The 144,179-nt window shown below is 38.8% G+C and overlaps 7 protein-coding genes, 1 non-coding gene and 2 pseudogenes across 8 annotated transcripts; 5 read left to right on the top strand and 5 right to left on the bottom strand.

Moving 5' to 3' along the window:
* Positions 1-16,986: 16,986 nt before the first annotated feature.
* LOC116887625 (olfactory receptor 12D2-like) lies at positions 16,987-19,341 on the bottom strand. Its single transcript, XM_032889227.1, has 3 exons — positions 19,308-19,341; positions 17,333-17,915; positions 16,987-17,221 (listed from the first exon to the last, which is right to left on the bottom strand). Exons 1-3 carry the CDS (start codon positions 19,339-19,341, stop codon positions 16,987-16,989), a joined length of 852 nt encoding a protein of 283 aa, XP_032745118.1.
* Positions 19,342-34,560: 15,219 nt separating this feature from the next.
* LOC116887689 (olfactory receptor 5V1-like) lies at positions 34,561-35,514 on the top strand. Its single transcript, XM_032889283.1, has one exon. The coding sequence runs from the start codon at positions 34,561-34,563 to the stop codon at positions 35,512-35,514; it is 954 nt and encodes a 317-aa protein (XP_032745174.1).
* A 13,157-nt stretch (positions 35,515-48,671) lies between these two features.
* On the bottom strand, positions 48,672-51,059 carry LOC116887624 (olfactory receptor 12D2-like). Its single transcript, XM_032889226.1, has 3 exons — positions 51,020-51,059; positions 49,018-49,600; positions 48,672-48,906 (listed from the first exon to the last, which is right to left on the bottom strand). Exons 1-3 carry the CDS (start codon positions 51,057-51,059, stop codon positions 48,672-48,674), a joined length of 858 nt encoding a protein of 285 aa, XP_032745117.1.
* Positions 51,060-55,451: 4,392 nt separating this feature from the next.
* LOC116887622 lies at positions 55,452-57,135 on the bottom strand (annotated as a pseudogene).
* Positions 57,136-68,377: 11,242 nt separating this feature from the next.
* LOC116887621 lies at positions 68,378-69,875 on the top strand (annotated as a pseudogene).
* Positions 69,876-71,287: 1,412 nt separating this feature from the next.
* LOC116887365 (olfactory receptor 1G1-like) lies at positions 71,288-72,217 on the bottom strand. Its single transcript, XM_032888961.1, has one exon. The coding sequence runs from the start codon at positions 72,215-72,217 to the stop codon at positions 71,288-71,290; it is 930 nt and encodes a 309-aa protein (XP_032744852.1).
* Positions 72,218-91,303: 19,086 nt separating this feature from the next.
* LOC116887758 lies at positions 91,304-91,409 on the bottom strand. The gene has a single exon (XR_004386258.1). It is a non-coding gene; the product is annotated as a U6 spliceosomal RNA (small nuclear RNA).
* Positions 91,410-101,247: 9,838 nt separating this feature from the next.
* LOC116887512 (olfactory receptor 12D2-like) lies at positions 101,248-102,189 on the top strand. The gene has a single exon (XM_032889136.1). The coding sequence runs from the start codon at positions 101,248-101,250 to the stop codon at positions 102,187-102,189; it is 942 nt and encodes a 313-aa protein (XP_032745027.1).
* A 12,270-nt stretch (positions 102,190-114,459) lies between these two features.
* On the top strand, positions 114,460-115,386 carry LOC116887509 (olfactory receptor 12D2-like). The gene has a single exon (XM_032889135.1). The coding sequence runs from the start codon at positions 114,460-114,462 to the stop codon at positions 115,384-115,386; it is 927 nt and encodes a 308-aa protein (XP_032745026.1).
* Positions 115,387-129,040: 13,654 nt separating this feature from the next.
* LOC116887508 (olfactory receptor 12D2-like) lies at positions 129,041-129,967 on the top strand. Its single transcript, XM_032889134.1, has one exon. It carries the CDS (start codon positions 129,041-129,043, stop codon positions 129,965-129,967), a length of 927 nt encoding a protein of 308 aa, XP_032745025.1.
* Positions 129,968-144,179: the final 14,212 nt, after the last annotated feature.

Below are 144,179 nucleotides of genomic sequence, written 5' to 3'. Positions count from 1 at the left end.
GTCACAATACTTAGGTGTGATGCTGGTTTTCCAGAAGACCTGAATTTGGCTCCCCACATCCATGTCAAGTGACACACAAGCATCTGTAATTCTAGTTCCAAGCTCTCCAATCTCCTTTCATTCTCTGTGAGCACTGAGACACATGTGTGTATACAAATACAGACATACATATATTACAATAAAATATCATTTTAGAAGGTGACATAAAGCAGGTCTCACTAGATACAAGAAAATTGAAATAACTCACTGCATCTGATCAACTCAATAAGGATTGAAGCTGGCTATCAACAATAACAAAAATAAAATGGAGCCTACAAGCTCATGGAAACTGAATTCTGCTAAATGAAAAACGGGTCAACACAGAAGGAAAGGAAGGAAGGAAGGAAGGAAGGAAGGAAGGAAGGAAGGAAGGAAGGAAGGAAGGAAGAAAAGGCTTTCTATAATTCAATGAAAATGAATACACAGCACATCCAAACTTACGGGACACAATGAAAGTGTTACCAAGAGGAAAGTTGACTTCATTAAGTGCCTACATAAAATAATTAGAGTGATCTCATACTAGAAACATGACAGCCCACCCAAAAGTGATAGCACAAGAAAGCTCTATCATAACAAAGAGAAGTAAACAGTTGAAAGAGAAGAGAGGAAAGATTTTAGGAGTGAGAGGTCATGTAGGACACCAGGAGATAATGGCCCACTGAATCAATTAAGTGTTCATATAGGCTCACAGAGAATTAAACAGCAAGCACAGGACTTGCATTGTTCTCCACCAAGTCCTTCATGCCTCTGTTATGGCTCTTAGCTTGGTGGTTTTGTGGGATTCCTAACAATGGGAGCATGTGTGTCTCTGATGCTTTTCTCCTGCTCTTGGAACACTATTCACCTAATGGATTGCCTTATCCAACTTTGATATGAGGGGTTTTGCCTTCTCTTTTTGTATCTTGTTTTGTTGTGTGTGGTTGCTTTTTTATCTTGGAGATCTACTCCTTTCTGAAGGGAAACAGAGAAAGAATGGAACTGGTGGGAAATGGGTGTAGTGGGGGGACATGGGAAAGGAAGCTATAAGGAAGAAAAAGTGAAGTCAGGATGTATCATATGAGAGAAGGATATGTTTTCAGTAAAAACAAATATGGTACATGTACATAATAAGATTTTAATCACTGGTAAAGAATAATGAGATAAAATTTTCAAGAAACTGAATGATCTTGAAAATAATTATATTAAATGAAGTAATACAAACTCCGAAAAGGAAAAAATCTCATATTTTCTCTCAAATTATAATGTACATATGTGTGTTTGAATTGGTGTGAATGTATATAAAGTCTTAAGAAGTATAAAGCAATGGGGGAGGATGGGGAGGGAACACCCATAAAGAAGGGGAGGGGAGGGTTAGGGGATGTTGGCCTGAAACCAGGAAAGGGAATAACACTTGAAATGTAAATAAGAAATACTCAAGTTAATAAAAAAAAAAAAAAAAGCACCAACAAGAAGTACAAAGGAGGAAGAAGAGAAGGATGGAGGATGGAGAGAGGAGAGAGAGGAGAGAGAGAGACAGAGAGACAGAGAGAGAGAGAGAGAGAGAGAGAGAGACAGAGAGAGAGAGAGAGACAGAGAGAGAGACAGAGATGTGGGGAGTTAAATCCCCACATGTGGTGACATTTTATAATTTTAGTTGTTTCTAGTTGTCTTTTCATGCTGTAAAGAACAAATAAGAAGCTCACAAGTAAACTTCAAACCAGCTAGGTCATGTTGCACTAACTGTAAATGATGAGTTGTATATGAATGATAGAAGATCCACGTAGGTATGGCACAATATCCTTTTTTCTTTTATTTCTATTTACATGTTCATTAACATCTGGATACTCACATATGCAGTTGTGCTAGTGTATAATTGGTTTAGAATGAGGAGACATGAGTTTCTAGGAATATGTTTTTAATTGAGAATGAGAACTTCAAAGTTTCACAAAGCTGACACTCACCTGGAGATGCTGTTAAGTCACAAGTGTCACACTCCACTGCAGAGGTTCTTACTTAAGAGAGTGGGGTGACACACGAGAATCTGTGTTTCCAACAACCGTTGCTGCAATTAGCAGTACCCAAATTAAAAAATATGCAGTGTTCTGTCAATCATACCTGCAATATTACTTTTCCGTCTTTGTACTGAGAACTGGAAGGCTGCTTTCATACAAGGTTACATATACTCCCACACTCTTTCTTAGAAACAATCCTTCCCATCATGAGCCAATGATATGCCTCTCACACTATCAATCCCCATGTTACATACTCTCACTGCTATTGTATTCATATCAAACATATTTATTTATAAAATACATACATCCCACTGGATTTCAGAGCAACCTCAGCACTGAGGTTATCTGACAACTACTTCCGCATCTGTGGTTGTCTCTAAAGACTTAGTTTCAGATGGGCTACATAGTAATATGTGATGATCCCTTGGTTTCTAGAGTTATTGTCTCATTTTTCTATTTCTTATGATGTATTTATCCAAAAGCTCCCGTCTCAATTCTTACTTACTTGATAATCCAAAAGTTTTAATTCTATGCTTTCTTGAATTCTCTTAAAGTAAGCATTTATGCTTTAATTGTCAAAACCCACATCAATGTCAGGTTTATATTTCAGTCCTTAAGTTATTATTTGACTTTCAAAAAAAAGCTCAATTCAAAATCCTTAGTTTTTACTTCAAACCCTTTATCTGTCTAACCTTCAACATAACTAAATACTCTCCTGATTTCTAGTGATCTCTCATGTTTTCTTTTAGGTGGAGTTATTTACATGCAGCTTTGGAAACTAATATACAAGTGGAACAATGTCCTATAATACATCTCATATACCCTAGTTTGAAATATGAGCTCATACTCCATAAAATGCCACATTTCACACTTACCTTCTGACCTCTTTATGTCCACTAATGAGTGAAGAACTTAGAAACATCCACTTTGCCCAATGGTCTTAGACCTACAAGTATCCTGCCCTTTGCACTCATTGCTGAGACTGTATATGAGAGTGGAGAAGATGGAATCTGGAAGTCTATCTAGTCTGTATTACCTCTCTTGGGATGAGAAAAGGTTTGCCTACAGAAAAAAATTATCTCTTGACCTTGGAGATTCAGTTCCCAAAGCTACTCATTAGTGACAGATCTGTAATAAATTTCCATTGAGAATTTGCCCGTAGATATATTTGAAAAATAAATTCACCAATCGGCTTTAAAATATTAACCATAATTCAGATATGAAAACAGAAAGATATTTAAAACTCATGGTTTATTTCTAGTCATTGATCTACCTTAACTAAAGAAAACTTGAATAGTTTACATGGATCCATAATATTCCTTGGCCTCTAAAAAAATAACCACTCTAACTGATGTAAGAGTTTTAGATTGTACTATTAAAAATAAATATAGATTCAAAGGTGTGTCATACTCATTAATCATCTACCCTTAGATTCTGATAGCACTTGAAAGCAATTCTATCTAAATGAGAGTACATTCTCCTAATTATTTCTCATTTAATTTTTAACATATTTGCTGAACAATGTCACAATTCATGAATTCTACAGGGTAACATTCATTGAAGTCAGTTTGGAATCATATTTAACTATTTGGGACCACCAAGACAATGTGTGAAATTATTAAAAATCTATTTTTCTCTCTAATAAAGATGTCCAGAGGTTGGTAATATAGCAAAGATCCTGTGCACTCCCAAGATCATAAGAGAATAAAGTTTGTTTGTCTTCTGGGTACATACAGGTACCTGCTAGAACTGTAAAGTTCCAGTAATTATCTATTTCTTCTGTCCTTTTAGGAAAATGAGCAAGTTTAAGAACCAAAATTGATCAGATTAACAGAAAGAAAATGTGTCTAATGGAATGGCATAAGAGCCATCCTAGGTAAACAATGATCCACGGGATCTCTGTGAGTCAGAGACTTAGATATTAGCTTTAGGGAAGGAAGGGAAATGAGCTGTGCATACTCTACTGAATTATGTAGAGTTTGAAACATTGGAAGTCAAAGCATTCCAAGGTTTTCTCAGAGACTCTGATGGACAAGGGAACACTGATTACTGCCCAAGCACAGATTTGGCAAGGTACAGTCTGGAGTTAAGGTCATGAGCTTGAAGGGTCAAAGTTTAAGTTCCTGGAAATCTGATATTTTCTCTCTTGAAGAGCTGTGGTTATCAATCCCAAGGCTGCTATGTGCTTCTTTGTGGTGTCCTTGAGACATCCTGGGTTTTCCTTGAGCAACAATGCTTGATTAACTTCTGACTGATTTTGTTCCATTCTGTAATAGCTTTCTACTGACTCCATCCCACTTTTTGCCTTGTCTGATGTATACAAAATGCTACCATTCCTAATAAACTTATCTTGAGCCATCAGCTCATGAAAAATATCTCCATCTCAACTTATTTTCTTCTATATTTTTTTTCATCCCTAGTCCTCCCCTTTAGGAAACTATCACTGAAGAATGGCCTACTTGTCCAAGTCGTATAAGGCAAGAGTAATTTTAACACAATCTGTGAAGGACTCTTTTCTTCAAGGACAAGATATGTCCATGACAGAAAAGCTTTTATATCCCTAATAAATCAATCTAAATAATATTTATTATAACACATTGTAGTTCTTTATTCTGTATGTATAGATAAGATGGGGAGTGAATCATTGTGAAGGGAATGAAATTTTCATGGTATGCCCCTAGCTGCAAGCAACATAATTAGCATTAGAGAGTGTAGAATAATTAAAATTGGTGTAGCTTTGGTTGTCCTAGTACTAGCTCTGTAGACCAGGCTGGCCTTGTACTCACAGGGATCTGCCTGACTCTGCCTCCCAAGTGTTGGGATGAAAGGCATGTGCCACCATCACCTGTGAAAAATTAACGTTTAAATAACATTTCTTGGTATTATGACAGCAAGCTGTCAAGTCCAAATATATTTGAATGAACTACCTCCCGTAAGTTGAGAGAGAGAGAGATGTCTTTTTGGCTTTGTATATTACATTAAAAAATAAAAGCTGGAAACCTTAAAAATTATTTACTTATATCTGTCAGCTCTTTGAATAGTCTGAAATTTAAAAAAAATCCATTGTCTAGTTCTTCCTTCTCCACTGTCATTTGGATTCAGGATTCTTCCTCTCATGCACCCAGACAGATATGTTAAGATGATGCTGAACAGGTCTGTGGTGATGTAGGGGAATGATTGAGCCTGGAGAAAATGAAAGTAAGTTAGTATCCTATGCAGGTTAAGAAAATCAGGAGAAAGAAGAAGAGAAGGAGGAGGAAATGGAGGAAGAAGAGAACAAGAAGATGTTCACATTTTTTGAGGGCTCAGGACATTGTTTCTCGGTCCTGTTGTTACAGGCAATATCATAACAGGAGGAGAGTGACAGTAGAGCTTCTCACCTTATGGTCCACAAAGAGCATAAGGAAGTGAAAAGGGAACTCAAGTGACTACCAAAGGCACATATCTAAAAGCAAACTTCTGTAAGCCATATACCTCCCTGAGTTTCCACAGCCTCCACGGTGCATTATTGAAAATCATGTATCCATGTCAGTGTAGACTGCTTTAGACTTGAACTGGGATTCCCTCAAAGGCACCAAAGTGCTGCCTTTGCATTATTACATGGATCTGACATTTCAGGGGCGATGGTGGGATGCTATGGTTTAAAATGCTGTGTGTTGTGTCACGTTGACAAGGGATGGACTTGTGATGGTTCATCTTGACAAATCTTACAAGCACCACCATGGAATGTGGAGTAACTCAGTGCCTGTCTCTGTCTTCACCCTTCACAACCCACTAACAGTAGCACACAGCTTTTCTTTCTCTCCTCCCAGTATTTGATCTGCTGTTGCCAGTCTACCTTCAATGTCCATCAGCAGCATACTCTGCATTGCCAGCCATGAATAGCTTTATCCCTGAGTCTAAAACACATCATAGTTTCCTTGGCTCACTCTAATTTTCACAGCAATCATTTACTGAATCTATCATCTAAAGACATCCAAAGGGAAATTCTTGCACTTTAAATAGGTAAAATGAAGGCTTTTTTGCCTATCTATCCAATTGGGTCTATCAATTTCCAAGAGTTATAAGTTCCTTAACCACAGATGGGTCCAATGACAAGGGCTGTGTCTCCAGTCCCATGAGATGTTGAGCTGGAATCCAGCACAGTAAAAGTCTTCCTGAGCAATACGTAGTGCTAGATCAGCCTGAAATTTTTTGAAAAACTCTATCTTGAAAAAAATGAGGCCTAAAGCATAAGCATCAAATGTGTCAGATATTGTGTTCAATTCCCACTACTGCCTCTTAAAGTGAATTTATTAATATCCATCTATTCAAAATATGGACAATTCATGGGTATATTTTGCTACACTTCATCCATTGTGCACTATGAGGAACAGGAGGGAATACACAAGGGAGCTCATGAATCTTTCATGGTTCACAACACATTGTTCCTGATCAATCTGTGCCACCAGACAAAGACTCTAGAGCCTTTTTTCTTCTGGCAGTCCCAAGTAGGGCTGAAGCAGAATACAAGCATAAAACCTGAAAGCATCTGGGCCACAGAGAGAGAGAGAGAGAGAGAGAGAGAGAGAGAGAGAGAGAGAGAGAGAGAGAGAGATTCAGAACTCATGGATTAGATACTTTGCCAAGGGTTCCATCATTTTCAGATGATATTGAATGTAAATGAGTTTGCCCAGACTATCAAATTCACTTGTTCTTTCTCTTGTTAGGGACATTTTATTTGGGATAATTATTGTTGCTTAGATAGGGACTTGGTAACAGGTATGTTTGAAGAACTATTGTTGCTTAGTAAGGCAGTTGGTAAGCTTAGATAAAATGGAGTCTGAAGTCCAAATGACATTACTTAATATAAGTTCTTTTATCTGCTCCTAGCAATTTCCATTCTTAATTTTACATGCAAATATATATGAAAGGATGCCAAGTTAGATTCATCAATGGTCATCTGCCAAACAAATTCAGAGTTGACATTTTATAGGGTATACCTGGTTTGTTCCAATTTCTATATTATATAGAGCTTACAAATTTAAATGAAATTGAGCCACATTTTCTCATATATTTATTCTCTTATTTGGTCATGTTTGTTATAAGACACAATTGAAGAATCAACAAACTTCACACAACAGTATTCACATTAATTACTTGTGTTTTAATATTCAAGGATAAGTTACTAGATTGCTTTGAGTCAAAGCTGTATTCTGATTTTCCTATTCAGAGCACCCCTCACCTTCCTTGTTCCTCAGAGTGTAGATAACTGGAGAGTGCAGGAGTGACCACAGTGTACATGACAGCAATGAGCCTGTCCTTTTCCAGGGAGCTCCCTGAATCAGGATTGATATAAATGAAAAGAACAGGAGCATAGAAAATAATGACAACCATGAAGTGAGAGGCACAAGTGTCAATGCTTTGTGCAACATGCTACAAGAACGGGTTTTGAGAAAGAGATAGGTGATGATGTAGAAATGGGAGAGAAATGTCAGAAAGAAGAAGGCAATGGCAACGGTCCCTGTGAATGTATTGAGCAGCCACCTGTTGAGTTCAGTGTTTCCACAGGGCAGTTCCAATAATGGCTTAACATCACAGAAGAAATGATGGATATGGTTGGAACCACAGAAATTCAATTGAGACGTCAATATGGAGTGAACTAGAGCATGAAGAAAAGGAATGGCCCAGATGAAGACAGCCATCTGGATACACACCTGATGATTCATGATGGAAGGGTAGTGGAGTGGTCTGCAGATAGCCACGAAGTGGTCAAACGCCATGATTGTCAGCAGTAAGGCCTCTGTGCTACCCAGGAAGTGGAAGAAATAAAGCTGAGTTATGCATCCCAAGAAGGAAATTGCTTTGCTTGTGGAGAAGAAGTTCTCAAGCATCTTTGGCACTGTTACAGTGGAGAAGCAGATATCCAGACATGCTAGGTTTCCCAAGAAGAAGTACATAGGTGAGTGGAGTCTTGGATCTAAGATGACAATCATCATGATGGCTCCATTCCCAAACACATTGACAAAGTACATGGCAAGGACCGTGACAAAGAGAATAGGGTTCAGTTCTTGTATGTCTGTCACCCCCGAGAGGAGAAATTCTGTGACTAATGTTTGATTCAATAATACTTAAAAAGAAAAGATATGATAGTTTTTGGAATACCAACCTTCTTTAAAGACATCATTTTTAAAGACAATAATCTTCTTGACAAGATACTGTTTGTGAGAAGTTTCCTATAATCCTGAAAAGTTCTGTATAAGATCTTATATATGTACCTATCAGACTATTAAATATTAAGTCTAAATTTGTGTTGTGAATTCCTATTCAAACATTTTTTTAATTTATTATCATTTTCTGTTTTATTTATTTAATTTTATGTGCTTTGGTGTGAGGATGCCTGGTCCCCTGGAATTGGAGTTACATAATTGTGAGCTGTCATGTGGGTACTGGGAATTGAACCTGGATCCTCTGAAAGAGCAACCAGTGCTTTGAACCACTGAGCCATCTCTCCAGCTCCCTATAGTTTTCATTAATTTTGTATTTTTAATGGAGATACAGAACAGGTACCATTCTACCATATTTCTAGCTATATTTAAATTTTGATTCAACTGTCTTTTCACCTTCTTAATTGTCTCTAACAAGAAATAACTTGTAAAATATCCCATTAGGCAAACAGCCTCTGAAAAGTGGAAACACTCATGAAATGATTTAACTTGAAAGAATTAGGCAAAAATAAATTTCTTTCAATCACAGAGTTAATGGAAAGTATAGACAGATTTATCATAGCATAGAAACTCCACCTCATCTTAAGAATGTACAATGTATAGAAACATCTTTTCACTGATTTGCTTCTTATTCGTGATTGAGCCAGATGTGGTAAGAACCATAACCATACTAATCATGAGAGTCTGAACAGATGTGTGCACACATTTTTTCAGAGTTGTAGCAAATAATGGGTTTAGTGTCTTCCAATAATGTGAACATTGATAACATTAGAAATAGATCTCTAAGATGTTCTTTGACAGTCACTAAATGGACCCATCTCTCTCTTGGGTTCAGGAGTGTTGTGTTGACAGTCATACTGTGTCCTAACCCAAAACACTTTTTGCAATATAAATTATACTTTATGAAATTTCTACCCCCTGGATATTCTTAGACCAAAGAAAGGCTTTTCTAAGTCCTAGTTCCAAGAGTATTTGTATAAGAAAATCTATTCTACATGAACCCAACATTCTCTTCCCTCATTTCATCAAGAGGAACTACAAGTACCTGTGACTTAAGTCTCTTTGAAAAATCTTGACTTCTCTGTTACCTATTTAAGCTCATTCTTCAAATATTGATATTTATTTGTCTCTCTTCTAGCACTATGAATAAGATTTTGGTAAGAAACTCTCTTGTTTTGTATCTTCCCAAAATCAGGCTGCCTTAAATCATCCTACTCTAAAGTTACAGGATGGTTCAGCTCTCCCCACCTTAAGACTCTTTTCTATAAAACTAATTCCTGACAATCATGCCTATTAAATGAAGTCTTATTTTCTTTTAAAAAATGAGTAATTTACATTTTACTTGTATAATCAAAATTGAATTGTTTTTAATGAACGTTAAAACTTTAGAGAAATACGTTGACCGAAAAAAGTCCTTCTATTTGATTGTTCACTCAGAACTTAATAAAAGAAAGGCAAATTTAAAATCGCTTTTATCACCAGTATTAGGAAAGTACCTGAATTGCCTGTCTGAAATACACTGGTAGGAACAGACATAGCTGTGAGAAGTAGTTCTTCTGCTTCCTTTCATTTAAAGATGTGCTGGATTCACTCTGTGTGTATAAAAGAAGAATGAGAATCAGTGTGTGGAGAGCCCGTGTTGTTGGGAGGCACAGAGAGAGTAGAGAAACCACAGTGGAGTTAGACAAAAGCACATACCAGGGAAATTACTACAAAAGATGAACCACTCAAGGTGTGAGATGTTGCTGGGTTAAATAAACCATTTGTTCATTTTAAAAAACAGGATTAATGAACTGGGGGGGGTCCATGTAAGTGTCCAGAAGGATTCTAAGTTTTATGGCTGAGAAATAATGTAATCTTTAGGGTCTTTCTGTAAAGGGTTGCCTTCAAAGAACTCAGGGCAGTTTCTTTAATAATTATGAAATGTTTATCTGCTCATAAACACACCAGACATTCTTGAGAAAAATTCAACTCCTCTGGGCCAGGTTATCTATGAGTCTTTGGACCAGAAAGCAAAGAAATTCTAAAATATATATATATATCAAAAAGCACATTTACCTAATTTTTAAAGAAATTGAGTTATTAGACATATGAATGCTACTGATTCTGTTCATCACTTTCAATATTTGAGAGTTTCAGGTTGCCGCTGGAGGGTGTTTCATTAAACATGGTCATGAATTGAGATGAAATGTGGTAATTCAACACAGAAACCAAACATCCTTCACGTTTTTCACACACTGTAAAGCGTCCATATCAAGACATGAAACCAACTCTAAACACGGAGTATTGTGCTTAATGTTGAAAAATGACAGACAAACCGCAAATGAACAGAAAAAACACAAAATTTCCAAGTTTAGTCCTAATGAATATTCTTACCTGGCTGATTATTCACATTACAAGTGACAAAGATTCTGAGGTTTAACTACATAAATTACACAGGTTATAAAATATTGGAAGTGACAGTTTGTGCTGTGACTGTGGCCTACATTTCATTTCTAGAAACACTTTGACAGCAAGAATTCTCCTGATGTTTTAATGAGTCAGATCTGTAGACATACGTATAAACCCCAAGGGGGCTCATCCCCTGGTACTGAGTTGAACTGGTATGAAAATAAACAAGGTACTTCCCCCCCCTTGCAAAGGGAGGGTATAGTTTTGGGTAATTCCTCTGTGGTTCTTCATTTTTCAAAAGCTACATGGGTGGGCACCTGCCCTATGAGATTCATAAGCTAAGCCCCTAGCTTGCCTTTTGCTTTGTGGACACCATCTTGTAGTTTTTAGTAGTACATTTAGCATAAGATCATTCACATTTATTTTCACTTAGTCATCAAAATGTTGCAACTTTTATATTTCTTACATGAACAATCTTTCATTTGCTATGTTACAGTCAAAGTTGTTACAAATTATCTGTGTATTCAAGTTACCTTTGTATTCAATGACTCAAGCAGACACAACGGGCTCTAATTTAGAGTTCTTTTTAACCCATGGATATTTTCTATACATTCTTTGTTAATGGCATTTATTCACTGAACATGGTATTAGGATATACAAAGACCTTTTCAGTTAAGTAGATGATATCCCTTTGACTTCCTTACCCTATGTGTTCCAGTGGTTCTACCTTTCTTCCCTGTGCCTTCATCCATTATTCTCCCTGATGTCTATAGACTGTAGAGTCTAGCTAGTTTTGCTTCTATTTCGTGTCATATATACATAATGATTTTCTGCATTTTTATAAAAATGTAGATACAATCTAGGAAACACAATTACCACTGCCTTAATTGATTTAATATGTTTATTGCTGAGTGTTAGGTTTTCATGCCAAGAACATGACTTTGTTTTTCCTAGAACTGAAAATGTATGAGTGAGAGAGAAAGAGGATAGAAAGGCAGACACACATGGAGAGAGAGAGAGAGAGAGAGAGAGAGAGAGAGAGAGAGAGAGAGATGTTCTTCATCCATTCCTCTGTAGAGAGACACCTAGGTTTGTTCCACAACTTACCCATTGTGACTACTGTTTTTAAATTGATGTGCAGGTATATACATGATATGTTGACTTGGGATTCTTTCAGTCATATCCAGGAATAGAATTGCTGGAGTAACAACATAAAAATATTTGCAGTTTACTCAGTGATGAGTGTTGGAGATGAGAAGGTAGGAACCCATATTCATAGTTGGCTCTGGCCTTAATAACAGCCTCAGGTGGTAGGTCCCATTGCCTCTCAATTATGCTTTAGCCTAGATGTTCCATCCTTAAGGATGTGTGAGGTCTCTTTGTCCACCTGACTCAGGAAAAAGTGATGAAGTAATTTCAAATTGACTAATTTTCATGCCTCTGCTTTTAAAAAAGGATCCAAGAAGGAAAACGAAGTTGGGTTCTTTAAATTTGGAGAAAATTGCTTCCCCACCACCACATCTAGCTTATAAGACTGGAAACTACTCTCTGTAGAAGAGTATACAGATATAACTCTAGTCACCTTCTTTTCTTCATTTAAAGAGACTACTCACAAAACAATGGTTGTGTTTGTTTATATTTCATTAAATTTATTTTGCATGTGTGTGTGTGTGTGTGTGTGTGTATTTGGGTGTACATGAGCTACGACATGTGTAGGATAGGGGACAAGTTTCAAATGTTGTTTCTCTTCACCTACCATGTGGGTATCAAGGATTTAACTCAACTTTTCAGGCTTGATTTCATGTTTCTTTACCCACTGAGCTATCTGACTAGCCCTGTTCTAACTTTTAGTGATTCATTGACTCTGTTCTTTTCCCCAATACCTATTGATGTGGCTCCCAAAGAGAAAATAATGGATATGAAAAAGAGATGAGATTTTCTTTGAAAAATCTTCTTTGAAACTGTGACTATGTCCTCATTTTTCAGGCTGTTTATTTCTGGATTGAGTGTTGAGGGAAAACAAACTAAGAATAAAGTCTAATGAAGTTGGAGATTCTGAATATGGGTTTAGAAACTCAAATACACTAGGAGGAATAAACAAAATGCCTACAGATCAGACATAGACAAGTCTGGCCCTCATTATGCCATCATTAGCACAGTGGAGAATACACGCTCATAAACAAAAAAAAATAGAGATGAAGCAGAGTAGGGCCAGAGAGAGAAGGAAGCCAGTGATCCAAGCTCACTGGCATAATCATTGGAACAAGTGAGTTTCACGAGCTAGAGGAAATCACAGAATTGGTGTATGACACTGGGCCCACAGAACAGATGAACAGTCACATCTGTGTGCATAACTCCAAAGATGATTCCACATAACACTGCCCAGGACAGCTAACTCCCCATGCATATATATGTTGACACGTACGATGTGTTTGTAACTAACAATCACAAAACAGTCTTAGGACATGAGTGTGATCATGGTCATGGCAGTTTAACTACAGATTGTGAACGCAAAACCCTGCAGTGTGCACTCTATAGGGATATGTAGGCACTGTGCACGAAAGAGCTGCTGATAGACTTTGGCACTATCAGAGAAATGTAGGAGAGATCCAAGAAAAACAGATGTGTCAAGAGGAAATGCCTAAGTGAACAGAGACAGAGAAGTAACAGCAATAATGGAGATATTATTCCATTATTGATTATTGTAGATTGATATCACCAAGTCTACAGCTGACAAAATTATTTCTACCTCAGGCTTTCTGGAAAATCCCATGAGAAAATTTTCAGTCATTGCAGTAAAGTTAGCCACATATCTTCTTGATCTTTTACAGTAGGATAAACCATAAAGACAGTCATTCCTAAAATTATAATTGGTATCATTTACAAACCTAATGGATGTAGTGAGGTCAATTCATAAGTCAGGATCAATAATGTGTTACCATGAGGTATGAATTTCCTTTCTATGCTAAAAACCAATTCAGTACTTATTTTTATATTGTATATTTTATTATCACCTATTCCAATAAAGGAAAAGAAAATTAAAACTGAATTAAAGCAATGCACAAAAGCTAATTTTTATATGCAGCAAAAGTCCATTCAGTAGACATGTGCCAGGGTCCAGCCTCGACACGGGATCGGAGTTCTCAACTGGAAGCAGGGATATTTGGAAGGCACATAATAAATATACACAGACTACTCTTTGGGTACAAACTGACAGGCAATTTGCTGTAAGTCTTAGTAAGTTTACTTTTCATGAGCCATTAGCTCATGGAAAACCTCTCAACCAAAATATTCTTGTCTTTTTTATTATTTTCATCCCTGGTCCTCCCCTTAAGAAATCATCAAGAAGTGGCTACTGGTCCAGATCATAAAAGGTAAGAGTTATTTTAACAGAAACTGTGAAGGATTATTTTCTTCAAGGACAAGGTGTGACTAGAACAGAGAAGCTTGCACAAGTGTACTAAATCAATCTAAATGAGATATGCTATAACTTACTGAAGGTGCATATTTTCTGTGTTTAGATCAGATGAGGAATGAATCATTGTTAAGAAGCATAGATTTTCATGGTATGTCCCTAGCTACCAGCAACATAATTTACTTTAGATAATGTAGGCCAATTAATATTTATTTACTTCTATCAGCTCACTGAATATTCTAAAATATTTAAACAACTCTTTTCCTAACTCTTTCCTCTTTACTGGCATGTGGATTTAGGATTCCTTATTTCAAGCCCCAGGCACATAGGTTTGTATGATGTTGACAAGGGTCTGTGATGATCTAGGGGATTTTCAGTGTGGAGATACTGGAAGGTAGATAGTATCCTAGGCAGAAGAAAGAGGAGGAGGTGAAGGATGATGAAGAGGACAAGAAGGAGAAGGAGAAGGAGGAGAAGAAAAGGAGAGGAGGAGGAGGAAGAAAAGGAAGAGAAACAGAAAGGAAGAGGAGGGAAAAGGAGGCAGAGAAAAAGGAGGAGGAGAAATGAAGAAGATGAGGGTTCAGGACACTTACTTAGTCCTGTTATTTCAGACAAATATCATAACAGGAGGAGAGTGATGGAAGAGGTTCTTACTTCATGGCCCACAAGAGCAGAAGAGGGTGAGAAAGGCAGTTCAAGTGATTATCAAAGACACATCTCAAGAAACAAACTTCTTCGAGAAAAGGTCTACTGCTAAAAGTTCCCGCAGCCTCCACAAACAATGCCATTCCTTGAAAATCATGTATCCATGCCAGTGCAGACTGCTTCAACCTGAACTCTGATTCCCTCAAAGGCACCGAAGTGGTAGTTTTGCATTATTACATGAGTGTGAGATTTCAGGGGCTGTGGTAGAATAGTATGGCTTAATTGCTGTGTTTTGTGCCAAGTTGACAAGGGATGGACTTGTGATTGTTCATCTTGAGAAGTCTTACAAGCATCACTAGAGAATTCAAAGTCACTCAGTACCTGTGTCTATTATCACCCTACACAACGCACTAACAGTACCACACAGGGTCTCTTTCTCCTCCTCCCAGAGTTTGATCTGATGTTGCCAATCTAACTTCAGCTTCCCTCTGCAGCATAGTCTGCACTTCCAACCACATATAACTTTATTTGTGACTCTAAGCCACATTAGAGTAATCTTGAACCACCCTGACTTTCAGGGGTATCATTTAGTGAGTGGAGACTCCCAAGACCTCCAAAGAGAAAACCTTGAAGCTGGGAGAGGTAAAAATTTAAGGGCTTTGCCTATTTATCCATTTGGATCTATCAATCATGAGAATTCTAATTTTCTTGGTCATAGATAGGTCCAATGACAAGGACTGTATCTCCAGCCATTTGAGAGGTTGACCAGGAAACCAGCACATTAAAGGCCTTCTTAAGCAACATTCAGTTTCAGGCCAGCCTGGAAATTTTCAATAAACTCTGTCTAAAGAAAGGAAAAAACAAACAAACAACAGAAAAAGGCTAGGGAAATAATTCAGTAGTAAAGTTCAGGCACAGTTTGGATGAGATAATATTGGGTTCATTACCAGTCTGCCTCACAAAGTGATTTTATTGATCATATTATGGAATTTGAAACGAAGTTGCCTTATACCTATTGTCTTAGTCAGGGTTTCTAATCTGGCACAAAACATCCTGACCAAGAAAGAAGTTGTGGAGAAAGGGTTTATTCAGCTTACACTTCCAAATTGCTGTTCATCATCAGAGGGAGTCAGGACAGGAACTCTCACAGGGTAGCAACTTGGAGGAAGGAGTGGATACAGAAGTCATGGATGAATGCTGCTTACTGGCTTGCTTCCCCTGAATTGCTCAGCTTGCTTTCTTATAAAACCCAGGACTACCAGGCCAGGCACAGCACCACCCACAATGGGCTAGGGCCTATCCACTTGATCACTAGTTGAGAAAATGCCTTACAGCTGGATCTCATGAGGCATTTTCTCAAGGGAGGCTTCTTTCTCTGTGATAACTCCAACTTGTGTCAAGTTGACACAAAACCAGCTGGTATACATATTAATATCCATCTAATCAAAACATGATAAATACAGGCATATTTTGTTACACATCATTTGTTGTGTGCCAAGAGAAAGGGGAGACAATACAACAATGGGCTTACAAAACTCTAAAATCTCTTATTATTCCCACCACATAAGCAGAGTCACTGATCAATCAGGGTCACCCGTCAAGGACTCAGGGTCTTTGTGTCTTCTGGAAGCCCCAAATACAGGATGAAGCTAAATTTATAATCATGAGACCTGCAAGCAGATGAGCCATGTTTATTACAGTTATAATTTGTACAAATCAGAACTCGGGATTAGGGACTATGTGAAGTGTTGCATCATTGTCAGCTGACATTGAAGATAAATGGGTTTTCCTCCCCCACCAAAAAACATCAAATTCATTTCATCAAATATTTTTAGGGGCATTATTTTGAACAATCATTGTTGCTTATAGGAGTATTGGTAACAGGTATGTTTTTGGGATCAATTGTTTCTTAAATAGAGAATTGGTCAAGTTAAGTAAAATAAAATCTGAAGTCAAAATGGCAGTATGGAAGACAAGCTCCTTTTATCTGCTCTCAGCAACTTGAATACTTGATTTTACATACAAACATATATAAAAGAAAACCATGTTAGTTTCATCAATGCTAATCTACCAAACAAATTCAAAGTTGGCATTTTGTAGTGAGTACCTGGTTTGTTCCAATTTCCATCTTATGTATATACTGAAATACAATTAAGCTATTATATATTTATTCTCTTACCTGGTCATCTTCCTTATACATACCATAAATAAATTCAAAAGGAACTGATTTCAAACTTCAGTTTTCACATTAATTGCTTATGTTTTAATATTCCAGAATAACTTACTAGATTTCTTCAAGTCAAAGCTGTATTCTGATTTTCCTATTCAGAGCACCTCTCACTTCCTTGTTCCTCAGAGTGTAGATAACTGGATTGAGTGCAGGAGTGACCACAGTGTACATGACAGCAATGATCCTGTCCTTTTCCAGGGAGCTCCCTGAATCAGGATTGATATAGATGAAGAGAACAGGAGCATAGAAAATAATGACAACCATGAAGTGAGAGGCACAAGTGGACAGTGCTTTTTGGAGCATGCTGCAAGAACGGGTCTTTAGAAAGAGATAGGTGACGATGTAGAAATAGGAGAGAAAAGTCAGAAAGAAGAGGCCAATGCCAATGGTTCCTGCAAGAATATTGAGCAGCCACCTGTTGAGTTCAGTGTTTCCACAGGCCAACTCTAATAATGGCTTAACATCACAGAAGAAATGATGGATATGGTTCGAACCACAAAAGTTCAATCGAGATGTCAATATGGAGTGAACCAGAGCATGAAGGAAAGGAATGGCCCAGATGGAGACAGCCACCTGGATACACACCTGACGATTCATGATGGAAGGGTAGTGGAGTGGTCTGCAGATAGCCACAAAGCGGTCAAATGCCATGACTGTTAGCAGCAAGGCCTCTGTGCATCCCAGGAAGTGAAAGAAATGAAGCTGAGTTATGCATCCCAAGAAGGAAATTGCTTTGCTTGTGGAGAAGAAGTTCTCAAGCATCTTTGGCACTGTTACAGTGGAGAAGCAGATATCTAGACATGCTAGGTTTCCCAGGAAGAAGTACATAGGTGAGTGGAGTCTTGGATCTAAGATGACGATCATCATGATGGCTCCATTCCCAAACACATTGACAAAGTACATGGCAAGGACCATGACAAAGAGAATAGGGTTCAGTTCTTGAATGTCTGTCACCCCCAAGAGGAGAAATTCAGTGGCTAATGTTTGATTCAATGACACTTAAAAAGAAAAGATAGGATAGTTTTTGGGACACTAACCTTCCTGTCCATCAGTCTTTCTAGTCAATAATATTTTTGCCAACACTACCACAGTTTGTGAGTGTTTTCTATAACTCTGCAAAGTTCTGTTGAAGATGTTTTGTATTTATCAATTAAATATTAACTCTAAATGTCTGTTCTGGATTCCTATTCAAACACCTTCATTTATTACATTTTTTAGTATTAATGTCTTTTATTGGCGATGAACAACAACTATAATCCATTTTATCTAACCATATTTATTTTTTGATCCAATTGTCTTTTCATCTCTTTAGTTGTCTCTAACATGGAGCAGCTTTTAAATTGTCCCACGAGACAGAGAGTCTCTGAGAAATAGGAATACTCTTGAAGAGTTTTAATGTGGAAAAATAGACAGGGATGAATTTCTTTCAATCACAGGGTTAATAGAAAGTATATACAGCTTTATCATAACATAGCAACTCTATTCATCTTAATAATGGATAGAGTGTAGAAGCACATTTGAGTTGATTGGTTCATATTCATGATTAAGCCAGATAAGAAACATGACCACATTAATCTCAATAGTCTGACCAGATGTGTGCACATTTTACAGTGTGATACCAAATAATAGGCTTACTGTCTTCCATTAATGTGAACGATTGAGAACTTTAAAAGTAGATCCCTACGATGTTCTTTAACAGTCTCCAAGCATACCTGCCATGACTCAAACATCTCTCCTTAGAGTGCCTACATAATAGTCATACAGCCACGCTCACCCAGGATACTTTTTGCATTATAAACTATATTTTATATCATTTTTATTCTCCTGGGTGAGAATAAAGAAAGCCTTTTTGCAATTCCCAGTGCATTTCCATAAGAAATTCTTTGCCCTGTGGACCCAATAGTTTCCTCCTTCATTTCATTATAAGGAACTACATATGCCTATGGCTTTAGTCTCTTTAAAATCTTGGTTTCTCTGTTACCTATTTATACTTGTTCTTCAAATATTGAGGTTTACTTGCCTCTCTTCTAGCACCACTAATGGAACCATAGTAAATAATTCTCTTGTGTTTTTATCTTCCCCTAAGTCAGGTTCCCTTAAATTATCCTACTCTAATGTTTGCAAGATAGTTCATCTCTCCCCCATTTTAGACACTTTTCTCTTTATGAAATTAATTCCTAGCATTTTTCTGTCAAATGAAATCTTGATTTCTCCTAAAAGAATGAGTAAGTTTCATTTTACTTGCATAATCAAAATAGAAATGTTTTTAATGAATGTTAAAGACTTTGAATAATATGTTGTTTGGAAAAGGTTTCCTATTTAATTATACACTCAAAACATACTAAAGGGAACTTTTAAAATAGCCTTTATCCTCAACATTAGGAAAATACCTGAGTCTCTTCCTACACGTGTAGGAGCAGACATAGCCGTGAGAAGTTGTTCTTCTGGTTTCTTTCATTTACAGATTCACTGGATTGGCTCTGTGTACATAAGAGAAGAATGAGAATCAGTGTGTGGAGAACCCAGGTTGCTGGAAGTCACTGAGAGAACACTCTGAACTGCTCTGGAGTTAAACAAAGACTGACACCAGGGAGAGTCCCACAAGAGAGAAACGACTCAAATGTGAGTTGTCACTGGTTTAAGAAGACAATTTATCCATCTTACAAAAACAAAATTGCTGTACTAGAAAAACCTGTAAGAGTTCTAAATGATTCTAAGCTTTATATCTGGAAGACAGTCTGAGAAATTATGTAATCACTAGGGTCCTTCGGTGAATGATTGCCTTCAAACAACTCAGGGAAGTCTCTTAAAGAATCATGCAGATCTTGTCTGTTTATAAACAAAACAGACTTTCTTGCTAAAAATTCTATACCTTGAGACAGTTAATTTATGAATCTTTGGACAAGAAAACAAAGCAGTTTTAAATAGATATATATCAAAAAATGCATTTACCAATTTTTAAAGCAAAATAGCAATTGGAAATATCAATGATACTAATTCTGCTCAGCACTTTAAATATTTGGTGATGTCAGAGAGTGTTTAAGTAACCATGAAAATGAATCGAGATGAGGCAATACAACTCAGAAGTCAAACAAAATTCACCATACTCACATAGAGTGAGGAGTCCATCTAAAGACAGGGAACCAACTATGAACACTCAGAATCGATGATGTTTAATGTTGCAAGCAAACAAACTACTCCCTAAAGAACAGAGAGTATATGACATTTCTAAGATTAAGCTGAATGCATTCTCTTACCTGGCTGATTTTTCAGAACACAAGTGACAAAGATTCTAAGGTTTGCGTTCAAAAATTGCATAAGTTGTAAAATATTGGAAGTGACAGTTTATGTTATTGTTCTGCCCTACTTTGTATTTCCAGAATCCCCTTTGCCACCAACAATTCTCCTCATTTTTCTTAATGAGACAGATTTGAAGACATAAAAACCCCAAGGGGGCACATCCCCTGGTACTGAGTTGAATGGATATGAAAATAAACAAGACTCCCCCCGCCCTTGCAAAAGGAGCTCCGGGCTTCGCTATTGCTTGGTGGACACCATCTTGAAGTTTTAGTACTTTTAGCATAGGGCCCTTCCATTTATTTTCACCCTAGTCAAAAAATTGCAACTTTTATATTTCTTTTTTTTTTTACATGAACAATCTTTTGTTTGCTATGTTACAGTCAAAGTTGTTACAGATTATCTGTGTATTCAATGACTCAAGCAGACACACTGGACTCTAATTTGGAGTTGTCTTTAACCCATGGATTATTTTCTATACATTCTTTGTCAATGGCATTTATTCACTGAACATGGTATTAGGATATACAAAGACCTTTTCAGTTAAGTAGGTGATATCCCTTTTACTCCCTTACCCTATATGTTCCAGTAGTTCTACCCTTTCTTCCCTATGTCTTCATCCATTATTCCCCTGATGTCTATAGATTCTAGAGTCTAGATGATTTTGCTTCTATTTCATGTCAGATATACATTATGATTTTCTGTGTTATTATAAAATTGCAGATACAATCTAGAAAACACAACTGCCACTGCCTTGATTTAATATGTTTATTGCTAATGGCTAGGGTTTCATTTTTTTTAAGTTTCTTTTCTTTATTGGATATTTTTATTTATTTACATATCGAATGTTACCCCCTTTCCCAGTTTCCCTTCTATTAACCTCCTATCCCATCCCCCAACCCCCTTCTTCTATGAGGGTGTTCCCCTACCCATCCACCCTTTCCTTCCTGCCTCTCCATCCTGACATTCCCCTGCACTGGGTGGAAGGGGGGAGGTAAGCCTTGGCCAGACAAAAAGCTTCTCCTTCCATTGGTGCCCAAGAAAGCCATCATCTGCTATATACGCAGCTGGAGCCATGAGTCTATTCATCTGTACTCTTTGGATGGTGGTTTAGTCACTGGGAGCTCTGGTTGATTGCTATTGTTGTTCTTATGGGGTTGCAAAAGTCTTCAGCTCCCTCAATCCTTTCTCTAACTCCTCCAATGGGGACCCTGTTCTCAGTTCAATGGTTGACTGTGAGCATTTGCCTCTGTATTTTTCATGCACTGGCAGAGCCTCTCAGGAGACAGATATATCAGGCTCCTGTCAGCATGCACCTTTTGGCATCCCCAATGGTGACTGGGTTTGGTGGCTTTATGAATATAGGTTGTATCCCCAAGTAGGGCAGTCCATGAATGGCCGTTCCTTCAGGTCTCAACTCCAAACTTTGTCTCCATATCTCCTCCAATGAAAAATTTTGTTCCCTCTTCTAGGAAGGACTAAAGCAACTGCATTTTAATCTTTTTGAACTTCATGTGGTCTGTAGTTTGTATTGTGGGTAATCCGAGCTTTTGGTCTAATATCCACTTATCAGTGAGTGCACACCACTTGTGGTTTCTTGTTTGTTTTTGTTTTTTTGTTTCGTTTTGTTTTGTTTCTTTGTGATTTGGCTGCCTCATTCAGGATATTTACTTTTTTATTTTATTGGATATTTTTATTTACATTTCAAATGTTATTCTCTTCCCCAGTTTCCCATCCATAAGCCCCCTATCCCAGCCTCCTAACTCCTCTTCTATGAGGATGTTTCCCCTCCCCAACAACCCCCACTCCCCGCATCTCCACTCTAGGATTCCCCTACACTGGGGCATCCAACCTTGGCAGGACCAAGGACTTCTCCCATTGGCACCCAACAAGGCCATGCTCTGCTTCATATGCAGCTGGAGCAATGGGTCTGTCTGTGTGTACTCTTTAAGTAGGGGTTTTCTCCCTGGGAGCTCTAGTTAGTTGGTGTTGTTCTTCTGGTGTCGCAAGGCCCTTCAGCTCTTTCAATCCTTTCTGTAACTCCTCCAACAAGGACCCCTTCTCAGTTCAATGGTTTGCTCCTCAGCATTAGCCTCTGTATTTGTCATGTTCTGGCAGAGCCTCTCAGGAGACAGATATATCAGGCTCCTGTCAGCATGTAATTCTTGGCTTCAACAATGGTCCCAAATAATATAAAATACCTTGGTGTGACTCTAACCAAGCCAATGAAAGATCTGTATGACAAGAACTTCAAGTTTCTGAAGAAAGAAATAGAAGAAGACTTCAGAAGATGGAAAGACCTTCCATGCTCATGGATTGACAGGATTAATATAGTAAAAATGGCCATTTTGCCAAAAGCAATCTACAGATTCAATGCAATCCCCATAAAAATTCCAACCCAATTCTTCATAGAGATAAAAAGAGCAATTTGTGAATTCATTTGGAATAACAAAAACCAAGGATAGAAAAAATTATACTCAACAATAAAATAACTTCTGGGGGAATCACCATCCCTGACCTCAAGCAGTATTACAGTATAAATACCATAAAACTGTATGGTATTGTCACAGAGACAGGCAGGTAGATCAGTGGAATAGAATTGAAGACTCAGAAATGAATCTACAAACCTATGGTCACTTGATCTTTGACAAAGGAGCTAAAAGCATCCAGTGGAAAAAAGATAGCATTTTCAACAAATGGTGCTGGTTCAACTGCAGATCAGCATGTAGAAGAATGCAAATCGATCCATTCTTATCACCCTGTACAAAGCACAGGTCCAAGTGGATCAAGGATCTCCACATCAAACCAGATACACTCAAACTAATAGAAAGAAAAGTGGGGAAGAGTTTTGATCACATAGGCACTGGGAAAAATTCCTGAACAGAACACCAATGGCTTATGCTCTAAGATCAAGAATTAACAAATGAGATCTCATAAAACTGCAAAGCTTCTGTAAGGTAAAGGGCACTGTCATTAGGACAAAATGACAACCAACAGATTGAGAAAAGATCTTTACCAATCCTACATCTGATAGAGAGCTAATACCCAAAGTATACCAAGAATTCAAGAAGTTAGACTTCAGAGAGACAAATAACCCTATTAAAAAAACGGGGTGCAGAGTTAAACAAAGAGTTCTCAACTGAGGAATGTAGAATGACTGAGAAGTACGTAAAGAAATGTTCAACATCCTTAGTCATTAGGGAAATGCAAATAAAAACAAGCCTGAGATTCCACCTCACATCAGTCAGAATGGCCAAAATCAAAAACTCAGGTGACAACAGATGCTGGTGAAGATGTAGAGAAAGTGGAACACTCCTCCATTGTTGGTGGGATTGCAAACGGGTACAACCAGTCTGGAAATCAGTCTGGAGTTTCCTCAGAAAATTGGACATTGCACTACCTGAGGACTCAGCTATACTTCTCCTAGGCATATCTCCAAAAGATGCTCCAGCATACAACAAAGATTCATACTCCACTATGTTCATAGCAGCCTTATTTATAATAGCCAGAAGCTAGAAAGATCCCAGATGCCCTTCAACAGTGGAATGGATGCAGAAAATGTGGTACATCTACACAATGGAGAACTCAGCTATTCTTTGAACTTATAATGAGCTTATAGAATGGAACATTCCCTTAAGCTTACTGTGGACATTCTTCTGTAACTCCCTTTTGCATAATTTTATCTGTGAGGTAATTTTATAAAGAACTTTTTGTCTAAAAAGCTAAAAAAGTTTGTCTGTTGGGGCTCTGCTCCACCCACCAAATGTTCATTTTCATATGTGTTTGTTTATATGTATATATAGATATGATGATCGATGGTATAGATATAAACATACATATAGATATAGATATAGTATAGATATGTAGATATAGATAGATTAGATATAGATATGTGCACTTATAGATATAGATATAGATTAGATTAAACCAATAGTCAGGCCTGACTAGGTGTGTAATTATTAAAATTGATTAAACCAATGGTGTATGTAGTGGGGGATGTCGGAGGGGGTAGTTGCGTTACATGCATGGCTTTTCCCTTTATCCATTTTTTTCTCTCTGACTCAGGAAGAGTTAATGAGCTCCAAGCCTAAAGCCTTGTTATTACACAAAGAATGATATATAGCATATATAAGGAACTCCAATGTCAAACACTAACCTTCCATTTGTGCAATCAAGAATCAAGTTAGTGGGCCAAAGAGGAAGTTCTTAAAAGAAGACGTAAAATACTTACACCCAACCGTTGGCCTGACTTCAGAGACTGCTATGGTTGAAGAAACTGAAAGGGAGAGCAACCTCACAGGAAGACCAGCAGTCTCTACTAACCCAGATTCCAGGAAGCTCCCAGAGACTGAGCTCAGACAGCAAGTCAGAGGCCCCTGATATGTAGAAGAGGTCTGCCTGTTCTGGCCTCAGTGAGAGAAGACTTGAGGTCCCAGGGAAGAGGGAGGTCTGGTCAGGGGAGCACTCTCTCAGAGGCACGGGGGAGGAGGAACGGGATGAGAAAATGTTTGTGGGGCCGAAGACAGAAGAGGGGCAACAACTGGAATGTAATAAAATAAAATAACTTAAATTAAAATAAAATAAAGAGATGTGTACAGGGAGCCATGGGTAATCATCTTTGTCAAGTAAATACCCCCACATGACAAAAGAGTCTCTACTTGTCACCACACATTTTAAAAATACCCTCATTCTTACAGTTTTTTTAATCTTTGCTTATTTTTTTTTAATTTTTTTTAGTCTTTATTAACTTGAATATTTCTTATTTACATTTAGATTACATTATTCCCCCTTCGGTTTCTGGGCCAACATCCCCTAGCCCTCCTCCCTTCTTTTATGGGTGTTCCTCCCATCCTCCCCCATTACCTCCCTCCCCCCAACAATCACGTTCACCGGGGTTCAGTCTTAACAGGACCCAGGGCTTCCCCTTCCACTGGTGCTCTTACTAGGATATTCATTGCTACCTATGAGGTCAGAGTCCAGGGTCAGTCCATGTGTAGTCTTTGGGTAGTGGCTTAGTCCCTGGAAGCTCTGGTTGGTTGGCATTGTTGTTCATATGGGGTCTCCAGCCCCTTCAAGTTCTTCCAGTCCTTTCTCTGATTCCTTCAACGGGGGTCCTGTTCTCAGTTCAGTGGTTTGCTGCTGGCATTCGCCTATGTATTAAAGCTTTTTTCTCTAGTTAAAGAAAAAAAATTGGGCAATGATAGTCGAAAAGTGTTTCACATCTGAGTCCTGGGGAATGACCGGTTAGAAATTGTTTTGTGATTCCATTTTGCCCCAATCAGAATGGCTTTCATAAAACATGACCACCAATGCTGTGGTGCTATTGTAAACTAGCACAGACAGTACAGAAGTTGTTATGGAACACTCTCAAAAAGTGAAACTAGAACTGCTCCATGACCCAAGCATACATCTCTTAGGCATATGATAGAAGAATTTTAGGTATCATGCCGGATACTTAGACAATTTGTTAGTTTGTCTTTTGCTACACTTTTTAAAATGCTATGAAATAGAACCAGTTTAGATTCCACCAACAGATGAACAAGCAGTGTTAGTGTTGTACATACGCACAGGAGAATTTTTACTTGAAATACAATTTTATCAATGTAGAAATGGGGTTAGAACCAGGAATCATCATGCTAAGTGATATCAGACACAAGTTTTGTTTTGTCTCATATGCATAATTTTGCCTCTCTCTCACTGTCTCTTTCTGTCTCTGTCTCTGTCTCTCTGTCTTTCTGTCTCTGTCTCTGTTAGTCTCTCTCTCTCTCATACACACACACACACACACACACACACACACACACACACACACACACACACATATACTCTGCATAGACATGAAACTAGAAAGGAGACCATGAGAGAGAACATTTTCTTAGAGGATGGGGAAAGGAGGGAGAGTTGGTAACACGACCTGAGTATACAAGCTGGAGAGGAAGTTGGTCAGCAGCTCATGGCTTTGGGTATGAGGGATGGGAGTGTAGGAGGGATGATAAAGTAGAACAAATACGATACATAAGTCTCAAAATATAAGAATGAATAAATCATTCCCTTGCTATGCTAAAACATTAATAAAAAATGAACAAAACCTCGGCCCAATAGAGACACCAAAAGAAAATAAAATGTTAGTAAAGAAAAACTGAGAAAATAGACACATCTTTCCAGGTCTTTGACATTGGTATCTCCTCATGAGCTTAAATAGGAAAGGGTCACCTGTGGCCTCTACTGTGCTTCCTTCATTCTCACTGTATGGTGAATGCTGTTTGAGACCAGATGGTCATGAGCATGTTAGTGTCAGGGCTGCATTTTCTTTAGAAATTTCTCTGATTTTGCAGACTAGGAACTACTGCTTGGTATCACTGAGCTTTGCAGCTCATGGGCTAGATGAATTTTCACATGCTCCAGGGCCCCCCAATTTACATCCCCAGTGGGATCAAATGTCCAAAGCAAGGGTGGATAAAATAGGAGATACTTTATCTACCTATTTCAGGGGGATAAAATTGTAATACTGAGTTCATCACTAAAAGCCCTAGGCGCTATGTTAAACTTTTGTTTATTTTCTTCTTTGTAAATGAATATCCTAATCACAATTTAAATATAAACAAATCCACAGCTTTATTTTCAAGAAGGAATTTGCAGCTCAGAGAATGTTAAAGTTTCATCAGAATAGCAGCTGGGGAAGAAAAAAGGGGAAGTGTGGGGAGGTTGTTCAGCACTCAGTGCTGGCATGGTTTTCTCACTTTCTCACACTGTACTGAGAAGAGACAGACACTGGGGCACAGTCACAAAACCAGTTTCAGAAAGAAAAGTCAGGAGACCTTGAAGTCACCCTGGGGAAGATGGATTCTGGGCAGCTCAGTTCCGCATAAGGATGTGGTCTCATCTTGTGGATGAAATAGGAAAAACCAACCAAACTAAAATGTGGAACTTGTTATGTCTGGAGGGTATTGTCTCATGAACTTGCCAGCAGAGTCTGAGGTTGCTCTTGGCACTCTTAGACTCTCCAGGGATATTATCCCATACCTCTTAAAAGCAGCTCTTAGAGTCTGTATGGTGATCTCTCGAGTATTTTTGTTCACAGCTAAGTAAGTAGTGAATATTTGCACAGTTATAACTCCATTACTCTTAGAGATAGACTTTTCCATCTCCATCTTTTGGTGCTGGGAAAGGAAGGCATAAGGACCAGAGGGATGCCAAGGTGCAGAATTCAAACTTTCTGTCTAGGACATGAGGGGCAGGATTGGGGTGACTGTGCAAACTTGGGGGAGGGTCTTTAATTTTGGTTAATTTCTATGTAATGGGACTTTGTTAACCTGCTGGTTCCTTATTCAATAAAGGATCTACTGGCTGGATTGCAGAGAACAGTCAGGATGATACTTTGAGTTTCTCACAAGAATTGTCTGATATTGTTATATCTATCTCCTATATATTATTGGCTGTTGTGTGACAATTTTACAGATTTTTTTATGTGCTTTCAGTGGCAGGTAATGGCCAAAACATTTTTCCCCCAGTGTTCTGCAGAACATATAATTCAGATGATCTGGACTATATAAAAATTCTGCATTTCTAAGGCTATTCTCTTGAGTACATTCTTTAAAGAGAAACACTAGATTCCTTAGGCATGAAAGTCCCCAACAGAGAGGAATCTTTCCTCTTAAATGTTTTGAAAAACTTTCCCTGTAGGTGCTTAAAAAACATTCTTGAATTCTTACCATGCAAGATTCCTTAACAACAACAACAAAAAAAAGTCTGTTTTCTTTCTTGTGTTATATTGTCTAGTTTTGCAAGAGGAGATAAAAGGTCACTTTCCCTGTATCTCTGAGTGAGCATTTGTTTTTTATTGGTGATTTATTGTGCTCTGACTGTTTGGTGCTGAGTTAGCCTACTTAATTTAGGAAAAACAGAAATTTGTTCTAGATTTGGAAACGGAAATATTGTATTTCCGGTTTTAGTGTGGATTTGTTAACTGTGTGACCTTAGTGATTCATTATAACAGTAACTTTTTTAATCATTTGGTTTCTATGAGAATAGTGACATCCTTTTTAGGAACTTTCCCCAAGTTTTTTTAACATTCTGACTATATAAAAGAGAACTTTTCTTCTTTCTTTCTTTCTTTCTTTCTTTCGTTCTTTCTTTCTTTCTTTTCTTCTTTTACTAGTGTTCCAAAAGTTTTGGGTTATTGTTGAATGTTTTAACTATATTTCATTACTTTACTAAAAAGTACATAAGGCAGGGTATCTATTCTGAAAAGATTTATGACCAGAAGAGGTGATGAAAGTCAAAAAAACAGATTGTACTTAAGTTTCATAGCTAATATTGAAACAAAGGTTCCCAGAGTTTCCAGAAACATCTTTTTATAAGAAGCTAAAGGTAGCATTTAAATTGAGGTTTGAACAAATAAAAGATTGACAGACAGAAATAGGGTTAAGAAAATGCATACATGTTGTGTGTCTAGACTTATGGAGCCTGTCCTGGAAAAACTTTCAAGGCAAGTAACCCTAGTGGAGAAACACTCATGGTTTCAGTTAATCTATCTATCTGCTTTACCACGTAGCTGATGGACTATAACAAAGACAGAGAAAAGAGAAAATAACAGAGGTCAATGCTAGCAGCAAACAACCGAACTGAGAACAGGACCCTCTTGTGGGGAATTAGAGGAAGGATTGAAAGAGTGGAAGGAGCTTGCAACCCCATAAAAACAACAATGCCAACCAACCAGAGCTCCCAGGGACTAAACCACTACCCAAAGACTATACACAGACTGACCCAGGGCTCCAACTGCATATGTAGCAGGGAATAGCCTAGTAAGGCCACCAGTGGAAGGGGAAGCCCTTGGTCCTGCCAAGGTTGAACCCCTCAGTGCAGGGGAATATGGGGGGTAGTAAAGGGGATGTGTGGGGGTAATACCCATATGGGGGATGAGGAGGGGAGGGAATGGGGGCTTATGGACAGGAAACCGGGAAGGGGAATAGCATTTGAAATGTAACTAAAGAAATATATCTAATAATTTTAAAAAAGAGAGAGAGAGAAGATAAAGGGGCACAGGAGACTTGAGTGTGAGCTTAGGTGTCAAAACCTAGGTGCCTCAGGGCCTCAGTTTGCTCTCTGAGTGTGAAGCAGACACTGAAGAGGGAGGAGGAGCTGTGATTGCTGATTCCATAGGGCCTGTCCATGAAGGGACAGCAGGGAAAGCTCTCTATGAGAAGCATCTGAGTGGATAACTAGGGCTCTTCTTGTATTTACAAACAACTTCTTTATATCTGGCTTTATACTTCAACTCTTATTTAGAGCTTCCCTGGGTTTCTTTGTTTTGTTATTTTTTTCCCTGTCAGTCTTTCTGTTAAGTTAACCAGTGTGGCAAATTAATCGAGTCCTTAAAAATGTCCATCTCCATGTTCCTCCCTTTCTTTCTTCATCTGCTTCCATTCACGTGCGTGTTGATATATCACAATTTATCTCTCTAGTACAAACATTTCTTCTAACGTTCAAGTACTAATTCTCTTAATATTTACCTGGTTATCTCAAAGATGCCTCCAGTTGCACATGGCCACAACTGAACTATGATCCACCCTAGCTTGTAGACTGTTTCCTACTGTCCTTGTTTCAGTGAGAAACTCCACAGACCATTTGTTAAACTAGGAGCACAGGACACGCATGGTGGCTTCAAATGACCTGAAATGTGCCTCTCAATATTGCCATTTTTTAATCAGTATCATTTTAAGAAAATTATTTAACACTGAAACTTTTCTAACATGGCATATCTATTTTATATTTCTTCTTCTTTTTTTTTTTTTTTTGTATTGTGCATTTGCCAGAATGAGATGCCATGAGACTTATCCCATGGCTCATTTATTTAATTTATGTCAGTTATTATCCCTAAACTTTTATTCCTCGCTCATTTTGAATTTTAAAGAGTGCATTCCCTGATGTCACCCAGCTCCTCCATGTCTTTCCAACCCAGCTCTCTAGTGTGAAGTTCCAAGACCTTTCCTGGATGACCAAAGAGCAAATCCAAAGGGCTCATTTCATCTCCTTCTCTCCCATTGGTTCCACTGTCTGCATGCTTGTCTTATTTTGACAAATAGGCAATGCTTTTATTTTGGGAACACTTTTCTTTGTCAAACAGATATCTTATGTCCTTGAACCTTTTCCTATTGCTCTGATATTTTAATGATTCCATCTGTCCCAAAGAAGTCTCTTTCCCTTGCTCCCTAAAGTGCAACATCTTGTCTACATTAAGGTCTCAAGCTTCCCCAATACCCGGAGCCTTTCCATGTGCCCTTCTTTTTACATGAAGAGATTTTTATGTCTAGCTTGCCTGAACTACTCAATTCATTTCATTCACGAGGTGCTGCAGACCACCCAGGGGACCAAGGCTTGGATTTCAGGTAGAGAACGGATTTGGCGTGACAGACGGACACAACTCGAGGTGTGTGCTGCTGCAAAAAGCTTTACTTCTTGGCATAGATCTAAGCAGTTAGAACAGGTACATCATAATTGGCAGTCATCCAGCTCTTATTCATTACCCCACCAAATGTCCCTTGCAAGGAGGAAAGCTGAACATACAGTCTAGGAAACAGATCTCACCTGCAAACAATAGTTTAGAACACTGCAGTTATACTGCCAGACTTGTGGGCACCAGGTATACACTCATCATTTACCTTTGTCATAATAAGGTTTAAACTCTATATTTATGGCCCCTCAGAATAGTAAGGAAACTTTTGTAACCTTAGTTAACTCTTGATAAGTTTGTTCAACTTGTTGGAACTTGTCTATGATCTTTTTAAAAGAATCATTTCTGTTTTGAGTCATGTTAAACAAAACTTTTTAAAAAGGGGGGGAAAGGCTTTTCTGGAACAGTCATGTTGTTAGTAACTGCAATCAGTTTCTCTCCTATTTACTGGGAACTAATGGGTGCAGCAGTTGAATTCATCACAGTTGTTGAGTTCATCAGGATCATGATGGTGTGAAACGTTTTCTGTCTCTGAACTTTCAGTCCTGAGACATCTAAAGGTACACGACCGTCTTCCCACACTGCTATATTCTTAAAATCAGATATTGTCGACAGGCTTAAAGTTGCTAAGATCACCAAGGCTAAAACACAGAAGGCACCTCCACTGCAAGCATAGACCCCAGTCATCATCTTTTTGTAGGGATACGGCCAGGGACCTCCAGGAGGTCAAGCCATTCCAGGCACAGGCCTCTGTTCCGGATAGAAACGAAGCATAAGAGCTTCATGTCACACAGACTCCACTGGAGTGGGTGTGGCAATGAGGCTCAAATAAATTTACTTTTCTAGGAAGTTTTTGTTAACTAGTCTTCAAACCAGGCCATCTTCTTTACTGTTTTCATTTATGGCAATAATTATGATTAAGATATTATAAAACTATTTTATGCAAGATAAGCTTCAATGTATCATTCTGGAGCATGGTCAAATTCTGTGTTTTCATCTTTAGTAAACTACCCCATATGTGGGAGGCTGAGAGTTAGGAAAGTTTGCTTGCTAAATAAAATGAACAGAAAACATGAGCTTACAGAGTTGGCTTAATACTTCTACAGAAGTAAAATTTAAAAATAAAGTAATTTGGAAAGCAGAAGTGGAGATGAGAAGTTGGATAAGTTGTGGATCAGGGAATAGAGCTTGGAGATTCTTAGGTTGTGGAATGAATGCTGTACTACAGAATTCATTTATTCTGGTGGGAAAAAAAAACATTATATTGTGACAATGCAAATCTTTATCCAATTTGCTTTTCCCACCACTGAAAATTTTCACAGTAATTCACGACAAATGAAGGAAGCAATTAAAAATAAAGACAAATTGCTTTTCAAACTTGTGATTAAAATGTAGAAAACTGTATATGTCAGGGAAATCAATAAAACACATAGCTTGAGTAAATGTACAATATTTTCATTTAAATGACATTAAAAGGTAATCTATTTTATTTTTCTCAAATTTTTTAAAATTTGTGTAATAAATATCACACACACGGTGTAATTTATTAATTAAATTGCTATGTAATAATTCTTGTAATTAAAATATTTTAACTAATTGACTTAGCCCAGGCTCTGGAATAGAATCTTTTAGTAGCACAAACATAAAATTTTGAAATAATGTTCAGCTAGGTTAAGAAATGCAAAAACACACTAGCATTTAATTTTTTAAAAGTAAGTGTTCAAGTAGAAGATTAAATCTTTGGTAATGATTAGGTTTAATTATTGATTTTGTGAGGGTGGGCAGAGCACATTAATAGTTACAGGAACAAACTATAAACATTTGTGATGGTATGGATAAAGTATCCAATTGCATGCTCTTTAATTGCCTTAGAAACAAGAAAAATGTTTTTTAAACAGCATTCTGCTGTTACTAGGTAAAACAAATTACAACTTCAGCCACCAATGGTATGTACATTATCTTGGGAGAAGGAAGTTATCTTTTTGTCCTGTGTTAACTTCTGACAGATTGATCTTGCTGAGATTGTGACTCACTATAGAATAGGGAAAGATCATGCTGTGCATCCCACTGGATTTGTATAATGTGGAGCTGAAGCCAGGTGTGGTACATGCCTTTAATTCCAGAACTTGGGAGCCATAGGCAAGCAAATCTCTGTGAATGCAAAGTCAGCCTGGTCTCCAGAGCAAGTAGTGAGGCCAGACAGGGCTTCAGGGTAAGACCTTGTCTCAAAAGCAAAACAAAACAAACAAAACAAACAAATAAGAATAACTGAGATATTATGTAAAAATTCTTCAAAATGATCAGAAAAATCCCTATAGCACTTTTGATGGTTTATCAGAAAGGGAATCTTGAGTCAGCCAATGGCTCTTGAATGTCCCTGATTAGTATTGTCTTGCTTAAAAACTGGCCGAAACTACCAGCTTGACACAAGTTAGAATCATTTGGGAAAAGGTAAAGAGGAAACCTTAATTTGGAAAATATTCCCACCAGATTGTGGGAAAGTCCATAGAATATTTTGTTTGCTCACTGACTGTTGTGGTAAGGCCCAGCTCACTGTAGGTGGTGCCACCTCTGGGTAGGTTCTGTTGTAAAAGAAAGCAAGGTGAACAAATCCTGTGGAGGAAGCTAGTAAGAAACAATTCTTTGTGACTTCTACTTCATTTCCTATCTCCAGATTCATGCCTAGAGTTCTGGATTGCCCTCAGTGATGAACTATAAAATAAGCTAAAATAAGCTCTTTCCTCATTAAGTTGTTTTGTTATGGTGTTTATCACAGCAATAAAAACCTAACTAGAACAGGCTTCAATCCTTGAAAAATTTATAAAGGTACAAGTGACAAGATCCCAAACTCATGGAGTCTATAGCATGCTCACTACTGAAATATACTAGGCCCCAAGTAAACAAAACAATGCTATTCATTAATAAGAATGGGAAACAGGAAAAGTTTGCTAAATTTTTAAATAACTTCTAACAGCAAACAATGATGTTCAGTAGAATCAGAAATATGGATAACAATGGGATAAAAATAACCTATATGTTTTACTATTTATTCAATTATTTGTTTATTAACATGTATGCTTGTGGCATGCACATGTGGGAGTCAGAGGACAACTTGAAAGAGTTGACTCCAACCTAGAGGGCTCTGGGGACTGAACTCAAGTCATCAGCCTTTTCTGCAAGGTCCTATATTTGCTGAGCCATCTCTCCAGCCCCGTAATTACTTTATAAAACTTTTAATGACTGAAGCTATTTGTTCTATCTACTGTCAGACCAGCATTCTTGATTTATGTCTAAATCAGAGCTAATGCATTTACGTGGAATACCATTAACTAATTCATTGCAGATATGCACTACATTATTAAAAAAACTCCAGTCATCTATTGATAGATATCTAGGCTGGTTACATTTGTAGTTTTTGTAACAAATACAGAAGAAAAAGAAAGATGTGTATTAAATGTTTGTCTCCAATGATGGAGAAGAGGAACAGAGATGGCTGTACAGTAGGATCTGAAGTCCTGGCATTCTATCAGCCACAATCAACTATTCTGTCTACAGTGTAACATGTCTGCATGTCACCAAGAAAAGAGCTTGACCTAGCCATTATCAAAAGAGCAGCCTTAGAAGATAAGAGTCCTCATTTGATTTTTTTCGGTTCAACATGGTACTATTGTGTATTCCACAGGGACTTGATTCCTGGGAGAAACATTGGGAGCATGCACATATATCTTGAGTGGCACGTATGGGTTGTGTTTTCAAAGAAGTGCTTCTTTTGTGGTTTAGTAGCCAACGTAGTTGGTGGTGACATTATTGATACTAGCACTTGCTTTCTTGTTTTGCAGACTGTTATCAATGCACCTGTTTGTCAAATCCACAAAGAGAAACCAGATGACATCATGGAAGGAAAGAATCGAACAGCTCCATCTGAATTCATCATCTTGGGGTTCTCCCACCTGAATGAATTGCAGTTTTTACTTTTCACCATCTTCTTTCTGACCTACATATGTACTTTAGGAGGCAATGTTTTTATCATTGTGGTGACCATGGCTGATTCCCACCTACATACACCCATGTATTATTTTCTACGAAATCTCGCCTTTATTGACATCTGCTACACTACCACTAATGTCCCCCAGATGATGGTGCATCTTCTGTCAGAGAAGAAAACCATCTCCTATGGAGGTTGTGTGACCCAGCTCTTTGCTTTCATTTTCTTCGTTGGCTCAGAGTGTCTCCTCCTGGCAGCAATGGCATATGACAGGTACATTGCCATCTGCAAGCCCTTAAGGTACTCATTTATTATGAACAAGGCCCTGTGCAGCTGGTTAGCAGCCTCATGCTGGACAGGTGGGTTTCTCAACTCCGTGCTGCACACAGTTATGACCTTCCACCTGCCCTTCTGTGGTAACAATCAGATCAATTATTTCTTCTGTGACATACCTCCTTTGCTGATCTTGTCTTGTGGTGATACTGCCCTTAATGAACTGGCTTTGCTGTCCATTGGGATCCTCATAGGTTGGACTCCTTTCCTGTGCATCATCCTTTCCTACCTTTACATCATCTCCACCATCCTGAGGATCCGCTCCTCTCAGGGGAGGCACAAAGCCTTTTCCACCTGTGCCTCCCACCTGGTCATTGTTATTCTCTATTATGGCAGTGCCATCTTCACATATGTGAGGCCCATATCTTCTTACTCACTAGAGAAAGACAGATTGATCTCAGTGCTGTATAGTGTTGTCACACCCATGCTGAATCCTGTAATTTATACACTGAGGAATAAGGACATCAAAGAGGCTGTGAAGGCCATAGGGAGAAAGTGGCAGCCACCAGTTTTCTCCTCTGATACATAAGACTTGCTTACGTGTAATCAACAATCTTTTCACCACTGAGTTGTTGCTGACTTAAAATCTGCTTGCAATATTTGGAAATAGAATGAAGAGTTGGAATACTGAACCCTAGGGGTATATATATGAGCTTTCGTTAGTTGTCAGGAACCATAATGGGACAGGCTAATAACTAGCAGGTGATCATCCCGAGATGGCCTGCTTCAGATTATTATATAATCTGTGACAGTTTCGGCCTTATATGGCAAGGCCACAAGGGAATCAATTTTAGGAAAGATTTCTGCTCTTAATATGCTTTTCCTGTTATTATTAAACATATATAACAGTCACTAAGTAATAGCAAACCCCTTTGGAGCAAATCTCTGCAGATCCATGAAGATGCACTTCTTGTAGTGATGCTATATAGACAAATAGATGACTTCTTAAGTCTTAATGATAACCCCATAAGACTTTCTAAAATGATATCAATGGTTATTAAGGTCTTTTATAGTGGGACTGCTATTAGCTACTTTTTAGATACTTAAAACTGCAATGAGAACTCTACCAGTCTCCCAAGTGTCACCAGTCAGTTGTTCTTAGTAACAAGACTTTCTCCTACTCAGAGTACATCCTAAGTGGTTGTAAAACCAAAGGTCATAAAAAAGGAACTAATGAATTATTGTAAGTGTTATGACACAAGGTAAAATATTGACTGGATTTATCTATACAAAACTTCACTGATAACTTAGCTATGGTTTTAAACCTTCAGTGAACCTGTGAACCTGTAACAGGTGATGGATGTTTAGCCAGATAATTACTCCTGATGGATATGTGTGCAAACATTCTCTGTTGTAAACTTCTATTTCAATTTATGATTTGGTTTTTGTGTGATGAAACTTTGTAACGTGTGATAATGTATTCTGAAAGATGTATAAGTACTGAGGACAAAGAGATGAAAAAGAAGAGAATTTTTGCCTTCCCCCGTTTAGAGAGTAATATTTTTCCTTTTACCACTTAGAAGAAATTTCCCTTTCCCCACTTAGGATATTTCTGCTTTTCCCCTTAGATAGCTTTCATAGGAATCTTTTTATAACATAGTAATCAACGATGTAATAGCTTTTCTAAGTGTCCCTTTTTCTTCATGAGACTGCTGACTAAGCAGGCTGAAAGTTAGAGCTCAGCAGTTTCTGCTGAGATAGAACAAAGACCACATTACTTAATCTTCTGTCATTAGGCTACAGGTGTAAATCACCTAAGCCACCACAGCCTTTTACCCTCAAAAAGAGCAAGAAAATTTTAGGACGTTTTAGAAGTTTTCAGCATTTCAGTACAACTAGAGACCTAGAAAATCTTGAGACCCTGAGATTTTAAAGCCAGCCAGAGTCCTACTCTGTGCACCCTACCACTACCTTCTCCAGGCTGGAAGGGTCCCGGCAGTTAAGTCTCTAATGGAGTTACTTATTTTAGTTTCTGTCCTTTTTATTTGTCCTCTCCATTTTGGCTTCCTCATCTGAAATGGTTCATCTCTCATGCTGTATTTTCTTGAGAGACTTCATGACTTATTACTTGCCATGAAAGATTGCTCTCTGAGCCAAAGCAACTGCCATCTTGTGACATTCAGCTGCATCCTCTTGCAAAAGATCTCCCCATCTGGAATTGTTTACTATTTACACCTTCTCAAAGAGGAATGCAAAAGCCACAAGACTTTACCTGAGTACCCAGGTTCTCCCTGCCACATGGACTCAGGGAGGAGTTAGAGCATATAGGCTAGAAAAGACTAGGGAAAGGGTCTCTATCCATGAGGCTATGGATATATATTAGCATTCTCTATAATCACAGATCTTATGGATTATTATTAAGGGAATTTATTGTAATGACTTGTAGCCTGTAGTCAAACTAACCCAACAATGGACAGCTGTGAATGCTAAGTCCAATAACCTAGTTGTTGGGAGCAGCCTCAAGATGTTGGAAGCAGCCTTTATGTTAAAAAGCAATTGTATTTTAGCCTTATGTTAGGTCAAAAGCAATAGCTTTATGTTACATCAAAGCAGCCATACCTAAACCTGTACCTGCAGCTCTGCTAAAAACTCAATAGAATAAATCTGCTTGTCAGGTCACTTAGCACTGGTGGTCAGGTCACTAAGCAACCCACAGTACTGTTCCCCATCACTGGCCAATTTACACAGCCAACATTCTGGTCATCGAGCCAGGCCTATTCATTTGTGGTTACTTAACCCCTCCAGTATATCTTCTGCCTGAGAAAAGTTAAAAATTGTCAGCTTGAACAGAGCTCTTGACTTTCTATCCATTCTTTGTGTCCCTTGTTCCCCATTCTCTCCTAAGTAGACACCAGACCCTGGTCAACTGCCCTGCAGGACAGGGCACCTAGTAGTTGCTCAGTCCACAAGGCTAGCTGTTTCCCCTGGTATGCTGGATAAGCTGGAATCTAGAAGAGATAAGATCCAACAGATGTACTGGCAAGTAAGTGAAAGCAGCCAAGGAAGAGTGAATCTTCCCTTTTTCAAAGCCCTTATGTAGACCGCCAGAAGAAAGTGTAGCCTAGATTAAAGGTATGTACCACAACACCTGGATCTGGAACTTGCTTTGGCCCAAGCTGACATTGAACTCAGAGATCTGCTTGCCTCAATCTCCTGGACCTAAGCTTTTCATGTCCACTATTGCTTGGGGGCCAACCCCAGTGGGGTCTTTTTGAGGAAATGGAGGGGGAAGTGTGTGAGTGGAGGGTAAGACTTTGTCTTACAAGATATTTAGGGTCGCTCTATAATAACAAAATGTTTAATTATCTAAGTTACCTTGCTGCTGTAGCTGGTCTGCCTTTTGTGTTCCTCTGAGAACAGAAACTGCTATCTCTGGCACTTAGTACTTCATAGTAAAACGGCAGGAGATTAAGTAAAGGAGTAATTGCTAGAGCCTCTTCACTTTTGTCCAGATGCGTCTTGCTTTTCAGGCTGGGGGGAAGTTTGGAGCAATAAACGTCTATTGAACCAGGAGAAGAGAATAACACTTGCAGAATGAAAAACTTTACATAAGCAAATATGCATACACTTACATGAATTCATATACAAATCCATTCTTGCATATTTATACATTTATATTCAAACCAGTTGGGTCAATTTGCATACATTCTCACAATTACATACTTAAACACATACATTCATACTTACATAAACATTTGGAGCCAAAGACCAAGCACCAATGCAGAAAGAACTCACACATTCTGGATGAAAAATGAGCTCCAATCTTCATTGGATAGAGACAGAAAAAGCTTCTACCCTTTTAATGCTAAATGAATTAAACCGAAGTTTGTAGGAAGAAAGCTTTGTTCCTTTAATCAGACTAAGCCTTCCTTGTTATGAAGAAAAAACCTGTTCTGTCCCATGGTCCTTTTGCTCTCTGCAGCTTCTTCTTTTTCACTCTTTCCCTCTGCATACTGCAAATTGCCCTCTTAGGGTTTATTTTATGTTACCTATAGTTTCTAAATTGTTCACTATGCATTCTCCCATTCTCCTTCTAATCTAAAAAGTGTTCTGTCTAAAAACTTCTCCTCAGTTTTGTTCCAACACTTTCTCTTTGCCCTCAGCACTTACACATCTTTCAGAATACGTAATCACATGTTAAAAAGTTCATCACAAGTTCACACACGAAAATCAAATTGTAATCAATAGAAATAGAAGTGTACAACACTGCATGTTTACATGAATATCCATTAGGAGTCATTATCTAGCTAAACATTTATCAACAGGTTGATGGAGTTAAAAAACATAACTAAGTTATTAGTTTTCCTTTTAATTTTTTATTGGCTCTTTCTTTTTTTACATTTCAAATGTTATTCCCTTTCCCAGGTTCCTGTCCATAAGCCCCCTATCCTCTCACCCTCCCCTTCTTCTATAGCATGTTCCCCTCCACATCCACCCCCCGTTACACTCCCTCTGACAATCCCTTACACTGGGGATCCAACCTTGGCAGGACCAAGGGCTTCTCCTTCCACAGGTGCCCAGCAAGGCCATCCTGTGCTACATATGCAGTTGGAGCCATGGGTCAGTCCATGTATAGTCTTTGGGTGGTGGTATAGTCCCTGGAAGCTTTGGATGGTTGGCATTGTTGTTCTTATGGGGTTGCAAGCCCCTTCAGTTCTTTCAATCCTTTCTCTAATTCATCCAATGGGCATCCTGTTCTCAGTTCCGTGGTTTGCTGCTAGCATTTGCTCCTATATTTGACATGTTCTGGCTGTGTCTCTCAGGAGAGATCTATATCCAGTTCCTGTCAGAATGCACTTCTTAGCTTCATTAATCAGCTTTGGTGGCTGTATATATATGGGCCATGTAAGGGTAGGCACTGAATGGCCATTCCTTCAGACTCTGTTGTAAACCTTGCCACCATATCCCCTCCTATGGATATTTTTGTTCTCCCTTTTAACAGGGTGTGAAGCATCCACACTTTGGTCATCCTTCTTCTTGAGCTTCATGTTGTCCATGGATTGCACCTTGGGTAATTTGAGCTTTTGGGCTAATATCCACTTATGAGTAAGTGCATACCATGTGTGTTTTTCTCTGATTGGGTTACCTCACTCAGGATGATAGTTCTAGTTCCATACATTTGCCTATGAATCTCATGAAGGCATAGTTTTTGATAGCTGAGTAGTACTCCATTTTAGAGATATACCACATTTTCTGAATCCATTCCTCTGTTGAAGGGCATCTGGGTTATTTCCAGCTTTTGGCTATTATAAATAAGGTAGCTATGAACATAGTGGAGCAAATGTCTTTCTTGTATATTGGAACACCTTTTGGGTATATGCCCAGGAGAGGTATATCTGGGTCCTCAGGTAGTAGAATGTCCAAATTTCTGAGGAACCTCCAGACTATTTACCAACTGGTTGTACCACTTTGCAGTCCCACCAACAATGCAGGAGTCTTCCTCTTTCTGCACATCCTCACCAGCATCTGCTGTCACCTGAGGTTTTTACCTTAGCCATTCTGACTAGTGTGAGGTGGAATCTCAGGGTTGTTTTGATTTGCATTTCCCTGATGATTAGGCTGTTGAATATTTCTTTAGGAGCTTCTCAGTCCTGTGATATTCCTCAGCTAAGAATTCTTTGTTTAGTTCTGTACCCCATTTTTAATAGGATTATTTGTCTCTCTGAAGCTTAACTTCTTGAGTTCTTTGTATATTTTGGATATTAGCACTCTATCCCATGTAGGATTGGTAAAGACCTTTTCTGAATATGTTGATTGCTGTTTTGTCTTAATGAGAGTGTCCTTTGCCTTACATAAGCTTTGCAGTTTTATGAGGTCCCATTTGTCTATTCTTGATGTTAGAGCATAAGCTATTGGTGTTCTGTTCATGAAATTTTCCCCACTGCCAATGTGTTCGAGGCTCTTCCCCACTTTTTCTTCTATTAGTTTGAGTGTATCTGGTTTGATGTAGAGATCTGAGATCCACTTGCACTTAAGCTTTTTTCAGGGTGATAAGGATGGATCAATTTGCATTCTTCTACATGCTAACCTCCAGTTGAACCGACACCATTTTTTGAAAATGATATCTTTTTCCCATTGGATGATTTTAGCTCTTTTGTCAAAGATCAAGTGACCATAGGTGTGTAGGTTCATTTCTGGGTCTTCAATATTATTCCACTGATCTACCTGGCAGTCTTTGTACCAATACCATAAAGTTTTTATCACTATTGCTCTGTAATTCTGCTTGAGGTCATGGATGGTTATTCCCCCAGAAACTCTTTTATTGTTGAGTATAGTTTTCCATATCCCAGGTTTTTTGTTATTTCAAATAAATTTACAAATTGCTCATTCTATCTCGATGAACAATTGAGTTGGAATTTGTTTGGGATTGCATTGAATCTGCAGATTGATTTTGGCAAAATACCCATTTTTTTTCTATATTTATCCTACCAATCCATGAGCATGGGAAACCTTTTCGTCTTATGAATTTTCTTCAATTTCTTTCTTCAGAAACTTGAAATTCTTGTCATGCAGATCTTTGACTTGCTTGGTTAAAGTTGCACCAAGCTATTTTATATTAATTGGGACTATTGTGAATGGTGTCATTTCCCTCTTTATCCTTGAAGTAGAGGAAGGTTACTGATTTGTTTGAGTTAATTTTATTCCCAGCCACTTTGCTGAAGTTGTTTATCAGGTTTAGTAGTTCTCTGGTGGAACTTTTGGGGTCACTTAAGTATACTATCATATCATCTGCAAATAGTGATATGTTGGCTTCTTCCTTTCCAATTAGCAACCCTTTGACCTCCTTTCATTGTCTGATTGGTCTGGCTAGGACTTGGAGTACTATATTGAATAAGTACAGGGAGACTGGGCAGTCTCCTGTAGTCCCCGATTTCAGTGGGATTGCTTCAAGTTTCTGTACATTTAGTTTGATGTTTGCTACTGGTTTGCTGGATATTGCTTTTACTATGTTTAGGTAAGGGCATTGAATTCCTGATCTTTACAGGACTTTTATCATGAAGGCGCGTTGAATTTTGTCAAATGTTTTCTCAGCATCCAATGGAATGATCATGTGGTTTTTATCTTTGAGTTTGTCTATATAGGGGATCACGTTGATGGATTTTCATATATTGAACCATCCCTGCATCCCTGGGATGAAGCCTACTTGATCATAATGGATGATCATTCTGATGTGTTCTTGGATTCGGTTTGCAAGAATTTTTTGAGTATTTTTGCGTCAAAATTCATAAGGGAAATTAGTCTGAAGTTCTCTTTCTTTGTTGGGTCTTTGTGTGGTTTAGGTATAATTGTGGCTTCACAGAAGAATTTGGTAGTGCTCTGTCTGTTTCTGTTTTGTGGAATAGTTTGGACAGTATTGGTATGAGGTCTTCTATGAAGGTCTGATAGAATTCTGCACTAAACCCATCTGGACCTGGGCTCTTTTTGGTAGGGACACTTTTAATAACTGCTTCTGTTTCTTTAGCAGTTATGGGGTTGTTTAGATGTTTTATTTGTTACTGATTTAACTTTGGTACCTAGTATCTGTCTAGAAAATCTTCCATTGCCTCTAGAATTTCAAGTTTTATTGAATATAGACTTTGTAGTAGGATCTGATATTAACTTCTATGTATATGTGGGCTTTCTGTCATTATTGTTGTTATTGAAGACCAGCCTTAGGCCGTGGTGATTTGATAGGATGCATGGGATTATTTCTATCTTCCTATACCTGTTGAGGCCTGTTTTGTGACCAATTTTATGGTCAATTTTGGAGAAGGTACCATGAGATGCAGAGAAGAAGGTATATCCTTCTGTTTTAGGATGAAATGTTCTTGAAATATCTGTTAAATCCATTTGTTTCAGAACTTCTGTAAGTTTTACTATGTCTCTATTTAATTTCTGTTTCCATGATATGTCCATTGATGAGAGTGGAGTGTTGAAATCTCCTACTATTATTGTGTGAGGTGCAATGTGTGATTTGAGCTTTAGTAAGGTTTCTTTTAAGAATGTAGGTGCGCTTGCATTTGGAGCATATTTAGGATTGAGAGTTCATCTTGGTATATTTTTCCTTTGATGAATATGAAGTGTCCTTCCTTATGTTTTTTGACTTTTGGCTGAAAGTTGATTTTTTTTTATATTAGAATGGCAACTCCAGCTTGTTTCTTCAGGCAATTTGCTTGGAAAGTTGTTTTTCAGCCATTTACTCTGAGTTAGTGTCTGGGTTTGTTGCTAAGGTGTGTTTCCTGTATGCAGCAAAATGCTGGGTCCTTATTACATATCCCATCTGTTAGTCTATATCTTTTTATGGGGGAATTGAGTCCATTGGTGTTGAGAGATATTAAGGAATAGTGATTGTCGCTTCCTGTTATTTTCATTGTCAGAGGTGGAATTATGTTTGTGTCTCACTTTTGGTTTCACTGGAAGATTTTATTCTTGCTTTCTGTACAGTATAGTTTTTCTCCTTGTGTTGGAGTTTTCCATCTATTATCCGTTGTTGAGCTGGATTTGGAGAAAGATATTGTGTAAATTTGGTTTTGTCATGAAATATCTTGGATTCTCCATCTATATTAATTGAGATTTTTGCTGAATATAGTAGCCTGTGTTGGCATTTATGTTCTCTTAGGGTCTGTATGAGATCTGCCCAGGATCTTCTGACTTTCATAGTCTCTAGTGAGAAGTCTGGTGTAATTCTGATATGTCTGTCTTTATATGTCACTTGACCTTTTTCTCTTACTGCTTTTAATATTCTTTCTTTGTTTTGTGCATTTGGTGTTTTAACTATTATGTGATGGGAGGAATTTCTCTTCTGCTCCAATCTATTTTGGAGTTCTGTAGGCTTCTTGTATGCTTATGGGCATCTCTTTCTTTAGGTTAAGGAAGTTTTCTTCTATAATTTTCTTGAAGATATTTACTGGCCCTTTAAGTTGTGAGTCTTCACTCTCTTCTGTACCTATTATCCTTAGGTTTGATCTTCTCAATATGTCCTGGATATCCTGGATGTTTTGGGCTAAAAATTTTTGCACTTTACATCATCTTTGATGGTTGTTTTCTGTGATATCTTCTGCCCCTGAGAGTTTCTCTTCTATCTCTTGTATTCTGTTGGTGATGTTTGTATCTATGACTCCTGGTCTCTTCCTTAAGTTTTCTATCTCCAGGGTTGTCTCCCTTTGTGTTTTCTTTATTGTTTCTATTTCCATTTTTAAATTCTGGATGGTTTTGTTCAATTACTTTGCCTTTTTGGTGGTGTTTTCCTGTTAGTCTTTCAGGGATTTTTGTGTTTCCTCTTTAACGGTTTCTACTTGTTAACTTGTGCTGTCCTGCATTTCTTTAAGTAAGTTATTTATGTCCTTCTTAAAGTCCTCCATCGTTATCATAAAATATTATTTTAAATCTAAATCTTGCTTTTCTGGTGTGTTTGGATATCCAGTATTTTCTTTGGTGGGAGAACTGGGTTCTGATGATGCCAAGGAGTCTTGGATTTTGTTCCTTATATTCCTGTGCTTGCCTCTTGCCATTGGGTTGTCTCTTGTGTTAGCTTGTCTTGCTGTTTCTGAGAGTGGCTTGACCCTCCTGTAGGCCTCTGTATCAGCACTCCTGTAGAACTGTTATTCTGTTTTCTTTAAGCCTTTTCTGGTAACAGGTGCTCTGATCTCAGGTGTGTAGGTGCTCCTGGTGAATGTCTTTCAGCTCTAGGCAAGGGCAGGAATCAGAAGGGTCTTGCCCCTAATTGCTCCTAGGTCCTTGCACCCAGGGGGCACAGTTGGCACTAAACAATTCCCTCTTGGGTCAGGAATGTGGGCAGAGAGTAGTCTCCTCTGATTTCTTAGGAGTGTCTGCACTTCTGAGGGTCCAGCTCTCTCCCCCATGGGATTTGGGTGCAGGGAGCTGTTTAACCAGTTCAGTTCAGTCCTGGGCACAGACCAGAACCAAGTCCCTTCTATTCTGGACACTAAAGCCAGAGCCACATGACTGAAGCTGCTGTGTTCTGCCGAAACATGCCCCTTGCTCTATTACATTGTCACCAGCTTTCTGTTTTCCAACTAATTCACTGCCTAAGCTTGGTTTGTCATGGAATTTCCTCCATAGATTCACCTTCAACACAGAGATTTGCATTATTCTGTCTTCTGAGTTCTGGGATTAAAGGTGTGGTTGGTCTACGAAGCCTGTACCTATGCTTTTCATAGCCACTAATCCTCAGATCCACATCAGAAGCCAGTATCTTCCAGTCTTAATCTGGAACACAGTTGTGCTTCTCCATGTCAATCCAGATTAAAAGTTCAAATACAAACAATAAACAAGTCATTTGTTCAACTGCAAAAGCATAAAAAGTAAGTTTAGCTGGATATGATCTTGCCCTGAGGTCACCACTCCATTAACCTCCTTTACCTCCCTGCTTATCTACTTGTACATAGATGGGATTTAGCTAGATCCTTGTGCCCTTTTATCCTTTGAAACATACATTTTGTTCTTTTTTCTTACTAAGCTTGCTGTGCCTAGTCAAAACAATCTTGGCACTAAACCATGGCACAGAGTCTGAACTAGACTGTTTTCAGACTCCCTTTGTCAATGCAATTAACTAGACTGTCTTTACCTTAGCTTCAGGCAGTCTCTTTGGACAAGAGCAAAAAGCAGCCACATTCTTCACCGAAATATCACAAGAACAGTCTGTCAGCCACATATTGAAATTCTTCTCCTCTGAAACTTCTAGAGCCAGGATTCCACGGTTCGAATTAACTTCAGCAACAAAGTTTTCCATATTCAGTTAGGATAGCCCACTAAGCCCCACTTAAAGCATTCTGTTGTTTTTCAATTCCAAAGTCCGATAATCCACATTCTTCCCACAAAAAACGTGATTAGACCTATCACAGCAATAGCCCAGTTGCTGGTACCAAATTCTGTCTTAGGGTTTCCACTGCTGTGAACAGACACTATAACCAAGGCAATTCTTATAAAGGACAACATTTAATTGGGCCCAGTTTACAGGTTTGGAGATTTAGTCCATTATCATCAAGGAAGGAGCATGGCAGCACCCAGGCAGACATGGTGCAGGAGGAGCTGAGAGTTTTACATCTTTTTCTGAAGTCAAACAGAAGACTGGCTTTCAGGCAGTTAGGAGAAGAGTCGGTCCTCCTCCTAAGAAACCATTAAGAAGAAGAGGCTACTGGTCTGATAATAAAAGATAAGACTTATTTTAACAGAAATTGTGAAGGATTCTTTTCTTGAAGGACAAGGTGTGACCACAATAAAGAAGCTTGCACACATGTAATAAATCAATCCAAATTATATATGCTACAACTCACTGAAGATAAAATGGGGAATGAATCATTTTGAAGGAGAATAAATTTTCATGGTATGTCCCTAGGTACAAGCAACATAGTTTGCTTTATATAATGTAGGGTAGCTAATATTTATTTACTTCTGTCTATCAGCTCAGTATATATTCTGAACTACTAAAACAATTCCCTTTCTAGTTGTTTCCTCTGTACTGTCATGTGGATTCAGGATTCCTCCTCCATGCCCCAAAAACAAAAGTTTCTATGATGCAGAACAGGATCTGTGATGATCTAGGAGGGATTATTAAATCTGGAGACAGATTATTCAGTCCAAAAGTAGTATCCTAGGCAGGAGGAGGAGGAAAAAGAAGAAGGGGAGGAGAGAGGGGGAAGGGAAGGAGAAGAACAGGAAGAGAAACAGGAAAAGAAAGAAAAGGAGGAATAGGAACATGAATTCTATTTGGCTCGCAAGTTCTGAAGGTTTAGGACATTATTTCTTGGTTTTGCCATATAAGCCAAATATCATAACAGAAGAACAATGATGAAAGAGGTTCTTACTTCATAGTCTAACAAAAAACAGAAGAAGGTGAGAAACAGACACCAAGTCACTATAAAAGGCACTTCTCTAGAAACGAACTTCTTCAAGATATGTTCTACCTTGCAAAGTTTCCAAGGCTTCCAAAACAGTGTCATTCCTTGAAAATCATGTATTCATACCATTACAGATTGTGTCAACTTTAACTGTGATTAACTCAAAGGCCCCAAAGTGATATATTTACATTTCTATATGAATGTGAGATCTCAGAGGCTATGGTGGAATATTATGGCTTAAAATCCATTGTTTTCTGTCAAGTTCACAAGGGATAGACTTGTGCTAGGTCATCATGAGAACCCTTACAGGCATCACCAGGGAATTCAGAGTCACTCAGTGCCTTATTTATCATCACCATCACACCCCACTAACAACAGTACCACAGAGGGACTCTTTCCCCTCCTCTCAGAGGTTGATCTGCTGTTACCAGTCTACATTCAGCTTTTGTCTGTAGCATAGTCTGCTCTTCTGACCACATATAGCTTTATTTATACATATAAGCCACATCACAGTAAATCTAGCCCACCCTAATTTCCACAACTATCCAAAGACCTCCAAAGAAAACTCCTTGAAGCTTGGAGATATAAAAATAAGGGTTTTTTACTATCTATCCAACTGGATCTATCCAATCCCAAGATTCCTAATTTGTTTGCTCATAGATTGTGACAATGACAAGGGCTGTGTCCCCAGCCACTAGACAGGCTGACCATTAAACCAGCACATTCAAGCCTTCCTACACAACAATCAGTTCCAAGACACCCTGGAAATTTTCAATAAAATTGAACACCCTGGAAATTTTCTCAAAAACGAAAGACAACAAAAACTACAGAAAAAGACATAGGGAGAATCGTCAGTAGTAAAGTGTAAGCATAGCATGTGTCAGATACTGGATTGAATTCCCTGTTTGCCTCTTAAAGTGATTTTTATTGATCACATTATGAAATTTGAAACTAAGTAACCTCACAGAGAAGTATACCAATTAATATCCCTGTATTCAAAACATGGGCAATTCAGGCATACTTTATTACATTTAATCCATTCTGTGCTATGAGGAAGAAAATAAACCAGTGGGCTAGTGAGATGGCAAAATCTTTTATAAATCCCACCACAGAAGTAGAGTCACTGATAGATTATGGACACCAGAGAAGAACTCAGGAGCCTTGTTTCTTGTGGCAGCCCCAACTAGGTTATGAAGTAGGACTTATAAGCACAAAACATACAAGCAGATGAGCCGTGTTTATTACAGTTATAATTTAAACCAATCAGAACATGGGAATTAGGGACTACCCAAAGTGTTCCATCATTGTCAGCTGACATTGAATGTAAGTGGGATTTTTTCCAACCAATCAAATTTGTTTCTTCAAATAATGCGAGAGCCATTACATTTTTGGGTAATTACTGTTGCATAAAGGGGTGATGGTAACAAGTATGTTTTGGGGAACTATTGTTGCTTAGAGAGGAAATTGGTCAGGATAGGTAAAATAAAATCTGAAGTCACAATGGCAGTATGGAAGACAAGTTCCTTTTATCTGCACCCATAAATTTACATAATTGATTTTACATACAAACATATATGAAAGGACACCAAGTCAGTTTCATTGATGCTTATTTACCAAACAAATTCAGAGTTGGCATTTTATAGGGAGTACCTGGTTTGTTCCAATTTCCACCTTATAAATAGACTGAAATTTTAAGTACAATTGAGCCACATTTTCTCATATATTTATTTTCTTACCTGGCCATCTTTGTTATACATATCAGAAACAATTGCAGAATCTAAAAAACTCACACTTTGGAATTGATGGTGTTTTAATATTCCAGAATAATTTACTGGATTTCTTCAAATCAAAGCAGTATTCTGATTTTCCTGTTCAGAGCACCCCTCACTTCCTTGTTCCTCAGAGTATAGATAAGTGGATTGAGTGCAGGAGTGACCACAGTGTACATGACAGCAATGATCCTGTCCTTTTCCAGGGAGCTCCCTGAATCAGGATTGATATAGATAAAGAGAACAGGAGCATAGAAAATAACAACAACCATGAAGTGAGAGGCACAGGTGGACAGTGCTTTGTGGAGCATGCTGCAGGAATGGGTCTTGAGAAAGAGATAGGAGATGATGTAGAAATAGGAGAGAAATGTCAGAAAGAAGAGGCCAATGGCAACGGTCCCTGTGAGAGTATTGAGCAGCCACCTGTTGAGTTCAGTGTTTCCACAGGCCAGCTCCAATAATGGTTTAACATCACAAAAGAAATGATGGATATGGTTGGAACCACAAAAATTCAATCGAGATGTCAATATGGAGTGAACCAGAGCATGAAGAAAAGGAATGGCCCAGATGGAGACAGCCACCTGGATACACACCTGACGATTCATGATGGAAGGGTAGTGGAGTGGTCTGCAGATAGCCACGAAGCGGTCAAATGCCATGACTGTCAGCAGCAGGGCCTCTGTGCTACCCAAGAAGTGAAAGAAATGAAGCTGAGTTATGCATCCCAAGAAGGAAATTGCTTTGCTTGTGGAGAAGAAGTTCTCAAGCATCTTTGGCACTGTTACAGTGGAGAAGCAGATATCTAGACATGCTAGGTTTCCCAGGAAGAAGTACATAGGTGAGTGGAGTCTTGGATCTAAGATGACGATCATCATGATGGCTCCATTCCCAAACACATTGACAAAGTACATGGCAAGGACCGTGACAAAGAGAATAGGGTTTAATTCTTGAATGTCTGTCACCCCCAAGAGGAGAAATTCAGTGACTAATGTTTGATTCAATAACACTTGAAAAGAAGAGATAGGATAATTTGTGGACTACTAACACTCTTGTCTATCAGTCTTTCTAGGCAATAATTTCATGCCAACCAAAACAGTTTATGAGAGTAGTTTTCTAAAACCCTGCAAAGTTCTTGTGAATATGGCCTATCAGACCATTAAATGTTAAGTCGAAATTTCTGCTGTGTATACCTATTCAAACATCTTTTACTATATTATAGTTTTCATTATCAATGTCTTTTTATTGGAGATGCATAACAGGTACCATCCTACCATTTTCTGTAGCTGTGAGTATTTACATAATAATCCAACTTTCTTTTCATTACATTAGTTGTCTCTAACAGGGAACAGGTTTTAAATTATCCCACCAGGCAGACAGACTCTGAAGGGTAAGAACACTCTTGAAGGGATTTAACATGAAGAAAATAGGCAGGGATGAATTTGTTTCAGTCACAGAGTTAATAGAAAGAATAGACAACTTGTCATAACATAGCAACTCCACCTCAACTTAAAAAAGTATAAGGTATAGAAACAACTTTGCACTGATTTGTTTCTTATTTGTGGTTGAGCCAAATGAGGTAAGAAACATAACCATATTAATCTCAAGAGTCTGACCAGATATGTGTATAACATTTTCAGTGTTCTAGAAAATAATGGGCTTAATGTCTTCCAATAATCTGAACCATTAATAACTTTAGAAATAGATCCCTAAGATGTCCTTTGACAGTCTCAAATTGTACCCACCATTACTCAGTCTCCTCCCTCAGTTTCTTGAGTTATGGTGTTACAGGTATGCTACTATGCTGACTTAAGACACTTTTTATATTGTAAATTATACTTCATTACTTTTCTACCCTCCTGGCAATTCTTAAACTAAAGAAAGTCTTTTCCAGGGCCCAGATTATCTGAATATGTCTGCTCTGTGGGCCTATCAGTCTTTTCCCTCAGTTCATCAGAAGGAACTACAAAAACCTATGGCATTAGTGTCTTTGAAATCTTGACTTCTCTGTTACCTATTTAAACTCATTCTTCAAATATTGAAGAGGTTTAAGTGTCTCTCTTCTTGTACCACTCATAGGACCATGGGTAAGTAACTTTCTTGTGTTTTATCTTCTCAAAATCAGGTTACAGTAAATCATGCCACTCTAAAGTTTCCATGGTGGATCTGATCTCATTTTAACATTGCTTCCTCTCTAAGAAATTAATTCCTGTCATTCTTTCCTATTAAATGAAGGCTTGTTTTCACCTAAAGAAATGAATAATTTATTTTACTTGCATAATCAAAATTGAATTGTTTTTAATGAATGTTAAACCTTTTGCAGAATATATTGTTTGAAAAAGGTTTCCTATTTAATTGAACACACAGAACTTAACTGAAAGAAAGATAACTTTTTAAACTGCTTTTATCCTCAATATTAGAAAAGTACCTGATTTGCCTCCCTGAGATACACTGGTAGGAGCAGACATGGCTATAAGAAGTAGCTCTTCTGGTTTCTGTCATTTAAAGATGCACTGGATTCACTCTGTGTACAAAAAAGAATGAGAATCAATGTGTAGAGTGCCGTGTTGCTAGGATGCACAGAGAGAACTCCCCAAGCTGCACAGGAGTTAGACAAATGCAGACACCTACAAAGGAGGAACCACTTAAGGTGTGAGACATTGCCGAATGAACAAAACTATTTGTCCATTTAAAAAAGAACAGTTAATGAACTATATAAAACTTGTTATGTTTCCAAAATATTCTAAGCTTTATACCTGGAACACAGTCTGAGAAATGATAGAATCAGAGGGTCTTACTCTAAAGGGTTGCCTTCAATGAACTGAGGGCAGTTTCTTTAATAATCATGCATATTTCTGTTTATAAACACAACAAATGTTCTTGTTAAAAATCAACACCTTTGAGTCAGTTAATTTGTGAATCTTTGGGCTAGAAAACCAAGCAGTTTAAAAATATGTACCAAAAAATGCATTTAACAAATTGTTAAAGAAAAACAGCAATTGGAATGGTCAGTCCTACCGATTCTGTTCAGCACTTTGAATATGTGTGAATTTCAGGTTGGTTTTAGCGAGTGCTTAAGAAATCATGATGATTGAGAAAGAACTGGAAAGTTTGAAGGGGCTCTAGACCCCATATGAACAACAATGCCAAGCAACCAGAGCTTCCAGGGACTAATCTACCACCTAAAGACTATACATGGACTGTCCCTGGACTCTGACCTCATAGGTAGCATTGAATATCCTAGTAAGATCACCAGTGGAAGGGGAAGCCCTGGGTCCTGCTAAGACTGAACCCCCAGTGAACTAGATTGTTGGGGGGAGGGCAGCAATGGGGGGAGGATGGGGAGGGGAAAACCCATAAAGAAGGGGAGGGGGAGGGATTAGAGGGATGTTTGCCCGGAAACCGGGAAAGGGAATAACACTCGAAATGTATATAAGGAATACTCAAGTTAATAAAAAAAAAAAAAAGAACTTAAGGAGGTGAAGGGGTTTGCAACCCCATAGGAAGAACAACAATATCAACCAACCAGACCCCCCAGAGATCCTAGGGACTAAACCACTAACCAGAGTACACACAGAGGGAGGACCCATGACTCCAGCTGCATATGTAGCAGAGGATGGTATTGTCTAGCATCAGTAGGAGGAGAGGCTCTTGGACCTGAGAAGGCTTCATTTCCCAGTATAGGGGAATGCCAGGAAGGTGAGGTGGGAGTGGGTAGGTGGGAGGAGGAAGCAAGGGGAAAGGCATGAAATAGGGGGTTTGCAAATGGGAAACCAGCAAAGTGGGTACTATTTAAAATGTAAATACATAAAATATCCAATAAAAAACAACAAAGATGAAAAAAAAAGAAATCATGATGATTAATGAAAGTGAGTTGTGGTAACATAATAGAGAAAACAAACAGTCTTCACAATACTCAAACATAGTGAAGAGTCCATCTCAAGACAGGGAACTAACTCTGAACTGAGAATATTGAGTTTTAATGTTGCAGACAGATCACCCCCTAAAGAACAGGAAATTTCCAAGTTTACCCCTAATTCATTCTCTTACCTGGCCGATTGTTTCCAGCACAAGTGACAAAAATTCTCAGGTTTAGGTACACAAATGACAAAGGTTGTAAAATACTGGAAGGGACATTTCATGTTATTGTTCTAACCTACATTTCATCTCCAGAATCCCCTTTGCCACCAACAATTCTTCTGGTGTTTTAATGAGACAGATCTAGAGACATATAAACCCCAAGGGAGCTCATCCCCTGGTACTGAGTTGAATGTGTATGAAAATAAACATGGTAAATTTTCCCCACGTGCAAGAGGAAGGTAAGATTTCGGTCAATTCCTCTGTGGTTCTCTATTTTTCACAAGCTACATGGGCATCTGCTCTGTAAGATCCATAGGCTAAGACCCATTTTGGCAACTGCTTTGTGGACACCATCTTGAAGTTTTTAGTAGTACTTTTAGCATAGGACCCTTCATGTTTATTTTCAGTTAGTCCTCCAAATGTTGTAACTTTTACATTTGTCACTTGAACAATTTTCCATCTGCTATGTTAAAGTCCAAGTTACTACAAGTTATCTTTGTATTTAATGACTTAATCAGGCACACTGGAATCTAGCTTATAGTTCTCTTTAACCTATACATATTATTTTTACATACTTTCCAAGTAGAATTTACTCACTGGATATAGTATGAAGCTACATAGGAACATTTTTCTAAGCAGGCGATAACCACTGAACTTCCTCTACCCTATACATGCATATATTTCTATTATTAACTTCCTGTGTTCTCTTCCATTATTCCTCCTGGTTCCTCTTGATTCTAGAGGCTAGAGAGTTTTGCTTCTATTTCTTGTCATACGTGCACACTTGATTTTCTGTGTCTTTATAAAATGTAGATATAATCTAGGGACCACAAGTCTCTCTCTCTCTCTCTCTCTCTCTCTCTCTCTCTCTCTCTCTCTCTCTCATTTCTTATTTATGTTTCAAATGTTATTCACATTCCCAGTTTCCTGGATATAAGCCCCTTATCCAATTACCCTCCCCTTCATCTGCAAAGGTATTCCACACCACATCCTCTCCCTTCCCAGTCCCCCAACATTCCCCTACACTGAGGGTCCAACCTTGGCAGGACCAAGGGCTTCTCTCCTTCCATTGGTGCCCAACAAGACCTTGCTCTGCTACATATGCAGTTAGAGCCATGGGTCAATTCATGTATAGTCTTTGTGGTAGTGGGAGCTCTGGTTGGTTGGCACTGCTGTTCTTATGGGGTTGCAAGCCCCTTCAACTCTTTGAATCCTTTCTCTAACTCCTCCAACAGGGGTCTTGTTCTCAGTTCAGTGGTTTGCTGCTAGGATTCTCCTCTGTATATGACATGCTCTGACTGTGTCTCTCAGGAGAGATCTACATCCGGTTCCTGTCAGACTGCACTTCTTTGCTTCATCCACCTTATCTAGTTTTGGTGGCTGTATATATATATATATATATATATATATATATATATATATATATATATATATATATATATATATATATACCACATGTGGGGCAGGCTCTGAATGGCTGTTCCTTCAGACTATGCTCCAAACGTTGCCTCCATATTCTCTCCTGTGAATATTTTTATTCACCCTTTTACAAAGGCAACTGAACAGAGACACTCACTAGTTTCTGGAGGAAATTACCGGTATACAAACCACGATTATTTTTCATTATTGAAAATAAACAGCTTTTCTACTGGCATTTGCTTAGCCACAACAGTCCTTGTAAAGAAAACAGAGTGCCCTCCTCAAGCAAATAAAACATTACATAAGCAAAATCACTTTTCAGCTGGATTATTTCTGGGTAAAGAAAACCACAAAGAGCAAATTTATGGGTGGATTTAGGTGAAAATTTTTCATATGGTTCCACATTAACTTAGAATACATTATAATAGACAAACACAATTACATATTTATATTAACTATTTCAAATAACGTTTAAGAACTTAAAAAAATTGAAACAAAATACCCTCTTCGAAAAACCACTTAAGAGTCAAACTAGATCATCAGATCATCAGCATGAGAAGTATTATGTTTTTAAGCTCTTGAGTTTTGTTTTGTTTCCCACTTGTGCTTTTAGGATGCTGAGTTCAAAAGGTAAATACTGCACTCTTCCCCCTCCTTCCCACATAATTACCTTCTTATAAAGAAACAACAAAAATACAGGTCCTACCAACACTACAGTGTTCCTATGTCATCTAACGAGGCAAAGATTATTCATTTTTTTTAAAAAAACATACACCATTTTTTTCTTTTTTTTTATTAACTTGAGTATTTCTTTTTTTTTTTTATACATTTCGAGTGTTATTCCCTTTCCCGGTTTCCGGGCAAACATCCCCCTCCTCCCTCCCCTTCTTTATGGGTGTTCCCCTCCCCATCTTCCCCCCCTTGCCGCCCTCCCCCCAACAATCTAGTTCACTGGGGGTTCAGTCTTAACAGGACCCAGGGCTTCCCCTTCCACTGGTGCTCTTACTAGGATATTCATTGCTACCTATGAGGTCAGAGTCCAGGGTCAGTCCATGTATAGCCTTTAGGTAGTGGCTTAGTCCCTGGAAGCTCTGGTTGCTTGGCATTGTTGTACATATGGGGTCTCGAGCCCCTTCAAGCTCTTCCAGTTCTTTCTCTGATTCCTTCAACAGGGGTCCTATTCTCAATTCAGTGGTTTGCTGCTGGCATTCGCCTGTGTATTTGCTGTATTCTGGCTGTGTCTCTCGGGAGAGATCTACATCCGGCTCCTGTCGGCCTGCACTTCTTTGCTTCATCCATCTTGTCTAATTGGATGGCTGTATATGCATGGGCCACATGTGGGGCAGGCTCTGAATGGACATACACCATTTTTTATAGTTCTGCCTCAGTGACCACCGTCTCCTCTTCTACCTGCAACAGTGCTTTTGAGTGGAGGCTTACGTCACATGGCGGCTGGCCGTCCAGATTTGAATCGGAGATAGCAGTCATTGCAGTACAGTTGGTGGTTTCAGATTCTGACTTCGGCTCCTGAGGAAGAGCCTCCGAGGTCACGCTCACAGGAGACACACTTAAAACAATGTAAATGATAACAAAGACCCAGAGTCTCGATGATCATGGCGGCTCCTTTGCCCAGAATGCTATTACAGTAGGAGAAACACACGCTTCCCACACACTGACCTGTTACGTAGCTGAGAGCCTGACTATGACATCGAAGGAGAATGGCTGCGTGGAGAGGGAGACCCCGGGGAGGTCTTCACCGAGCCAGCTGGAGGCGGTACCACAGAGGATGGGTTCCGCATGTAGGCACGGTTTGATGTGGACAACAGCTGTGGTGGCAGGCGACTAAAGTCTTGAACAGAGGAAGACACGTAGACTCCTGCAGGCTGGCTGTGCCAGGGGGACTGCCTCCAAGATCCTGGCCACTGGGAATCCAGATTGTCCAGAGACTCCCCTCTTCTCATGATCCCAGTCAGGCAGATGGGCTCCTTGTTTACACTGGCACTGCGCTGTCAGATCCAGCTGTTGTCATTGCGGAGAGATGTTTTCTTCCTCATTCCCTGAAGGATTTGCTGTCTCTCCAGCTCTGCTTCCGAGGGGCCTTGATCCTTCTTAGAACTCCTTTGTGAAAAGCTAGTGGTCCCAATTCGATCTGAATATTTTCTGCTTCCATTCTTCTCTATGAGGGGGTCATTTAACTCTGTAGTAGACCTTGATTTACTCCTGTCAATTGGAAGCAGCCCTGAAGATTCTTCTTCTCTCTTTGGTAGATCGTAGGAATCAATAGGCCTCCGGTACTGGTATATTTTGACCGAAGTTTCTCGTCCCCTCTCTGCCTGGAGCTTCTGTGCTTCAGCTCGTTTTCGAGCCTCAGCCTCGGCCTGGGCCTGGGCCTCTGCCGGGGCCTGAGCCTCTGCCCTGACCTGGGCTTCTGCCTCAGCCTGAGCTTGGGCCTTAGCCTCCCGCTGCTTCCGGAACTCCTCTTCCTGAGCTTCTTGCTCCTTCCTTTTCTTCTCTTGCTCAAGCATGAGCCTTTCCTGCAGCTTCTGACTTTGGTCCTCATACACAGCATCGTCTTCCAGCTGTCCCCGGTCCTCGTCTCCGGCTCCGGTGCCTTCCCTGTCCAGAGACTTGGACCCTTCACTCCAGCTGGGTTCCCAGGAGGCAGTCACAGACTCCCAGGAGGTCAGGGAAATGCTGTTGGAATTTAGGACCATCAGCTCCTCATCCAGGTACTTGGAATTCTCTCTCTCCGCCTCCTGCTGAGCTCTCTGCCACTCTTCCCTCAGCTTCTCCTGCTCACGTTGGTATTTTTCCTGCAGTAGTCGATCTTGCTCTTTCTGCCACCGTCTCTCCTCCTCTTGATCCCAAGCCCAGCGACTCAGGGCACTGAGGGTTGGAACCGGAAGATCAGGAGCCACAGAATCAGAGCTTCCTTGTTCAAAAAATTGTGATCGCCTTTTTTAAATTTTTCAAAGAAATGGATTCTGATGCTTTTGAATTTATTTGCCCTTTTAAGAATAAGTGAAGCATCTGCATTTTAGTCATTCTTCTTCTTGAGCTTGCTGTGGTCTGTGGATTGTACCTTGGGTAATTTGAGCTTTTGGGCTAATATCCACTTATCAGTAAGTGCATACCATGTGTGCCTTTCTGTGATTGGGTTACCTCACTCACGATGATATTTTCTAGTTCAATCCATTTGCCTGTGAATTTCATGAAGTCATTGTTTTTGACTGCTGAGTAGTTCTCCATTATGTAGATGTACCACATTTTCTGTATCCATTCCTCTGTTGGAGGCCATCTGGGTACTTTTCACCTTGTGGCTATTAAAATTAAGGCTGCTATAAACATAATGGAGCAGTTGTCTTTGTTGTATGTTGGAGCATCATTTGGGTAAATGCCCAGGAGAGGTATAGCTGGGTTGTAAGGTACTGCAATGCCCAATTTTCTGAGGAACCTTCAGACTGATTTCCAAAGTGGTTGTACCAGTCTGCAATCCCACCAACAATGGAGGAGTGATCCTCTTTCTCCACATCCTGGCAAGCATCTGCTGTCACCTGAGTTTTCTACCTTAGCCATTCTGACTGGTATGAGGTAGAATCTCATGGTTGTTGCGATTTGCATTTCCTGTATGACAAAGGATGTTGAGCATTTCTTTAGATACTTCTCAGCCATTCAATATTCCTCAGCTGAGAATTCTTCATTTAGTTCTACACCCCATTTTTACTAGGGATACTTGGCTCTCGGGAGTCTAACTTCCTGAGGTCTTTGTATACTTTGGATATTAACCTGCTATCAGATGTAGATTTGGTAAAGGTCTTTTCCCAATCTGTTGATTGCCATTTTGTCCTAATAATAGTGGCCTTTGACTTACAGAAGCTTTGCAGTTTTATGAGGTCCCATTTTTCAATTCTTTTTTTTTTCCATCTTTATTAACTTGAGTATTTCTTATTTACATTTTGATTGTTATTCCCCTTGCCGGTTTCTGGGCCAATTTCCCCTAACCTCTCTCCCTCCCCTTTTATATGGGTGTTCCCCTCCCCATTCTCCCCCCATTACCGCCCTCCCCCCAACAATCACGTTCAATGGGGGTTCAGTCTTGGCAGGACCAAGGGCTTCCCCTTCCACTGGTGCTCTTACTAGGCTATTCATTGCTACCTATGAGGTTGGAGCCCAGGGTCAGTCCATGTATAGTCTTTGGGTAGTGGCTTAGTCCCTGGAAGCTCTGGTTGGTTGGCATTGTTGTTCATATGGGGTCTCAAGCCCCTTCAAGCTCTTCCAGTCCTTTCTCTGATTCCTTCAACAGGGATCCCGTTCTCAGTTCAGTGGTATGCAGCTGGCATTCGCCTATGTATTTGCTGTATTCTTGCTGTGTCTCTCAGGAGACATCTACATCTGGTTCCTGTCGGCCTGCACTTCTTTGCTTCATCCATCTTATCTAATTGGGTGGCTGTATAAGTATCGGCCACATGTGGGGCAGGCTCCGAATGAGTGTTCCTTCTGCCTCTGTTTTAATCTTTGCCTCTCTATTCCCTGCCAAGGGTATTCTTGTCCCCCTTTTAAAGAAGGAGTGAAGCATTTGCACTTTGGTCATCCCTCTTGAGTTTCATGTGTTCTGTGCATCTAGGGCAATTCAAGCTTTTGGGCTATTAGCCACTTATCAATGAGTGCATACCATGTGTGTTTTTCTGTGATTGGGTTACCTCACTCAGGATGATATTTTCCAGTTCCATCCATTTGCCTATGAATTTCATAAAGTCATTGTTTTTGATAGCTGAGTAATACTCCATTGTGTAGATGTACCACATTTTCTGTATCCACTCCTCTGTTGAAGAGCATCTTATACCCAGCCACTTTGCAAAATTGTTTTTCAAGCTTAGTAGTTCTCTAGTGGAACTTTTGGGGTCACTTAAGTATACTATCATATCATCTGCAAATAATGATATTTTGAATTCTTCCTTTCCAATTTCTATCCCTTTGACCTTCTCTTGTTGTGTGATTGTTCTGTCTAGGATTTTGAGTACTATATTGAATAAGTAGGGAGGGTGTGTGCAGCCTTGTCTAGTCCCTGATTTTAGTGGGATTGCTTCAACTTTCTCTCCATTCAGTTTAATGTTAGCTACTGGTTTACTGTATTTTGCTTTTACTATGCTTAGGTATGGGCCTTGAATTCCTAATCCCTCAAGGACTTTTATAGTGAAGGGGTATTGAATTTTGTCAAATGCTTTCTGAGTATCTAATGAAATGATCATATGTTTTTTCTTTGAGTTTGTTGATATAGTGGATTACGTTGATGTATTTTTGTGTATTGAACCACCCCTACATCCCTAAGATGAAGCCTACTTGATCGTGTTGGATGATCATTTTGATGTGTTCTTGGATATGGTTTGCAAGAATTTTATTGAGTATTTTTGCTTTGATATTCATAATGGAAATTGGTCTTAAATTCTCTTTCTTTGTTGGGTCATTCTATGGTTTAGGTATTAGAGTAATTGTGGCTTCATAGAAGGAATTTGGTAGTACTTCATCTGTTTCTATTTTTTGGAATAGTTTGGACAGTATAAGGATGAGGTCTTCTATCATGGTCTGATACAATTCTGTACTAAACCCACCTGGTCCTGGACTCTTTTTCGTTGGGAGACTTTTACTAACTGCTTCTATTTCTTTAGGGGTTATGGAGTTGTTTAAATGGTTTATCTCATCCTGGTTTAACTTTGGTACCTGGTATTTGTCTAGAAAATTATCAATTTCATCCAGATTTTCCAGTTTTGTTGAATACAGTTTTTTGTAGTAGGATTTGATGATTTTTTTTTTAATTTTCTCAGATTCTGTTCTTATGTCTCCCTTTTCATTTCTGATTTTGTTAATTTGGATGTTCTCACTGTAACCTCTGGTTAGTCTTGCTAAGAGTTTATCTAATATGTTGATTGTATTAAAGAACCAGCTTCTGTTTTTGTTGTTCATTGTGTAGTTCTTTTTGTATCTACTTGGTTGATTTCAGCCCTGAGTTTGATTATTTACTGCCATCTACTCGTCTTAGGTGTATTTGTTCTTTTGTTCTAGAGCTTTTAGGTGTGCTGTAAAGCTGCTAGTGTATGCTCTCTCGTATCTTTGTAGGCGCTCAGAGATATGATTTTTTCCTCTTATCACTTTCATTGTGTCCCATAAGTTTGGGTATGTTGTGTCTTCATTTTCATTAAATTCTAAAAAGTCTTTAATTTCTTTATTGCTTCCTTGACAAAATTATCATTGAGTAGAGCATTGTTCAACTTCCATGTATATATGGGCTACCTGTCATTTTTGTTGTTATCGAAGACCAGCCTTTGTCTGTGGAGATCTGAGAGGATGCATGGGATTATTTCAATCTTCTTGAATCTGTTGAGGCCTGTTTTGTGACCAATTTTATGCTCAATTTTGGAGAAGGTACCATGAGGTGATGAGAAGTTATATTCTTTTGTTTCAGTTTGAAATGTTCTATAAATATCTGTTAATCCATTAAATTCATAACTTCTGTTAGCTTCTCCATGTCTCTATTTAGTTTCTGTTTCTATCACCTGCCCATTGATAAGAGTAGGGTGTTAAAATTTCCTACTATTATTGTGTGTGTGCTTTGAGCTTTAGCAAGGTTCCTTTTATGAACATAGGTGCCCTTGTGTTTGGAGCATAGATATATAGAATTGAGAGTTCATCTTGGTGGATTTTTCCTTTGATGAATATGAAGTGTCCTTCCTCATATTTTTTATGACTTTTGGTTGAAAGTCAACTTTATTCAATGTTAGAGTAGCTGCTCCAGCTTGTTTCTTTGTACCATTTGCTTGGAAAATTGTTTTCCAGCCTTTTACTCTGAGGTTGTGTCTGTCTTTGTCTCTGAGGTGTGTTTTCTGTGTGCAGCAAAATGCTGGGTCCTCTTTATGCATCCAGTCTGTTAGTCTATGTCTTTTGATTGGAGAATTGAGTCCATTGATGTTAAGAAAGAGTAAGAAGTACTGATTGCTGCGTCCTATTATTTTCCTTGTTAGAGGTGGAGTTGTTTGTGTGTCTCTCTTCTTTTGGATTTGTTGCAAGGAGATTACTTTCTTGCTTTTTCTAGGGTGTAGTTTCTCTCCTTGTGTTTGTAGGACTGGATTTGGAGAAAGATATTATGCAAATTTAGTTTTGTCATGGAATATCTTGGTTTCTCCATCTATGTTAATTGAGAGTTTTACTGGATATAGTAGTCTGTGCTGGCATTTGTGTTCTCTTAGGGTCTGTATGACATCTGCCCAGGATCTTCTGATTTTCATAGTCTCTGGTGAGAAGTCTGGTGTAATTCTGATAGGTCTGCCTTTATATGTTTCTTGACATTTTCCCCTTACTGCTCTTAATATTCTTTCTTTGTTTTGTGCATTTGGTGTTTTGAATATTATGTGATGGGAGGAATTTCTTTTCTGCTCCAATCTCTTTGGAGTTCTGTAGGCTTCTTGTATGTTTATGAGCATCTCTTTCTTTAGGTTAGGGAAGTTTTCTTCTATAATATTCTTGAAGATATTTACTGGCCCTTAAGTTGGGAGTCTTCACTCTCTTCTATGCCTATTATCCTTAGGTTTGATCTTCTCATTGTGGCCTGGATTTCCTGGATGTTTTGGGCTAGGATATTTTTGTATCTGACATTATCTTTGATGGTTGTGTCAATGTTTTCTATTGTATCTTCTGCCCCTGAGATTTTTCTCTTCTATCTCTTGCATTCTGTTGTTGATGCTTGCATCTATGACTCCTGATCTCTTTCTTAAGTTTTTATCTCCAGGGTTTTCTCCCTTTGTGCTTTCTTTATTGTTTCTATTTCCATTTTTAAATCCTGGACAGTTTTGTTCAATTCTATCATCTGTTTGGTTGTGTTTTCCTATAATTCTTTAAGGAATTTTTTGTTTCCTCTTTAAGGGATTCTACTTGTTTACTTTTGCTGTCCTGTATTTCTTTAAGGGAGTTATTTATGTCCATCTTAAAGTCCTCCATAATCATCATAAAATGTGATTTTATATCTAAATCTTGCTTTTTCAGTGTTTTTAGATATCCAGTATTTGCTTTGATGAAAGAGCTGGGCTCTGATGATGCCAAGGTGTCTTGGTTTCTGTTGCTTAGGTTCCTGTGCCTGCCTCTTGCCATCAGGTTGTCTCTGGTGTTAGCTTGTCTTGTTGTCTCTGACAGTGGCTAGATCCTCCTGGAGGCCTGTGTGGTCAGCACTCCTGTAGACTTATTTTCTTTCAGTTGATTCTGGGAACAGACAGCTGCTCCTTGTTTTGTGTGGTCTGAACCAGGTGGTTTGCTTGGCACAGAAGATTTGATCTTACCTCTGCTCTCAGGTGTGTAGGCACTGCTGGCGACTAGTTTTCAACTCTTGGCACTGGCAGAAACCTGAAGAGTCCTGACCCTGACTGCTCCTAGGTCTCTGTGCCCAGGGAGCACAGATGGCACTGGGTGATTTCCTCTTGGGTAAGGAATGTGGGCAAAGAATAGTCTTCTCTGAGTTCTCAGGAGTGTCCACACTTCTGAGGGTCCAGCTGTCTTGCCCCATGGGATTTGAGTGCAGGGAGCTGAGTGACCAATTCAGTTCAGTTCCAGGCACAGGCTGGACCCAGCAGGTTCCTGCTGTTGAATGCTCCTATATTACTATATCCAGAGGCACTATGCAGTTTCCTCTTGGGCCAGGGATGTGGAAAACGTAGGCAGAAGTGGCAAACTGTCCTGCAGTCTCAGGATTGTCCCCACTTCTGGGTTGGTTCTCTCTAAATTGATTTAATGAGCTTATTGCTAATGGTTAAATTTTCATGCCCAAAACATAAACTTTTTCTTCCTACAACTGAATGTGTGTGTGTATGTGTGTGTGTGTGTGTGTGTGTGTGTGTGTGTTATAACATTTTCTTCTGTAGACAGACACTTAGGTTTGTTCCATAACTTACCTAATGTGAGTAATGTTTTAGATTGATATGCAAGTGTCTATGTGATATGTTAACTTGAAATTCTTTCAGTCATATCCAGGAATAGAATTACAAGAGGAAATGGTAAAAATGTTTTCAGTGATTCATTTTGAAGAGGGAAGGTAAGGGCTTGTAATGAGAGTTTCCTCTGGTCTCAATGGCAGCCTCAGGTGGTAGGTCTCACTGCCTCCCACATTTATGCTTCAGTCTAGTTGCCCTCTTCCCAAAGAGGTATGTGAGGCGAGGCTCTTTATCCTCCTAGCACAGGAAAGTGATAAATGTAATTTCAAATTCCATTCATGCCTCTGATTTAAAAAAAAAAAAAAATCCGAGAAGAGGAATCAAGTTGGGTTCTTTAAAGTTGGAGAAAATTAACCCCCCTACACACACACACACACACACACACACACACACACACACACACACACACACATCTAGCTTGTGAGATTTTAAGCTACTGTATTTACAAGAGTTTACAAACATAACTCTAATCTCCTTTTCCTCATTTAAGAGTCTACTCACAACAAAGATTTTGTTCATTTGTTTATATTTAATTAAAATTATTTATTTATTATGCATGTATATATGTATGTGTTTGTGTGTACTTAAGCTACAAAATGTGTAGGTCAGGGGACAAGTTTTAAGAGCTTGTTCTCTTCTCCCACTATGTGGGTTGAAGGAATTTCACTCAGCAGGACAGGCTTGTTTGCAATTACCCATTGAGCTATCTGACTAGCTGTTCTAGCTTTAATTGATTCTGTTGTTTTTCTGAAAGAATTAAGTTTTTCTTTGAAAAACTCAAAGGCCCAAATAAGGATGCTTCAGTCCCACTTAAAAGAAGGAATAAAATAATCCTGGGAGACAGAGGGAGGGAGAAACCTGGATGGGAGAGGGGAGAGGAAGAGGAAAGGGGAACACGATCAGTTATGACACAGGGACAAGAGGGCCAAGAGCATGAATGGTAATAAGCAGCCTCGGGGAGTGGGAGGTGGAGGACTCTCTAGACACAGACCTGGGAGGTGAGAGACTCTAAGGGGTGACCTTAGCCAAAATGACCAACACTAGGGAGAGGAACTAAGAGCCGACCGTCAGTAGATAGACAAAGCCTCAAACTGAGGGACAGGTTTACTAACCCACAGTCAAAATTTCTGAACAAAATTGTTTCTGTCTAAAAGAACCATAGAGACTTAGGAAAAGGCTGCCCAGTGACCTTTCCAACTTGGAATCCATCTCACGGCAGGGGTGGGGGCACCTAGACCTGACACTGTTACTGAAGCTATGATATGCTTACAGACAGGAGCCTGGCATGGCTGTCCTCTGAGAAGCCCTACCAGCAGCTGACTGACTCAAAAGCAGATACTTAGACCCAACCATGGGATTGAAGTCAAGGACCACTATGGTTGAATTAGGGAAAGGATTGAAGAAGCAGAAGGGGAGAAGGAACCCATAGGAAAACCAACAGTCTCAACTAACCCAGACCCCAGGGAGCTCCCAGAGACTGAGCCATCACTGGCTGGTCAGAGGCCCCTGGCACAAATATAGCAGAGATATGCCTGGTCAGGCCTCAATGGGAGTTTTATTTAATCCTCAAGAGACTTGAAGCCCCAGAGAAGGGGTAAGTCTGGTGGGAGGAGAACCCTATCAGAGGCAAGGGGAATGAGGAATGGGATGGGAAACTGTGGAAAGGAGAAATGAGTGTGGGGGGAAAGGGTGGGGGGGAGACAACTGGAATGTAAATATATAAATAATAAAATAATAATAATTTAAAAGAAAAAGAAAAATCTTCCTTAGGACTGTCTGTGTCTATTGCCTCATTTCACAGGCTATAGATTTCTAGATTAAGTGCTGAGGTAAGAAAGGTATGAAAACTAAGAATAAAGTCTAATGAAATTGGAGATTCATTGAGTGTGGATTTAGAAACTCAAAGACACCAGTAGGAACAAAAAAAATGACTACAGATATGTGGCATAGACAAGTAGAAACGTCCCTGGTTCTGCCCTCCACAGTTGACATTCTTAGCACAATAGAAAATGTATGCCCATAGGCAAAACATAGAATGAAGCAGAAAAATACCAGGCAGAGTAGGAAGCCAGTGATCCAAGCTGGCACAATCATTGGAAGGTGAAAGTTTTAATGCCTAGAGGAAATCACAGAACTGGCAAATGACATTAGACACAGGGAGATGGAGTAGTCACAGCTGTGTGCATAACTCCAAAGATGATTCACCATAACACTGGCCCAGACAGGTAACGCCTCATGCATCCACATGGTCTTGAGTCCAGTTGAGTACTTTAAAATCCAGAACTTAGAACTGGCTTTATTCAGTGTTCTATGAGGGCTTTTGCAAGCTTGGGCTCCTGGTCAAAAGAGAAGGGAGGGAACCGCTTGTCCCCTACTATCTTGGTTTTGTCCCCAACCCCCAGTGTATCAGAACTATTTGAAAAGGATTCAGATAATAGGCCTTGTCCAGGTTGTGGCACTACATCTCTTTAATCCCAGCACTCAGGAGGTGGAGGCAGGTAGATGTCCCAAATGAAGGCCAGTCTTGTGTGGAGAGCAAGTTCCAAGATAGCCAGGGCCACACAGAGAAATCCTGTCTTGAATAGAAAGTAGAGAGGAGGAGGAAAAGGAGGAGGAGGAGAGGAAGGAGAAGGAGGAGGAGGAGGAGGAAGCCCTTGTTGGAGGAAGTGTGTTACTCAGGGCAGGTGTTGAAATGCTCAAATGTCTATTCCTCCACTGGCATTAGAACCTACTTCTTCAGGATTCTAGCACATACTGAATATCAGCTGAGACAGCCAGCCTCCATATTCCTGTACTGATGGTGTTTTTAAGGAGAGGGGGTCATGCTTGGGGTTTAAAATGGAAACATCTGTATAATATACGGTTTTAGCATATTCTCTGGGGCAATCTCTTAAGCTAATTGTCCCAACTTGGCCTTTCTCCCAGGCCACCTCCTATCAAGCATGTAGCTCTCAGATGGCCTTTCTGTTCTGCTCCTGCCCCAGCTCCAGCCTCCAGTTCTTTTTACTGTTGCACAGCAGTGGCCAACAGGGAAAGACTAAGGTGCCATAAGTGTGGTACTCACATATTGGTGGCAACCAAATGCTGTTTAATTGGACTTATAATCTACTCATCAGGAGGAATGTCAAACCTTGTATTGGAAACCTAGCCAGCTTACCAGGGCTAGTGAGGTCATAGACCTTAGTAAAAATCTATTGTGGCCACTGTGGTAAACCAACATAACTCCTTACTACATTCAAAATCTTATCCTTATACCTGTAGATAAGTGTAGCCACTACTCTTCATTAAAAAAAAAGAGCCTCTTTTTACAGCAAATGGAGACTTAGTTATGGTTGCTAATGCTGTGAAGTGACACCATGACCAAGGCAACTTACATAAAGAGCAGTATTTAACTGGGGCTGGCATACAGGGTCAGAGGTTTAGTCCATTTTCATCATGGCAGGAAGCATGGCAGTGTACAGACAGGCATAATGCTGGAGGACTAGGAGTGCTACACCTTGATCTGAATGCAGATAGGAGCTGTCTCACACTTAACTAGAAGAAGGGTCTCAAAGCCCACCCCACATTGACACAGTTCCTCCAGCAAGGCCACACTTCCTCATAGTCCCACTCTTTGGCCCAAATATATTTTAACCACTAGAGACCATTACAGAAAATCACATCTGAATATAGAATAGAAATCAACTGACCACAGGAATCCCAGATCCAGTGGATATATTTACATTACAGCTCCTGCCTCTAAGGTTCAGGGAGCAGCTCAGAAGGAGGTGGAAAACCAGGTAGTACATTGTGAAAATGTGACCCCTAGAAATGTCTCCATAAATAAGACAGGAACAGTGGCAATATCAACATACAAGGGGGAAATAAGTGTGGGTTCTCACCACTAGACAAAGAACTATGGACAGCTGATAACTGTTGGAGGAAGAAGAATTAGAGTCCTCCAGGAATAAATCCACTCATTGGTTTTCCAATGCAGGGTGTCAGCCCAGAAATCATATATACATAAAAAACAAAAATGTACTTAGAAGATATTATATATGTGAATTTATAAACTTACATATACTTACACACATATATATATGCATACATATGTATTTAACAATAATAATCAGAGAAAAATGGTTATCAAGTTGAGAGTCAAGAAGGGACCTGGAAGGAATTTAAGGGAGGGTAAATTGGAAAGGGCTGAAGCAGTGGTTCTCATCCTTCCTAAAGCTGTGACTCTTTTTAATATAGTTCCTCATGTGGGTTTTTGACTGCCAACCTTAGAATAGCTGATAACTCTGATTTTGCTATTGTTATGAATCATAATGTAAATATATGGTATGCAGGATATCTAACATGCAACTTCAAGGAGTCACCAACTCTCTGGTTGAGAACCATTGGAATGAAGGAAGGGGATGAAGGAGAGTGATGTCATTCTATTTCAATTACAACCATATTTAAAAACAAAAAAGAAAAAATACATTGTCAAGGGAATTGATGAAACTTGAGTGACTGTAACACAGAGTACAGAAGCTGTTGAGGTAAAAATGACTAGGAGACAGTGATTATGAGATCCCAAAATTTTTCAGTAGCTGGCAGTAGTTTTGGAAAGTGACAGTTTGTGGTTGAAGGATACATCTAGCAGGCACTTGAAGAATGTTGTAAGTCACCCAGGAAGGGAAATATGGTTGACTATACAGATTGTGGAGTTAGAATTACATGATACAAGTACTGGATAGAATTGTATTAAAAAGTTTTGAAGTATCAGAATCATGAACTAAGTTGTTTTTTTTTTTTGTTTTGTTTTTGTTTTGTTCTTTTTTTTTTTCTTCAATGGAACTCCCAATGGGACCAAACTGGAACCCAGGAGCCTTTTCCTGAGGCAACTTCCAAAGACTCTACCACTGAATGCTAAATCCCAACCCCTATCATGAACTAAGTTAAACAAAAAGTTTATATAAGGAAAATTTTGAGAATGGATAAGAGATGAAGAAGCAGTAACTTATTTTTTTAAGGACATGGGTCTGGAAAGACAGCTCAGCAGTTAAGAACACTGACTGTTCTTCTAGAGGAGCCAGATTTGATTGTCAGCACCCAGGCAGCGGCTCACAACCATCTGTAACCTCAGTTTCAGGAGGGGATGGAAGCCCTTTTCTAGTCTACATAAGCACTAGGCCTGAACATGGTATAGAGGTAGGCAAAAAAGAAAAAAAAAGAAAAAATACTAATGAAAGAATAAAGAAATGGATGGATGCAAGATAATTTAAGCCAACATTAGTTTGTACACTCTCTTTACATCATCTTGTAGCAATATCAGCTGTAGGATTGCGATGAAAATCAGAGATACAGTAAAATTTGTCTAGGTACTATAAAGCAGAAAATTGAATGACTCCATAGAAATGTCTCCATAGGAACCCTAATTCACTGGGTCTGTGCCCCTTAGCTTCTCTGAAGTCCCTCCTAGTCATCTGTTCACCATGATCTATACATCCATTATCACAAGGAGTATTTTCATTGTAGTGGCAGTAGACAGTTCTCAGAGGCTTCTCATATGCATGTATTTCTTTCTGGTGAGCCAGGCCCTCCAGACTCATGTCCACAGTGGCGACCAGAATGCTGGAGGGTTTCCTGTTGGCAAACACCATTCCTGTGACCTGTAGTGAGAACTTTGGTGATTTTCAAAAACACAGAAGTGTTATAGTTAAAATGATTTTATTTTAATTCTAGACGGTGGGTATGGGGCTGCTTTAGATTGTCTACAGCAGCTGACTATGATTTGCCTTGTGCTCTGGCAGGGGCACAATTATGACAGCTGTAGATTCTGCAAGTATATGATATTTGGAATTCAAGGGACTCTTGAGAGGGTATATAAGTGGGAGAGCCCTGTGAATGGCTGTGGCTACTGCTACTGCTGCTGGTTGCTGATTGCTGTAGTAGTTTGTTGCAATTCATCAAGTGGTCCTGCACAGAGAGACAAGAAGAAATTAGATATCCTCACAGTGAAGATCAACTTTGCTCCAAGAAACTCAATACCCCTAATCATCAGGAAGTAGTCTAACAACATGGATACTCCCTTTTCCCCTCTTTCTTTCTCTTATCTGGGGTTACAGGCTTGGAAGGCATAAGGGTGCAGAAAAGTAGGAGAAAAAGGAACCCATAAAAGTAGCCAAAAGTCCAGCTACGGCGGCTGGCTGCTAGCTCCATGTCATCACCTTGAGCTCTCTAGATAGAGATAGTATTTCCTGCTGGCTGACATGGCAGATGATCACTGCCTAGCAATCTGTCACTCCTTATGATGCCCACTCCTCATAAGGCTTCAATGGTGTCTGGGGTTAATGCTCACAGTCTGGCTGTCTGGCTTTATGGTAGATGGGTTAGTTGTTGTTCTGACGACCCAGCTGAGGTTCTGTGGCTCTAATATAATTGATCACTCTTACTGTGGTCCTGGCTTGTTCAGATTCCAAAGTGGCCCAGGTGACTACATTTATTTGTTCTCTCTGTTATCTTCATGACTGTCCATTTTTGGTTGGTTCTTATGTTTTATCCTCAGATGTGGTGACTGTGCTGAGAGATCCCTATGGAACTAGAAGGACAAAAGCCTTCTCCACATGCTCCTTTCCTCTGGCTGTGGTGTCCACATTCTATGGAACACTGATGGTCTTGTTCACTGTGACTTCTGTGGTCCATTCCCAGCTTCTCTCCAAGGTCATTGCCCTACTTTATGCGGTAGTCACCCCCATCTTTAACACTGGCATTTATACTTTGAAGAACAAAGAGGTGCCACAGGCACTAAGAAGGCTTCTCTACTGCAAGCCAACCGAAATGTGACTGAAGAAGGAGGGCAGTGAAGATTTTCTATTGGACTGACAGTGTCTTATTTGAAAAGTCACGCACAATGGGGTAGAGAAGAGTAACTCTGCTTTTTCTCAAAGTCCCCTTTAAGTCTTAAGAACTATGCTCAGCGGGAAGATAATAGTAAAAAAAAAATTTCGGATGTTGGTTTAAAAGATTATGTGGACTACTGTGTGTTGTTTCCTGCATACAACATAAATAGTGCTCTGAGATGATCATCACACTGTAAAGACATGTATTGAATTGTCATTCTGTAGCATGTTGCTGTATATAGATAGCGCTGGTGCTAATGATTAATGAAAACAAAATTATGTAAACGAAACATCAATACAATGACAAATTTAGAACAATGTTCATCATTATTATTGTAGTATGACATTAGAAGTGTTCTTCCTATTGTGTGTGTTTGGTTTCAGGATGCAAACTTGATGGTCAAATTTGCAATTTGCTTTCCCAAGCAATGATGTGTCATAAGTAACTCTACACACACACACACACACACACACACACACACACACACACACACACACACACACACACACACCTCCTATTGACCTGGATTATTGTTAGACTCACAGATTCCTTATCTCTTACTTGTGATTTAACTTGTATGAGCTCTAAATCTCCCTTTACCATGATTTGTCAGTGGTATCCAAGTTCAACTGGAAGAAGGACATTAGAGAAAGACTGAAATACTTAACTTCACTAGATCTCCAGAAGGAGATGCAGTAAAACCTCTAAGGATATCAGGGGGCTGTTGTTACTAAGCCACTGGTAGGAATTTCAATAATTATCACACGATTGTAGTGACTGCAGTGAATATTCATGCATCAGGAATATGAATATAAGAAGACAAATTAAAAGATAACAAACCCAACATAGTATTTTTTTTCTAGAGATCATTTTGTTACTTGTGGCAAAACAGCTGCCAAGCAATTTAGGAATGAAATATTCATTTTATTCGTGCTTTGAAGAATGCAATACATCAGGATGAGAAAAGCATAGAAGGATTTGGGGTCCTGGGTTACACTGCATATCTACATATCTACAACAAGAAAAAACGGATGAATGATGATACTAAGCCTGGTTTTTCATTTTATCCTTTATGCTTCCAAGATTATTCAATGGAATGGATGGTGCCTCCCACATTCAAAGTGGATCTTTCCTCCTTAGTGAAATCTCTCCAGATACCTCTTCGCAGAAACTCCCAGATGTGTGTTCAAGGTGATTCCAAATTACCCATAGGTGTGCACTGAGGGTGATTCCAAATTCAGTCCAGTTAATACTGAAGACTAGTCATAGCAATCATATAATTGTCCCATGGGCCACAGTGTTAACTGACTCATTTTGCATGATCTAAGGGTGTTATCCTTCCTGATAGATGATCCTTATTTGTGAGACATCTCCATGTTCAGGATCCTTCTCAACGAACTCTTAACATCCCTATTTCTCAGACTATAAATGAAGGGGTTCAGAGTGGGAGTTACCAAGGTATACATGACAGCAGCTACCACCTCCCCAGAGGAATGAGAACTAGATGGGGGCTTCAGGTAGGCAACAAAGACTGTGCTGTAGAAAAGGAGGACTACAGAGAGGTGGGAACTGCATGTGGACAGTGCTTTCCTTTTCCCCTGTGCTGATGGAACCCTAGCCACAGCATAAAAAATACAACCATAAGAACTTACAATGCAGAGAAATGAACCAATTCCTAAAATTCCAACCAAAACTATCATCAGGATTTCATTGAGGTGAGTATCTGAGCAGGAAAGCAATAAGAGAGGCCCAAAATCACAGAAAAAATGAGGAATCTCTTGATTGGTGTGAAAATATAACTGAGAGAGCAACAAAGTATGGGTCAGAGACAAACAATTAGTTACTCCCCATGACCCACTGACCAGAACCCCACATCTACAAGGAGTCATGAGAAGTGGGTAGAGCAGTGGGTGGCAGATAGCAGCATAGCGGTCAATAGCCATGACTGCCAGAAGCAGGTTATCCATGTCAGCAAAAACAGCAAAGAAGTAAAACTGAATCAGGCATCCAGAGAATGAGATTGATCCATCTCCAGTCCATAAAGATTCCAGCATTTTAGGGGCTGTGGTGGTGATGAAGCAAAGATCCACAAGTGAGAGCTGACTGAGGAAAAAATACATGGGAGTGTGGAGGTGGACATCAGCACAAATAGCTAACAGAAGGAGCAAGTTCCCTAAAATTCCCAGCAAATAGAGAGCAAGAAAGATGCTAAAGAGGAGATGACTTTTCTCTGGGTCCCTGGATAGACCCAAGAGGATAAAGCCAGGAGCCTGACTGCAGTTCATCCTTGGTCTTTTGCTTCAAGATGAAATTGGTGTGAAGAAAATTCAGTAGCTGCAGGCAAGAATTGGCATCAACCCAAACCTTGTCTCTTGGCAATGGGTCTCCCTGAGGCATAAACTGACCAACAGGAACTAGAATAGCAAAGGGAGGGAAAAACTTGGAGTTCATTAAAAATGGTACCCTACGGAAACATGAAGTCAATTTCTTGAATGTTTTCCAGGAATTTTCTGGGTGAAAGGTATGATATTTAACAATCGTGTTATATGACAGAATGAGAAGTTTCCCGTGACTGTTTTCACTCATTCATTTGAAGACGGAGGCTGCATGTTATGTACTTAACTCAGTGCTGTGCTGAAAGTGGGATTTCAATAAATGCTCCCGTCCTTCCTGTGCACCACCCTCATTGCACCCCTAGGAGACTAAGCAGACTACTGCTGTTTTACTGGTGATTTTCTGTGATCACTATTGAGCCTCAGTTAATGTGGTGTTCACAGTGCTGCCCAGAGAGTTCCTTTAAAAAAGAATCATATTACTCATGGGCTCACAAGAAGTTACTGGGATACCGTATTTTTTATGTAGTGTATATGCTTTGTGTGCCTTCTATGGCCCTAAATACTTTGATCTGGGAATGCTTCATTTACTCCATCATGCTCACTGCCCACATTCAATGAGTTATTAGCAAAGTCCAAATTTCTCAGTACCAATTTTCTGTTTCTGTCACTTTCTGTTGCTTGTGTAGTATTACCAACTAAGTAATGTAAAAACAATATATTTTGTATCAAAGTTCAAGTAAAAGATTAAAGAACCCCATGCGATGGAGTCTGAGCAGAGAGCAACACATCTTACTAGATGTGAGAAGTTTCTGTCTGTGACTTCTGGTAACCCTTCTTAAGCCCCTAGTGTCTAATCATTGTGTATTTACCTAATCCAAAAAGAACCAAAAGTTCCACCAAAGTCAGACTCAGTTTCCCTAATCTTAGAACCTCATTGAGCTGTGTTATGACGCTGACAAATAATATATGGTTTCAAATCATAGTGTTTACCCTTGCCATCTCAGTTTCTCTCCTAGGAAATCTTAGGCTTCTTTCATTGGCAGATGTACCTTACAACTTCTTATAGTACTACCACACTTGTGATATGGAGGATGTTACCATGTATATTTTGTTTAAGTTAGTATTTGCCTCCCTCACAAGGAATTGAGATATACTATGATAGAGCAAAGCAGAATCTAATTCTCCTCTTCAAAGTATGCCTAGTTCTTGGCATTAAAAAAAAAGAAACACTGGTTATGAAAAGGGTCATTGCTTAGTAGTGATTGGAGGCAGGAGTGCATGGCTGTGTCACCTTCTCTGGTTCATTTAGTATTTCAGGAAAGAACCATACTTCCCCCAGACCTGCTGCTGTGACTTTAACACATGATGGTGCATCCATGTCTTTAATTCTCACATATATAAACAGTGTTATAAACTGTTCTCCACAAACTCTTTTACATTTCAGCCCATTGATCACCTTGTCTTACCTTAACTGGACATTTTCTCATCAATTCAACCAAAGTTTATTGCATCAAGAGAATAATTGGCTACACTTATTGTATTCTCATTCTGTAATTCACTGAAAACATTTCACTTTTGCCTTGACTCTATTGCTCAAATACCACTAGTCTCTCTTCTTTCCTCTTAATTACATATACTGTCCTGTGCCTGGTTACCAGGAACTCCTAGGTATGCCTCTGCCCACCTATTCCACCCTTTACTAGACAGTCTTGTCTTTCTGCTGGTCACTCAAAGTTTTCTAATTCTTTCTCCTGACATCATGTGCTCTTCTTAACATTATCCCCATTGTTCTTCTTGCCTGATAATTCTTCATCTTTAATCAAATTTTACCAGGACTACAAAACTACATTGTAATTTTTCTTCTTCTCCATTATTAAACTTTTGTTGAATACCTTAAAAGGAGACCATAAAGCAAGTCTCACTATATACATGAAAATTGAAATAACACCGTGCATCTGATGAGACTACGAAGAACTAAAGCTGGATATTAACAACAACCAAAATCAGAGATTCTACAAAGTATTGAAACCTGATCAACTCTCTATTGAATGAAAATGGGTCATGACAGAAAGAAAGAAAGAAATTAAAGATTTTATAGAATTCAATAAAATGAATTCACAGCATACCCAAACCCATGAGACACAATGAAAATGGTGCCAAGAGATAAGTTCACAAATCATTAAGATGCCTGAATAAATGAAACTCAATTGGATGATCAAAATCCCATCCTTCAAAAAGACAGCCTACCTGAAAGTTCAGAACAAAACACCCATTCAATCATGCCCAAGAAGTAGACAATTAGAAGAAGGGATGAAAAATTTTAAGACCGACAGGAGGGGTATGATCTCTCCTGAGAGACACCAGGAATAACAAATGGCTCACTGAAACATTAAAGAATAGGACCCCCGTTGGATGGACTCACAGAAAAGTCTGGAAGAGGAAGGATCACCCCAGGTCCTGCATGGGTTTACAGGGACTGTTATCAAAAGCATACATGGACTACCCTGGCTCTTCATAGCTGAATATCCTGGGAGCACCAGTGGATGTGTCCTCTGATGAACTTTAGACTGTCAGGGGAGGGGCAATGGGGGGGAGGTGGGACTCTTTTCTTCCTGTATTGTCAAGTTAATAAAAAAAAAAAAAAATGGTGCCTTGTTCAACCTCATTAAGTGCCTGAATAAAAATAATTGGAGGGCAACTTGACAGCCTACCTGAAAGTTCTAGAACAAAAAACTCTAATCATGCCCAAGAGAGGTAGAAAGGGGAAGAGGAGGAGGAAAGATTTTTGGAGTGGGGGGTAGGGGACACCAGGAGAACATGGCTCACTGTGGGGTTCAGATGGACAACTCTGAAGCCTCCTGCTCCTTTCTATGACTGTTAACTGAGAAAGAATGGATCTGTTAGAAGAGGGGTGCAGTGTGTGTGTGGGAATAGGAAAGCTGAAGGGAGGAGAAGCTGAGGTCAGGACGTATTGTATGAGAGAAGAATCTATTGTCAATAGTAGCACATATGGCACATGTTCATAATAAGATTTTAATCACTAATAAAGAATAGTGAACTAAAATTTTCAAGGAAGTGAATGGTCGTCAGAAAAAAAATGTATTAAATGAAGTGATACAAACTCAGAAAAGTAGAAACCTCATATTCTTACTCAAATTGGAATTCTAGCTTTTAATGTACACATGTATGTGCTTGAACAGTGTAAACATTTATAAAGCCTTCCAAACTATAATGGGGACTGAAGGAGAATATGACAGAGAAAGAGAGAGAGAGAGAAAGAGACAGAGAGAGAGAAAGAGACAGAGAGAGAGAGAGAGAGAGAGAGAGAGAGAACAACAATCCAGTCTCTGTGGTACATTAGGAACTTACATTCTTCCCACAAACTATGTGGGGAAGTAAATTCCTGCACATGAGGAGATGTTATAATTTTACTTGTTTCTGGTTGTCTTTCCATACTATACAGTAACGATCATCTAAGGCTCAGAATTAAACTTTTAAAAACAGAGCTGGGTCATGTTACACTAACTGTAAATGATGAGCTATATGTATGTGAAAGACAGAAGACATACGTAGGTATGACACAATATCCTTTTCTGCCTTTCTTTTTTCATTTCTATGTTCATTAATTTTTGATGCTCACAATAGGAAGTGGTCCAATGGATAAATGTTTTAGAGTAAGGAGACATGAGTTTTTCAGGAATATGTTTTTAAATGAGAATGAGAACCTCAAAGATTCACAAAGCTGACACTCACCTGGAGACGCTGTTAAGTCACAGATGTAACACTCCACCCCAGAAATTCTTACTTAGAAGATGTGGGAATCTGTATATATTTATATATAAAACATATTGAATACATTGCATCTCAGAGCAACTGAGACTCAGTACTGAGGTTATCTGAAAACTACTGCAGTTGTATCTAAAGACTTAGCTTCTGATGGGCTACATAGTGATATGTGACGAATACCCTGGCTTGAAGAGCTATTACCTTATTTTTCTATTTCTTATGACATATTTATTCAAAAGCTCCTGTCTCAATTCCTATTACCTTCTAATCCAATAGTTTTAATTCAGTGCTTTCTTGGGTTCTCTTAAAGCGAGCAATTATGTTTGTATTTCCCAAAATAACTCTCACCAATGTCAGGTTTCAATTTCAGTCCATTAAGTCATTTGATTTTTTTTTTTCAAAAAGACAGCTCAATTGAAAAGCCTTTGTTTATACTTCAGACCCTTTGTCTTACTTTCTAGGTACCTACACTACTCTCCTGATTTCTAGTGGTCTCTCTGACTCATTCTCAGTCTCCTAAGCTGATTTCTCCAGCTGATTTAAATTTCTTTTAAATTCATCTCTGTACCTCTCTTCTATTTCCATTGCTTCAAATATCTGCAAATGACTCACTCTATTCAATTCTGGCTTTTTTCCTCAAACATGTTTTCCTCTCCTCTCTCTCTCTCTCTCTCTCTCTCTCTCTCTCTCTCTCTCTCTCTCTCGGTGTGTGTATGCCTATCATATATGCATGTATGCATATGTATATAGTATCATTACTTCATAAGAACAAATTTACTGTGAGAGATGTTTTCTTTTAGGTCAGGTTATTTACACACAACTTCGGAAATTCACATGCAAATGTAATGATGTCCTGCCTTCTATGTTCTGGTCTGAAATATGAGTTCATACTTCATAAGATACCACACTTCACACTTACCTTCTGACTTCTGTAACGTCCACTGATAAGTGGTGAATTTAGAAACATCCACTCCAGCCAATGTTCTTAGACCTAAAAGCATCCTGCCCTTTGCATGTATTGCTGAGACCATATGTAAGGGTAGACATGATGGAGTCTGCACGTCTAGTCTGTATTACCTCTCTTGGGATCAGAAAAGGTTACTAATAGAAAAAAAAAACTTTTCTGACCTTTGAGAGTCAGTTCCCAGAGTTATTCATTAGCAACAATCACTAATAGCTTTCCACTGAGAATACACCTGTAGATATTTGAAAAACAAAATTACTAATTAGCTGTAAAATATTAACTGTAATTCAAATCTGAAAACAGAAAGATATCTATAGCTAGTGGTCTATTTCTAATCATTAATCTACCTTCTTAACTAAGGAAGACCTGAATCCTTTACTTGTGCTGATATTTCCAGGCACTAACTAAAAAGATCCACTCTAACTGATGTAGGAGTTTTAGAGTGTACTTTTCTAAATATATATAGATTCAGAAGTGTGTCACAGTCATTAATCACGTACCCTTAGTTTCTGACAGCATTGCAAACCTAATTCTATATAAATGAGAATTCTTGTTCCATTCTCCTAATTTCTCATTCAATTTTTACCATATTTGATGATCACTTTCACAATTCGTGAATAGCTCTACAGTGTGCCATTCATTGAAATCAACTAAGAATCACAATTTACTATTTGGGACCAGTAGGACAACATGTGAATTTACATGTGCTAAAGTAAAGATGCCCAGAGGTTAAGGAACACCCATTCAGAGCCTGCCCCACATGTGGCCCATACATATACAGCCACCCAATTAGACAAGATGGATGAAGCAAAGAAGTGCAGGCCAACAGGAACCAGATGTAGATCTCTCCTGAGAGACACACCCAGAATACAGCAAATACATAGGCAAAATGCCAGCAGCAAACCACTGAACTGAGAATAGGACCCCCGTTGAAGGAATCAGAGAAAGGACTGGAAGAGCTTGAAGGGGCTCGAGACCCCCATATGAACAACAATGCCAACCAACCAGAGCTTCCAGGGACTAAGCCACTACCTAAAGATTATACATGGACTGACCCTGGACTCTAACCTCATAGGTAGCAATGAATATCCTAGTAAGAGCACCAGTGGACGGGGAAGCCCTTGGTCCTGCTAAGACTGAACCCCCAGTGAACATGATTGTTGGGGGGAAGGTAATGGGGGAGGATGGGGAGGGAACACCCATATAGAAGGGGGGGAGGGTTAGGGGATGTTGGCCGAAACCGAAAGGGAATAACATTCAAAATGTAAATAAGAAATACTCAAGTTAATAAAAAAAAAAAGAAAAAAAAATGCCCAGGGGTTGGTAATATAGAGAAGAGATGGTGCATTCCCAAGATCATGAGAGAATATTGTTTCTGTGTCTCTGGGTACAGGAACCTGCTAGAACTGTGATGCCCCAGTAATTATGATAATTTTTCTGTCCTCTTAGGAACATGATTGAATTCAAGAATCAAATTGATCTGATCAGATTAATAAGAAGAAACTGTGTAAATCTTTTCTAATATATAGCATCCTAGGGAAACGATGGTCCATGGAAACTGTGAGTCAGAGACTTACAAACTAGGTTTGGGGAAGGAAGGGGAAGGAAGCTGTGCATTACCTACTTAAGTATGTGCAGAGTTAAAACATTGGAAGCCAGACCAATTCAAGGCTTTCTCAGAGGCCCTGATGGAAGGATAAGGGAACACTGATTGTTGCCCGAGGACAGAACTTGGCAAGGTCCAGTCTGGAGCTGGGGTTGGGACCTTGAAAGAGATAAAGTTTCAGTTCCTGGAAACCTAATGTTTTCTTACATGAAGGGCTGTGATTATCAATCCTCTGGCTGCTGCATGCTAGTTTGTGATGTCCTTGAGACATCCTGGGTTTTCTTTGTGAAACATTGCTTGATTAGCTTCTGGTAACATAGTCCCATTGTATGATAGCTTTGATTCTGTCCCATTTTTTCCTTGCAGGTAGTATATAAAATGCTGTAATTATTAATAAACTCACTTATGAGATCAGTTCATTAAAATCTCTCAACCCAAACTTTATTTTTTCTTTCTTCTTTTTTTATTGGTTATTTTTTATTCACATTTCAAATGTGATTCTCCTTCCCAGTTTCCCATCCATAAGCCTCCTATCCCATCTCCCCCCTTCTATAAGGGTGTTCCCCCTCCCCAACCACCCTCCCATCCCACTTCCCCACCCATCCACATTCCCATACACTGGGGTGGGGGGAGTCTAGCCTTGGCAGGATCAAGGACTTCTCCTCCCATTGCTGCCCAATAAGGCCATCCTCCGCTACATATGAAGCTGGAGCCATAGGACTGTCCATGGGTACCCTTTGGGGATGGATTAGTCCTTGAGAGCTCTGGTTGGTTGGTATTGTTGTTCTTATGGGGTTTCAAGCTCCTTCAGCTCCTTCAATCCTTTTTCTAATTCCTCCAACAGGAACCCTGTTCTCAGCTCAATGGTTTGTTGCTAGCATTTGCCTCTGTATTTGTTACGGTCTGGCTGAGCCTCTCAGGAGATGACTATATCAGGCTCCTGTCAGCATGCACTTCTTGGTTTAATCAATGTTATCTAGTTTTGGTGGATATATATATATATATATATATATATATATATATATATATTAGATACCCAGGTGGGGGCGGGCTCTGAATTGCCATTCCTTCAGTCTCTGCCCCAACATTGTCTCCATATCCCTTCCTATAAGTATTTTTGTTCCCCTTTTAAGGAGGACTGAAGCATTCACTCTTTGGTTGTCCTTCTTGTTGAGCTTCATGTAGTCTGTGGGTTGTATCTTGGGTAATTCAAGCTTTTAGGCTATTATCCACTTATTAGTGAGTGCATACCATTTGTGGGTATTTTTGTGATTGGGTTACCTCACTCAGGATGATACTTTCTAGTTCCATTCATTTGCCTATGAATTTCATGATGTCATTTTTTCTGATAGCTGAGTAGAACTCCATTGTATAAATATACCACATTTTCTGTATCCATTCCTCTGTTGAAGGGCATCTGGGTTCTTTCCAGATTCCATCTATTAAAAATAAGGCTCCTAGGGGCATGTGTCTTTGTTGTATGTTGGAATATCATTTGGGTATACGTCCAGGAGTGGTATAGCTGGGTCCTCAGGTAGTGCAATGTCCAGTTTTCTGAGGAACCTCCAGACTGATTTTCAAAGTGATTGTACCAGTTTTCAATCCCACCAATAATGGAGGAGCGTTCCTCTTTCTCCACATCCTCGACAGCATCTGTTGTCACCTGAGTTTTTGATCTTAGTTATTCTGACTGGCGTGGGGTGAAATCTCAGGGTTTTTTTGATTTGCATTTCCCTGATTACTAAGGAAGTTGAACATTTCTTTAGGTACTTCTCAGCGCATTCTCAGCTGAGAATTCTTTGTTTAGCTCTACACCATTTTTAATAGGGTTTTTTGGCTCTATGGAGTCTAACTGCTTGAGTTCTTTGTATATTTTGGATATTAGGCCTCTATCAGATGTAGGATTGGTAAAGATCTTTTCCCAATCTGTTGGTTGCCTTTTTGTCCTAATGACATTGTCCTTTGCCTTGCAAAAGCTTTGCACTTTTATGAAGACCCATTTGTCGATTCTTGATCTTAGAGTATAAGTCATTGGTGTTTTGTTCAGGAAATTTTCCCCAGTATCTATGCGTTTGAGGCTCTCCCCTACTTTTTCTTCTACTGGTTTAGTGTTTCTGGTTTTATGTGGATGTCTGTCTTATTCAGGGTTTTTATTCCTGCACAAACATCATGACCAAGAAGCAAGTTGGAAAGGAAAGGGTTTATTCGGCTTATTTCCACATTGCTGTTTCATCACCAAAGTAAGTCAGGACTGGAACTCAAGCAGGACAGGGAGCAGGAGCTGATGCAGAGGCCATGGAGGGATGTTTCTTACTGGCTTGCTTCCCCTGGCTTGCTCAACTTGCTTTCTTATAGAACCCAAGATGACCAGCCCAGGGATGACACCACCCACAATGGGCTGGGTCCTCCCCGCCACTAGTTGAAAAAATGCCTTACAGCTGGGTTTCATGAAGGCATTTCCACAACTGAGGCTCATTTTCTCTGATATCTCCAGCTTGTGTAAAGTTGACACACAAAACTAGCCAATACAAGGTCCTTGATGCATTAATTTGCATTCTTCTACATGCTGACCTCCAGTTGAACCAACACCATTTGGTGAAAGTGCTATATTTTTACCATTGGATGGTTTTAGCTCCTTTGTCAAGATCAAGTGACTATAGTGTGTGGGTTCATTTCTGGATCTTCAATTCTATTCCACTAATGTACCTGCCTGTCTTTGTACCAGTACCATATACTTTTTATCATTATTGCTCTGTAATACTGCATGAGGTCAGGGATGGTGATTCCCCCAGAAGTTCTTTTATTGTTCAGGATAGTTTTCACTATCCTGGGTTTTGTGTTATTACAAATGAATTTGCAAATTGCTCTTTATAACTCTATGAAGAATTGAGTTGGAATTTTGATGGGGATTGCATTGAATCTGTAGCTTGCTTTTGGCAAAATGGCCATTTTTACTATTTAATCCTGGCAATCTATGGGCATGGGAGGTCTTTCCATCTTCTGAGATCATCTTCAATCTCTGTCTTCAGAGACTTGAAGTTCTTGTCATACAGATCTTTCATTTGCTTGGTTAGAGTCACACTGAGTTATTTTATGTTATTTGTGAATATTGTGAAGAGTGTCATTTCCCTAATTTCTTTCACAGTCTGTTTATCCTTTGAGTAGAGGAAGGCTAATGATTTGAGTCAATTTTATACCTAGCCACTTTGCCGAAGTTGTTTATCAGGCTTATTAGTTCTTTGCTGGAACTTCTGGGGTCATTTAAGTATACTATCATATCATCTGCATATAGTGATATTTTAACTTCTTCCATTCCAATTTGTATTCTTATGACCTCCTTTTGTCTGATTGCTCTGGCTAGAAATTTGAGTACTATATTGAATAGGTAGGGAAACAGTGGGAAGCCTTGTCTAGTTCCTGATTTTAGTGGGATTGCTTCAAGTTTCTCTCCATTTAGTTTGATGTTGGCTATTAGTTTGCTGTATATTGCTTTTACTATGTTTAGGTATGGGCCTTGAATTTCTGATCATTCCAAGACTTTATCATGAAGAGGTGTTGAATTTTCGTTAATGCTTTCTCAGCATCTAATGATAAGGTCATGTGGTTTTTATTTTGTTTGTTTACATAGTGGATTACATTGCTAGAATTCCGTATATTGAACCATCCTGCATCCGTGGGATGAAGCCTACTTAATCATGATGGATGACCGTTCTGATGTGTACTTGGATTTGGCTTGCAAAAATTTTATTGAGTGTTTTTGCATCGATATTCATCGGGAAATGGGTCTGACGTCCTCTTTCCTTTTTGGGTCTTTCTGTGGTTTAGTAATAAGTGTAACTTTGGCTTCATAGAAGGAATTGGGTAGGCTTCCTTCTGTTTCTATTTTATGGAATATTTTGGGCAGTATTGGTATTAGACCTTCTACATAGCTCTGATAGAATTCTGAACTAAACCTGGCTTTTTTTGCTTGGGATACTTTTAATAACTGCTTCTACTTCTTTAGGAGTTATGGGACTGTTTAGATGTTTTATCTGATCCTGACTTAACTTTGGTACCTGGTATCTGTCTAGAAAACTGTCCATTTCATCCAGATTTTCCAGTTTTGTTGAATATAGGCTTTTGTATTAGGATCAGATGATTTTTTTAATTTCCTCAGTTTCTGTTGTTATGTTTCCCTTTTCATTTCTGATTTTGTTAATTTGGATACACTCTCTGTGCCTGCTGGTTAGTCTGGCTGAGGGTTTATCTTTCTTGTTGATTTTTGTCAAAGAACCAGCTTTTGTTGGTTGTTTGTATAGTTCTTTTTGTTTCTACTTGGTTGATTTTAGCCCTGAGTTTCATTGTTTCCTGCCTTCTACTCCTCTTGGGTGTATTTGCTTCTTTTTGTTCTAGAGGTTTCAGGTGTGCTCTCAAGCAGCTAATGTATGCTATCTCCAGTTTCTTTTTGGAAACACTCATTGCTATGAGTTTTTCTTTTAGCACTGCTTACATTGTGTCCCATAAGTTTGAGTATCTTGTGCCTTCATTTTCATTAAATTCTAAAATGTCTTTAATTTCATTTTTTATTTCTTCTTTGACCAAGTTATCACTGAGTAGAGCATTGTTAAGCTTCCATGTGTATGTGGGCTTTCTTTCATTTTTGTTGTTATTGAAGACAAGCCTAGTCCATGGTAGTAGGATGCATGGGATTATTTCAATCTTCTTATATCTGTTGAGACCTGTTTTGTGAGTGTTATATGGTCAATTTTGGAAAAGGTACCATGAGGTGCTTAGAAGAAGGTATATTCTTTTGTTTTATGATGAAATATTCTATAAATATTTGTTGTATCCATTTGGTTCATAACTTCTGCTGGTTTCATTGTGTCTAGATTTATTTCCTCTTTTCATGATCTATGCATTGATGAGAGTAGGGTATTGAAATCTCCTACTAATATTCTGTGCAGTGCAATGGGTACTTTGAGCTTTAGTAAGGTTTCTTTTATGAATGTAGGTGCCGTGCATTTGGAGCATAGATATTTAGGATTGAGAATTCATTTAATGGATTTTTCTTTTGGTGAATATGAAGTGTCATTGCTTATCTTTTTTGGTAACTTTTAGTTGAAAGTCGGTTTTATTCAATATTAGAATGGCTACTCCAGCATGTTTCTTGGGACCATTTGCTTGGAAAATTGTTTTCCAGCCTTTTACTCTGAAGCAGTCCCTATCTTTGACACTGAGCTATGTTTCCTGTATGCAGTAAAATACTGGGTCCTCCTTACATATCCACTCTGTTAGTCTCTGTCTACTGGGGATTTGAGTCCATTGATGTTAAGAGATATTGAGGGATAGTGATTGTTTTTCCTGTTATTTTTGTTGTTAAATGTGGAATTATGTTTGTGTGGCTCTCTTCTTTTTGTTTCATTGCAAAGAGATTACTTTCTTGCTTTTTCTACTGTGTAGTTTCCCTCTTGTGTTGGAGTTTTCCATCTATTATCCTTTGTAGGGCTGGATTTGTAAAAAGATGTTGTGTAAATTTGGTTTTGTCATGGAATATCTTGGTTTCTCCATCTATGTTAATTGAGAGTTTTGCTGGATACAGTAGCCTGTGCTGGCATTTGTGTTCTCTTAGGGTCTGTATGACATCTGCCCAGGATCTTCTGGCTTCCATAGTCTCTGGTGAGAAGTCTGGTGTAATTCTAATAGGTCTGCCTTTATATGTTACTTGACCTTTTCCCTTACTGCTTTTAATATTTTTTCTTTGTTTTGTGCATTTGGTGTTTTGACTATTCTGTGACGGAGGAGTTTCTTTTCTGGTCCAATCTATTTGGAGTTCTGTAGGCTTCTTGTATGTTTATGAGCATCTCTTTCTTTAGGTTAGGGAAGTTTGCTTCTATAATTTTGTGGAAGATATTTACTGGCCCTGTTAGTTGGGAGTCTTTGCTCTCTGCTATATCAATTATCCTTAGGTTTGATCTTCTCATTGTGTCCTGGATTTCCTGGCTCTTTTGCATTAGGAGCTTTTTGTGTTTTACAAATTTTTTGATGGTTCTGTCATTGTTTTCTGTGGTATCTTCTGCCCCTGAGATTCTCTCTTCTATCTCTTGTATTCTGTTGTTAATGCTTGCATCTGTGACTCCTGGTCTCTTTCCTAGGTTTTCTCTCTCCAAGGTTGTCTCTCTTTGTGCTTTCTTTATTTTTTCTATTTCCATTTTTAGATCCTTGATGGTTTTGTTCAATTCCTTCACCTGTTTGGTTGTGTTTTCCTGTTATTCTTTAAGGGATTTCTGTTCCTTTTAAGGGCTTCTACTTGCTTACCTGTGTTGTCCTGTGTTTCTTTAAGGGAGTTATTCATGTCCTTCTTATTGTCCTCTGTCATCATCATGAGATATGATTTGAAATCCAAATCTTGCTTTTCCGGAACTCTGGGATATCCAGTATTTGCTTTGGTGGGAGAACTGGGCTCTGATAATGCCAAGTAGTCTTGGTTTCTGTTACTTAGGTTCCTTCCCTTGACCCTCACCATCAGATTGTCTCTGGTGTTAGCTTGTCTTGAGTCTCTGACAGTGGCTTGACCCTCCTGTAAGCCTGTGTGTCAGCACTCCTGTAGAGCTGTTTCCTTTCAGCAGATCTGGGAACAAAGAGCTGCTCCTGGGTTTGTGTGTCCTGCAGCCTCCAGGTGGGTCGCTTGAAGCAGAAGAGTTGGTCTTACCTCTGTTCTCAGGTTTGTTGTTGCTCCTGGTGACTGACTTTCAGCTCTTGGCACAGGCAGAAACCAGAAGGTGTATTATCTAGCTCTTACAATGTCATTATTTAAATGCATCGTTACAAGTCTATAGTTATTTTACTATGAAAAAACAAATTCTTAGTTTTTTTTCTTTGTGTGTTCTTTTACAAATCATAAAATTAGCAGTGAATACTATTGTGATCAAAGAAGTACAAAAGTTATGGTGTTCAGTAAGCTTAATATGTAAATTCAACAGAAAGTTCTAAATATGCCTTAGAAATATGAGGAAAATCTATATTTTTCCTGCTAAATGTTACAAACAGAAATAAAATATCTAGTAAGCATAGTCATTTAGCCTAATTTTCTTTTTTTAATTGGATATTTTATTTGTTTACATTTCAAACATTATCCCCTTTCCCGGTTTCCTATCCATAAACCACATATCCAATTCCCACTCCCCATTCTTCTATAAGGGTGTTCCCCTACACATCCACCAACCCCTTCCTGCCTCCCCACAATGACATTCCCCTACACTGGTGTGTCAAGCAGGACCAAGGGCTTCTCTTCACATTGGTGCACAGCAAGGCCATCCTCTGCTACATGCAGATGAAGGCATGGATCTGTCATGTGTACTCTTTGGATGGTGGTTTAGTCCCTAGGAGCACTGGTTGGTTGATATTGTTGTTCTTATGGGGTTGCAAACCCCATCAGCTCCTTCAATCCTTCCTCTAACTACTCCAATGGGGATCCCATTCTCAGATTAATGGTTGGTTGTGAGAGTCTGCCTCTGTATTTGTCATGCTCTGGCAGAGCCTCTCAGGAAACAGCTATATCAAGCCCTTGTCAGCATGTACTTCTTGGCATCAACAATATTGTCTGGGTTTGGTGGCTGTCTGTATATGGGCTGTATCACCAGGTGGGATATTCTGTAGATGGCCTTTCCTTCAGTCTCTGTTCCAAAGTTTGTCTCTGTATCTCCTCCTGTGAATATTTTTGTTCCCCTCTCTGAGAAGAACTGAAGCATCTGGACTCTGGCTGTCCTTCTTCTTGAGCTTCATGTGGTCTGTGGATTGTATCTTGGGTAATTCGAACTTTGGGGCTAGTATCCACTATCAGTGAGTTCATACCATGTGGGGTTTTTTGTGATTGGGTTACCTCACTCAGTGTGATATTTTCTAGTTCCAACCATTTGCCTATGAATCTCTTGAAGTCATTGTTTCTGATAGCTGAATAATACTACATTGTGTAGATGTACCACATTTTCTATATCCATTCTGTTGTTGAGGGACATCTGGGTTCTTTCCAGGTTCTGGCTATTAAAAATAAGGCTGCTATGAACATAAAGGAACATGTGTTCTTTTTATAAGTTGAAGCATCTTTTGGGTATATATGCCCAGAAGTGCTATAGCTGTGTCATCAGGTAGTACTATGTCCAATTTTCTGAGGAACCTACAGACTGATTTCCAGAGTGGTTGTACCAGCTTGCAATCCCAACAAAAATGGAGGAATGTTCCTTTTTATCTACATCCTTGCCAGCATCTGTTGTCACCTGAGTTTTTTTTAATCTTAGCCATTCTGACTTGTGTGAGGAGGAATCTCAGGGTTGTTTTGATTTGCATTTCCCTGATGACTAAGTGTATTGGCTAGTTTTTGTGTGTCAACTTGACACAAGCTGGATTATCACAGAAAAGGTGCCTCAGTTGTGGAAATGCCTTGATGAGACCCAGCTGTAAGGCATTTTCTGAACTAGTAGTCAAGGTGGGATGACCCAACCCATTGTGGGTGGTGCCGTCCCTGGTCTTGGGTTCTATAAAAAAGCAAGCTGAGCAAACCAAGAGAAGCAAGCCAGTAAGAAACATCCCTTCATGGCCTCTGTATCAGCTCCTGATTCCTGACATGCTTGAGTTCCAGTCCTGACTTCCTTTAGTGATGAACAGCAACATGGAAGTAAGCTTAATGAACCCTTTCCTCTGATCTTGCTTCTTGGTCAGGAATAGAAACCCTGACTAAGAAACTAAGGATGTTGAACATTTCTTTAGGTGCTTCTCAGCCATTTGATATTTTTCAGTTGAGAATTCTTTGTTTAGCTCTGTAGCCCATTTTTAAATAGGCTTATTGAATTCTCTGGAGTCTAACTTCTTGAGTTCTTTGTGTATATTGGATATTGGACCTCGATCAGATATAGAACTGGTAAAGATCTTTTCCCAACCTGTTGGGTGTCATTTTGTCCTAATGATAGTGTTCTTTGCTTTACCTAAGAATTGCAATTTTATGAAGATCTATTTGTCAATTCTTGATCTTAGAGCATAAGCGACTGGTGTTCTTTTCAGAAGTTTTCCCCAGTGCCCGTGTATTTGAGGCCATTTTCCACATTTTCTTTTATTAGTTTGAGTGGATCTGGTTTGATGTGGAGATCCTTGATCCACTTGGACTTGAACTTTGTACAAGGTCATAAGAATGGATCGATTTGCATTCCCGTACATGCTGACAACCAGTTGAACCAGCATCATTTGTTTAAAATGCTCTTTTTTCCACTGGATGGTATTAGCTCCTTTGTCAAAGATCAAGTGATCATAAGTGTGTGGGTTCCTTTCTGGGTCTTCAGTTCTATTCCATTGATCTACCTGCCTGTCTCTGTACCAATACAATAGAGATTTTTATCATTATTGCTCTGTAATACAACTTGAGGTCAGGGATGGTGATTCCCACAGAAGTTCTTTTATTGTTGAGGATTGTTTTTGCTATCCTGGACTTTTTGGTATTCCAAATGAATTTGCAAATTGCTCTTTCTAACTATATGAAGAAATTAGTTGGAATTTTGATGGGGATTACATTAAATCTGTAGACTGACTTTGGCAAGAGGGCCATTTTTCCAATATTAACCCTGTCAATCCATAAACACGGGAGTTCTTTCCATTATCTGAGATCTTTGACTTCTTCCTTCAGAGACTGAAGTTCTTGTCATACAGATCTTTCACTTGCTTGGTTAGAGTCATAACAAGGTGTTCTGTACTATTTGTGAACATTGTGAAGGGTATCATTTCCCTAATTTCTTTTTCAGCCTGTTTCTCCTTTGAATGGAAAAAGTCTTCTGATTTGTTTGAGTTAATTTTATATCCAGCCAGTTTACTGAAGTTATTTATCATGATTAGGAGTACTCTGATGGAATTTTTTGGGTCACTTAAGTATATTATCATAACATCTGCAAATAGTGATATTTTGGCTTTTTCCTTTCCAATTTGTATCTCTTTGACCTCTTTTTGTTGTCTAATTGCTCTGGCTAGGACTTCAAGTACTATATTAAGTAAGTAGGGAGAGAGTGGGCAGTCTTGTCTAGTTCCTGATTTTAGTGGGATTGCTTCAAGTTTCTCTCCATTTAGTTTGATGTTGGCTACTGGTTTGGTGTATGTTGCTTTTACAATGTTTAGGTATGGGCCTTAAATTCCTGATCTTTCCAAGACTTTTAACATGAAGGGGTCTTGAATTTTGTCAAGTACTTCTCAGCATCTAGTGAGATGATCATGTGGGGTTTTTTTTCCTTTGAGTCTGTTTATATACTGGATTACATTGATGTATTTCTGTATATTGAATCATCTCTGCATCCCTGGGATGAAGTCAAGTTGATCATGGTGAATGTTCATTTTGATGTGTTCTTGGACTGGTTTTCGAGAATTTTATTTAGTATTTTGGCATCAACATTCATCAAGGAAATTGGTCTGAAGTTCTATTTCTTTGTTGGGTCTTTGTGTGGTTTAGGTATAAGCATAATTGTGGCTTCATAGAAGGAATTGGGTAGTGTTCCTTCTGTTTCTATTTTGTGGAATAGTTTGGGCAGTATTGATATTGGGTCTTCTATGAAGGTCTGATATAATTCTGCACTAAATCCATCTCTTCCTGGGCTTTGGTTGGGATACTTTTAATCATTGCTATTATTCTTTAGGAATTATGGGACTGTTTAGGTGGTTTACTTGAACCAGATTTAACTTTGGTGCCTGGTATCTATCTCGAAAATTGTCAATTTTGTCTAGATTTTCAAGTTAGTTCTGTTGATTATAGGCTTTTGTGGTAGGAGATGTTGATATTTTTTAATTTCCTCAGTTTCTGTTGTTAGGTCTCCCTTTTCATTTCTGATTTTGTTAATTTGGGTACTCTATGCCTTCCAGTTAGTCTGGCTAAGGGTTTATTTATCTTGTTGGTTTTCTCAAAGGACCAGTTCCTGGTTTTGTTGATGGTACAGTTCTTTTTGTTTTTAATTTGTTTGATTTTAGCCCTGAGTTTATTTACTGCTGTGTGCTCCTCTTGGGTGTATTTGCTTCATTTTGTTCTACTGCTTTTAGGTATGCTCTCAATCTCCTAGTGTATGTTCTCTCCAGTTTCTTTTTGAAGGCACTCATAGTTTTCCTCTTAGAACTGCTTACATTGTGTCCCATAAATGTTGGGCTTTTATTTTCATTAAATGTTAAAACATCTTTAATATCTTTATTTCTTCCTTGACCAAGTTATCATTGAGTAGAGCATCATTCAGTTTCAATGTGTATGTGGGAGAAGACAAGCCTTAATCCGTGGTGGTAGGATGCATGGAATTATTTCTATCTTCTTGTATCTATTGAGACCTGTTTTGTGACCAATTATATGGTCAATTTTGGAGAAGTACCATGAGGTGCTAAGAAGAAGGTTTATTCTTTTCTTTTAGGATTAAATGTTCTATAGATATCTGTTAAGTCCATTTGGTTAATAACTTCTGTTAGGTTCTCTATGTCTCTGTTTAGTTTCTGTTTCCACGATCTGTCCATTGATGAGAGTGTGATGTTGAAGTCTCCATTATTATTGTATGAAGTGCAATGTGTGCTTTGAGATTCAGTAAGGTTTCCTTTAAGAATGTAGTTACCCTTGCATTTGGAGCATAGATAATCAGGATTGAAAGTTTATCTTGGTGGATTTTTCCTTTTGTGAATATGAAGTGTCCTTCCTTATCTTTCTGAATAACTTTTGGTTGAAATTCAATTTTACTCAATATTAGAATGGCTACTCCAGCTTGTTTCTTGGAACCATTTGCTTAGAAAATTGTTTTCCAGCCTTTTACTCTGAGGTAGTGTCTGTCTTTGTCACTGAGTGTGTTTCCTGTATGCAGCAAAGTGCTGGGTCCTCTTTCCATATCCTGTGTGTTAGTCTATGTCCTTTTATTGCGGGATTGAATCCATTGAATTGGTACCAATGATTGTTGTTTCCTGTTATTTTTGTAGTTAGAGGTGGAATTATGTTTGTGTGGCTATCTTCTTGGGGTTAGTTGAAATTAGATTACTTTCTTGCTTTTTCCAGGGTGTATTTTCCTTCCTTGTGTTGGAGTTTTCCATCTATTATCTTTTGTAGGTTTGGATTTGTAGAAAGATTTTGTGAAAATTTGCTGTTGTCATGGAGTATCTCAGTTTCTCCATCTATGGTAATTGATTGTTTTGCAGAGTATAGTAGCCTTGGCTGGCATTTGTATTTTCTTAGATTCTGTATGATATCTGCCCAAGATCATCTTGCTTTTAGAGACTCTGGTGAGAGGTCTGGTGTAATTCTGATACATCTGCCTTTATATGTTACTTGACCTTTTTCTCTTACTGCTTTTAATATTCTTTCTTTGTTTTGGGCATTTGGTGTTTTTACTATTATGTGACAGGAGGAATTTCTGTTCTGGTCCAATCTACTTGAAGTTCTGTAGGCTTCTTGTATGTTTATGGGCATCTCTTTCTTTAGTTCAGGGAAGTTTTATTCTACAATTTTGTCGAAGATATTTAAAAATATGAAACATTGGGGCTGGAGAAATGGCTCAGAGGTTAAGAAGACTAACTGCTCTTCCAGAGGACCTGAGTTCAAATCTCAGCAACCACATGGTGGCTCACAACCATCTGTAATGGGATCCGATGCCCTCTTCTTGTGCGTCTGAAGACAGAGACAGTGTAGTTAATATATGACAAATAAATCTTTTAAAAAAATATGGAATGTTTCACAAATTTGCGTGTCATCCTTGTGCAGTGACCATGTTATATTCTCTCTATCATTCCATATTTAGTATATGTGCTGATGTATCAAGCACTCTAATTTTCAATTAAGTAAATTTAAAACTATTTTTTCATACATCTTGAGGAAGCATTTAACACTGGGAAGCCTAAAGAATTAATACTGTAAACAATTGCTGTATTGTCAAAAGCAAACTAGATATTTAGTGCTATCAGAAGTTACAAAACAGAAATAAGAAAAATCTTAAAGGGAATATTGAACCACAAAAACCAATAGTGGAAAAAGCAATTCTATGAAGAAAATAACAAAAGGAGATATCTCCATATTGATTTCAAATTAGACTACATAAGAGACAAAGAATAAAAATTACATGCTACTGACACAGGAACAGATTTATATATAACAGATGTAAATAGAATAATAAAAATATAATAAAACAATATAAAATGCAAGATTCTTATATAAGCCCTATGACTTTTTTTTTTTACAAATATGTCAAAACTACATACTGGACAAAAGACATCCTCTTGAACAAGTGGTGTTTGGAAAAGTAGATATCCATATGTAGAATAAAACTACATTAGGTATTTTACACTTCAAAAGATTCCAAATGTATCAAAGACCTCACTGTAAGACCTGAAACGCTGAAAGGATTAGAGAAAAATTAGGGAAATGCTTTACCATACAAGTTGCCTTAGTTTTGTTTCCTGTTGTTGTAATAAAATACCTCACAAAAGTAATTAAAGAATGAAAGGTTTATTCAGCTCACAGTTCAAGGATATGGCCCATCCTTGTGTGAATTTCAACCAAAAGTTATTCAGAAAGATAAGGAAGTTACACTTCATATTCACAAAAGGAAAAATCCACCAAGATAAACTTTCAATCCTGATTATCTATTCTCCAAATGCAAGGGTAACTACATTATTAAAAGAAACCTTACTGAAGCTCAAAGCACACATTGCACCTCATACAATAATAATGGAGACTTCAACACCACACTCTCATCAATGGACAGATCGTGGAAACAGAAACTAAACAGAGACATAGAGAACCTAACAGAAGTTATTAACCAAATGGATTTAACAGATATCTATAGAACATCAATAGACACAAGAAAATAGAAATAATCCCATGCATCCTACCACCATGGATTAAGGCTTGTCTTATCCCACATACACATTGAAACTGAACAACACTCTACTCAATGATAACTTGGTCAAGGAAGAAATAAAGATATTAAAGCATGTTGATAGTTCCTTCAGTTCAAGACTGCACCCAGGAGCAGATCCTGTGCTCCAGCCCCCTGACCCGGCACACACCCAGAGTCAGCTTGACCCCGAGAAGTTCTGACACTCCCAAGGTCACAGGTGAGTTTCCCATCCACCCCAATACCTGGCCTCTGGGACACCACCCCCGGGGGCCAGAAGACATGGGACCTCCTACCCTGTGACACACCTTCTATCATTTATGCCAGGGAGCACATCCTGTTTTCTAGACCCCTGCTCCACTCCTTCCACACCCAGAGACAGTTTGAACCCCAGAAGTTCTAACACAGCAAGAATCACAGACCAGGCTCTTCAGACCCTCTCCCAAACCCAGAGACAGCCTGTCCCAAGGAAGCCTATCATAACCAGGCACACAGGAGGGACAGGCAAAGCCAGTTAACATCAGAGATAATCAGATGAGAGAGGCAAGTGCAAGAACATAAGCAAGAGAAAACAATGGTACTTGACAATCTCAGAACCCAGTTCTCCCACTACAGCAAACCATGGATATCTCAACACACCTGAAAAGCAAGATTCTAATTTAAAATCCCACCTCATGAAGATTGTAGAGGACTTTGAGAAGGACGTGAATAGCTTCCTTAAAGAAATACAGGAGAACACAGGTAAGCAGGTAGAAGCCCTTAAAGAGGAAACATATAAATCCCTTAAATACAGGAAAATACAATTAAACAGGTGAAGCAATTGAACAAAGCATTCCAGGATCTAAAAATGGAAATAGAAACAATAAAGAAATCCAAAAGGGAGACAACCCTGGAGATGAAAAACCTAGGAAAAAGAACAAGAGTCACAGATGCAAGCATCACCAACAGAATACAAGAAATAAAAGAAAGAACCTCAGGTGTAGAGGATACCATAGAAAACATTGACATAACACTCAAAGAAAATACAAGTGCAAAAAGCTCCTGACTCAAAACAAGAAACTCAGGACACAATTTTTAAAAAAACTAAGAATAATAAGTATAGAAGAGAGTGAAGATTCCCAACTCAAGGGTCAGTAAACATCTTCAAAAAAAATCATAGGAAAAAACTTCCCTAACCTAAAGTAAGAGATGCCCATAAATGTATAAGAAGCCTGCAGAGCCCCAAATACATTGGCCCAGAAAATAAATTCCTCCTGTCATATAATAATCAAAACAGCAAATGCACAGAACAAGGAAATAATACTAAAAGTTGTAAGGGAAAAGGCCAAGTAACATATAAAGGCAGACCTATCAGAATTACACCAGACCTCTCACCAGAGACTAAAAGCCAGAAGATCTTGGGCAGATGTCATACAGAACCTAAGAAAACACAAATGCCAACCCAGGCTACTATATCCAGCAAAACTCTCAATTAACATAGATGGAGAAACCAAGATATTCCATGGCAAAACCAAATTTAAGCAGCATTTTTTTTCACTAACTCAGTCCTACAGAGAATAATAGAAGGAAAAGCCCAACACAAGGAGGGAAAATATACCCTGTTCCCCACAAAAAAAAAAAGAAAAGAAATTAATCTTCTCATGAAAACCTCAGAAGATGGAATGATCTCCCATACTCATGGATTGGCAGGATTAATATAGTAAAAATGGCCATCTTACCAAAAGTAATCTATAGATTCAGTGCAATCCCCATCAAAACCCCAACTCAATTCTTCATAGAGTTACAAAGAACAACTCTCAAATTTATCTGGAAGAACAAAACATCCAGGATAGGGAAAACTATTGTCAACAATAAAAGAACTTCTGAGAGAATCACCATCCCTGACCTTAAGCTTTACTACAGAGCAATAGTGATAGAAAACCCATAGTATTTGTACAAAAACATAAAGATAGATCAATGGAAAGGAACTAAAGACTCAGAAGTGAACCCACACACCTATGGTCACTTGATCTTTGACAAAGAAGCTAAAACCACAGTGGGGGAAAGACGGCATTTTCAACAAATGGTGCTGGTTTAAATGGCAGTCAGCATGTAGAAGAATGCAAATTGATCCATTCTTATTTCCTTGTACAAACCTAAAGTCCAAGTGGATCAAGGACCTTCATAGAAAACCAGATATGCTGAATCTAACAGAAGAGAAAGTAGGAAAGAACCTTGAACACATGGGCACAGGAGAAAATCTCCTGAACAGAACACCAATGGCTCATGCTCTAAGATCAACAATTGACAAATAGGACCTCAAACTTGAAAGAATTTGGTAAAGCAAAGGACACTGTCAATAGGACAAAATGGCAACCAACAGATTGGGAAAATATCTTTACCAACCCTACATCCAATACAGGGCTATTGTTCAAAATATACAAAGAACACAAGAAGTTAGAATCCAGAGAACCAAATAACATTACTAAAAAATGGAGTACAGAGGTAAACAAAGAATTCTCAGCTGAAGAATCTCAAATGGCTGAGAAGCACGTAAAGATATGTTCAACATCATTAGTCATCTGGGAAATGCAAATTAAAACAACCCTGAGATTCCACCTCACACCAATTATAATGGCTAAGATCAAAAACTCAAGCGACAGCAGATGCTGGTGAGTATGTGGAGAAAGGGGAACATTTCTCTATTGCTGCTGGGGCTGTAAGCTTATAAAACCACTTTGGACAACAATCTGGTGGTTTCTCAGAATATTGGACATAGTAATACCTGAAGACCCAGTTCTAGCATTCCTGGGCATATACCCAAAAGATGCTCCAATGTATATAACAAGGACACATGCTCTACTATGTTCATAGCAGTCATTTATAATAGCCTGAAGCTGGAAACAAGCCAGATGTCCCTCATCAGAAGAATAGATACAGAAAATATACATTTACACAATGGAGTACTACTCAGATATTAAAAACAATAACTTCATGAAATTTGCAAGCAAATGGGTGGAATTAGAAAATATCATCCAGAGTGAGGTAATCCAGACACAAAAGGACACACATGGTATGCACTGATGATGATTTTGGATATTAGTCCAAAAGCTCAGAATTCCTATGATACATACAACTCACAGACCATATGAAGCTTAACAAAAAGGAAGACCAAAGTGTGGATGCTTCAATCCTACATAGAAGGTGGAACAAAATAATCACGGGAGGTAGAAGGTGGGAGGAACTTGGGAGGAAGAGAAGAGGGGGGGAAGGGGAAAAAGGAGGGCAGGATCAGGTATGAGGAGAGGTTAGATAGAAGGACTTTACCAACGCCCATTGCGGGCTGTCGGGATTTAGATAGGGGCTAGAGGGACCTTGTGCCAATACCAGAGAGTAGCTCTGGCCAGGAGGCTTCAGTTGCCCCTTTAGTTTGTCCAAATCCACAAAATGGCACTGACTGAAAGCACAGCAGGAAAGGATAGGTTGCTTTTCTCCAGAGTTGGGGGAGGTGGGCTCACCTTCCCGCAGTATCTATCTGTGTAGTTGTGTCAGTCGTGTTCAAGCCCCAGATTGGGCACCAGTTGTAGGGCTCTGGCACCAGGGTGCTCTTCACATCAATCTCTTGCCCAACTAGGTGCGCTGGTTCAGGCAAGGGGAGAGAACTCAGGCAAGAAGGAACAGCTTTCACCATGCCCTAGCTGCCAGTCCTCCTTTCTGCTGTTGCCACTTGGGTTTCTTGGACCTGGCTGACCAGCAGGAGAGTGACTATCTGGCAAGGGGTACAAGGGAGCTTCTGGCAGTGATTTCAGGAGCGTAGATCTCTTCCCCAAGTGGCAGTGTTACAGCTCTTATAACAGAAACTCTCAGATGATGAAATAATTCCTGCATGCCTTTAATTCTGAACAAGACACTTGAATACAGTTTTTTGGATGGGTCAGTTTCTGACAGCAGGTACTTTCTATCCATTTGGCCTGAGAACTTAGAAAGACCTCATCTACATATTTGGGGGCATGGTCCTGCTTCCATGTCTGATCTGTGACCTGTGATCATGTGATCATGACCTGTGGTCATGTCCTCACCTGTGGATGAGGGGCTCGGTGCATTGTCTTGAGCCTATGTAACCTGTGGTCATGCCCTCACCTGTGGAGGAAAGGGCTTGACACGTTGCCCTACATGACTGGTCTGTGTCAAACATTTCTACAGGGGTCTTTGGGGGACTACAGCTAGTGAGGCCCTGATATTCTGGGAGACTAGGAATGCACCTGATGCCCCTTTTAGGGTCTCCCAAGGATTCGACCTATCTCAACCAGGAAGCAAGATACCTTTCACTGCCTGCCACCCTACAGACTAGGATGATCTACAGAGGGTCGGGAGTTTAAACAGAAGGGTGTAGCAATGCGGGGTGGGGAACTGGGGGTAACCAACAGAAAGTCCAAGATGCCAGGAAAGCAAGAGGTTCCTAGGACACAACAGAGATATGATTAGCTGAAATGCCCAACAAAGGTGAGGGAGAAACTGTATAGACAATATCCAGAGGTTAGGCAAGGCCCCTGGTTGGAGGATGGGGCCACCCACTCACCTCCAAATTTTTAACCCAGAATGGTTCCTGTCTAAAGGAAACACAGGCACAAAATGTGGAGCAGAGACTGAAAGAAAGGTTATTCATAGTCTGCCCCACCTGGAGATCCATCCCATATGCAAACACCAAACCCAGACACTATTGCTGATGCCAAGAAGTGCTTGCTGACAGCATCCTGATATAGCTGTCCCCTGAGAGGCTCTGCTAGCATCTGACTAACGCAGATGCAGATACTCATAGCCAACCATTAGGCTGAGCATGAGGACCCCAGTGGAACAGTTAAGGGAAGGACTTAAGGAGCTGAAGGGGATTGCAACTTCACAGGGAGAACAACAAAACCAACCACCCCCAAGTTCCCAGGGACTAAATCACCAACCAAAGAATACACATGGATGGGTCCATGGCTCCAACAGAGGATTGCCTTATCTGGCATCAATGTGAGGAGAGGCCCTTGGTCGTGTGGAGACTTGATGCCCCAGTGTAGGGGAATGCTAGAGCAGTAAGGTGGGAGTGGATGGGTGGGTAGAGGAGCACCCTCTTAGACACAAAGTGGAGGGGGAATGGGATGTCTGTAGGGGGAAAAACCTAAAACGGGAAGAACATTTGAAATGTAAATAAATAAATTAGCCAATTATTTTTTTTAAAAAAAAAAGTATGTAGAACAAGCAATGAGGAACAATCCAGTAAGCAGCACCCCTCCATGGCCCCTGCATCACTCTGTAGGTTCAAACCCTTCTTGAGTTTCTGCCCTCACTGCTTTTGATGATGAACTATTATATGGAATTTTGATTGAAATAAGCCCTTTCCATCCCTTAAGTTGTTTTTGGTCATGTTGTTTCATCATAGCAATACTAACCCTTAGACCTGTGTGGTTTGTGTGTGTGTGTGTGTGTGTGTGTGTGTGTGTGTGTGTGTGTGTGTGTGTGTGTGTGTGTGTGTACTCTATCACTTTCTGTTATTCCCTTGAGACAGAATGTCTCACTGAACATGGAGTTCCCCTGTCCCCACACCCAGCCATAGGCTGACAATTAGTAAGCCCTAGAGATTCTCTAGTCTTTGCCTCTTACTCAGTACTACACAGGTAGGCAGCTACACCCAGATTTTTAAGTGAACCCAACTAAGTGCTATACTTATAAGCAAGAACTTAGTTTAAGGACTTCATTTATTTTTTGCAAAATGTTTTGTCAAATACTCAGATCTCAATAACATTAATCTTCTGGCCAATTGTACTTTTAAAAAAGTCAATGGTGCTCCATGATGAACATATAAAAAATATATGGCCTTTTCTGTTGAAAATCAATAAATTAATATGTAGGTTATTAAAGACATTAAAATAAAACAATACTTTAGATCACTCCATTTGGGGGTGGGACCCAGTGTTGAATGGTTATATCATGATACCTAGAACAAATTAGTACTGTTGATTTGTGGTAAGTGGTTAGCAATTTTCCATACTGTACTCTCAGCATGACACAATCAGTTGGTTAATTTTCATCTCCAACTTTCCACTTTAAATTTTAGGGTATTTTTCCAGGGATTCCTCAGGAACAGACAGTGAAGTCCCACCTCTATCTAAAGAAATTAAGGGAAGTTTTGGTAAGAAAACTTATTAGGCCATAGAGACTTGAATTGCCCTTTGTTTTCTATTAAGGATAAACCATAATAATACAATAGGAAGCACAACAGGAAAGTGGTGATTTCATAAGACAGCTCCTTGCTTCCTCTTAGAATAATTTTTAGCACCAGGGGACAAGCTCTCTCAGGACTTTTATTTTTAGAGTCTCATGATTTTTAGAGCCAGAATATTTTTCAGAAGGTGAGAAAGAATTTTCCAAAGACAAATGATCCCTTTGGATTCAGTGCAAATAACTCTTCCTAGTGGACTGATCCCTGGACTATTGCCTCATATTTTTTTATAATTTACAATCACGAGAACCAGAGCCCTGAAATTACCTTTTACCTGTCCAGTCAGGTAAGAAAATGAAACCAGAGGCAGGCTGGAAAGCTGCCCATACTTTCTGTGTTGTGATCAGCCTCCTGCTGGCATTAGAACAATTGTTTAAGATTAAAAGCTAGTTTCCCACTTTATAATGGAAAAATTCCCTATTACAGGTCATAAAAAGACACTTTCTATTCCACATTTTAACCATCGTGTCTTATTCTCAATCCAAAATGCCTGGGTCTTTAGGCATTATCCAAGGCAAATCTGTAATCTCTAAATATTGAAATTATAGTGAAAGAAATCATGTCACAGAAAGAAGTGTGGCAAAAATAAAATGTTCTCTAAAACTCAGGAAAGGTTGGTCTCTTGTTTGAGTTACTGTTTCTTGAGGTTATGGTTTTTTTTTTCAAATATATTCTTGATGCAATTCTATTATATGGATCAGAAAAACTAAAATGAAAGTGTTTAGAAGAATATTTGCATTTTTAAAGGTAGTAAGGATTTTGAATATACTATGCCTAGCTATCAAAGAAAGTTACTCTGTTGGAAGATGGCCTTTGGGGAGGTGGAATTGAGATTAATTCTAAAAAATCATCTCCATGTTAAAGGCAAAAGTGTCATGGGCTATAGAAGACTCCCTAGTTTCTACCTGGTCATGTCAAATCAACCTCCTCTCAACTCCAACCATTTCTTTTTATAGGAAGTGACTATGTATGTCAGTCTTTGCAGATTTCCTTCCAGTTCCTACTGTCTACCTATGTGTCCCAAGTCTTCAAGTGTCTCACATGTCCTGGCTTGTCTTTTGTAAGATGTAAAAGCTACACAGGGCATCTATTTAATGAAAAGACACAGACAGGAAGCTGCTTCACTAATCCTATCTGCCACTGCCAGTACTGCCAAAGGTAGTTCAGGTCCCTTGATAAAATATCCAAAAGAAGTTTTTATTGCAGTAATTAGTATAGATTTAGTTTTAAGTTGTATCTTATAATGAACTGCTCATTTATAATTCCTAAAGAGTTAAATCATTCACTGAAAAAATATTTTAGGTCAATTCAGCAAAAAAAAAATGTAGATGAATGTATTTCTTTACTAAAAGGTAAGAGTTTCTTATTATGAAAAGTAAGGTTATATAAAGAAAAAAATCAAGGAAAGCTAGCAACCTGTGGCAACTTTAAAGAGAGTTGGAATGAAGCAGAAAGACAGTCTACTTTGGCATGATACAACGCCTACCAGGGACCTACTAGAGGAACTGTGGTGAAGGTGAGTTCAAATTGGAACATACCTTCAGAGCTGAAGAGTGGATTTATTTCTGGCAAAGTGAAATGATTTAAAATATGTCATAAGACAAAAGTAGGATTTCTAGAGACCAAAGGCATAGATACTTAAGAAGACAATTTTTAGTGAAACAAAGAAGGAACTGGAGCTCACAGAAAGGAATTTTGTATTTAAGGATCTCAAGAAAAGGTCTGACCACAAGTAAACAAGACATATATGTACAGCAACATTTTTCATTGAAGATGTCATTTGATTTCTTGTTTGAGAAAATGTTCAGACTCAAAATATAGAAAGACAATAAGCCAATCATATACTATAGCAATGAGATTTTCAAAATACCTCAAATTGACAAAGAGTATGTGAGTTTGAGGTCCCCTCTGCCTTTCCATTAAATAGGGCCCATTGACTTTACTAGGTATGTGGGCCAAAATGAGATTAATAAAATAATATTTTCAGCATTCATAAACTAAGAACAAATGACTACCATTATGTTAGGGCACTTCTACTTCTTCAGACACTTTATGGTGAAATTATTATATTCTTGAATTTATTCTCATTTGATGATTATACTCACCAGAGAAAGAAGAATGATATAGCAGAATATTTAAAAAGCAACGTATCACACAGCTGAGTTATATATAAATGAAAATTTTATTCCAATGTAAATGTTCATAGCCAAAGAACATGTTGTGTGGACAAAATGACGTGAAAATCTCAGAGAATGAAAATGTTAATGATAAATCTAAATTTAAAAAAATTAAGTCAGAAACCACGGCTATTCAATATCTAAACAACTAAATATTACACAGGATCTGAGGCTGGCTTACACAAAGCATTGTTTCTTCTGCTTCCTTCTCCTCTTCCTCTTCCTCTTCCTCTTCCTCATCCTCCTCCTCTTTCCCCTGTCTAAGTAAGAAAATTCTAATCTAGAAAGACTGATTGGCCTTACTCTTGGTTGTGTTCTGCAAACTATGTCATGTTTCTTTTAGGTGATGTTGAACCAAACCTCTGTCAAAGATTTTGTCCTCTTGGGAGTGACAGACTTACAAGAACCACAGCCTTTTCTCTTTGCTATTTTCCTCATCATCTACTTTGTCAATATCACTGGTAATGGAGCCATCCTGATGATCGTCATCTTGGACCAAAAACTCCACTCACCTATGTACTTCTTCCTGGGAAACCTAGCATGTCTAGATATCTGCTACTCCACTGTGACAGTGCCAAAGATGCTAAAGAATCTCCTCTCCACAAGGAAAGCAATTTCCTTCTTGGGATGCATAACTCAGCTTCATTTCTTCCACTTCCTGGGTACCACAGAATCACTGCTCCTCGCAGTGATGGCATTTGACCGTTTTGTGGCAATCTGCAAACCACTCCACTATCCCATCATCATGAATTGGCAGATTTGTATCCTTATGGCTGTGACCATCTGGACCATTGCTTTTCTCCATGCCTTGCTTCACTCTGTAATGACATCTCGTTTGCACTTCTGTGGTCCCAATCATGTCCATCATTTCTTCTGTGATGTTAAGCCATTGCTGGAGCTGGCCTGTGGAAACACTGAGCTCAACCTTTGGCTGCTCAATACAGTTACAGGTACTGTTGCCTCAGTTCCCTTTTTTCTGACATTTCTTTCCTATTTCTACATCATCACTTATCTTTTCCTCAAGACCCGTTCTTGTAGCATGCTCCACAAAGCACTATCCACTTGTGCCTCTCACTTCATGGTTGTTATTCTGTTCTATGCTCCTGTTCTCTTCACCTACATCCGTCCCGCCTCAGGCAACTCTCTGGATGAGGACAGAATCATTGCCATCATGTACAGTGTGGTAACTCCTGCTCTCAATCCACTCATCTACACCTTGAGAAACAAAGAAGTAAGGAATGCATTGAATAGGAAGGTGAGGAGATGTCTCTTACTTGAAGAAATCTAAAGAGCTTTTCTGAGGCATAAATAACCAGGCAATGAAAAATAAAGATATATTTCTGAAACTAAGATATGTTCTTATGTATAATAGATGTACACATATATTATGAACAAATTGAATGATAGAAAATAAATGGAAAATATGTTCTAATGGTTTAAACAAATAAAGCAAGGGAAACTTAAACTTCTCAAGCTCTAATCATAGAATCTGGTTCCTGAGTTTGAATTGGGCATATTACTTGATAACATTGACTTGGGACATTCTCTAATCTGTCTTGTATGTAACTGGGTATAGAAATATGCATATATTCCCTATGTTTAGCATGATTAGTAATTATACTTGTTCATCTGTCAACTCATATTACTTGGATGAATATCAATACTCTTTCTTATTTTGAGGAATTATTAAAACTATAATTATTCAATTGAGAAAGTTAGTTGCAAATCACAAATGACCAACTAAAAATTTTAGAGGTAAAACATTTCTTTTAAACCTGATTTTGGTTCAGCTAAGCTTGGGCTTTTGGTGGTGGATGAGTGGATATGTTTTCATTTTGAAATTTTTCTTAGTCACTATTATTTTCGGTTCAGGTCTCCTGTAGCTCAGGCTGTCCTTGAATTCTTCATGTTCTTGTTTTCACCTCCCACTTGCTGGTATTATAGGTATATACTACCACACCCAGCCTTATAAACAATTTAGAAAATATATTTTATTAAATAACATCAAATATATATCAGCATAAGGAGGTTGAGTTATTTTATATCTGACTGCCTATACTCTTCAAAATCTGTTTAGTAACTTCTCTTGTTTCAACAATATTCTGAGCGTTGAATAGCCTTAGCTACCACCATTTAAGTAATAGAATACAGTCCAAGGGGAGAGTGCTTCTTGTGATGGTCGGATGTTTTTCAAACCAATTTCATTCGTTAAATATTTATATTTAACATTTATACTCATATAATGTGTTTATATCTAGTCCACCCTCATTCCCTATTATCCAACTCCTCCCCTATATACTCTTCATGTTTACCACCCTACTTCCTGTACATTCTCTCAGGAAGGAGTAGATGTCTGCATATGATGTTTGCTGGACATTAGGCCTGAGAAAACATTTGTGCACATGAAGTCACAATGATTGGGACTGAATGTAGGGTCTTTCATGAGATTAAGCCAGACAAAATTCCATTAATTTCCACCCCTACCTGAAGAGTTTGGACATCATTAGCTTGAAGAAGGAGAGTCTATTTTCCTCAGGAATGTGGGCAATGCTCTAGTGTATGAGTGCACACAGATGCACATAAATGCAGTATGAATGGATTCAGTGTGTATTCAATGATATTTTAATGGAACCCATGGGGTCCCCAAACTAACCCCTCCAAACAAACGAAACAACTAAAGACATTAAAAGGATAACAATAAACATTATGGTGGAGGAGATCTTTGTTCTTGGTAAAAGGAGAAAAGCTCTCTCCCTCAGTTCCTACAACTGGGCAGGAAGCTGCAGAATCTGTACCTGAGTAGGAAAGCACTTTGATGATGAGCTAGGGCAGGTCCACTGCAGATGGCCAACACTGTTAGGTGTTTACAGCCAACACGACCCTTTCTGTGGAGCCACAATTCACCATAGTTGTGATCTAAAGATTTGAAGTGCTTCTCAGAAACATTTAGTAAATGTGTCTCTTTTCTTACTATCTAATTATTTCAGTTTGAGTTCAATCCAAGTAAGAACAATTGATTCTGAATGAGAGATGGTACCCTTATAAGACTTTCTATTTCAAATTAGTGCTATCCAATTTTTGTTTTACAATCTTTTTGAATGGCTGTAGAGATGGTGCACTGGCTGCTTTAGCAGCTGAATGTGGTTCGATTCCAAGCACTGACATGGAGACTCAAAATTGCCTGTAACTCCATTTCCAAGGCAACAGATGCGCTCTTCTGGCCTCCTGAATGAGTATGGTTTAAAGACAAATATAGAGATAATAACCCCGCCCTTTATCACACATTAACACAGCAATAAAATCTTTTTAAAACACTTCAGATTTTATTTTAAAAAAAAATTCATGGAGGCAAGGTTTTTGTTTTATTTAAGTTGCACAGCTTAAGTGAGGTGTATTTATTTGTTTGTTTGTTTATGCCCTTATGTTTTCTGCAGGGTTACCTGGTGAAGTTATGTGGCTCCACTCAATTCTCTGGTATTCAGTGTGCTCTGATTTTCTCATTTTCAGAAAGCAAGCTTTGGTTCCTAATTTAGGTAACATCAGGATTCCTGCTCAGTGGTGCATGATGCACAACTACATACTATGCACATTGAAGGTTTCTTGTCTCTAAAGTTACTTAAAGACCTTAGTTTATAGTGACTTTTAAAAACAACTTTTTATTGATTCTTTTTGAGTTCTGCATTCCACACACCATTCCTGCTCATCCCTATCCCCATATATCTCAAATAGCCTAAACACCAAACACACACACACACACACACACACACAGAGAGACACAGAGAGAGAAAGAAGCATGCATAGAAAACATCTCATTATGGAAGCTGTAGCATGAAACAGTGTGTCCCAAGTATATCCATAGGTCTGCTATTTACACTTACCCATGTTCATTGCAATGAGTCATTGATCTGGTTCCAGATCTCTGGTTTACCTAACAACAATATTGGAGCCTCACTGGGCCCGGATCTGGTTATCCTGCTCTTGCCCTGTGCATTGGAGATCCTGCAATTTTGGATCAGCAAGACTCTAATTTCACAAACTGCAACTGTTTGTACATGGTATAGACTTGGGGGTGGGCAAACTCAGCACCTTGGATATGAGCCTGGGTTGTAGCTGAGCTGGTCAGTGCACCATCACTGTAAGCTTTGCAGCATTGCTCATTAAGACACCCAATGTCATCTTCAGGAGGCATGGTCAATTCTCCTACAATCATGCCCTCTGGGTAGCTCAACCACACCCATACATCCAGCCAACCCCACAGGGCAGCCCAGTCAAAGCACAGGGACTGCTCTCCTGATTGATGCATCCTGTGATGGGATAGCTCACACATGCCTATGAAACCAGGGCCAGCTCTACTGTGTAGACCAGGCAAGATAAAAGGCCAGGTCTCCAGATCATTTGCCCTCTTTACCCCAGCCAGGGCCAGTTTTCCCAACTGACTCAAGAACAGAGAGCATCCATGCCCCTGATGGCAACTCACAGAAGAGGTGTGGAGGGGCCAGCTCTCCAATGTTCTTGCCCTCAGGACTAAATTACTCTGCCCTATCCACAGCTCTACTGTGCTGCAAGGTGGATGGCAGGGCCTAAGTGTTACAGGTGGTGAGAGGGAGGAGAAGGAGGGCATCAGCTCCATACTCTCATACCACGTCATGTTAGAGGAATGGTAGAGCCAGCTCTTCCTCGCTCAAATCCACAGGACTCCACTCACTGCAGCCCCCAGCCCCAGAGTCAGCACTGCTTGCAGTTCAGGCCAGACACACTGCCCTCTCTCCCAAGTGCTATAGCTGATGAGACGCTATTCCCTTTTCATGATCTTGTGGGCAGCATGGTCAGCTGCACCTTTACCACCATATAACAGACCAGTGGTGATAGGATCACCCAGATAACCCACATCACACAACCAGGGCCAGCTCTACTATGCTGCCAGACAAGATTCTGGGCCTGCTGTCTCTAGTGCAACTGCTGGTGAGACATGGGACCAGTTCTCAAAAGCACTGCAGCCAGAGAGGCACATGGCCACTTGTACACAGCTACTGGAAATCTAAATGGTCCCCTGCCACTGCCCTAACCAAGGACAACCCTGTGTTCTCTAGTGATAATATGAACCATGGACATTTACACAACCTCTTGCTGCTGCTTAGTGAAGGATCCAATCATGAAACTCAAACTCAGTGGCAGTTCTGGCTTGAACCTTACCAAGGCCCAAAGTGGCAGGGATGGCCACTCACAACAGGATACTTCTTTCTGCCCTTGAGTCTCCAGTTACACCTGCCTTCATAATGTTGAAGCTGATCCTCTTCTCTTTCTCTCCCATCTGTCTACCACATTCTTGCATTGTGGAGGCTCCTGCTGCAGGTTAGCACCTCGTCTGATTGGCTCCTGAGTGACTTCCTCTGATTGAGCTGCAGTGGTGTGGTACTACCCAAGTATCTATAGCTCACCTCTGCCAAGCACTGGAAGGCAGGTCTGTGGGTGTCATGACTGCTATACATTGTGATAGGCAGAGCTGTGTACCTAATGGCTCCCAATTGCTGAAAGGCATGTCTCTGGCCATTTTTTCCAAACTCACCATGAGGCATAGCAGAATACAGATCTCTCTATCGGTCCTCCTGTTCCCATACTGCACTGCCTGATTTGATTTGAGGTGATGTGATTTGATTTGATTTGATTTGATTTGATTTGATTTGATTTTTACGTGTCCTAGGCATAAAACAATTTTGGCCACCAAGCCAAACATCAAACTAGGATGAGAAAACTGCCATTTGTTCTGCCCCTGACTCATATAAGAACTATATCACCAGTAAGGTGTTTCTTTGCGTGTGGCCCCTGGGATATACTTTTCTTTAGTAGTGGAAGATATATGGATACGTTATGGAAGTTACATGTGCTGAAGACAAGAAAACTGTGGTGCATAGCTCTCTTTGTTCTGTTAAGCTGATTTTGGTATATATGAAATTTTAGAAAGAAAAGTCTTTGGATGGGGGGATGACTGGGTCTAGCCCCAGTGGTGTCTTCTTTCTTGGTTTTTTTGAGGTGTAGGAGGGGGAAGAGCATCAGTGGATGGTAAAACTTTGTCTTATGAGATATATAGGGTTCCTGTATAATAACAAAAAGTTTACTTATCTAAATCTAAGTTACTTTGCTACTGTAGCTGACCTGCCTTCTGTGTTCCTCTGAGGTCAGAAACTGCAAATCTCTGGCACTTACCACCTCATCCTAAAATGTCAGGAGATTAAGTAAAGGATTAATTGCTAGAGCCTTTTCCTTTTTGTTCAGATGCCTCTTACTTGTCACGCTAAGGGGAAGTTTGGAGCAATAAACTTCTATTGAACCAGGAGAAGAGAATAATGCTTGCAGAAGGAAAAACTTTTACATAAGCAAATATATATAAATATATAAATTCATATAAAGGTTTATGCATGCGTATTTATACATTTCCATTCAAACCATTGGGCTGATTCTCATAATTACATACTTACACACACATACATACATTCTTACAATTACATAGTTATACACACACACACACACACACACACACACATGCATATTTGCATATGCTTATGGAGCAAAAGACCAAGCACAAATTCAGAAAGAACTCACTCATTCTAGATGAAAAATGAGCTCGAATCTTTATTGCCTAGAGAAAGAAAAAGCTTCTACTCTTTTAAGGTTAAATGAATTAAACCCAAGTTTGTAAAAAGAAAGATTTTTTTCCTTTATTAAGACTAAGCCTGCCTTGTTAGTAAGAAAGACCTGCTTTGTCCCGTGCTAAGAAGCTGCCTGCTCCTTCTGCTCTGTCTGCAGCATCTTCTATTTTTCCTTTTTCTCTCTGCATTCTGCACATTGCTCTCTTAGTTTTTATGGTACTTTATAGTTTCTAAGTTATTCCACTCTTCATTCTCCTTCTAATTTTGCTCTCCTCCTGCTCTGATGTCACAATAATGCTCTTTCTCGCAATGCACTTTCTCCCAATACCATGCTTTCCTTCTAAGTTCTTCTTGAGTTCAGTTCTGTCTAAAAAGTGTTCAGTCTAAAAACTTCTCCTCAGCTCAGTTCCTCTCTATTCTCTTTGTCCTTAGCCCTAAAACATCTTTCAGAATACATGATCACAGGTTAAAAATTCATCACAAGTTCACACATAAACTGAAAGAGAAATTTACAACAGAGACTGGTTACATGCATATCCTTTAGGAGTAATTATCTGACTAAACATTCATCACCTGTCACAGATGCAAAGGTTCACTGAAAGTTAAAAACCATAACAAAGATATTAGTGGTTTTGTATAAATAAATGCAGTCGATATCTTCTGTCCTAACTATAATAAATCATTAGTTCCCTTTTATGAGCTTTGGTTAGTTGTTTTACAACCTCTTAAAATGAGCTCTGAGTAGTAGAAAGACTGGTTTCTATCTAGAAGCAATTAACTACTAACATGTGGGAAACTGGCAGAGTTCTCATTGTAGTTTTGCATATCAGAAAAGTATCTAATAGCAATCCCGCTATAAAAGAGTTTAATAAACATTGATATTATTTTAAGAAATCTTACAGGATCATCATTAAGAATTAAGAAATCACCTGTTTATGCATATAGCATTACTACAAGACATCTTTGGGAGACCATCTCAGGAAGATCACCTGCTAGTTATTAATTATTAGCTCCTGACATGGGGAAAGGTTTTTAAAGTTAGCAGGGAATTTTACCCCATAAGTTTCATATATATAAAGCAGAAGGTAAATGGGACTAGAAAGGGAGGTGGTTGGGAAGGTTGTGAGCAATATAGAACAAAATTGAGTAGATATGATATAGTTTCATGTGGTTGTCTTTATAGAGCCTCCTTTGGACTCTAGGGAAGGAGGTTGTATTTGGGATTTATTGTGTAAGGGAAAAACTAAAGAAAAACAAGTTGAAGAAGACAGCTGATTATGAGAGATTCTTGGCTACGCACATTTTAGCAGCATTAATATTTTGGAATTGGTTGTATTTCCCACAGAAATTCCATGTACAGATTTTCCACTTTTCTCATCAAAATCCAAGTGATATTTTTGGCAGAGATAAAAGGTGAGAATTTCACACAGAGCTTGAAAAGACCACCAACAGCCAATAATCGAAAGAAAGAACAATGTTAGAGGTGTTATAATATTTGATTCAAGTTACTCTATAAAGAAATATTGAAAAGATGTTTCTAGCACAGGAACAGAGACATAGACTTGTGAAATGAAATAGATGCCACAACGTAAAGCCAAACACACAGAGTTATTTAGTTTTCTTCTTTTTGCACACATGTATACATGATTGAATATGTGCAGGCACATGTATCTTTGGGTTTGTTCATTTGCTTGTCAAAGGTTGAAATTCACATTGGATGTCTTCTTCAATCACTTTATTGAGGTGAGACCTTTTCCTGAAGAGGAGCTCTCTGATATGTTCCATCTAGCTAGCCACTTCCCCCCAGGAATTGTCAATCTTTATCTCCTGAGTGCCGACATTTCAGGTTGCCACCCTTCGATTCTGACTTTTATGTGGGACTTGGGAATAACAACCATGTTGCTCATGCTTGCACAGTGATCCCCCTATCCACTAGGCTATCTCTCAAGCCAACATTGAAGGTATCAAGACATATGTTGGAGAAAAGAGAGACTGTTTGACAAATGATGCTAAGGGAAACATGATATCACTTTACAGACAGATCTTCAGTCAGTCATAGTGTTACATCTTGTAATTATAATCCTTGGGAGATGAGAGCAGGAGAATAAAAATGGTCTTAGGGTTTTACTGCTGTGAACAGAAACCATGACCAAGGCAAGTCTTCTAAAGGACAACATTTAATTGGGGCTGGTTCACAGGTTCAGAGGTTCAGTCCTTTATTATCAAGGTAGGAGTATGGCAGCATCTAGGCAGGCATTGTGCAGGCAGAGCTGAGAGTTCTATATCTTCATCTGAAGGCTGCTAGCAGAATACTGATTTTCAGGCAACTAAGATGAGGGTCTTAAAGCCTACATCCACATTGCTATGCCTACTCCAAAAAGGATATACCTACTCAAACAGAGCCACACCTTCTAATAGTATCACTCCCTGGGCCAAGAATATACAACCATCACAAATGGAGAAGACTATTCAACAGCACAAATCAAAAGAACATATCTGCCATGAGTTAAAAACATTTTATGAACATTTTTCCCTTAAATGTATAATGCATTTTCACAGAATTTGTAAAGGTGAGAGAGTAAACTCAAAACTCTAAAGAAATAAAAGAAAATTGACAGCGTTGAGGGACATGACCCCTAGATCTCTGTTTTTTATGTATCTGAAATTAAGGAATGAGCAAATGGAAAAAAACACAAGGAGCACAGAGGAATTGTGCAAGCACATTCCCCTGTGGCAAGTGGGGGGGAAAGTACTCTATTTATTTTCACATTTATCCTGCTGAGCCCAAAGGACAAGATCCCTTGGGGCTTTTATGTCTAGAGATTGATCTTCTTAGAGTGCTTGCAGAATTTCAGGATGGTAGAGAGGTATCTACAGATGAAGGCTGTAAGTGAGACATACAGCATGAAATGTCACTTCGAATACCTTCCAACCTGTGCAAGATCTGGACATACACCTGAAAATAAAATGTTTCAACAGTCAAGTAAGAGATTGCAAATACTTCACAACCTGTGCAATTTCTGGACATGCACCTGAAAAAAATGTTTTAACGGTCAGGTAAGAGAGTGAATTAGGATTAAAATGTCCCATTCTTTAGTCTGTCAGTTTGTAACATTGAATACCAATAGGCATGGTTCTCAGGCTGGTTTCCTTTCTAGTGATGGACTCATTACTGTGTATGAGGATCATGGAGGCTCCTTGAATTCTGTGCTTCAATGCTTTGTCTCATCTAATTCCATTGAACTAGGTTCCCTAAATATTCTCCAAATCAGAAGGCTCTAAGTATGAAGAGTGTGGTGAACAAAAATGAGTTCTGATTGTACAGAGAAGTCTGGTTGATAGATTTCTTTAATTGGCAATACTAGTACTTAATTTTCATACTATTAGTTTGCTTTCTACATCAGAGAATGATAAATATATTTTCCATGAGGCTATATTTTTAAACACAAATATCTGTTGTGTTTATAAACATATAGAAGAGAATCGCTATCAAAGAAGACACACTGAACTGTTTGAAAGCAACCCTTGAAAGAATTACACAAGTGATAACACCATTTCTTAGAATGTCTTATATCTATTAAGCTTAGAATCCCTTAGGATTGTTATAAGATTTCCCCAGTTCATTAATTATTTTCTTCATCTAGTAGATGATTCCCCCTTTGTAGGAATCACCCCAGTGTTAACCTATGTTCAACTCCCCTGCAGCTAAGGAGTTCTCTTGGTGATTCCCAGCACCACTGGCACTCCACACACTGAATCTGATTCTTTGTTTATGTACAGAGTGAATCCTGGGCACCTTTAAAAGAAGGGAACCAGAGGAAGTTACTTCTCATAACAATGTCTGCTCTAATCACTCTTGCCTAGGAAGGTCATACAGGTACTTTCTTAATATTGAGGAAAAGGGAAAACAATTCAAAAAGCCTTTTACCAAACTTTGAAAGTATAACCAAATATTAAATGTTTTACAATTAATTTATTCATATTTACTTGCGAATTTTTACTTTCATTGAATGGAACACTATTATTTTAATTATGCACTTAAAAAGAAAAGATACAGTTTTACAGAAAATTAGTTTTGAAAGAAAGGAATGGAGAGGTTGTATTTGAAAACGTATTTTTTGATGAGCAAAGAACTGGATGCTTCCATAATCTGAGGAGGAAACTGATGAGGCAGACAAGTTTCTGGGATCAAAGAAAAGAACACAAATACCATTGTCACACTTAGAAGAGAAAAGTGGAAAGTTCATTAGTATCTAATGAGGAAACTATTTTAAGTGGAGAAAAGGAGCCCAGGAAGCTAGACCTCTAAAAAAGACAGGATTTCAAGCATACTAAAATGAGTATTGGCAGTTGCTGCAGGTGAAATGAGGGAGGGACTGCTGAGTCCACATAGGAAGAGCTTTTCTGATCTAGGGTCCCTGGGATTGAAAATAAAACCTCAGAGCATCTGGGTAAACAGAAGCACAAGAAAGCACAATGTGTAATGCAAGAAGTAACTTGAACCAGCCAGAGCAACACAGGATGATAAAACCAGAACTTGGAAAGCTGAGGCAGGAGAACTGTGCTTATATGGAGACCATGTCCCAATAAACAAGAAACAAGCACAAAACAGAGGACACACTCTGGGGAAATGGCCCCATCTGTTAAGTGCTTACTACACAAGCAAGAAAACCCAGGTTTAGATCCTTAACACTCAGCAATAAAGAATAAATGTGGTAATCTCTGAGAACAGGTAATGGGGGAAGTAGAGGCACAAGAATTTCTGGAGCTCTCTGTCAAGTCAGCGTAAATAATTAGGGACATCAGATTCAGTGTGTGTGTGTGTGTGTGTGTGAGAGAGAGAGAAAGAGAGAGAGAGAGAGAGAGAGAGAGAGAGAGAGAGAGAGAGAACACTCAACATAAATAAGTAAAGAAATGAAATATAAATAAGATTTAGGAAGACATCTGATATCAGCACTTTTCATCTACATGCATTCACATACCATTAGAAATTTAACTTGGAAATATTTAATGGCTTATATTTTAGGGAACTTGAGGCCCAACGTCAAATACAGTTGGGAAGGATATTCACAAATCCTGTCAGAATCTCTGGCTACTGTGATCATCTGCTTCCATGATGTTTCCTACATTGTGAAGAAGAAAAAAGTCTATATAAGAACAGTTCAATTTTTTCTACATTTTACATAGACAAAGTACAGTTACTACTATATTAAAGCATAGCATACATTTGCATTTTATGCATTAAAATGTATTGATTTTGTTCCTTTAAATTAGCTTACAAGATAGTGGATTTACACATGGGATTTTTAAACATCTTTCATTTTCATTTATTTTGCTGCCCTCTTCTGTCTTCTCCCTGTCTCCTCATCTTACGTTGGTCCCGATGTTTCCCTTACACATTGTTCCATTGTCTTCCACATTCATTTCTTTAAAGCTCTTCTTGTCCTAGGTACATGGTCCCCTTTCTAGTTTTTGGGTTTTACTCATTTTTACACACACTGGGATCTACATTTTTAACTAGAAATGAATATAAGAGAAAACATGTGGCATTTGTCCTTCTGTGCCTTGGTTGCCTGCATAAAATCACAGTTCCTACAAATCCATGATTTTTATTTTACTTTACAGATGAAAGAAATTTCATTGTGTATATGTACCAAATTTTCATTATTCATTGTTACTTGATGAATATCTAGGCTGATTCAGTTTCCTGACTATAGTGAATTCAACAAGATTGAACATGGATGTGCAAGTATCCATGTAGTAGGATAGAGTCCTTTGGGTTCATCCCAGATTCGGAATAGCTGGGTCACATGGTGGTTCTACTTCTAATTTTTCCCATGAAGGCTACACCATCATCATTTGTTGTCCTCTGCTTTCTTAATGAAAAATAAGGAGTGAAAGAAATCTCAAAGTAGGTTAACTTGCATTTCTTTGATAGCTAAGGAAGCTGAACACTTTAAAACTATTTAGGAGCCATAAATATCTTTTTGTGAAAAATGTATATTTAGATATTTGGCCCGTTTTGATGGGTAGAGTTTTCTGTGGTTAACTTTTGTAATCCATTATGTACTTAACATATTAATCTTTTGCCTGAAGTATACTTAGGGAATAGTTTTGCCCATTCTGTAGGCTCTGCGGATAACATCTTTGCTGGACAGAATATTTTAATTTCATATGATCACATTGACCATTTCAATTTATGCTGTTCCTTTTGTTAGAAGTCAGTGGTTGGAATTAATCCATCTACCTTTATTCTCCTCTAGTTGGAATATTTCAAGTGTATTTATCTCCCAGATGTCTACTTGGTAAATGATCTAAAAGCTACTCCTTGTTGGACCCAACATAAGAGATAAGGAATAGATAGGGTCAAAATGGAAATGTTCACATAAAGCAAATGTCCCAGCCAATGGGAGGAGAACCCTTCAGTTCTCCAAGGCTGGAACCTACAGTGTAGGGGAAGGTCAGTGAGGGGAAGGAGAAAGGGGTGGGTGGGCAGATGGGTGAAAACCTTCATACAAAAAGGGGAAGGAAGGATGGGATAGGAAGTTTATGCACAGGAAATCAGAAAATGGAATAACATTAGAAATAAAAATAAAAATATCCAATAAAAAAAGAAAAGAAAAAAGAAAATGTACTGAACTTCTGGTCTACTCAAAATCACTAACTAAAAAGATAATGGTAAGGAATGATGTAGTAAATTAGAAGATGTTTGATTGCAACCCACAACAGACACTTATGTAACATTGTTATTTAATATAACAATGGGTAAATACAAAGAAAAATGAGAAGGCATCATGGAAAACAAGAACTCACTCTGAAAATACTTTGGGTGTGAAAAGAAAGTCTATGGCCAGAAAGACTGGAAAACATGCAGGGTAGCATTGTATAATAATTGTGCTTTCTTATAGGTGATGTCCAATCAAACCTCAGTCACTCAATTTCTCCTCCTAGGAGTGACAGACATACAAGAATTAAACCCCATTCTCTTTGTGATTTTCTTCACCATCTACTTTGTCAATATAACTGGGAATGGAGCCATCCTGATGATCGTCATCTTGGATCCAAGGCTCCACTCACCTATGTATTTCTTCCTGGGAAACCTAGCATGTCTAGATATCTGCTTCTCCACTGTGACACTGCCAAAGATGTTGGAGAACCTCCTCTCCACAAGCAAAGCAATTTCCTTCTTGGGATGCATAACTCAGCTTCATTTCTTCCACTTCCTGGGTAGCACTGAGGCCCTGCTGCTGCCAGTGATGGCATTTGACCGCTTTGTGGCTATCTGCAGACCACTCCACTATTCTGTCATCATGAATCGCCAGCTCTGTATTCACATGACTGTGACTATCTGGATCATGGGCTTCTTACATGCCTTGCTTCACTCTGTAATGACATCCCGTTTGAGCTTCTGTGGTCCCAATCATGTCCATCATTTCTTCTGTGATATTAAGCCATTGCTGGATCTGGCCTGTGGAAACACTGAGCTCAACCTTTGGTTGCTCAATACAGTCACAGGCACCATTGCCCTCACTCCCTTTTTTCTGACATTTCTCTCCTATTTCTACATCATCACCTATCTTTTCCTCAAGACCCATTCCTGCAGCATGCTCCACAAAGCACTGTCTACTTGTGCCTCTCACTTCATGGTTGTTATTCTGCTCTACGTTCCTGTTCTCTTTAACTACATCCGTCCTGCCTCAGGCAGTGCTCTGGATCAGGAGCGAATCATTGCCATCATGTACAGTGTGGTCACTCCTGCTCTCAATCCACTCATCTACACCTTAAGAAACAAAGAAGTGAGGAATGCATTAAATAGGAAGGTGAGGAGATGGCTCTGATGTGAAGAAATCAAACAAACTCTCCTAAGGTGTAAATAACCAGGCAATGAGAAATTAAGATATATTTCTGAAATTAAGATTTGTTCTTATGGATAATAGATGTACACATTTATTACTGATCAAAATTAATGATGGCAAAAATCTAAATGTATTGATCTTTTAAAGCAAGGGAAACATAATTTGTGGGGCACTAATCATAGGATTCGTTTCCTGAATTTGATTTGGCATATCAGTTGATAGCATTGACTTGTAACTTACAGTAATGTGTCCTTATGTAACTGTGTATAGAAATTTGTGTATACTCCCCATGTCTAATATATTTAGTACTTATACTAGGTCATCTTTCAACTCATTATATCAATGAATATCATTATGCTTCCTAATTTTGAGGAATTATTAAAACTATGGTATCTCAATTTGAAAAGTTAGTTGCAAATTATGAATCAGCTACTAAAAGTTTCAGAGACAAAACATTTCTTTTAAACCTAATTCTTATTTGTTAATATTGGGCTACTAGTAGTGAGTAGATAAGTTTTTATTTTTAAACTTTTATTACTAATTATTATTTTTGAGACTGGGTCTCCTGTAGCTCAGGCTGGCCTTGAAATCCTCATGACTTGCTTACAACTCTTAATTGCTGGGATTATAGTTCTATATCTACCACACCTGCCTCTGCTTCCAAGCCTGGTGCTGGTTAAGGGGAGAAACCAAGTAGGACTCCGAAGTGCTTTAAAGACTGATTGTTTCCAGATGCTCTAGCTCTCTAAATATACTGAAATGTTGATGATAATTTCTAAAATGTTCTAAAATCTTTCTTGCTCTTTATAAGGGTTAAAAACCCGTCATTTTGGCAGCTAACACTTGTAGTAAAGTATTAATTATTAGAGCCCTTTCTCTTTTGCCCACATGCTTCTCACTTGTTGGGCTCAGGGGAAGTTTGAAGCAATAAACTTCTATTGAACCTGGACAAAAGAATAATGCTCACAGAAGGAAAAAATGTCCACAGAAGAAAATATGCCCAAAAAAAATCACATAAATTCACATGCAGATCCATGCATGCATATCTACACATTTCCACTCAAAACGGTACGAACTTGCATACATTTTCACAATTACATACTTATACACACACACACACACACACACACACACACACACACACACACACACACACACTTACATATACCAAGCACCAGGGCAGAAAGAATTGACTAACTCAGAATGAAAAATGACCTTCATCTTTATTGAAAAAAAGGGGGAAAAAATGCTTCTACCCTTTTAATGCTGCATGAATTAAAACCAAGTTTGTAAGTACAAAGCTGTATTTCTTTTAATAAGACTAAGCCTGGCTTGTTTTTAAGAAAAGACCTGTTCTGTCCCCTGGTAAGGTGAATCCTGCCTGCTCCTTCTACTTTCTGCAGCTATTTTTTTCCTCTTTCTCTCTGCACTATGCACATTGCTCTCCAGTTTTTTTGTTTGTTTGTTTGTTTTTGTTTTGTTTTGTTTTGTTTTTGTTACCTAGAGTGTCTCAATTATTGCTCTCTTTTTTCTCCTAATTGTGCTCACTCCTACTGCTCTGATGTCACAATGATGCTCTTACTCTCAATGCCTTTTCTCCCAATGCTATGACTTTCTTTCTAAGTTCTTGAATTCAGTTCAGTCTAAAAAGTTCTGTGTCCTGTCTAAAAAATTTATCCTCAGTTCTGTCTATAAATTTCTCTTCAGTTCAGTTCTAACTCTTCTCTTTGACCTCAGCCCTTAAACATTGTTCAGAATACAGGATCACATGTTAAAATTTCATAACAAGTTCACACATAAAATGAAATCATAAATCGAATAAGAAGCTTGCAACAACCAACAGATTGGGAAAAGATCTTTACCAATCCTACAACAGATAGAGGGCTTATATCCAATATATACAAAGAACTGAAGAAGTTAGACAGCAGGGAGGCAAATAACCCTATTAAAAAATGGGGTTCAGAGTCTAAAACAGAGAATTCACAACGAGGAATGCCGAATGGCTGAAATATTCATCACCTGTCACAACAAAAAAACCCTGGTTCATTAAGAGTTAAAAGGTGACAGCATAATTAAATCATTAGTTGTTGAAGTTTTGTAAAGATAAACATAGTGAATATCTTATATTGTATCTTAGCACCTATAATAAAATGTTGTTTCCATTTTATTACCTTTGGTTAATGGTTTCACAGCCTTTGGAATGTGCTCTGGATAGTACAAAGTCTAGATAGTATATAGAAGCAATTAACTGGTGACACACAGGGAGATTGACATAATTCTCATTGCAGTTTTGACGACTAGAAAAGGACCTAATAGCAGCCCCACTATAAATGAGCTTAATAAATACTGTTATAATTTTGGGAATTCTTATAGGATCACCATTAAGAATTAGGAAGTCATTTGTGTATTTGGCAAGACTACAAGACAGCACATCATCATAAATATCCAGAGATCTGTTCAAAATGGTGGCTAATGCCTAGTGAATATTATTTATGTGATAATAACATGAAAAGCATATTAACAGCAGGAATCTTTCCTAAAATTAATTTCTCCTGGGTCTACCTATGGGAGAAAAATCTGTTGTGGACTATAACCCAGGCAGATCATCTCAGGAAGATTACCCGCTAGTTCTGTAATGGCTTCTGACACACAACTAGCTTTATAAACAGTTTAGATAATGTTTCATTAAGAAAATATATCAAATATAAAACGGCAGAAGGATGTTGTCATATTTTACATCTGACTGGCTATACTCTTCAAACTCTGGTTAGTAGCTTCTCTTTTCCCACCAACACTCTCACTGTTGAGAACCTTAGCTACCAGCATTCAAGTGATGGAATACAGTCCAAGGTAAGAGTGCTTCTTGTGGTTAGATTTTTATCAAACCAATTTTATTTAATATTTGCATGCATATAATGTGTTTGTATCCAATCTACCCAGTATTCCCTGTTCTCCAACTCTGAGCTTATATACCCTTGATGCTTCTCATACAACTTCCTGTGCCTTCTCTGATGAAAGATTAGATGTCTATGTACAAATTTCGACCCCTAGATGAAGAGCTTGGGCAATAAATAGCTCCTGGGAGAAGGAGTGTATTTTTACTTCAGGAATATGGGACATGTTCTAGTATATGAGTACACACATATGCACATAAAAGCAGTACAAAATGGATTCAGTGTATACTCAATGAAAGTGTATACTCATACAAGTCAATGAACTTTCCCCTCCAAACAAACAAAACAACTAAGGCATTAAAAAGAAAATAATTAACTGTAGGGTGGAAGATAATTTGCTCTTGAACAAAGATAAAAGCTCCTTCCTTCAGTTCCTGCAACTGGGCCACAAGGCTGCAGAAGCTGTAGCTGGTTAGGAAAGCTCTTTAGTGATGAGATAGGGCAGGTCCAATGGAGATGGTCAAAACCAACAAAACCCTTCACACTGAACCAAAATTCCCCATAGCTTTGATCTAAAGAGTCGTACTTTTTCTCAGTATCATTTACTGAATGTGTCTATTTCCTTGCTATCTAGTTGTTTCAGTTTGAATTCCATCCAAGTTAACTTTGCTTCTGAATGAGAGATTGTACACTTACAAGATTTTCTTTCACAAATTAGTGCTATCTGCCTTTTGCTTCACAATGTTTTTTGAAGGACTTCAGAGATGGTGCATTGGTTAAAAGCATTGGCTGCTTTAGCAGTTGAATGTGGTTCAATTCCAAGCACTGACATGGGGACTCACAACTGCCTGTAACTCCATTTCCAAGGCATCTGATGCCCTCTTCTGGTCTCCTGAATGAGAGTGGTTTACAGACAAACATGCAAACAATAACCCCATCTTTCCTCAACATTAAAACAGCAATAAAATCTTTTGAAAACACTTCAGATTTTACTTTTAAAAAGAAAATTCATATAGAAGAGGTTTTTCTTCTAATTAAGTTGCACAGCTTGAGTGAGGGGTATTTATTTATTTGTTTATTTATGCACTTATGTTTTTTGCACAGTTACCTAGTGCCCCAACTCACTTCTCTGGGATCCAATGTGCTCTGATTTTCTCATTTTCAGGAAAGCTAGCTGTGATTCCTAATTTAGGTAGCGTCAAGATTCCTGCTCAGTGGTGCATGATGGACACTACATATTATGCACAGTGAAGGTTTCATGTCTCCAAAGTTTCTTAAGGACCTTTGTTCATAATGACATTTAAAAAACAACTTTTTATTGATTCTTTGTGAGTTTCACATTACAAACACAATTCCTGTTCATCCCTATCCCCACCTATCTGCCCTTTGCATGTTTAACCTAAAATTAAAATAGCACACACACACACAGAGAGAGAGAGAGAGAGAGAGAGAGAGAGAGAGAGAGAGAGACAGAGATGCATAGAAAACATCTTACTATGTAAGCTGTAGTATGACACAGTGTGTCCTACAGTGTATCCTTAGGTCTACCTATCTTCACTTACACTTGTTCATTGCAATGAGTCATTGATCTGGTTCCACATCTCTGGCTTACCTAACAACAATATTGGATCCTCACTGGGCCTCTTCCTGCTTATGCTCTTGTTGCTCTATGCATTGGAAATCCTGCAGTTTTGGATTAGCAGTACTGGTCCTTTAGCAAGTTCCAACTCTTTGTACATGGTGTAGATGTGGAGTGGGCCAACTCAGCACCCTGGATATGAGCCAAGCTGGTCAGTGCACCATCAGGGTAAGCACTCCAGCATAGCTCTGCTTTAGACACCCAATGCCATCTGCAGGAGGGAGGGTCAGTTCTCCTACAGCCATGCCTTCTGGGCTAGCTCAACCACACCCATACATCCAGCCACCCACACTGGGCAGCCCAGTCAAAGCACAGTGCCTGCTTACCTGATTACTGTGTCCTGCGATGGGATGGCTCACACGTGAGTATTAAACCAGGGCCAGCTTGACTGTGCAGCACAGGCAAGGTAAAAGGCCAGCTCTCCAGCTCATTTGCCCTCTTGATCCCACCTGGACCAGCTTACACAATTGACTCAACACCAAAGAACATCCATGCCCCCGATGGCAACTCACAGAAGAGGTGTGGAGGGGCCGGCTCTCCAATGCTCTTGGCCTCTCGACTAAATTACTCTGCCCTATCCACAGCTCTACTGTGCTGCTAAGGTGAACTGCAAAGCCTGTTCCCCAAGCGTTACAGGTAGTGAGAGGGAGGAGGAGGAGGGCATCAACTCCATACTCACACCACCTCAAGGTAGAGGAATGGTGGAGTCAGCTCTTCATCTCTCAAAAGCACAGAACTCCACTCACTGCAGTCATCAACCCCAGGGTCAGCACTGCTTGACACTCAAGCCACATACACTGCCCTCTCTCCCCAGTGCTATAGTTGATGAGAAGTTATTTCCTTTTCATGATCTCATGGACAGCATGGCAAACAGCACCTGGGCAACCATATAGCAGACCAGTGATGATAGGATCAGTTGTGCAACACTCAGATTTTCATATCCAGATCACCCACACCGCACCACCAGGCCCAAATCCCTTGTAATGCCAGGCAAGATTCAAGGCCTGCTGTCTCTGGTGCAACTGCTAGTGAGACATGGGATCAGTTCTCAAAAGCTCTGCAACCAGAGAGGCACATGGCCACTTGTACACAGCTACTGGAAATCTAAATGGTCCATTGCCACTGCCCTAACCAAGGACAACCCTGTGTTCTCTAGTGATAATATGAACCATGGACATTTAAACCACCTCCTGCTACTGCTTAGTCAAGGATCCAGTTATGAAATTCAGTGGCAGTTCTGGCTTGAACCCTACCAAGGTCCAAAGTGGCAGGGATGGCTACTCACAACAGGATACTTCTTTCTGCCCTTGAGTCTCCAGTTCCACCTGCCTTCATAATGTTGAAGCTGCTCCACTTCTCTTTCTCTTCCATCTATCCACCACATACTTGCATTGTGGAGGCTCCTGCTGCAGATTAGTACCTTATCTGATGAACCCCTGAGTGACTTCCTCTGATTGAGCTGCAGTGGTGTGAGGCTACCCAAGTGTCTATAGCTCACCTGTGCCAAGCATTGGAAAGCCAGTCTCTGCACAGCATGACTGCTCTGTATTGTGTTAGGCAGGACTCTGTGTCTATGGCCACACTTGCTAAATGGCATGTCTCTGGCCATTTTCCCCAGACTCACCATGAGTCATGGCAGAATGCAGATCTCTGTCTATCATCATCCTCCCATGCTGCACTGCCTTGATTTGATTTCATTTGATATGATTTGATTTGAGTTTATCTTGATGTATCCTAGGCATCAAACAATTTTGGTCACCAAGCTGAGCTTCAAACTAGGATAAGAAAACTGCCATTTGCTCTGCCCCTGACTTACATAAGAACCACACCATCAATAAGATGTTTCTTTGCCACAGGGATATAGTATGGTATATTTTAAGGAAGTTACATTTCCTGAGGACAAAAAAAAACTGTGGGGCATAGCTCTCTTTGTTCTGTTAAGCTGATTTCAGTATATATGAAATTTAAGAAAGAAGAGGCTATGGACTGTGAGGGGGACTGGGTCTAGCTCCAGTGGTGTTTTCTTTCTTATTGGTTCTTCTTGAGGTATAGGAGAGGGAAGAGTATCAAACTTTGTCTTGCAAGATATTTAGGGTTGCTGTATAATATTTAAAAAAAGTTTACTTATCTAAACCTAAGTTACTCTGCTAGTATAGTTGACCTGCCTTCTATGTTCCTCTGAGGTCAGAAACTGTAAGTCTCTGGCACTTAGAACTTCATCCTAAAGCAGCAGGAGATTAAGTAAAGGATTAATAGCTAAAGACTTTTCCCTTTTGTCCTGATCCCTCATACTTGTCAGGCTTCCAGTAGCAATAAACTTCTATTGAACCAGGAGAAAAGAATAATGCTTGCAGAAGGAAAAATTTTATATAAGCAAATATACATAAACATATGAATACAGGTTGGTGCATACACATTTATACATTTACATTCAATCTGGTTGGGCCTACCTTGCATACATTCTCATAATTACATACTTACACACACACACATACATACATTCTCACAATTACATAGTTACATGCACTCTTAGTTTTTTGTTACCTAGAGTTTCTAAGTTATTGCCCTCTGTTTTCTCCGAATCTTGTTCTCTCCTGCTCTGATGTCACAATAATGCTCTTAATCTCAATGACATTTTTTACCACTGCTTTCCTTCTAAGTTCTTCTTGAGTTCAGTTCTGTCTAAAAAGTGTTCTGTCTAAAAATCTTCTCCTCAGCTCAATTCCTCCCTCTTCTCTTTGTCCCTTATGCATCTTTCAGAATAAATGATCATATGTTAAAATGTTCATCACAAGTTCACATGTAAAATTGAATCATAAATTGAAAGAGAAATTTATAACAGAGAATGTTCACATGCATACACTATAGGAGTAATTATCTGACTAAACCTCCATCACCTGTCACAGATCCAATACTTCATTAAAAGTTAAAAACCATAACTAAGTGAAGTTTTGTATATATAAATGCAGTCAAAATTTTATCTTCTGTCCTGGAACCTATAATAAATCCTTTTTTATGAGCTTTCGTTAATTATATTACAACCTCTCAGAATGAGATCTGAGTAGTAGAAAGACAGATTACTATCTAGAAGCAATTAACTAGTAAAACACAGGGAACTGGCAGAGTTTTCATTCACATATCACAAAAGTATCTAATAACAGTCCCACTATAAAAGAACTTAATAAATACTGGTAGAATTTTAGGAATTCTTATAGGATCATCATTAAGAATTAAGAAATCATCTGTTTGACTATATAGCATTACTACAAGTAGTGCCTCTTTGTATATCTGCAAAGATCTGCTCAAAAGGGTAGGCTGATACCTACAGGTTGAGATATATACATATATACATATTAACAGAAAAGTATATTAATACAGGAATCTTTCCTAAAATGATTTTCTCCTGGATCTGGCCTATGAGAGGAAATGTGTTGTGGATTATAATCCAAGGCAGACCAACCCAGGAAGGTCACCTGCTAGTTATTACTTATTAGCTCCTGACATGGGGGAAGGCTTTTAAAAGAAGCAGAGAATAATAGTGTATAGGGAAGTAATTTTATATCTTAAGTTGTATAACGTGTATATACAAATGAAAGCAGAAGGTGAAGGGGACTAGAAAGGGAGATGGTTTGGAGGAACATGAGCAAATTGGGATAGAAATGAGAAGATAGTATGATATAGATGTATGTGGTTGTCTCTAGGGAGATTTCTTTGAACTCTAGGGAAGGGAGGTTGCATTTGGGATTTATTGTGTGAAAGAAAACTAAAGAAAAACATGTTGAAAAAGACAGCTGATTATGAGAGATTCCTGGCTATGCACATTTGAGTAGCATTAATATTTTGAAATTGGCTATATTTCCCACAGAAATTCCATGTACAGATTTTTCCACTTTTCTCATCAAAATCCAAGTGATATTATTGGGAGAGATAAATGGAAAGAATTTCATATAGAGATTGAAAAGATCATGAAGAGCAAACAATGGGAAGAAAGAACAATACTAAAGGTTTTACATTTGATTCGAATTAGTCTATACAGAAATATTGACAATGTTCCTATTACAAAAACAGAGACATATGCTACTAAAATCAAATAGAGACGACAGAAGTAATCCTAAGCACCCAGAATTATTTGGTTTCTGTCTTTTTACACAAATTCCATGTGTGTAGGAACATATGTGTCTTTGTGTTTGATCATTAGCTTGTGAAGGTTTAATTTATATTGGTTGCATTATTCAATCACTCTCCACAGTACAGAAGCAAGTCCAGTCCCTGACCCAGAAGCTATTTGATATGTATGGTCTGCATAGCCAACATTCCACAGGAATCTCCCATCTTTGTCTCCTGACTGCTGGTATCTGAGGTTGCCACCATTTAAGTCTGGATTTTATGTGGGTCTTGGGAATTAAAACTATGCTGCTCATGCTTGCACAGCAAGTTCCCTATACACTGAGCTATCTCACAAGTCAGCATTGAAGTTATTAAGATATATGTTGGAGAAAAGAAAGACTATTTAATAAATGATGCTAAAGAAACATGATATCATTACACAGAAGATGGACAGACTTCCAGTCAGTCATACTTTTACATCTCTGAAATTACAGCACTTGAGAGATGAAGACAGGAAAATAAAAATGGTGTCTTAGTTAGGGTTTTACTGCTGTGAACAGACACCATGTCCAAGGCAAGTCTTGTAAAGGACATTTAATTGGATGTGGTTTACAGATTCAGAGGTTCAGTCCATTATCATCAAGGTGGGAGTATGGCACCATGGTGCAGGCAGAGCTGAGAGTTCTACATCTTCATCTGAAGGCTGCTAGCAGAATACTGACTTTCAGACAATTAGGATGAGAGTCTTAAAACTCACACCCACAGTGCCATGCTTAGTCCAAAAAGGCCACACCTACTCAAACAGGGCCACACCTTCTAAGACTGCCCTGGGCCAAGGATATACAAACCATCAAAAATGTGGAAGACTATTCCACAGCACAAATCAAAACAATGTATCTGTAATCAATGAAAATAAAATTTATGCCCATTTTCCTATGGAATGTACAGTGCATTTCCAGGGAATTTATATAGATGAGGGAATGAACTCAAAACTCTAAAGAGATAAAAGGAAATTGACTGTGTTGATGTATATGACCACCTTGACCTCTTTTGTTCATGTACCTAAAACTATGGGGAAAAAAATAAGGAAAAACACAAAGATCTCAGAAGAATTATGCGAGCATATTTCCCCTATGGCAGGTGGGGGAAAGTACCCTATTAATTTTCACATCTATCCTGCTCAGCCTGAGGGACAAGCTCCCTTGGGACTTTTATGTCTAGAGCTAACTCTTCTTAGCGTTCTTGCAGAATTTCAGGACGGTAGAGAGGTATCTACAGATGAAGACAGTAAGCCAGAGGTACAGCATGAACTGTCGCTTCAAATACTTCCCAACTTGTGCAATTTCTAGACATGCACCTGAAAAAAATGTTTCAACAGTCAGGTAAGAGAGTGAATTAGGATTAAAATATCTCATTCTTTAATCTGCCAGTTTGTAACATTAAACACAAATAAGCATAGTTCAGGCTTCTTTATTCCTAGTGATGGGTTCCTCACTGTGGTTGATGCTGATGAAGGGTCTTTAGCTTCTGTATTTCATTGCTACGGCTCATCTAATTCCATTGTTCTTGGTTCCCTAAACATTCTCCAAATGTGAAAGCTCTAAATATTAAAAGTGTTGTTTTAAATTTTTTCTGATTATACAAAACAGTGTGGTTGATAGATTTCCTTAATAGCTAATTATTTTCCATTGTGTTTTGGTGCTATTATTTTTATTTCTGGCTCAGAGAATGATAAATATATATTTCCATGAGGCTAGATTTTGAACAGGAATGTCTGTTGTATTTTAGACACATAGAATATGTATCACATTCAAAGAAGCCACCCTGAATTGTTTGAAACCAACCCTTGAAAGAATTACACAATTGATAACCCCATTTCTTAGAATGGGGTTATTCTAGCTATAAAGCTTAGAATTTCTCAGGATCCTTATAAGATTTCCCCAGTTCATTAATTATTTTCTTCATCTAGTTATTTCTACAGCTTGGATGATTCCCCCTTTGTAGGAATCACCCAGTGTTAACCTATGTTCAACTCCCCTGCAGCTAAGGAGTTCTCTTGGTGACTCCCAGCACCACTGACTCTCCACACACTGAATCTGATTCTTTGTTCATGTACAGAGTGAATCCAGGGCACCTTTGAAAGAAGGGAACCAGAGGAAGCTACTTCTCATAACAATGTCTGCTCAAATCACTCTTTCTTAGAGAGGTAATTCAGGTACTTTCTTAATATTGAGAAGAAAGGAAAACACCTCAAAAAGCCTTTTAGTAAACCTTGATGGTATAATTAAATATTAAATGTTTTACAATTAATATATTCATATTTACTTAAGAATTTTATTTTCATTGAAAGGAACACTATTATTTTAATTATTTACTTAAAAAGAAAAGATACACCTTTATAGAAAATGAGTTTTGAAAGAAAGGAATGGAGGGGTTGTATTTGAAAACATGTTTTTTGATAAGCAAAGAGCTGTATATTTCCATAATCTGAAGAGGAAACTGATGAGGCAGACAAGATTCTGGGATCAAAGAAGAGGACACAAATACCATTGTCACACTGATGGAGCTAGAAGAGAAAAGAGGAAAGTTCTTTAGTATCTGTCAAGTAAACTATGTTATGATAACTGGAAAAAAGGGCCCAAGAAGTTACAACACAAGAAAAGACAGGATTTCAAGCATACTAAAATGAGGATTTGACAGTTGCTGAAATGAGGGAATGACTGCTGAGTCCACATAGGAGGAGCTTTTCTGATCTAGGGTTCCTGTGATTGAAGTAAAACCTCAAGGCATCTGGGAAAACAGAAGCACAAGAAAGCACGATGTATAATGCAAGAAGTAACTTGGACCAGTCAGATAAACACAGGATTATAAGACCAGCACTTGGAAGGCTGAGGCAGGAAAACTGCTTATATGGAGACCATGTCCCAGTAAACAAACAAATAAGCAAACAACAGAGGAAGAGCTCTGGGAAAGTGGCCCCAACTGTTAAGTGCTTACTACATAAGCAGCATGACCCAGGCTTAGATGCTTAATACTCAGCAATAAAGAATGGATGTGATAATCTGCGTTTGAGAACAGAGAACTGGGGAAATAGAGGAAGGAGAAATTTTGAAGCTCTCTGTGAAGTCAGTCTAAATAATTGGTGACATCCAGATTCAGTAGAACACTCTACATAAATAAAGAAAAAATACAGAAGTATAAATAAAATTTAGGAAGACATCGGATACCAGCACTTTTCATCTACATGCATTCACATACCATTAGAAATTTAACTTAGAAATATTTAATGGCTTATATGTATGAAACTTGAAGGCCAACATCAAATGTAGTTGAGAAGAATATACACAAATACTGTCAGAATCTCTGGGTACTGTGATTATCTGTTTCCATGATGTTTCCCTACGTTGTGAATGAGAAAAAAAAAAGTCTATATAAGTACATTTCTATTTTTTCTACATTTTACTTAGACAAGGAACACTTGCTGCTATATTAAAACATAGTGTTCATTTGCATTTTAAGCATTAAAATGTATAGGTTTTGTTTCTTAAATTAGCTTGCAAGACAGTGTATTTACACATGGGATTTTTAAACATAGTTCATTTTGATTGATTTTGCTGCCCTCTACTGTCTTCTCCCTGTCTCCTCATCTTATGTTGGTCCCCATATTTCCCTTACACGTTGTTCCACTGTCTTCCACATTCCTTTCTTTAAAGCTCATCTTTTCCTAGGTACATGGTCCCTTTTGTAGTTTTCAGGTTTTGACCCATTTTTACACCCACTTGGATCTACATTTTTAACTAGGATGGAATACAAGAAAAAACATATAGTATTTGTCCTGTGCATTGATTGCCTGCTTAAAATCAAAGTTCCTGCAAATCCATGATTTCATTTTACTTTACAGATGGAAGAAATTTCATTGTGTCTATGTACGAAATTTTCATTATTCATTGTTGCTTGATGAATATCCAGGTTGATTCATTTTCCTGACTATAGTGAAGGCAGCAGGATTGAACATGGATATGCAAGTATCCCTGTAGTGGGATGTAGAGTCCATTGGGTTCACCCCAGATTCAGTACATCTGGGTCACATGGTGGTTCTAACTTTAAGTTATAGGGAAACAACCAGCCTGATTTCCATGGTGGCTACACCACTTTACATTCCTCACCACTATTTGTTGTCCTCTGCTTTCTTAAGGAAGACCATCGAGTTTGGAGTGAGAGAAATCTCAAAGTAGGTTAACTTATATTTCTTTGGTAGCGAAGGAAGCTGAACACTTTAAATCTATTTATTTATTTATCCATTCACATCTTTTTTTGAGAAATGTCTATTTAGGTATTTAGTCCATTTTTGATTGGTAGAGTTTTCTGTGCTAAACTTTGCAATCTATTCCATACTTCAGTTACTAATCCTTTGCATGAAGTACACCTAGACAATAGTTTTGCCCATTATGTAGACTCCATAGATGGCATCTTTGCTATGCAAAATATTTTAATTTCATGTAATTACCTTGGCCAACTCCTTCGATGCCATTTTTTTTCTTTAAAAGTCAGTGATTGGAATGAGTCCATCTATCCTTATTCTCCTCTAGCTGAAATATTTCAAGTGTACTTACCTCCCAGATGTCTACTTAGTAGACTAATAGTTACTTCCTGTTGGAGCGAATTTAAAAGATAAGGAAAAGACAGAGTCAAAATGGAAATGTTCACATAAAGAAAATGTGCTGAGCTTCTGCTCTACTCAAAATCACTAACTCAAAAAAATTTTTAGGAATAATGTAGTAAATTAGAAGTTGTTTGATCACAACCCACAACAGACACTTATTTAACATTGTTATTTAATATAACAATGGGTAAATACAAAGAAAAATGAGAAGGCATCATGGAAAACAAGAACTCACTCTGAAAATACTTTGGGTGTGAAAAGAAAGTCTATGGCCAGAAAGACTGGAAAACATGTAGGGTAGCATTGTATAATAATTGTGCTTTCTTATAGGTGATGTCCAATCAAACCTCAGTCACTGAATTTCTCCTCCTAGGGGTGACAGACATACAAGAATTAAACCCTATTCTCTTTGTGATTTTCTTCACCATCTACTCTGTCAATATAACTGGGAATGGAGCCATCCTGATGATCGTCATCTTGGATCCAAGGCTTCACTCACCTATGTATTTCTTCCTTGGAAACCTAGCATGTCTAGATATCTGCTTCTCCACTGTGACGCTGCCAAAGATGTTGGAGAACCTCCTCTCCACAAGCAAAGCAATTTCCTTCTTGGGATGCATAACTCAGCTTCATTTCTTCCACTTCCTGGGTAGCACTGAGGCCCTGCTGCTGCCAGTGATGGCATTTGACCGCTTTGTGGCTATCTGCAGACCACTCCACTATTCTGTCATCATGAATCGCCAGCTCTGTATTCACATGACTGTGACTATCTGGATCATGGGCTTCTTACATGCCTTGCTTCACTCTGTAATGACATCCCGTTTGAGCTTCTGTGGTCCCAATCATGTCCATCATTTCTTCTGTGATGTTAAGCCATTGCTGGATCTGGCCTGTGGGAACACTGAGCTCAACCTTTGGCTGCTCAACACAGTCACAGGCACCATTGCCCTCACTCCCTTTTTTCTGACATTTCTCTCCTATTTCTACATCATCACCTATCTTCTCTTCAAAACCCGTTCTTGCAGCATGCTCCACAAAGCACTGTCTACTTGTGCGTCTCACTTCATGGTTGTTTGTTTGTTTTATGCTCCAGTTCTTTTTATCTACATCCGGCCCTCCTCAGGCAGCTCTCTGGATCAGGAGCGAATCATTGCTATCATGTACAGTGTGGTCACTCCTGCTCTCAACCCACTCATCTACACCTTGAGAAACAAGGAAGTGAGGAGTGCATTAAATAGGAAGGTGAGGAGATGGCTCTGACATGAAGAAATCTAACAAACTCAGCTGAGATGTAAATAACCAGGCAATGAGAAATTAAGATATATTTCTGAAATTAAGATTTGTTCTAATATAATAGATGTACACATATATTACTGATTAGATTGAATGATGTAAAAATATCTAGACATATTGATCTTTTACAGCAAGGGAAACATAATTTGTGGGGCTCTAATCATAGGATTCATTACCTGAATTATTTTGGCATATCAGTTGATAGCATTGACCTGTAGCTTACTGTAATGTGTCCTTATGTAACTGGGTATAGAAATTTGTGTATACTCCCTATGTCTAATATATTTAGGCACTTACACTTGTTCATCTTTCAACTCATATTATTTGGATGAATATCATTATGCTTCCTTATTTTGAGGAATTATTAAAACTATGGTTTCTCAATTTGAAAAGTTAGTTGCAAATTATGAATTAGCTACTAAAAGCTTCAGAGACAAAACATTTATTGTAAACCTAATCTGATTCTCTTAATATTGGGCTGTTGGTAGTGAGTGGAAGTTTTTATTTTTAAAATTTCATTACTGATTATTATTTTTGAGATGGGGTCTCCTGTAGCTCAGGCTGGCCTTGAAATCCTCATGACTACCTTACAACTCTTAATTGCTGGGATTATAGTTCTATACCTACCACACCTGCCTCAGCTTCCAGGCCTGATAAGGGTTGAGGGGACTCTGATGTGACTTTAAAGACTGTCTCCAGATGTTCTGGCTCTCTAAATATACTGAAATCCTGATGATAGGTTGTAAAATGTTGTGAGATCTTTCTTGCTCTTTCTAAGGGTTAAAAACCCATGATTTAAATACTAACAACTGTAATAAAGTATTAATTACCAGAGCATTTTCCCTTTTGTCCACTTGACTCTTGTTTGTTAGGCTACAGGGAAGTTTGAAGCAATAAACTTTATTTAAACTGGACAAGAGAATAATGCTCACAGAAGGAAAAACATTTACATAAGAAAATGTTCAAAAAAACACATAAATTCATATACATATTCATGCATGCATATTTATAATTTCAATTGAAACAGTTGGGTCCAACTTGCATATATTTTCACAATTACATACTTACACACATATCCACACTTACATCTACATGCATGTGGAGCAAAAGACCAAGCACCAGTGCAGAAAAAATTCACTCATTCTAGATGAAAAATGTCCTTCAATCTTTATTGTGTATAGGGGGACAAAAGCTTCAACCCTTTTAATGTTAAATCAATTAAAACCAAGTTTCTAAGTAGAAAGCTGCTTCCATTTCATAAGACTAAGCCTAACTTGTTATTAAGAAAAACCCTGTTCTGTCCCATGGTAAGGTGAATACTGCCTGCTCCTTCTGCTCTCTGCAGCTTCTTTTTCCCTCTTTCTCTCTGCATTATGTACATTGCTCTCTTAGTTTTTGGTTCCCTCAAGTTTCTAAGTTACGGCCCTCTGTTTTCTCCTAATTGTGCCCTTTCCTCCTACTCTAAAGTCACAATAACGCTCTTACTCTCAATGCCTTTTCTCCCAATGCTATGCCTTTCCTTCTAAGTTCTTCTTCTGTTCCATTCATTCTACAAAGTTCTCTTGAGTCCTGAATAAAACATGGATCCTCAGTTCTGTCTAAAAAGTTCTCCTCAGCTCAGTTATAACTCTTCTCTTTGTCCTCAGCCATTATACATCTTTCAGAATACAGAATCACATGTTAAAATTTCATCACAAGCTCACACATAAAATCAAATCATAAATCGAATAAGCAGTTTACAACAGAGAATGATTACATGCATATCCATTAGGAGTATGTCTCTGGCTAAACATTTATCACCTGTCACAGCTTCAAAGGTTCACTGAGAGTTAAAAACCATAACTAAGTCATCAGTGAAGTTTTGTAGAGATAAAACTAGTCAATATTTTGTATTGTGTTTTAGCACCAATAATAAATCATTATTTCCCTTTTATTATCTTTGGTTAATGGTTTTATAGCCTCTTGGAATGTGCTCTGCATATTAGAAAGTGTAGATCGTATATAGAAGCAAATAACTGGTGACACATAGGGAGACTGACATAATTCTCATATGTGCAGTTTTGACTATTATAAAAGGACCTAATAACAACCCCACTATAAATGAACTTAATAAATACTGTTATAATTTTAGGAATTCTTATAGGATCACCATTAAGAATTGAGATGTCATCTATTTGTGTATTTGGCATGACTACAAGAGAGTACATCATCATAAATACCCAGAGATCTGTTCAAAATGGGGAGTTAATGCCTAGTGATTATTATTTATGTGATAATAACAAGAAAAGCATATTAATAGCAGAAATCTTTCCTAAAATTAGTTTCTCCTGGATCTACCTATGGGAGAAAACTCTGTTGTGGACTATAACCCAGGCAGATCATCTCAGGAAGATTACCTGCTAGTCCCATAATGGCTTCTAGCTTTATAAATAGTTTAGATAATGTTTCATTAAGTAAGCATATCAAATGTAAAACAGCAGAAGGATGTTGACATATTTTACATCTGACTGGTTAGTAGCTTCTCTTTTCCCACCAACCCTCTCACTGTTGAGAACCTTAGCTTCCAGTATTCAAGTGATGGAATACAGTCCAAGGTAAGAGTGCTTCTTGTGGTTAGATTTTTCTCAAACTGATTTTATTTGTCAACTATCTTTATTTAATAGTTACATGCATATAATGTGTTTGTATACAATCCATCCACTACTCCTTGTTCTCCAACTCTGCACTTATATAACCTTCATGCTTCTCATACAACTTCCTGTGCTTTCTCTGGTGGAAGATTAGATGTCTATGCACAAACAGTGTTTACTGGACACTAGATATGAGAATAAAGTTGTACACATAAACTCACAATGCCTGGGACTGAACACACAAGTCTTTCACAAGATTAAGCCAGATAAAATTCCATGAATTTCCACCCCTAGCTGAAGAACTTGGGCAGTAAATAGCTCCTGGGAGAAGGAGTGTCTTTTTATTTCAGGAATATGGGACATGCTCTAGTATATGAGTACACATATGCACATAAAAACAGTACAAAATGGATTCAGTGTATACTCAATGAAAGTATATACTCATAAAAGTCCATGAACTTTCCCCTCCAAACAAACAAAACAACTAAAATATTAAAAAGAAAATAATTAACTGTAGGGTAGAAGATACTTTGCTTTTGAACAAAGATAAAAAGCTCCTTGCTTCAGTTGATGCAACTGGGCCACAAGGCTGCAGAAGCTGTACGGGTAGGAAAGCTCTTTGGTGATGAGATAGGGCAGGTCCAATAGAGATGGTCACAACCATCGAAACCCTTCGTGCTAAACCAAAATTCCCCATACTTTTGATCTAAAGATTCGAAGTTTTTCTCAGTATCATGTGGCTATTTCCTTGCTATCTAGTCATTTCAGTTTGAATTCCATCCAAGTCAACATTTGCTTCTGAATGAGAGATTGTACCCTTATAAGAATTTCTTTTTCAAATTAGTGCTATCCAAATTTTCCTTCCCAATGTTTTTTGAAGGACTTCAGAGATGGTGCATTGGTTAAAAGCATTGGCTGCTTTAGCAGTTGAATGTGGTTCAATTCCAAGCACTGACATGGGGACTCACAACTGCCTGTAACTCCATTTCCAAGACATCTGATGCCCTCTTCTGGCCTCCTGAATGAGAGTGGTTTACAGACAAACATGTAAACAATAACCCCATCCTTCCTCACACATTAGAACAGCAATAAAATCTTTTGAAAACACTTCAGATTTTATTTTTAAAAAGAAAATTCATACAGGAGAGGTTTTTCTTCTATTTAAGTTGCACAGCTTGAGTGAGGGATGTTTATTTATTTGTTTATTTATGCACTTACCTTTTTTGCAGGGTTACCTGATGAAGTTGGGTGCCCCAACTCACTTCTCTGGGATCCAATGTGCTCTGATTTTCTCATTTTCAGGAAAGCTAGCTGTGATTCCTAATTTAGGTAGCATCAAGATTCCTGCTCAGTGGTGCATGATGCACACATACATACTATGCACAGTGAAGCTTCCATGTCTCCAAAGTTTCTTAAAGACCTTTTTTTATAATGACATTTAAAAAACAACTTTTTATTGATTCTTTGTGAGTTTCACATTACAAACACAATTCCTATTCATCCCAATCCCCACTTGCCCGTTTAACCTAAACACCAAATAACACACACACACACACACACACACACACAGAGAGAGAGAGAGAGAGAGAGACACACAGAGAGGCAGAGACAGAGAGACAGAGACAGACACACACACACACACACACACACACACAAGCATAGAAAACATCTCAATAAGAAAGCTGTAGTATGACCCAGTGTGTCTGTCCCACAGTATATTCCTAGGTCTACCTATCTTCACTTACACTTGTTCATTGCAATGAGTCATTGATCTGGTTCCACATCTCTGGCTTACCTAACAATAATATTGGATCCTCACTGGGCCTCTTGCTGCTTATCCTCTTGTTACCCAATGCTTTGGAAATCCTGCAGTCTTGGATCAGCAGTACTGATCCTTTAGCAAGTTCCAACTGTTTTTACATGGAGTAGACACGGGGTAGGCCAACTCAGCACCCTGGATATAAGCGAAGCTGGTCAGTGCACATCAGGGTAAGCTCTCCAGCATAGCTCTGCTTAAGACACCCAATGCCATCTGGAGAAGGGAGGGTCAGTTCTCCTATAATCATGCCCTCTGGGCCAGCTCAACCACACCCATACATCCAGCCACCCACATTGGGCAGCCCAGTCAAAGCACAGCGCCTGCTCACCTGATTACTGCGTCCTGTGATGGGATGGCTCACAGGTGCACATTAAACCAGGGCCAGCTCTACTGTGCAGTCCAGGCAAGGTAAAAGGCCAGCTCTCCAGCTCATTTGCCCTCTTGATCCCACCAGGACCAGCTTACACAATTGACTCAACACCAAAGAGCATCCAGGCCCCTGATGGCAACTCACAGAAGAGGTGTGGAGGGGCCAGTTCTCCAATGCTCTTGGCCTCATGACTAAATTACTCTGCCCTATCCACAGCTCTACTGTGCTGCTAAGGTGAACTGCAAGGCCTGCTCCCCAAGTGTTACAGATGGTGAGAAGGAGGAGGAGGAGGAGGAGGAGAGGAGGAGAAGGAGGAGGAGGAGGAGGAGGAGGAGGAGGAGGCATCAACTCCATACTCACACAACCTCATGGTAGAGGAGTGGTAGAGCCAGATCTTCATCCCTCAAAACCACAGAACTCCACTCACTGCAGCCCCACCCCCAGAGTCAGCACTGCTTGCAGTTCAGGCCAAACACATTGTCCTCTCTTCCCAGTGCTGTAATTGATGAGAACCTATTCCCTTTTCATGATCTCATTGGCAGCATGGCCTACTGCATCTGTGCTACCATATAGCGGACTAGTGGTGATAGAATCAGTTGTCCCACACTCACATCTTCAGAGCCACTTCATCCATACCACACCAGCACAGCCAGCTCCACTGTGCTTCCAGGCAAAATTCTGCACCTACAGTGTCTGGTGCAACTACCGGCGAGTCATGGGGCCAGTTCTCAAAAGCACTGCAACCAGTGAGGCACATGGTCACTTGTACACGGCTACTGGAAATCTAAATGCTCCCCTGCCACTGACCTAACCAGGAGCAACCCTGTGTTCTCTAGTGATAATATGAATCATGGACATTTACACCAGCTCATGCTGCTGCTTACTCAAGGATCCAGTCATGAAACTCAGTGGCAGTTCTGGCTTGAACCTTACCAAGGCACAAAGTGGCAGGGATGGCCACTCACAACAGGATTCTTCTTTCTGCCCTTGAGTTTTCAGTTCTACCTGCGTTCATAATGTTGAAGCCGCTCCACTTCTCTTTCTCTCTGACCTTTCCACCACATACTTGCATTGTGGAGGATCCTGCTGTAGGTTAGTACCTTGTCTGACCAGTCCGAGTAACTTCTTCTGATTGAGCTGCAGTGGTGTGGTTCTAGCCAAATGTCTATAGCTCACCTGTGCTAAGCCCTGGAAGGCAGGTCTGTTTGGTGTCATGATTGCTCTACATTGTGGTAGGCAAAGCTCCTTGTATCTATGACTCACACTTGCTGAAGGGCATGTCTCTGGCCATTTTCCCTAGACTTACCATGAGACATGGCAGAATGCAGATCTCTGTTTCTGTCCTCCTTCTGTACTGCACTGCCTGGATTTGATTTGAGTTGATTTTTATGTGTTCTAGGCATAAAACAATGTTGGCCATCAAGCCAAGCATCAAACTAGGATGAGAAAACTGCCATTTGCTCTGCCTCTGACTCATATCCACACCACCAATAAGGTGTTTCTTTGCCCAAGGGCCCAGAGGTATTCTGTCCTTTAGTACTGGAAGATATATGGATACTTTATGGAAGTTACATTTGCTATGGACAAGAAACTGTGGTGCATAGCTCTCTTTATTCTGTGAAGCTGATTTCAGTATATATGAAATTTAAGGCACAAGAGGTATAGATGGGGTGTACGATTGGTTCTACCCCAGTGGTGTATTCTTTCTTGTTGGTTCTTCTGAGGGAGGAAGAGCATCAGAGGACAGTAAATCTTTGTCTTACGAGATACGTAGGGTGGACATATAATACCAAAAAGTTTACTTATCTAAGTCTAAGTTACTTTGCTACTGACACTGACCTGCCTTCTGTGATCCTCTGAGGTCAGAAACTGCAGTCTCTGGCACTTAGCACATCACCCTAAAACAGCAGGAAGATTAAGTAAAGGATTAATTGCTAGAGAATTTTCCCTTTGTCTAGATGCCTCTAAATTGTCAGGCCAAGGGGAAGTTTGGCACAATAAACTTCTATTGAACCAGGAGAAGAGAATAATGCTTGCAAAAGGAAAAACTTTTACATAAGCAAAGATGCATAAACATATAAATTCATATAAATTCATGTATATAAATGCATGTACATTTATATATTTCCATTCAATCAGTTGGGTCCACCTTGCATACATTCTCATAATTACATACTTACACACACACACACACACACACACACACACATGCACACACATATATTCTCACAATTACATACTTAAACACACATATGCATAGTACCATATGCTTATGGAACAAAAGACCCAGCACCAGTGCAGAAATAATTCACTCATTCTGGGTAAAAGTTGAGCTCCAATCTTTATTGCTTAGAGAAAGAAAAAGCTTCTACCCTTTTAAGCTAAATGAATCAAACCCAAGTTTGTAAGAAGAAAGATTTGTTCCTTTAATAAGACTAAATCTGCCGCGTTAATATGAAAAGACCTGTCTGTCCCATTTTAAGGAGAAGCTTGCCTGCTCCTTCTGCTCGCTACAGAATCTTCCTTTTTCCTCTTTCCCTCTGCGTTATGCACATTGCTCTCTTAGTTTTTTGTTACCCAGACTTTCTAAGTTATTGCCCTCTGTTTTCTCCTAATCTTGCTCTCTCCTCCTGCTCTGATGTCACAATAATGCTTTTACTCTCAATGCCATTTTCCCCAATGCTATCCCTTTCCTTCTAAGTTCTTCTTGAGTTCAGCACTGTCTAGAATGTTCTGTCTAAAAAAACTTCTCCTCAGTTCAGTTTCTCTCTCTCCTCTTTGTCCTCAGCCCATAAACAGCTTTCAGAATACATGCTCATATGTTAAAAAGTTCATCACGAGTTCACACATAAAATCAAATCATAAATTGAAAGAGAAATTTACAACAGAGAATGATTACATGCATATCCTGTAGAATTATCTGACTAAACATCCTTCACCTGTCACAGATCCAATACGTCATTGAAAGTTAAAAACAAAGACTAAGTTATTAGTGAAGTTTTGTATCGATAAATGCAGTCAAAATTATATCATCTGTCCTAGCACCTATATTAAATCATTAGTTCCCCTTTTATGAGCTTTGGTTAATTGTATTACAACCTCTTTGTTTTTTTTCTTTTTTCTTTCTTTCGGAGCTGGGGACCAAACCCAGGGCCTTGCGCTTGCTAGGCAAGCGCTCTACCACTGAGCTAAATCCCCAACCCTTTAATGTTTTTGTTTTTGTTTTTTTCTTTTTTCTTTCTTTCGGAGCTGGGGACCGAACCCAGGGCCTTGCACTTGCTAGGCAAGCGCTCTACCACTGAGCTAAATCCCCAACCCTGTATTACAACCTCTTGGAATGAACTCTGGGTAGTAGAAGATAATTCTAGAAGCAATTAACTAGTAACACAGGAAACTGACAGAGTTCTCATAGCAGTTTTGAATATCAGAAAAGTATCTAATAGCAATCACGCTATAAAAGAGCTTAATAAATACTGATATAATTTTTAAGAATTCTTATAGGAGCATCATTAAAAATTAAATCATTTGTTTGTCTATATAGCATCACTACAAGACAGTACATCTTCATAGATCTGCGGAGATCTGCTCAGAAGGGTAGGTTAATACCTACTGATTGTTATATATATTTAATAATAACAGGAAAGTATATTAATACAGGATTCTTCCCTAAAATGATTTTCTCCTGGGCCTTGCCAATGAGAGAAAATGTGTTGTGGATTATCATCCAAGGCAGACCAACCCAGGAAAATCACCTGCTAGTTATTAGTTATTAGCTCCCTACATGGGGAAAGGCTTTTAAAGGTAGCAGAGAACACTAGTATATAGGGAGGTATTTTTACCTCTTAAGTTGTATAATGTATATATTAATGAAAGCATAAATTGAAGGGGATTAGAAAGTGAGATGGTTTGGAGACATGTGAGCAAACTGGGACATAAATGAGTAGATACTAGGATATAGATGTATGGTTGTCTCTGTGGAGACTCCTTTGAACTCTATGGAAGGGAGGTTGTAGTTGAGATTTATTGTGTGAGAGAAAAGTAAAGAAAACATGTTGAAGAAGACAGCTGATTATGAGAGATTCTTGGCTATGCACATTTTAGCAGCATTAATATTTTGAAATTGGCTATATGTCCCACAGAAATTCCATGTACAGATTTTGCACTTTTCTCATCAAAATCCAAGTGATATTATTGGCAGATATAAAAGGAAAGAATTTCATACTGAGCTTGAAAAGACGATGAAGAGCCAAGAATGGGAAGAAAGAACAATGCTAGAGGTGTTCCAACATTGATTCAAGTTACTCTACAGAGAAATATTGACAATGATGTTCCTAGTACAAAAACAGAGATATACAATAGTGAAATGGAATCGAGGTTGCAGAAGTAAACCTAATGACCCAAAAGTATTTGGTTCCCTTATTTTTGCACAGGTTCAATGTGCAGGTCATTGTTTGTGAAGGTTTAAAATTTATTTTGGTTGCCTTACTCAAACAGTTTTCACATTATTGAAACAAGGCCTGTCCCTGAACCAGGAGCTCTTTGATATGTCTGACCTAGATAGCCAACATTACATATGAATCTCCTGTTTTTGTCTCTTGAATGCTGGTATTTCAGGTTGTAACAATTCAAGTCTGGCTTTTAGGTGGGTCTCGGGATTAAAAACTATGTTGCTCATGCTTGCACAGCAAGTGCCCTAAACACTGAGTTATCTCACAAACCAACATTGAATTTAATACATATGTTGGAGAAAAGAGAGACTATTTGACAAATAATGCTAAGGAAACATGATATCATTACACAGATGGATGATGGACAGACCTTCAGTCAGTGAGAGTGGTACATCTCTGAAACTACAGCACTTGAGAGATGAAGACAAGAGAAAAAAAATGGTGTCTTAGGGTTTTACTGCTGTGAACAGACACCGTGTCCAAGGCAAGTTTTACAAATGACATTTAATTGGGGTCGGTTTACAGATTCAGAGGTTCAGTCCATTATCTTCAAGGAGGGAACATGGCAGCATCTAGGCAGGCATGGTGCAGGCAGAACTGAGAGTTCTACATCTTCACCTGAAGACTGTTAGCAGAATACTGACTTTCAGGCAACTAGGATAAGGCTCTTAAAGTCCACACTACAGTGCCATGCCAACTCCTAAAAGACAACACCTACTCAAATAGGGCCACACCTTCTAAGAGTGACACTCCGTTGGCCGAGCATATACAAACCATCACAAATGTGGAAAACTATTCAATAGCACAAATCAAAACAATGATCTGCCATCAATTTAAAAATTAATGTCTATATTCCCATTAAATGTACAGTGCATTTCCATGGAAATTGTATAGGTGAGGGAATGAACTCTACACTCTAAAGAGATAAAAGGAAATTGACTGTGTTGATGTACATGGCCACCTTGTCCTCTTGTCCGTGTAACTAAAACTATGGGAAAAAATAAGGAAAAACACAAAGATCACAGAAGAATTATGCAAGCATATTTCCCCTATGGCAGGTGGAGAAAAGTACCCTATTAATTTTCACATCTATCCTGCTCAGCCTGAGGGACAAGCTCCCTTGGGACTTTTATGTCTAGAGCTCACTCTTCTTAGCGTACTTGCAGAATTTCAGGGCAGTAGCAAGGTATCTACAGATGAAGACAGTAAGCCAGAGGTACAGCATGAACTGTCGCTTCAAATACTTCCCAACTTGTTCAATTTCTGGACATGCCCTTGAAAAAAGCGTTTCAAAAGTCAGTCAGGTAAGAGAGTGATTTGGGATTAAAATGTCTCATTCCTTAGCCTATCAGTTTGTAACATTAAACATCAGCAGGCAGGATTCAGGCTGCTTTCCTTTCTAGTGATGGGCTCCTCACTATGGTTGATGTTCATGAAGGTTCTTTAGCTTTTGTGTTTCACTGCTATGTCTCATTTAATTGCATTGTACTTGGTTCCCTAAACATTCTCCAAATTCGAAAGCTCTAAATATTAAAAGTGTTGTTAACAAAAACATTCTGGTTGTACAGAACAGTTGGGTTGACAGTTTTCCTTAATAGGTAAATATTTCCCCACATATGTTTTGGTACTATTATTTTGATTTCCAGCTCAGAGAATGATAAATATATATTTCCATGAGGCTAGATTTTAAACAGGAATGTCTGTTGTATTTATAGACTCATAGAATATGTATCACACTCAAAGAAGCCACCCTGAATTGTTTGAAACCAACCCTTGAAAGAATTACACAATTGATAGCCCCATTTCTCAGAATGTCTTCTAGCTATAAAGCTTAGAATTTCTCAGGACCCTTATAAGATTTCCCCAGTTCATTAATTATTTTCTTCATCTACTTATTTCTACAGCTTGGATGATTCCCCCTTTGTAGGAATCACCCAGTGTTAACCTATGTTCAACTCCCCTGCAGCTAAGGAGTTCTCTTGGTGACTCCCAGCACCACTGACTCTCCACACACTGAATCTGATTCTTTGTTCATGTACAGAGTGAATCCTGGGCACCTTTGAAAGAAAGGAAGTAGAGGAAGCCACTTCTCATAACGATGTCTGCTCTGATCACTCTTTCTTAGAGAGGTAATTCAGGTACTTTCTTAATATTGAGGAGAAAGGAAAACAACACACAAAGCCTTTTAGTAAACTTTGAAATTGTAATCAGATATTAAATGTTTTACAATTAATGTATTCATATTTACTTAAGAATTTTATTTTCATCGAAAGGAGCACTATTATTTTAATTACACACTTAAAAAATATACTTTTACAGAAAATGAGTTTTGAAAGAAGTGAATGGAGGGGTTGTATTTGAAAACATGTTTTTTGATGAGCAAAGAGCTGGATATTTCCATAATCTGAGGAGGAAATTGATGAGGCAGACAAGTTTCTGGGATCAAAGAAGAGGACACAAATACCATTGTCACACTGATGGAGCTAGAAGAGAAAAGAGGAAAGTTCTTTAGTATCTGTCAAGTAAACTATGTTATGATAAGTGGGCAAAGGGCCCAAGAAGCTAGACCTCAAAAAAGACAGGATTTCAAGCATACTAAAATGAGGATTTGGCAGTTGCTGCTGGTGCAACGAGGGAGGGACTGCTGAGTCCGCATAGGAAGAGCTTTTCTGATCTAGGGTTCCTGGGATTAAAATAAAACTTCAGGACATCTTGGAAAACAAAAGCACAAGAAAGCCCAATGTATAATGCAAGAAGTAACTTGGACCAGTCTGAGCCACACAGGATTATAAGACCAGTACTTGGAAAGCTGAGGCAGGAAAACTGCTTATATGGAGACTATGACCCAATAAACAAACAAAAAAGCAAGCCACAGAGGAAGAGCTCTGGGAAAGTGTTAAGTGCTCACTACACAAGCAGGAAAACCCAGGTTTAGATCCTTAACACTCAGCAATAAAGAATGGATGTGGTAATCTCTGTTTGAGAACAGGGACCTGGAGAAATACAGGCAGGAGCATTTCTGGAGCTCTATGTCAAGTCAGTCAAGATGAATCAATGACCTACATTTTTAGAAGGTCACTGTACCTCAATCAATGAATAAATAAATAAATAAATAAATAAATAAATAAGATTTAGGAAGACATCTTATAGCAGTGCTTTGCATTTACATGCATTCACATACCATTAGAAATTTAACTTGGAAATGTTTATTTTATGAAACTTGAATCCCAACATCAAATAAAGTTGGGAAGAATATACACAAATACTGTCAGAATCTTTGGCTACTGTGATCATCTGCTTTGATGATGTTTCCTGGATTGAAAAAAAAAGAATTCTGTATTAGGACATTTTTATTTTCTCTTCATTTTACATAGACAAAGTATGGTTACTACCATATCGAAACATAGCTTTTCTTTGCATTTTTTTCTCTTTCTTTTTTTTTTTTCCAGAGCTGAGGACCGAACCCAGGGCCTTGCACTTTCTGGGCAAGCGCTCTACCACTGAGCTAAATCCCCAACCCCTTTTCTTTGCATTTTTATGCATTAAAATATATTGATTTTGTCCTTTAAATTAGTTTGCAAGATAATGGATATACATGTGGGATTTTCAAACATTTCATTTTGGTTGACTCTTCCTACCCCCATCTCCCTGTCTCCTCCTCTTATATTGGTTCCTTGTATTTCCCTTCCACATTGTTCCACTCTCTTCCACATTCCTTTCTTTAAAGCTTTTGTTTTCCTAGTAACATGGTCCTCTTTCTAGTTTTCTGTTTTTTTACCCATGTTTACATCCACTTGGATCTACATATTTAAGTAGAACTGAATATAAGAGAGAACATATGGCATTTGCTTGTCTGTGCCTTAGTTGCCTGGTTAACATCACAGTTCCTGCAAATCCAAATTTTCATTGTGCATAAGTACCATGTTTTCATTATTCATTGTTAGTTGATGAACATCTAGGCTGATTGATTCACTATCCTGACCATAGGGAAAGCAGCAGGATTGTTCATGCATGTGCAAGTATGTCTGTAACAGGATGTAGAGTCCATTGGGTTCATCCCAGATTCAATAGAGCTGAATCACATGGTGGTTCTTCATTTAATTTTTAGAGAAACAACCAGCCTGATTTCCATGGTGACTACACACAACTTTACATTCCTCACCAGCATTTGTTGTCCACTGCTTTCTTAATGAAGGCCATCCTGTCCAGAATGAGAGAAATCTGAAAGTAGGTTAACTTGCATTTCTTTGGTAGCTAAAGAACTCGAACACTTTAAAACTATGTATTAGCCATTCATCTCTCTTTTTTGTGAGAAATGTCCATTTGGGTATTTGGTTCATTTATTGATAAGTAGAGTTTTCTGGGTTTGCAATCTATTACATACTTTAGCTACTAATCCTTTGCCTGAAGTAAACCTAGAGAATCCTTTTGCTCATTCTTTAGACTCTATGGATAGCATCTTTGCTATGCAGGATATTTTAATTTCATGGAATGACATTGGTCAATTCCTTCAGTGCAATAGTTCTTTTCTTTAAAGGGACTATTTAAAGGCTACTCCTTGAAGCCCTTGGTCCTGCCAAGGTTGGACCCCCAGTGTAAGGGAATGTTGGGAGGGCATAAAGGGAGTGGATAGGGAGGGGAACACCCTTATAGAAGGGGAGAGGGAAAGTATAGGGACCTTATGGACAGGAAACCAGGAAAGGGAATAACATTTGAAATGTAAATAAAGAAATATCCAATAAAAAAAGGACAAAAAAAGAAAATAGGAAAAAAAAAAAAGCTACTCCTTGTTGGAGCCAACTTAAGAGATAAAGAGAAGATAGGGTCAAAATGTAAATGTTCACATAAAGAAAGTGTGATGGGCTTGTGCGCTACTCAAAGTCACTAACCAAAAAGGAAGTGATTAGGGATA

Source organism: Rattus rattus, chromosome 18 (assembly GCF_011064425.1).
Source record: "Rattus rattus isolate New Zealand chromosome 18, Rrattus_CSIRO_v1, whole genome shotgun sequence".
Taxonomy (NCBI): Eukaryota; Metazoa; Chordata; class Mammalia; order Rodentia; family Muridae; genus Rattus; species Rattus rattus.
Note: the sequence above shows the minus strand (reverse complement) of the source record. Positions and strands in the feature narration are given on the sequence as shown.

Coding starts and splice junctions, on each gene's coding strand:
- LOC116887625 (XM_032889227.1), bottom strand. CDS start 19,341: ATGTCTGCTCCTACACGTGTAGGAAGAGACTCAG. Junction 17,916..19,307: donor ACGTGTAGGAAGAGACTCAG/GTATTTTCCTAA, acceptor TTTCTTTTTAAG/TGTCATTGAATCAAACATTA. Junction 17,222..17,332: donor GGAAACACTGAACTCAACAG/GTGGCTGCTCAA, acceptor CCGTTCTTGCAG/CATGCTCCAAAAAGCACTGT.
- LOC116887689 (XM_032889283.1), top strand. CDS start 34,561: ATGGAAGGAAAGAATCGAACAGCTCCATCTGAATTCATCATCTTGGGG.
- LOC116887624 (XM_032889226.1), bottom strand. CDS start 51,059: ATGTCTGCTCCTACCAGTGTATCTCAGGGAGGCAAATCAG. Junction 49,601..51,019: donor ATCTCAGGGAGGCAAATCAG/GTACTTTTCTAA, acceptor CTTCTTTTCAAG/TGTTATTGAATCAAACATTA. Junction 48,907..49,017: donor GGAAACACTGAACTCAACAG/GTGGCTGCTCAA, acceptor CCATTCCTGCAG/CATGCTCCACAAAGCACTGT.
- LOC116887365 (XM_032888961.1), bottom strand. CDS start 72,217: ATGAACTGCAGTCAGGCTCCTGGCTTTATCCTCTTGGGTCTATCCAGG.
- LOC116887512 (XM_032889136.1), top strand. CDS start 101,248: ATGTTGAACCAAACCTCTGTCAAAGATTTTGTCCTCTTGGGAGTGACA.
- LOC116887509 (XM_032889135.1), top strand. CDS start 114,460: ATGTCCAATCAAACCTCAGTCACTCAATTTCTCCTCCTAGGAGTGACA.
- LOC116887508 (XM_032889134.1), top strand. CDS start 129,041: ATGTCCAATCAAACCTCAGTCACTGAATTTCTCCTCCTAGGGGTGACA.